Source organism: Pongo abelii, chromosome 15 (assembly GCF_028885655.2).
Source record: "Pongo abelii isolate AG06213 chromosome 15, NHGRI_mPonAbe1-v2.0_pri, whole genome shotgun sequence".
In the NCBI taxonomy this organism is placed as follows: domain Eukaryota; kingdom Metazoa; phylum Chordata; class Mammalia; order Primates; family Hominidae; genus Pongo; species Pongo abelii.
The window spans coordinates 90,331,365-90,475,543 of NC_072000.2; the positions used below are offsets into that span (position 1 = coordinate 90,331,365).

General features: G+C 35.0%; 2 long non-coding RNA genes across 6 annotated transcripts; one reads left to right on the forward strand and one right to left on the reverse strand.

Moving 5' to 3' along the window:
- Positions 1 to 14,236: 14,236 nt before the first annotated feature.
- LOC129049803 (uncharacterized) lies at positions 14,237 to 70,720 on the reverse strand. The gene is made up of 5 exons (XR_008513150.2): positions 70,287 to 70,720; positions 69,257 to 69,301; positions 63,071 to 63,214; positions 62,264 to 62,405; positions 14,237 to 14,522 (listed from the first exon to the last, which is right to left on the reverse strand). It is a non-coding gene; the product is annotated as an uncharacterized LOC129049803 (long non-coding RNA).
- On the forward strand, positions 21,277 to 118,288 carry LOC103892400 (uncharacterized). 5 transcript variants are annotated; one of them, XR_008513145.2, is made up of 12 exons: positions 21,277 to 21,540; positions 35,741 to 35,830; positions 38,497 to 38,591; positions 41,331 to 41,729; positions 41,821 to 41,910; positions 42,729 to 42,798; positions 43,269 to 43,334; positions 46,768 to 46,939; positions 78,472 to 78,580; positions 116,549 to 116,715; positions 117,190 to 117,298; positions 118,010 to 118,288. It is a non-coding gene; the product is annotated as an uncharacterized LOC103892400 (long non-coding RNA). The 5 variants fall into 5 exon arrangements; XR_010137006.1 differs by lacking the exon at positions 21,277 to 21,540 and adding an exon at positions 36,537 to 36,659 and having other exon boundaries at positions 35,398 to 35,830; XR_008513147.2 differs by lacking the exons at positions 78,472 to 78,580; positions 116,549 to 116,715; positions 117,190 to 117,298; positions 118,010 to 118,288 and adding an exon at positions 36,537 to 36,659 and having other exon boundaries at positions 21,291 to 21,540; positions 41,637 to 41,729; positions 46,768 to 46,972.
- The last annotated feature ends 25,891 nt before the right edge of the window (positions 118,289 to 144,179 follow it).

Genomic DNA, 144,179 nt, shown 5'->3' on the forward strand with positions numbered 1-144,179 from the left:
TAGATTTATGTATTTAAATAGCAAATTGATTAAAACTTTTTCTGGTAATCAAATCTAGTGAGAGAAAAATCATAAAGATTCCTGTCACACAACGGCAATAAAAATCAATGAGTACCTTCAAATGTTTGCAAGAAAACTTCAAAACAAAACTTGTTAAGCTCTGCATCAATAAGCATTGGTGCAAAAAATTATTGCTTATCCAATCACTAAGCCCTGTTGAAATTTTTCAAGTGCCTTAGGTCCTGAGAATCTAATGATACCTTAGCACGAATCTATAATATAAGGAAGAATGAGAAATGGACTATTAAATTTCTAGAAAAATGGAATTTTTTTTGTAACATGTGAGTGTGTATCTCGTGTCTTAAATAACATTCTCTTTTTTTGAATTTCAAATTTATTGACTGGTTTTAATGCAATCCCAATTTAATGGGTTGGTGAGTGTCTGAATAATAAAAATACACATATTTCCCATTGAACAATTCCTCCTGTGGTTTTGTTTCGTGATTAGACCCTGTGAAAAGCTCATTAGCAGATGTCCATTAGGCAATTTACAATATTTGCTTGAACTCACTTTGGTGAATGAATTATCTTAATCCCAAACTAATTTCCAAAATCTCCTGTAAAGTCAAAGAGCCACTTGTATATTTTCAAAAAGACAAAGGAAAAAAATATTTACTGGTTACTTATTACTAAGCAAACAAAAGTAGTTGAGAATATTGAAAATTAAACCCAAACCTTTAGAATGAGTTATGTGACCTGTTCATTGGACCACAACTAAAAGGAAAAAAATAGTAGGCATATCAGTTTGACTTTTTTTATTGGGTACATTAAACTATTTTAAGATCCTTTGTCACATTGATTTCTTCACTTACTCATTATTTGTTTTTGTTCATTAAATTATGATTATTTTTGGCCCAAGTGCAAAAAAGAAGATATTTTATTAAATTGGGTATGCAAATCTAATTGCAAACACTACATCTAGAGGCATTTGGACATTTTTTTCCCCACCTGGTTTTCAGATTTGTTACATAAGTATGAGCCCATAACCTCTTATCTATAATTCTCAAATCCAAAAGCCCCGAAAGCTAAATTAAAAAAATAATAATTTCTTAAAAGCAAAACCTGACCTTATGTGAATCAATGGGATGGTAAAACCTGAGGTCATTCCCACTAAATGTGAGCAGTCAGATGTTTCACAGAAGAAATGGTGCTATTTTGATTACTGGCCTGCTGAAAAGGTTTAAGGTAGATGTACTATATTACATTTACAAACTCTCTAAAATTATGAATACATAAATAAATCTGGCCCCAAGGGTTTCCAATGAGAAACTCCAGACCTGCATTTTCTCCCTTCTTCCCTAGAAGAACCTATATAACTTCCTAAATATCACAAAAGTATTAATCACTGTGTGTGTTTTGTACATTTATTTATTTGATATTTGCTATAGGAATGATGCTGACATCATAGTGACCCATTCTGTGGATAGAGAGACTGATACCTTTTGAAAGATTGAAATTATTTTTCATCACTAGAGGACTTAAAGCATTACAATTAACTTAGAATAGATTTCCCATACATTCATACGATAAGGCAGAAGGTAGGACCATTGATGTTGGTAATAATTTTAGTAAGACCTGTCTTCATTTTGACTATGGGTATTGTTATTATGTGGGCCAATGAAAGAATTCATTTCTGACATGCAAAATAACTCATTAAATATAAGTGTCTTTTGGCTTGAAAACCCAGTTCATTCTGCTAGAGTGATACATAGGTAAGAGAGTCTGGGATGCTACAGAGTCAGATGAAATTTTAGCTTTTAAGATTGAAAAGTTCTATGTTAGATGGAACAGGTCTCCTGGGAGACAGTTTCATTATATCCTCGATGTTAGCAACGTTTCTCTGATAGAATTTTCGTTTTCCTAGTTTCATTCCATTGGTCCTGGGCATGTCCTTTTGCACTACTCTAAATAATTCAATATTTTGTAATAGCTCCTAGTAAAGGGCTCTTTTCACTTCCATTTCCTGCCCTCACATTATCCAATAAAACCTTTAGTTTAAATTTGCTATTCTTTAATATCTTTTAATTTTATTCTCTGGACCTTAGTCTGTGATTCATCTGTCTTTTACTACCCCAGTTTCTCTACCAGATATGGTCAGAGCTATCTAATGAGAATAATAATATGCTTTTATACAAAAGTAGAACCAAATGCAGCAATGCGTATCTTTTTTGCTAATAGTTCTGGGACATTATAGGTTGCTTCTGCCAACAGCCAGTTGCCTCTCAATTCCCAGTAAGACAAATTAAACCTCATGAAAATGGTGAGTAGAATAATTAAAAGTCAAGAAATAGCTGGATTTTTTTCCCTTTAACAGATGCAAACACCAAACTTACTTTCTATCTTATAATTAGCTAACATTTGACATTTTGTTATTTTCTTTGTTTTCCTTGCCTGCATTTTCAAAACCACCGTTTTACATGTTCCAAAATATCTTACTTGGAATATTTCAAATGCACCTTCTTGCATTGTTGCTGTCCTCTTTCTTTTACCTTACTAATAGCATTAGGGAAAATGTATTGAGAACTTTTCTGCTCTTTTTGTTGTACCTTCGACTTAGTAAATCATTGTGCAAGACAGGAGAGTGAACATCACATGAGTTCTACTCCTACTGAAACTTTCAATATTGTAAAGAAACAGACATATACAAAAATTAGAAAAAGAATACCATGGCCCCTAGTTAAAAGTAAATATGAGTGACCGGAGACAGGGACCTGAGATACAAAGAAATGAGTGTAAACTACCATCAGACTTCCTAATAGAAATTATGAGGATGCCACCTTAAATTCACTTAACCTATAAATTGCTGAAGATTAGAGTCAATTTTGATATATGTAGCAGATTAAACATGACCACAGATTGTTTGCTGCTTCTCCCCTGGAGTTATGGAGACCATTTTTTCGTACCCTTGAATCTGGGCTGCTTTTGCAACTTGCTTTGATCAATAGAATCTGATGAAAGTGATGTGGTAGTTCTGAGCCTAAACCTCAAAACTCTTTACAACTTCAGTTCTTGTCATCTTGAAACACTGAAACTACCATGTGAAGATTGCAGACCTAGCCATGCTGAGGATAAGAGATCCTGTTGCAAGAGGGGTACCAGAGGGGTACCTGAAGAAAACCGACAACAACCATCAGGACTATGACAGGCCATCTTCGCCCACCCCAGCTCCTGATGGCACATGAGTGACCCCAGGCATGACCAGCAGAAGAATTTCACCTCTGAGCTCAGACAAAATTGCTGACCATAGAATCATGGGCTAATCAGTTTATTGTTACGTTGAACTACTACGTTTTGGGGTTGGTTTATTATGCAGCAAACAGTAACTAATATGTACAAAAGCAAACATATAGACAAGGCCAGAAAAATTTGGTTTAATAAAGGGAATAATTTAAAAGTGTTTTGTATGATAATACACTGTTTGCAGTTTCCCTGGAGGTGTGCATTGGTCCAACTCTAATGCTGATAATATCATCATCAAAATCAAGCCATTGTACTTCAATCAAGCTCTTGTCTGTGAAATATGCAAATGGTTGGGTCGAAGATATTTAACCCTTTGTTTTAAAAGGGTTATTAGAACTTTTGCAAAGAGTTGAGAAGAATCAAATCAACAAAATAATTAAACGTGCTACTAGAAAAATCAGGTACTTACATGTAAATTTTCAGGTGCTTTCTAATTTAAATTTTATTTTCATCATAATAGTAGATGTACACATACATTTTTCACTCCTACCATTTCTGTTCCACTTCTCAGAGCCAACCACACTTAAGTCTTTTAGCTCTTTCTCCTATTTACTTTTGTGCCTTCAGAGAGCATAGTTAAAAGTGATACATTTTGATTTTTCAGTTTTAGACAGTATCTCTTGATTTCTTATCATGGCTGAAGAGGATGTAGCAGCCACACATATATCACCACTCCAGCTATACATACTTCGCCTTTCCCCTTTTCCTGTATATAGTACTTTAAATTTAATTAATATTCAGCATTGATTTGTGATTACAACATAAATAAATGTTCTTCAAAGTAAAGCCATGCAATGCATACTTTCTTACTTACAATCTTTTGTATTTTCTCTAAAGTTAATAATTGCTTCCCTTATTTATTTTCTTAGTCTTCCATGTCTCCATTACTAATTAATTGCCAAATTATCTTCTGGACTTATAAAACTTGTCACGAAATGATAAAACACATCTGGGAATCAACCTATTCAACTTTTTCCTTGTAGACAAACTATAGTTTAAGACATCTAGTTTCCTGTCCAATATGGACTTTTCTCCAGGCATAATGGACAGCTGTTATCCTAGTCTGAAAACTTTCCTTAACTGCAATACTGGGAATTCCTTTCCTTTCTGCCAGGCTGGTGCTACTGTTTCCTAGATCCTGGTTTTTCTTTCTTCCTTGGATTAATGCTTTTTTTGTTGGATCTCATTCCCTAGTAACTTCTTCGCAAAGGATAAATGGCAACAGAACAACTCTGATTTAGAAACCCAGGAATTCCATACACCCTGCAGTCTAGAATTCGAACAGTCACACCTAAGGCAGGGCAGAGTACATTCTGCCCGGTTTTCTGGGCAGCTCTCACATGAAAGGACAGTTTTTGAGACATGGTCTGAAAATTTGTTAATGCATGCTCACATATGATTGTTGTTTTGTACGGAATATAGTATTATAAGATGGGTATCATTTTTTCTCAGAATTCTGAAAGCATTGCATCAAAGTGATGTATCTTTTGATGTTACCTTTTTAAGCCAAAACTTTTTTTTTTCTTCTGAAACATTTGGAAACTTTTACCCTGGTTTTCTACAATTTCTACATGGTGTAACCTGGCACACGTCTCCTTTTATTCATTTTGCTGAGCTTTATGCAATCCCGTTTTATTTCAATACTCATGCCCTTCCAGAACTAAAAAAACTGTATTTATTTGTTCATTTGATGTATACATTTTCCTCTTAGTGTTTCCAGTTCTGTCTTCCTAGAACTCTTTTTAATCATATTCTGAGTTTATATTATAATTTGACTGTTTTCTTCTCCAATTTTATATCTCTTTGCCTTTTGTTTTACTGTTTTCTTAACTTGGTTTTCCCAGTGTCTATTATATTTTAAAAAAATCTTTGTCATATTTTCAATTTTTATGAGTTTATTCTTGTTATCTTAATGCTTAAATATTCTGTTGTTCAATTGATGCAATATATTTTCTTATCTGATACTAATTATACTATGTTTATAGGCTTTTTCTGCCATAGGCGTTGCCTCTGTTTCCTTGAAGTTCCTTTATTTTGTAGAATTGGTTTGTTGTCTTTCATCTTAGAGGCTTTCCATAAACATACCATAATCCTTGGCCAGCCATTTCTGAGAGGTCTTTAAAAATTGGAACCTAGCTTGTCAACTGGTGGCTTTCACTGTAGAAAGATAAGAGTGCAAAAAATGTGTCATTTTTATTGGAGGTTCCCCATATGTCTATTTTTATAGGTTTTACAAATTGTAACTCATTTCAGAGTTTTGGATGTGAATTGTAATTTGGCCTCTACTTATGGAGGTGTGAGCTTCGGCTTTGAATGGCTTTCTAACCATCTATTCATCTGTTCTCCAATTTCCAACATTTTATTTATATCTCATAGTACCCAAATGATTCTCTCCCATTCATTCTCTTCATTTGTGTGGATTTATGATTTTAAAAATAATGACTCATTCTTAATGGAGATTCTAAGGGAGATTAGAGATTTACATACATGGTAATCTACTATGTTTTACCAAACATGTTTTAATAGTTTTATTCTTGGTCCGATAAATATTTAACTTAGAAGAAAATATTTTTAGCTGGCAGTACATTTAATTGGCATAGAATTTAAAAGGTTATGCTTCTCAATGAACTGTCTGGCCTCCGTTTTTAGAGGCACTTGTTTTCAGCTTCTTTTTTTTTTTTTTTTTGAGACAGAGTCTCGCTCTGTCGCCCAGGCTGGAGTGCAATGGTGCAATCCTGGCTCACTGCAACCTCCGCCTCCCAGGTTCAAGGGATTCTCCTGCCTCAGCCTCCCGAGTAGCTGGGATTACAGGCGGCTGCCACTATGCCCAGCTAAGTTTTTTGTATTTTTAATAGAGACGGGGTTTCACCAGGTTAACCAGGTTGGTCTCGAACTCCTGACCTCAGGTGATCCACCCGCCTTGGCCTCCCAAAGTGCTGGGATTACAGGCATGAGCCACTACACCTGGCCTTTGAGCTTCTTATATCATCTTCTGAGTGTATCACACCCATTCTGCCCTTTGATGTTTGGCACTGGACAATAAGAATTAAAGATCCTTCCAGATTAGTTCATGTAGAAGTATCTCAGTCTTTATGTTAATTTCATTATTCCAATAAATGATTGTTGCATTGAATGAATATACCATAATTTATATGCATTTATATAACAATCACCATATTGATGAGTATTTCAAATTTTTTTGTTATAACATCTAATGCTTCAATTACTATTGCTATAGAAACAACCTTTAATCAAGGAGCTTATATATCTGCAGGGCAACTTAACTAGTAGAACTGTATTTTTAAAATGTAAGTTTCCATGGAAATTATGAAAATTTAGATTCCAAAAAGGATTACGTGAAAGTATTGTTTTCCAAAACTGTTACGAACACTGGCTTCATAATATTTTCAATTTTTGCTAACATAAAAAAATTACATTGTAGCTTATGTGTTTTTTTCATCTTTTTATGAAGGAGGTTTGGTAGCTTTTCATATTTTTAGAAGCCTTTTTTTTTTTTGCTTTTCTATGAATTATCAGTTCACATTTTTTGCCCATTTTCTATTTGGTTTTAGACAATTCTTGATATCTAGAGGCTTTTTTTTTAATTAAAGCGTTGTGATATAAGCTGTAAATTATTCACCAAATTTGTTGTCTTTCAATATTGTTTATGTGATGTTTTTGCTATGCAGACTTTAAAAAAATTGTTACAATTAATTATATCGGTGTTTCCACTTATGGATTCTGGATAGTTTTTTTCTGATATATTAAGGTCTTCCCTTCTCAAAAGTATTAATATTTGTCATGTATTATTCTAATCCTATTATGTCGGCATTTTTTCCTTCCTGGAAATAATTTTGAAGTAAGGCAGGAAGTAGAAATTCAATTGTTATTACTAACGGCTACCCTTTTCCCCAAAATCATGTATTAAATAATTTTTCTTTTTTCCCAGTAACTCGAAATTTTATTATTACCATATCATGTACTAAATTCCTGTGTGAATTTGGCATATTTCTTGGACATTCTGTATTGTTCTATTGATCTGTTCGTCAATTTTTCAACTGGTGCCATATTATTTTAATTATTTCAGCTTTTACCCATGTTTTAATACAAATGAAAGCTAGTTCTTGTTAATATTTAAGTTTAGAATGTTCCTGTCCCTTCTTTCTTATTTAGTCATATACTTATATGATAGAATAAGCTTACCATTTTACAGAAAGAGAGTTAGTTGGTGTCTTCATTTGACTTTGTTTAATTAGAGTTTAATGTGGGAAACTCCATTATGTGAACTATCTTATACACACTATCGCTCATCTTAGCATTTAAATTTTGTGTCTTCTCATAGCAGTATATACATTTTTAATATTAATCTTGCGTATTTCTTCTTAAGTTTATTACCAAATATTTTATTATTTCCAATTCTACTTAATATTTCCCAGTGATTGTTGTTTACGTAACATGTTTATTTTTTCTACAAGTTAACTTTGTGTCAAGTCACCAATTAAACTATATTATCATATATATTATTTTCCCTGTAGGTTTTCATTGCTTTTTTAAGTTAACAAACACGTTCTTCAAATAATACCACTTTAATGTCTCCTTCCTTTTCAAGCTTTAAATTTAATTTAAATTTAAATTAACAAATCGTTGCTTGATTTGTTGTCTGGTACCTTCTAAAAATGTTAAAATCAGTTAGTCTGCATATATATGTATACATATATATAATATATAATATTATTTTCTTACCAAGCTTTAGAACATTCTTGATAGATTTAAAAATATGTCTTTTCCTCTTATATCTTTTTTCTTTTTCCTCTCTCTCTCTTTTTTTTTTTTTTTTGAGAAAGAGACTCACTCTTTGCCCAGACTGGAGTGCAGTGGCACAATCAGGGTTCACTGTAGCCTTGGCCCCCAGGGCTCCAGCAATTCTCTTGTCTCAGCCTCCTGAGCAGCTGGGACTACAGGTGCGCACCACCACGCCTGGCTAAGTTTTCTCTTTTTTGTAAAAACGAGGTTTCACCATGTTGCCCAAGCTGGTCTCGAACTCCTGGATACATGCTATCCATCTGACTCAGCCTCACGAAGTGGTGGGACTACAGGTATGAACCACTGAGCCCGTCTCCCCCTTTTCTCTTCCTGAGCCCTCATTCTGCCTCTACCATCTTAATGTTGCCATGTATGGTACAAAGAGCAAATGCCAGGTGTTTCTCAATAGAAATAAAGTGGGAAAGAGTACCCGAATTTTCCCGTTTTGTGGTTTGTAATTTATAAACTGTTTTAATCAAATTCACAGTCACCTTTTGACAGAGTGATCCAAGGGAGAGAATTGGTGAACCCACCAAGAATGGGGTTGTAGGACACCTGACCCATTCTCTTCTTTCAAACAAGGGATCAGATTAGTAATTGTGGCTATATGATAACTCATTTTAAAAACTTTTTATTGAGGTAGGGCACATATACAATGAAATAATAATAAAATATATAATGTTAAGTACATACACATTGTACAAATATATGTCTCTGACAACCACTACTGAGATAAAAGTATTGAAAATTTCCAGCATGGCACGTGTATCACTTTCATCTCAAGAACTCATCCTCCCTACAGCCTGTGTTAGTTTCACCTCTTCTTGAACCTCATATAATGGAATCACACAATATATACTTTTTTTTGCCCAGCTTCTTTTACTTAACATAGTGTCTATTCTGTGTACATCGGTAGTTTATATATATATATTTTTTTTTAGACGGAGTCTCGCTCTGTCTCCCAGGCTGGAGTGCAGTGGCGCAATCTTGGCTCACTGCAAGCTCTGCCTCCCAGGTTCACACCATTCTCCTGCCTCAGCCTCCCGAGTAGCTGAGACTACAGGAGTCCACCACCACGCCCAGCTAACTTTTTGTATTTTTTGTAGAGATGGGGTTTCACCGTATTAGCCAGGATGGTCTCGATCTCCTGACCTCGTGATCCGCCCGCCTCAGCCTCCCAAAGTGCTGGTATAACAGGAGTGAGCCACCATGCCCAGCCAGTAGTTTATAATTTTTATTATGGTTTCATATTATACTTTATGAACATACAATGAATTACATAGATGCTATTGTCAATGGATATTTGATAGTTTTCAGTTTTTGGATTTATTTAAAAAAAGGACTTTTTTTTTTTTTTTTTTTTTTGAGGCAGAGTCTCGCTCTGTTGCCCAGGCTGGAGTGCAGTGGTGCAAAAAAGGACGTTCTTATACAAAACTACTATTACCTGAAAAAAACTGTTTTGGATATTTTTATTTACTTATGGATATTAACACATTCTTTTCTTGGCTATGTACCTGAGAGCGGTATTGATGAATCATATGGTAGGCATACATTTAGTTAGCTTTAGTAGATAATTCCAAATATTTTTTCAGTCTGCCTGTATCAATTTGCATTTCAACCAACAATGTAATAGAACTCCGGTAGCTTCATGTCCTTGCTACTTGGTACCATTAGACCTGTTAGTACTAGCCATTTTGGTGATAGGAATGGTACAGGCTGAGGTTTTAATTTGTTCTCTTCTGATGAATAAACATGTTATGCTCAAAAGCCATTTGGATATCCTGTGTTTTGAAGTGCCATTCACATTTTTGCCTAATTTTAATTGAATTTGTTTTTACTTTTTTATGGTGGAATTTCTTTATTTATTCTGGATATAAGTCATTTATTTGATACATACATTGGAAGTGTATTTTTCTCAGTCTTTGAATTATCTTCTTGCTTTCTTAATGATCTTTTGATGAGAAGAAATTCTTACTTTTAATAAAATCCAATTATTATTATTTTTTTCCTTTTAGGGTTAGTTGCAAGCTGTTTACTCCAATGTCATGAAGATATTGTGCTGTCTTCTCTTAGAAATGTTATTATTTTGTTACATTTAAATCTATGATTAATCTTGAATATTTTTGTGTATGATGAGAGTTAGGGCCTCAAGATTCAGTTTTTCAAATTATCCTAGCATCATTTGTATAAAAGGCCATCTTTTCCACGACTGAATTGTAGTGATATCTTTGTTATTAATCAGGTGACAATATGTGTGGGCGTCTGTTTCTAGACTCTATTATCTTCTTTTGTTTATTTCTGTATCTTGAGCCAATACCATAATTTATTTACTATTATAGTGTTATACTACATCACTGTGTGGTGGTATAGATCTTTCAACTTTGCTCTTCTTCAAAATAATCTTGTTTAATCTAGGTCCTTTAAATTTCCTTACATCACCCTGTTAGTTTACACATCACACACACACACACATACACACACACACACATACACATAGTATGCTGGGTTTTTATTGGGATCAAATTGATTCATGAAACTTAACATTGGCTGAGCTTTTTTGCTAAGTACTTTTTATTCAATAATTTTTGCAACAATTGTGTGACGTTGTTCAAACAGTCGTGTGACATTCGTACTATGTTTATCATCATTTTACTAATGAGTAATCTATGCTTAGAGAGTGTAAAAAATACCCAGGTAAAGTCAGTATGCATCAAATAATGCAGACGTGATTGGCTCAAATACCTATTGCATAATTTGTTGAAAGGCAGTGTCTTTTTTAGAAATTCTGTGAGATCTTTCGTTTTGGAATATTGAACAAACAATTTAATAATGAATAAAATAAACAGTATGAATGTAATTCAAGACTATTTGCCCTTGGAGTTGGAGCATAACAAGGAGTTCTCAGTATCAGTTTAACACACTACTGGCTGTTTATGGTACATAATAATTACATGACAAAATAATTTTAGATTATTAGTGATAATAAGAAATGGGCCTGTTACAATAATAATTACCTTTCCCTTCAAGATAATATGACATAGCTGTGGCACTTAAGCTCATTTAGTTCTAAAGATCCTATGACTAGAGTTCTATTTCACCTTAATTTTGAAACAGGTCAGATAAGAATATAAGAAAATATTTGGTATTTCTTCTTTTTCCCTATTACTTGCTTGACTGAAGATACTGGGCAAAATTGGGAGAACATAATTATTTTTTCAATCTATATTTATTGATCTTGATAACTTCAACCTTAGCATCCTAATTATACTAAAATAACCAGTGGGTGATAATTTTTGCTGCAAATAGGATGCTAACAGATTTTCAAAACTAAAGCATTTTCTGTTTCCCTTTTCTTTATGGGCCATTGCTGTATTTTCCACCTCCTTTATGTAATCATTTTAGTATCCAGTGGTGTCACAATGCCCACTGAATGCCCAAGGTTCAGATGTGACTCAATCCATGACTACCTTCCCACGCAGTTTGCACAGTCAAAGACAGCATTCTTTGCTTTGAGGCTAACTAAAAAATCCTCATTGTCTGATTGTAAATTCTTTTGACAAGGTTGTTTGACCTAAATTTTTGACCAAACTAAATTAATATTAGGAAAATTAGAATAGTGAGAGGGCCTGATTTTAAGGACATTAAATTTCTCAATGGAGATAAATTTCTCAGTTACCATATAAATGAATACAGTATTAGACATAGACCCTCTTCTCTTTCTCATTTCATTTAACTTTATTCTTTTGAATGTGCTGATATGCTTGATTTTATTAAATCATTGGTTCTCAAGCACTTCCTTTAGGTTTCCTAAGGAAGGGGTTTATACCTCCTCAATTGTTCCCTTAGCCCCTTTACCTTTACTTCCCAGCAGTAAAATTGGCACTTCTGTGCAAAATTCCATTATCCATATGGTAGAAAATATACCTTTTCAGTTAAGTCTGGGATTAGGTGAACATTTTAATGTTTGTGATTCTACATAGTTTTTTTTTTTCTTGTTTTGCTTTATTGGTTCTTGGGTGGGTCTAAGCATGCACTTCTATGTGTCAACTCCATCTTTGGAGAAATATGAACAAGGATCTTCTGGAAAAGGCTATCATTAAAAATCTTCTGAAGGTAAATACATGTTGCACCAGAGAAGAAATAATGAAAAATGAATCTAAAATCTTCATTCAAAGCATACTTGAACTACAGTTGACAACTATAAAGAAGCTCCCTTTGAAAATCGCAATCATTCTTCATGAGGGACGTCAGAGAGGGAAAGCTTGTCTTGTCTTGTCACTGAGGCTTCCTCGGTCCTTAGAACAGTGGCTGGGACATACAGTAAAGGTCACTTGTTGACTGATTAAATTCATTTTCCATTTATTGGATTGTGATCGTGCAGTCCGACAGAGGTTGGAGAAACCTTTACAATTAAACGTATCATGGGGAAATGAGGGCCATGAATTTAGGTGGAAGCAAAATTGAGGAGAAAACTGAGTAAATTATTAAATAAAGTTGATCATTATTCTTCAAGTTCATCTGCTATTTAAGAAATAGCGTCTTCAGTAGGCAAGTACCTACTGAAGGCAGAGTTAGAAATGTAAAGCAAAGCAGTGATGAGAAAAAAAGTTGTCAGAAGCAGAAGATCATGTAGTTTCCAGCTAAAATGATCTTCTAATTACTGCCCCAAGAATCATACTGAGCTAGTCATATAGGGAGAAACATTCCTGTATAATTCCTTAAAGTCCCTAAAAATCATCATCATCATTATTATTATAAAAATGTTATTATAGTTTCTATTTTTGAATATGTGAAATATGGCAGGCATTGTGATCATCACTTTATGTAATCATCACAAAATGTCCTGTGAATTATTATTCCCATTTACAGAAGAAGAAACTGAGACAAAAATTAAATAACTTGTTTGAGGTCATACAGCTGGTAAATGTCAAAGCCATGACCAAGGTTTTCTCATGACAACACTAATGCTCTTAAGCACTAAGGAGCTTTGCATCATAAGAGTAAAATCTCTGACAATGTACGCTTTTCCCTCAAGATTTATCAGCTCACCTTAGTTTGACGTCACCTTAAATTTCATAAGTTGAATGTGTAGATTTTAATAATATAAATAAAAATATTCCCACTGGATGGAAATCAAGCTTTCTCCACCAGCCGCTCTACCCTTCTTTCAAAAGAACCCTAGGAACCCCTGGAGTCTGGGATCAAACTAATGCTAGGTTAGAGTATGTGGTTTAGAGTATTAGAAATAATGGAATTGATCAGCCATCCCCAGAAGTTTCAGCTCTGGGAACAGAGTCATCTTCAGTCATACGACCTAGGTCTCTATAAATAATGAAGTGGTGGGTGTATCGTGGTATGGGGGAAAAGCATCAGAACTGCACAGTGATTTCTGAGAAGTTATTTAATCTTGAAAGAAACCAGGAAGTTTTAAATGGTCTGTACTCTAGCCAGACTCCTTATATTATCTTCATTATTTATGAATTACTGGAATCTTAATACTTATTTTATACTTTTGTAAATCATCACCCTTCTACTCATTTCTTAATTATTTTACTATATATGTGCATATTCTTATTCCTCAAGTTTCTTTCTGTTTTGTTTTGAAGAAATGTAATAATATTTCAAATTACTGCCTTTGTCCCCAAGATATCTCCTTGGTACTAAGAATCCCAAGTTTGCATGAAGAAAGAGAAAATATCTGCTAAGTGGTATTATATAAGCAAGTGACTTCTTTAATGGATCCTGGGCTGTTCTTTGTCTTTAAGTAAAATAAACTACTACAGCCATTAAAGCTTTCTAACATTACTGATCCCTAGAAAGTGTTAATCTGCAAATAGTCAATTAAGTGATATTTTTGCTATGCTGAGCATTACTATTTGGTAGTTTGACAATCTGTCTGTTGAAAAGGGAAGACAGCCTTTTGAGAAAACTATTTGTAGTCACCGGGTAACATTGATTATCTATGTTTGCCAATGCCTGGAGAAAGGAAAATCATTATGAACGACTCAGTTTGCATATAAATATGTTGATAAATATGTTTGACAATGTTCAAATGTATTATTTCCCTTTACTTGAAAGAAAATTGTTTGCCAATCTAAGGAAGGGATAAATGACATACACAAGGCAGACTAGCTCCTTCTTTATCTTTCTTTATTTCCCTGCAGAGCTAACATCTCTACTCCTCTGCAAGATGACCTCCTCCTGCATGCACACAGCAGCCACTGGCTCATAGCAGCCTGAGAGCCCCCAAATCCCTCTGAAAATTGCTGTGAAACAGAGATTTGCCTCTTTCCCGAGAACCAGAATGAGTCAGAAGCCCAGTACACATGGGAACAGTTGAGCCTTTGGATCTTCTGTGCAGTTTCTCCTTTCTGATAAGTTATTCTTTTCCTGCAAATGATTCTCTCCCAGATAACAGTCTGAGCAGGGAGGAAAAGAAGAAATGGACAATTTGTCTATTGAGTCAAACTTCAAGCAGCATTTGATGTACCCTACCCTTGGAAAAGGGCTAAAACTGCATTTAGTTTGTGGCAAATGTGAATTATCATCTTTCAAGTTGTTCATGTCTTTTGATAACATAGCAGATGATACTTACTCAGAGTATTAATCATGGCACTTAACCTACTCTGAAAGAAAACTCAAATACCCTTAGGGAGAGCTTCCATTACCAGGATATCCAATATTCATTTGCCCTAAGTGCAATCTCCAAAGATGCAGTCCTATTTAAATAATCAATTCTTCTCAATCACCCCACCCAACAATGACTGGAAATTACTCCAAAGAAAAGAAGAATGGAATAATCAACTTTGAAAGAAAGTCATTTTTACATTAAACTTGGAACCATTTTTTCTCACTCTCGTCGTTTATATTTTTCCAATACATATTGTAAGCAAACATATACGTCAGTACATATCACTCGTTGAATTTGTCAATCAAATCTAAACATCTATAGGGGACTGGTATTTGTTTAGCCAAAAGAAGCAAAATAAAGAAAAATGAATTATAAAAAGCAAGTTATAAATGTAGCTTAATATTTGTGATAATTTTATTAATCAACGTAATTTACATCTTTGCAACAGGTGTCTTGAGTAGATTTTTGTTATTGAACGTGGGTCAAAGAGTGAAAACTAACTCATAGAGTTGGAATTTGCATCTACACATTAGTATCATTGGTCCCAAGGCAAAAGCCCTCTTCCTTTCGTTTAAAAATGAATATATAGTTTGGAAAATTAACTGGTTATTCTAACATTGCAAAATATCCAAGTGTGCATTCACAGTGAAATAAACAATGTTTGGGTCTTGGAAGAGCTCCATGTAATGATAATGTGAATTACTTTAGTTCGTTATTTTTATTGATCAAAAAACTTGACAGTAACAGAATCCTGCTTCATTATAGTGCTGTATAGAACAAACTATACCACAGCAACAGCCATCAGAGGAATAATTTATGATTATAATAATTCCAATCTTTTTATGACACTTTGCCCTGTATTCTTTCAATTGATCTTTACACAAACTTTATGGTTTTGGCAAGAGAAAATAAAGACCTAGATATGGTCCTTTAGTGCTTTACAGAAAGTCTTTTTCTTTAGTTACATTGATATATGTGACTTCAATGTTTAAGTAGCTTGACTTTAGAGAGTATTAGAGTAAATATTGATAAATCTGAATAGGTGTCTCCTGGCATTCTATGCCAATGTATCACAATGTCATGGCCTGTACTTTCCTGAAATGCTAAGTCAATGTATAGCTTCTGGATCTACACATTAGCATTATAGGCACTGAGGCAAAAACCCATTCCCTTCAAAATAACAGTGACCTTCCTAATAGAGGTAATGTCTCCTCTGTTCCCCCCCAGCAACTTTCCAGTCACCCACAGGGATCCTCTCAGCTAAATAGCCATCAGCTTCCTTTCTAATTTTATGGTGGGAGGATAGGAAAAAGACATACTCCCTGAGGCATTTGGAAAGTTTAATTGTATTTTTGAAGCTAGTTTCTCATATAGGATGCAAAATTTTTCAAAATATAATGAATTTAAATAAAATGTAAGATAAAATGAAGGTGGCTGTTCCTGATGATTAAAACTATCTTATTAAGTGATTTGCAGTATACGTTCTCTACACAATTGATGTGTGTGATTATTTATTGATTTACCTGGGTTTTGTTGTGGCATTGTTTGTAAAATGAAACCAAAATGCCACTTTTATTCTTTAACCTTAGTTAACTAAATAATTTCCTGGTTGATCTTGTTAATTCCATAGGCATGAGGTTGAGGGGAGGGTATTTACTTTTTCTGTTGCTATCTCGTTGTTAGTGATTACGTTTGAAGTTATTTGTACTTTTTAAAGAGACATAAACAAGTAGTCTGAAGGTATTGTATGATAGATTTTTCCAGGTAAAATATTTCAGACCCCCAGCTTATAAGTTGCAATGAATTTCTGTTTAGGGTGATCACTGTCCCTCGGGGTTATGTTGGCTATAGCTGGCAGACAGTAAGGGGGAAGTGGGGCACCCAGAGTGTTGAGTGCTTATTCATTCTTAATGTGACAAGACAAGGGGCATCATTGAAGGTCATGCAAAAAATGTGTTACTTATGTCAGTTGAATTCCCAGATATAGATAATATATGATTTAAGCATCATAATTGACTCTTTGTTCTCATTGTCAACACTTTAGGGTGACAATGGAGACAAGAGAACATAGGCCAATGTAGCATGTGCATTTTAAGCACAATTTTCTCTCTTTCTTGGATTGATAAACTTATTATGAGGGTGTATTCGTCTTAGTTCTCCAGAGAAACAACAAATTAGGAGCATATATGCATATATACAGCTTATATGCATATGGTGTTGGTTTGCATTGTTACAAAGGCTGAGAAGTCCCAAAATCCGCAATCTGCAATTGGCAATTTGAGACCCAGGAGAGCCAATGGTATATTTCTAGTCTGAGTTCAAAGGCCTGAGAACCAGAAGAGCTAATGATCTAAGTAAATTCTAGTCTGAGCTCCAGGGCAGAAGAACACTCATGTCCAAGTTCAAACACAGTCAGTCAGAGAGTGGATTCTCCCTTACTCCACCTTTTGCTCTAGTCAGGCCCTCAAGGGATTGGATGAGGTCCACCCACATTGGGAAGGGCAAACTGCTTTACTCAATCTGTATTCAAAGGTAAATCTCATCCAGAAACATCCTCATGGATACAACCAGAATAATGTTTAATGAAATATCTAGGCGCCTGTGCCCAGGCAAGATGACACATAAAATTAACCATCAAAAAGGGACTAGCTATGGCCAAGGTTAAGGCTTTTGAAAGAATGATTTGCTTAAATTATCTTTCTTCTGTATAATTTCTCTATTGAAGATCCATGCACATTGCTCTGGAATGTGATTTGTCTCAGATCAATTCAATTCACCACACATTCATTGAGCCCCTATGCTTACAAGATATAATGCCAAGCTATATGGGAAACTGAGTGGCACAAAAGCCTTAAGAGTGTATAATCTGGTATTGAGAGATGAATATCCCCAGTTGTAGTGAAAGGCAGAATATAATAAGCAAAATAAGACAGACATCAATTAACTTCCAAAGGAGGACAAAGAAGGGAAGAATTTATTTCTGCTGTATCAAGAGATACATAAGAAAAGGTTTAAATTTGCCTGGATTGTGAAAGATGAACACCAGGGCTTGAAAGTGGTCAATTTTATATTATAATAACTGTTCCAATTTGATACAAATATGTTTTTGAAGCTCAGAAAATTTCTTGAATGAGTGAATGTAAATTGTGGCAAAAAGCCGAAAGAGAACACTAATTTTACCACAGGATTTGCCCTTAGCCATTTTTGAAGTGGAACTATTTTGATGGAATCCCCAAGGAATTCCCTGAACATAAGACGTGCGGTTAAGGTATTTGTCATCCTTCTACCCAGCTTCTACCATAAAGGTATGGTCATTCAGAAGGTGGAGTGTTCATTGAGTGTCACCTACCAGGGAAAGAATATAGACCATGAGACATCTTAAAATATAAATTTCAACCATCTTTTTCTGCAGAAAGTACTTACTCTCTGCAAAGAACTAATGTTGTTTTATGAAGTATTGAACCTGGAGTAATGATATAATGTGCCTTTTGGTTACAACCTGTCTGTGACAGGTTGTAAAAAATTATCTTGGAAACATAATTTTAATAATTAGCTTTCATATTAAGTCAAAAATTATTGCACAGACATTATTTCTATTAGCTGTATGTGTAATAGAATAAGACTGTACTAATAAACACTTCTGTAGAAATTAATATTTGATTTATGTTAATTTGATCCTGACTCATAATTCTAATCCTTAATGATTAATGGGTACTGTATGTATGTGCAAGATGGCAGGAGAGGACAGAAAAGTTGAATTTTTAGCAGGGTAATAGAGAAGGGTAAGGAGTAAACAAGATATAGGTGTTCTTTACCACAAATAAAGTCTAAAAGAGAAAACCAAAGTTTTCTACTAGAATAGTTGACAATGGTGTGTGTTATTCATTTAGTAGCCATTATGTATAAGTTATGTGCTAGTCATCTCAATATTGAGAGATCCCATATTATTTACAACCTTATATAAGAAAGAATCTGAGATTGAGACAAAATTTAGTAGTTTTTTCTTGTTCTTTTTTTTAATTTACACAGAAAGCAAATAATAAAGCTCAGATTCAAATAAGAATTAATTTTACTTCAGTCATTCAAAAGCTCATACGCTTTTTAATATATCACATGGTTCTTATACAGTAAAGCCTACATCAGTTTATTTATTTCATCATTGAGATGTCTCTTGCATTCTTCGCCCCTTTATATACTTCCTCTGTCCTTGACTTGGCTTGAATGAACTCTTTCTTATAGCATTGCAATGTTTTTTGCATCTGATTTTTCTGCCTCTAGTTTTCCATTTATGCCAGTTGTCTATTGATTGTCTCTCCACTCCAAATGCACTCTTGTTTGTGCATTTATATCACCTAGGTTTGTGATATAGCTGAAACCTATAAACATTTCTCTTTTGCCCACAAACACAAGGTTTGCTCTGTTAGTCAAAAGTGCCACACAGACACTGCAAATCCATAGCAGAGGAAGAGGTTCGTCTTTCTGATCCTAAAGGGTTGTTTTGTTTGTTTATTTGCCAGAAAATTGGCAATGCTTGGTGCACAGTAAACACTAAGTAAGAAGGACGTTAGCTTTGCTTTAATATAAATAATAATTTTATTACAACAGAGATGTCTCGTCAAGAAATGAGATACTTGTGCATGTACATATTTCCTTACAGAAAAATGTGTTCAATATAGTTAGCTATTCCTGTTGCAAGTGATCCTCCCACCTCAGCCTCCTAAAGTGTTAAGATTACAGGCATGAGCCACCGCGCCTGGCCATTAGCTATTCTTGAACATAAGTCAGAGCAAGGAGAGTGACTGTTAAATGAGTGACTATTGCAAAGGAATTCAAATTCCAGATAAGACATCTGGGAAAGGTAATTGTTAAGATCCTTTGACCCTTGATAATTTATTCTTGATTTCATAGAAAAACAATCCAGTGAAACATTTACTGCTTATCTTCTTAAATACTCATTTGTGTCTGTGTACCTTGTCTTACCATTGTGCTATTTTTCCTTCTAACAGTGTTCTCAAGGATGTACCAGTTATACAGTAGAGTTAATTTATTTGTAGTGAATAGGGATGCAAGTTCCTACTTCTAATTTTCAGTTTTAATCACCAGAAAATGCATGGCTGCTTGATGGAAAATACTAGAGTTTAATATGAAAACCTTCATGTCAACATTTCAGTTTTCCCTCATTGCCTCATTTCCCTAACAAATACTCCACATTCTCCAGTGTTTAGCAGACAATAAATCAGTGCTGTGGCTCATTTAACACTTATATTGGAAGGGATTTATTCTCCCTAAAGCTTCAGAAGTTGGGCCAAATATTCAATTTTTATATATTCAACCCCTCAAATCCAAAAGATGTGATATGAACCAAACTAACAACACAAACAAACTCTCTGGGGGAAAAAAATAATACAGCGGATTTAAAATCACTAATAGATAAAATGAGGACACATTCCTCTGGGTGGTATAGAATTTCTGTCCTCTGCTCCAGAGAGTGCATTCCTTTTCAGCAGCATAAATCTATCTCCTTTGGTCAAAGAGATGATTTAGTCTCCAGAGCCAAGACAAAAATCCTGTTGGATATTAGAATTTGGAGAGTTCTAAATAAAGTCCTGTTTGGAGGACTCCAAACAGGAATTTATATGCCAGAACTGGTCAATGGTCCATCTAGTCGAGCCTCCTGCTTCCTCCTGCATCGAATGATGGATGTGTTAGAAGAAAGGAATAAACTCGCCATGATGCCCCTAATTGAGAAAAATAGCCACACCAAGGAAATTTCTTCTTAACTCTGGTACTGGGTTAGTTTATTCCATCATGCCTGAGGCCCGATAACTATTTACCTCTACACTACTGTTACAGAGAAATTCTTTTATTTTATTTTTATTTTTGGTAGGAACACACTATTAAATTTCTCATAAGCATTTAATTCTTAATTGAATCTTATTAACTTCTGCTGATTAACAACTCACTGTAGAGTGAACAAGCAATCACATTCCACCTCTTAATTTTGCTTAAAAACTTCCAGCTAAATGTACATAAAATAGTGATACCTCTAACTTTATTTCTTAATATTATATGCCTATAAAAAATGTGACCCACTGGAAGTCAACACATAAAAAATTCTCTGTAATTAGTTATAAAATGTATTATTTGGTTATTAAACTACAAGGAGTGAAAGTTCAATTCGTGACTTGTGAGTGTTTCAAGCCCACTCTGTATTATTTGCTTAAACCTTGTAAGAACCTCATATTTCTTTACTAGGAGAAAATTGCCACTGAGCTAGACTACATTAACGTGAAATATGTTTAACGATATCCTTGCTTGGAAACTACTAACAATGTGTTAACAGTTTTCCAGGACACTGTGGACAGTGTATTTTATTTTTTTTTGACAACAGGCTGCAAACCACTTTATTCAACTCTGTATTACGTTGTTAAGGCTCTGATGGAAGGACTTTAAGTAAACAATCTATGTCATCAAAGGACTCAACTCATTGTCATCACCTATAGAATGTTGAGCAATAAGGGCAAGGTCAAATCTTGCATTAGAACTCTGTGCTACTGTGAGTTCACTGCTACTCAGGCTTTCAGAGCAGGCATTTATGCTTGTTGGCAGACTAATTAAGGGAAATGATATGCCAAAAGAGTTCTCGCCTCATCATTTTTTAAAATGTGTTTACTCATAACTGTGCTTGGATTGGTGGTCAGAAGGGCTAGAAGAAGCATTAATCCTCCAACAATTCTCTAATTCTTTTTGCACGAACAGCTTACGTTATCACCTGTTTTGAGTGAAACGCCATAAATTGGTCCCAGGTAATTGTAAATCATATAGTCAAATATGAAAGCTCGTTCCTCTGAATGGTAATAGGTTAACAATGAAATATTTATTTATTTATATGATTAATGTGACTAAAATGAGGTTTATTTAAACAGCATAGAATGAACATCAAGAGAACAGTACTTCTGCCTGCATGACCCAGATTTGAATCCTTGGCCCAAACAGTCATTTCTATGTGCAATTAGGCAAACCATGTATTGTCTATTAACCTACTTCATAAGAGTGCGATGTGAAGATTATAACTTTTAACATACTTTTAGATCATTGTTTATATTATTACCACTATCATTATATTTTATGATTTATAAATTATGTGATTAATGTGAATAAATAAATTATGTGAACAGAGTATTCTACAACTAAACTACTTTTAAAAACCAGAGTAGATTATGAGTTGTTTGAAAGAGAGATAGAGAGAAAAAGAAATAAAACTTTGACAATAATATGTTGCTCTTATATAGCATATTACATTGTTTTCCTTATTTGAGTCTCACAAACATCATGTAGGGTATGTTAATTATTATTATAAAACTTTGAGAAGAGTGTATTTTTTCCCTCTAGGAACTAAGCTCCTTTAGAAAAATAATGTGAATGTACTTTTGTACTGTTACAAGGTAGTACTAGACTGATAAATATGTCCTCACAAATGGACATAGCACTTGAAAGGTTTTGGAGCTATATGGCTTGTACATGTCATTATTATATTGTTTTTAAGTGAATATCATTTTCTCCAAGCCCATGCATATGTGTATAAGCTTCTATTAGAGGTAAACAGGTAGATGACAAGTTGTTTCTTTGCTTAAATTTTAGTTGCAAGGCAAATTTCCTAACAGCCTCTGTTCTATGTACCTGAAGAGAAAAACAGAAGACAGGAAATGTAAAAACTGGCAAGAACTTAATAAAAATTTACGATGAACTCTGCATGCACTGACATAGGCAATGTGAAGACCCTAGAATGTATACTAACACCCAAGTATGCAAAATCTACAGGGCCAAGAATAGAATCTGATATATAATGAATGCTTCATGAATATTTCCGTATACACACACACACATCTATTACATTTTAGAGGATAATTTATTTTATTTACTGTGTAGTTTTAAAAAATGTTTAAGTGATACAAAATAATTGCACATATGCAATACAAAATAATTAGAGTCATATTTTGATACGTGTATATAATATCATGATCAAATCTGAATAATTAGCATATCCATTTCCTGAAACATTATTTCTTTGTGTAGAGAACATTCTAAATCCTTTCTTCTAGCTATCTGAAAATATACAATAAATTTTTATTAACTATAATTACCTTATAATGCTATAAAACCTTAGACTTCTCCTTCTAGCTATAATTATGTATCCATTAAACAACCTCTCCTTATCCTTCCCTCCCCACTACCCTTCTCAGCCTTGAAGAGCCACAATTCTACTCTTTATTTTTAGAAGCTAAACTTGTTATCTCTCACATATGAGTGAAAACATGTGATATTTGTATTTCTGTGTCCGACTCACTTCACTTAACATAATGTACTCCAGGTTCATCCATGTTGCCATAAATGACAGGATTTTATTCTCTCAAGGCTGAATAGTATTCCACTGTGTATATATGAACATTTTCTTTATCCATTCATCTGCTGATAAAGACTTAAGTTGACTCCATATCATGACTATTGTAAAGAGTGCTGCAATAAACATGGGAGCACAGATACCTCTTTGATATACTGATTTTCTTTCCTTTAGATAAATACCCAGTATTAGGATTACTGGATCGTATAGTATTTCTATTTGTAGTTTTTTGAAAACTCTGATACTATTTCGCATAACGTCTGTACTAACTGACATTCCCACCAACAGTGTATAAGAGTTCCCTTTTCTCCACATCCTTGCCAACATTTGTTATCTTTCATTTTTTTGATGAGTCATTCCAACAAAGTTAGCCATCTCATCGTGGTTTTGATTTGCATTTCCCTGATGATTAGTGATGTTAAGCATTTTTCCATATAATTGTTGGCCATTTGTATGTCTTCTTTTGAGAAATGTCTATTCAGATACTTTGCCCAATTCTAACGGAATTATTTGTGAGGTTTTTTTTTGCTGTTGACTTATTTGAGTTTTTTTTACATATTCTGGATATTAATCTATTGTCAGATGAATAATTTGCAAACATTTTCTCCCATTCTATAGGCGTCTCTTCACTCTCTTGTTTCCTTTGTTGTGCAGGAGCTTTATAGTTTGTTAAGACTGCATTTATCTATCTTTGCTTTTGTTGCCTATGCTTTTGAAGTCTTATCCATAAAATTTTTGCCCAGAACAAAATTCTGAAATATTTTTCCTATGTTGTCTTTTATTAGTTCTATAGTTTGAGGTATTATATGTAAGTCTTTCATTCATTTTGAGTTGATATTTGTACATGTAGAGAAATAGATGTCTAGTTTCATTCTTATGCATATGAATATTCAATTTTCACAGCATCGTTTATTGAAGAGGTTGTCCTTTCCACAGTATATGTTCTTGGCACCTGTGTTAAAATCAATTGTCTTAAATACATGGATTTATTTCTAGGGTTTGCCATTCTATTCCATTGGTCTATTTGTCTCTCTTTATACCAGCACCATGCTGTTTTGGTTGTTATAGCCTTGTAATATATTTTGGAGCCAAGTGGTATGATGCCTCCAGCATTGTTTTGTTTTTGCTCAGAAATACTTTGACTATTCAGAGGCATTTGTGGCTGCAGACAAATTGTTATCTAGGATTTTTTTTTGTTATTTCTGCAAAGAATACCATTGGTATTTTGTTAAGAATTGCATTGAATCTGTAGATCAGTTTAGGTAATATGGTCATTTTAAGAATATTAATTATTTAAATCCATAAACATGAGATGTCTTTTTATTTTTTGGTGTACTCTTCAATTTCTTTTATCAATGTTGAGTAGTTTTTATTGTAGAGATGTTTCACCTCCTTGATTAAATTTATTCCTAGGTATTATTTTTTGTAGCTATAGTAAATTGGATTGCTTTCTTTATTTCTTTTTCAGCTATATCATCATTATTGATGTATAGAAGCACTACTCTTGGTGGAGGCAGTTCTAATGGCTTTCATTTGGTCTTTCTCACCATAATAGTCCTCACCCTACAGATCAGGGAACCAAGGTGGAGATTCTGCCAGCTGCTGAATAGGTCTATTCAAATTATGCACCTGGACCTGGGGAAATAACCAGAAGATGGGTTTGGGAACCCATGTAAATTGAACCTGAGCTTGAACTCCATTAATCACCTGACCTTGTAACCCCCTATTTTAAATGGAGGGCCACAATGATGTTTCAGGTCCTGAAATCAATGTCAGTTCAGAGTCAGTGTCCAGCAGTCCCAAAAAGTTCTGATTATTTTCCTTTCCCCAGTATTTATTTACCTAAGTAAAAGGTCAGAGTTTCCTTTGGGGAAGGATGTAAAAGATTGACAGTTTAAATTGTTGGCAGTATACTGGGGTCCTTCCTCAAGGCGACTCAGCCTCCCCTTCATTCAAGGGGTTCTGGGTCTATAAACTGGCTCAAGTCTGGAAATTGATTGAGGGTCTATGATTCTCTATTTTTATGATTCAAGTTAGACTTGTGTTCACTTGATCTAGACGTTTGCTGCATATACAGATCAAGTAAGAATGTAGCAGGCTTTCCATTTATTTTGCTTCAAGGAGCACCATGATTAATTAGACAATGTTGTAGGTCTACCTGGGTCAGACGATTCTGATTGTTGTTTTGCCTCTGCTGTCTCTTGCTGTAACCATGTCCATCTTGCCTTTGGCAATTGAGTGCTGCCACTTGGCCCCTGCCACCTTGGGATCCAGTTACTCCCATTGCATTTAGGTTTTAAAATTAAGTGACTGTGGTTCTCACTGTATGGTCTGGAATACATAGAAGAGAAATCTCAGAGGTCTTCAAGGATGCTGGTTCTCTCCTCACAAATCTATTTCTCAGAGTATTAATGAAAGGTGTATCTTCTGGACCCTCACAGTGTGGGTGACTAGGTTTTATGTGAAAAATCTGCGTTAGCATTCTAACTCCCTAAGCCTTTGAATGTCTTCCTTTATATTAAACCAAGGAAGAGAAGGCATTTCTAGCTCTCATGGTGGGCCAGCTTTTGATCCATATTTCAGCCAACCAAACAAGTAATTAGAACTTTTATCAACTCCCCAAGCTGCAACATTAAATCCCTGCTTAGTGAGCCCATGTTAATAAATTCAACCTGATCCAGCTTTATTTCCTTCTCCCATTATCCTGCAACCTTAATATCCATTCCCATTCATGTTTCCCCAGTTTTCTGCTTGTATACAAAATAGAACAGTCAGCTAGTTCTTTGGAGTATAGCACACTTCCTCATTACACCTCACCTTTAGGGACCTCTGGGACTTGAGTCCAGTCATTGTTCTAGAAGAAAAGAGGCATGGTGGGAGTGGGTTCCCAGGAGAACCAGCATTGTCTTGTTTGTCAGCTGCCTCAGGGGATGCCATTATTGTTTCCTCAGGCAATGCATGGTTAATTCCTCCAGATAGAGGCAGAAAGATGAATACCACTGTGAGGGCTATTGCCACTGCCACTGGGAGTAGGGAGGCCACTTCCCCTGGCAAAAAAGGCTCATCAGAATTTAGGAGCTCATTGTCCCCAAGCTTCATTGGAGTCCTCCCATACGTTCTTATTCCAATGTACAGTATCCTATTCTTTTCCAATCAATGTCCTCATTTTAACAGTAGTCACACTACGAGGCTGAGAGTTCACCTTTTGTTGTAAGTCAGCTAATGACATGATGAGGGCTTGTGTTTGATTTTCAGCAATCAACCTTGTGGCTACAGAAGAGAAGATTCTCCTTCAGAGAATACTTAGAAGCTTTTAGGCTATTTATGTGCATCTGCAGCTGAGAGTCCAAATTCCTGAGCTTGTCCTTTAATTCCATCTATTTGTTTAGTGATGTCAGGAGCAATCAACCAACATTTCTTGGTTTTCCACAAATATTTGAAGTAGAGTCCTTAGCATTTGAAGGTCTAATGAGATTAGAAAGCCAATTGTAGAAACCTCAAAAGCGATTAAAATTCATCTTTAAAATTCCGTTCCTTTAGAACAACTTCTGATACCAAAATCTCTATTAGTCAGGGTTCTCCAAAGGGAAAGAAACAATAGATCTATATAAAAGAGAATTTTGGGGGGGAGTTGGCTCACACAATCAGAAAGGTGAATTACCGTGATATGCCATTTGCAGGCTGGAAAATGAAAGATGCTCGTAGCATGGCTCAGTCCAAGTCCAAAAGCCTCAACACCAGGGAATTGACAATGCAGCCCCTAGTCTGAGGCTAAAGGTTTGAGAGCTCCCAGAAGGCCACTGGTGCAAGTCCCAGAGTCCACAAGCTGAGTAATCTGGGGCCTGATATCTAAGGACAGGAGGAACAAAAGGCAATCCAGTCTAAAAGGGAGAAAGAGAAGGAATAAAGCAAGTTGAATATCCACCCTACTTCCCCAAGTCCTGTTCTAGCCAGACCCTCAGTTTATTGAATGGTACTTTTCTAATTAATGTCCTCACTTTAACAGTAAACACCCTACAATCCTGAGAGTTCACCTTTTGTTGTAAGTCAGCCAATGCCATGATGAGGGCTGTGTTTTATTTTCAACAATTTCAACCTTGTGGCTACAGGAGAGGAGCGTCTTCCCACTTACTGAGGGTGGGTCTTTCTCCTCCAGTCCACTGACTCACACGCCAATCTCCTCTGGAAATACCTTCATGGACAGGTCCAGAAACAATGCTTCACCAGCCCCATCTAGTCCTCCCTTAATCCAGTCAAGTTGACACCTAATATTAACCATCACACAAAGTGAAAGAAAAGTCTCAAGAATAATTCATAAATAATCTTTTCTGAAATATTTGGTTTACCAGAAGGAGGAAATGCATTGCCAATTGCAATTTAATTCACCGAATTAATTTTGACTTGATTACATCCCTTTATAGTTTTCTTCCTTTCTACATTCTTGCCCTTTCTCTTTGCATTTTGTACAGATGAAACACACTGTCTTTTCAACACTCAGTTACCTAGTATTTTTATAAAGGTGAAATATTGTTACAGAGAACATCAGGGGTTATCTTGAAATAATTACAATAATAAGGCTGAAGGTGATAGAAGCTAATATTTATTTCGGGCTTACCAGTTTGAGATTTCACTTTATATCCATTACAATTGGAATGTCAGCTCAAAAGGGGCAGAGATTTTAAGAGTCCTGTCCATTGATGCTTTCTTGATGTCTAGAGTAGTGCTTGTAGGCACTCAGTGAATATTTATTATATTGTCAAATGGTCTCAAATTCTACAAACAATGCAGCAATGAAGATATTATTCAATATTATATCCTACTGCTTGGAGACAGATGGGTTGCGTCATGCTACTGGCTTCTGTCATTTTCCAGCTTGCAGGTGAGTTATGTATCTTTCCAAACATATATAGGTGAGAAATCAGATAAGCATGAAATCTGGATCTGCTGAAAGACGATCTTGGAAAATTACTTTCATTTCATCTAGACTGCTCAATGCACAGAAATCTGTAGAAGTATGTTGCATGATTACTTATACCTACTGAGCAAGTGGGCACACAGATTCTCTAGATTAATTAGGATTGGGGGATAGTAGACTTATATAAAAGGATCCAGAAATCAAACCTAAGTCTGATTATAACCATGTGTTTAACTGTAATCTATATTCCCTGGCAAGGAGAAATTAATGGAAAGAGGGTAGAGTTAAGATATAAATTCTGAATGTTATCTAAAGTTTATAGTGTTACTGTATGCGTGTGCACATGTTTGTATGTGTGGGAGAGTGTGAGACAGAAAGTGTAATGGAGATGGCTTGGAAGGTATCTTAGATTCTTCTCTGATGAATTATTCATCTGTTAGAGCTTTAGTGATTGCATCTTTCATAATGTTTGTATAATTGCTTATCTAGGTAAACTTGATTTTTCACACATCTTTGCACAAACATAACTTTGCATATAACTCTGTTTCTGAAAGCAAAATATAATGCTGATTTAATTATTTGGCTAGAAATACTGCCCTTCACCCCAGATAGTGAATATCCTAATGAGAAAAGGAAGTGAGTCTTATTTCATACATGCCACAAGCATTGTGGGGCTTCAATTAATGTGTGCTGAATTAAATTGCTAGAGATGTAACAACTACTTTAGTTTCAGAATAATAAAAGCAAACACTTACCAAACACTGTATGCCAAGCACAATAGTCTAGGTGATATAGGTACAGCATCTAATATCCTCAATTATCCAACCAAATAAGGACTATTATCATCATTCACATTTTCCTGATTAAAAAAGGTAGGGTGAGGTAACATGTTCAAGGCTATGCAGGTAGTGAAAAGAAAAATGGAAATTTATACAAAGGCCCAATTGTTATTTGTTTTTCTTGGGAGAAATGAGGCTCATCTCTTTATCTTCAGGTAAGTTACTTCCTCTTAATGAATGGAGAAGCAGTGATCTGTGCCATGCTGTTTGTGAAGTACCTAAAAGTACAATCCGAGTCTTATGACAGCCAATCTAGTGATATTTCCACTACTTCATTAAACTCTGACCTACTTGTAGATGACAACACATCTGCCTTGTTGAAAGTCATATCCCAGAGCTTGGTATAATGACCCTCATATTGTCAGTAGCCAGTAAATATTTTCTGAATTAATGATGGAAACACAATAGAGCTCACTGGAAGTCATATCCCAGAAATTGGTATAGTGACCATCATATTGTATGTAGTCAATAAATATTTGTTTGCTCAATTAATGATTAAAACACAATAGAGCTCCCTCAGTTTCCATAAGAACTTGATCCTAAGTTAAAAGGTAACAATTTAAGACACGCAATTGCAGTGTTAAGGCCTCCATCTGTAAAGGAGCACATTCTTTATAGCCTTGCAGACCAATAATCATTAACAGACTGGATATCAAGTTTGAATAATAATATACTGAGCTAGGTTTTATAAGGGCATTAATTCACATGCACATCTACAACAACCCCTGAGGACTTTGTAGAATGTGAATATAGACATTATGTGATTCATGCCTTAGCTAGGCACCTCTGGGGCATGTCATGATGGCTTGCATTCAGCCACAAGTTGGTGAGAAATATTTGGAAATGTCAGAACTAGCAAAGAACATAAAATGTGCAATTGAAAACTCACCCAGAGATTTCAGTGAGGCTAACTCTTCTGAGATCTGCAAGAGGCAGTAAGCCAAACCTCAGCACTGTTTCAGTGATCAGATAAACACGCGTTTGCATGTGACAGTAGCCTTTAACAGATGATCTGTGGGAGCCTGCCAGGGAAGGTGACCTGATTAGCACTTGACTGGGTGCTCTTCCCTGCTTTCTGCCCTGGGCCAATTTCTGGTTTTGTTGCTCAGACAGGCTTGCTTCCTTTGTAACACTGGTATGCAGCCACAGTTTGGGTCCATTTATTTCACACTCGTCAATTTTTTTAGTGTGTAATGGAAGGCTTCACTTGGAGCACTAAGACATAGGATGGGTGTAGCAAACCTGTGCACCACACGCACAAGGTTAAATCACCCTCATTGCCAGGTAAAAATTGAAAATTGTCAGGACCCTAATGCCAACTTTTTTTCTCCCCTGCCTTTTTTTTTTCTTTTAAAATTTATCATTGAAATGGAAAAAAAATGTTTATTTCAATGTGCAGGTATCTTCATCCCTCACTCAGCTTATGACTATCAAGAAGGACAGTTTAAACCATTAAAAGAGAACTAAAGAAAAATTCTGTAAGCGTGGCTTCTATCTGTAGCTCTTCCATGAAGTAGCTAGGCGCTCTGCCTTGTGTGTGAGGTAACTTCTGCAACATCAGAGATAAATTATCTCTAGTGATCTGTTTTATCCTCCATAATTCAATAATTTTTTTGTTTGAATATTATCTTTTATTTTTTCTGAAAGAATCACTTATTATGCTCAACATAGTAGCCCTACAGAAGAGAAATCTATAGTTCCTAGAATCCATACCTCCCACCTTTTCTTGTGCTACTTGGAGTTCTGGGGTTTAAGTATGACATGGTTTGGCTGTGTCTTCACCCAATCCTCACCTTGAATTATAATAATCTCTATCTGCCAAGGACAGGGCCAGGTGGAGATAACTGAATCATGCAGGTGGCTTCCCTCACACTGTTCTTGTGGTAGTGAATAAGTCTCATGAGATCTGATGGTTTTATACATGGGAGTTCCCGGGCACAAGCTTTCTTGCCTGCCACCTTGTAAGAAGTGCCTTTGCTTCTCCTTTGCCTTCCATCATGATTGTGAGGCCTCCTCAGCCATGTAGAACTGTGAGTCAGTTAAACCTCCATCATTTATGAATTACCCATTCTCAGGTATGTCTTTATTTGCAACATGAAAAAGAACTAATACAAAGTGCTTTGGTGTGTTCGAAATATTTGCTATATACCAAATATTTTTCAAGTATTAGATCTCTTGTCTGTTTTATTTTCTTATTTTCTTTTTCCCATGTAAGTTTAGCACAGTGATGTTAAAAAAGTAAAAGTATTAAAAGCTACTAACATGAACTGCACAATTAGAAACAACTTGGAGACTTTTGCATCTGACCATGCTGTATGATTTTATTAAACCTGCAATCTCACATAAAAAAATTAGAATTCAGGATACAATGTGTTTAAATGTAGCTCCTTGAAGGCATCAGAACATATCCAAGGAGCCATGACTTGAGAGAACAAGATACCATAGATTAGATAAATTCATTGAAATGAGTGTGATATTCCCTAATGCTTTTCTTCTTAAAACCAAGAGAATAGCAGATAATGGGTTAAAAAATCTAACGAAAAATTTCTGACAGTCTCAGGAAAAAAGCATTAGAAATGTAGGGCCTATCAAGGAGCAGGGGCCCTGGCAAATATCTCTGGGTTTCAGTTTAGTTTTCTGAAAAGTTACTTGTCAGAATAAATGCAAACAAGACTAGGCCAGACCTCACTCAGATGTGAATTATTTCAATTACAGACTTAGTCAAGGTGCTCTTCTAAAAGAACATTATATATTTTTTTCTCTGGAGGGAGAAAAATACATAATATCTACAGCCTCTACAATGTTTCATACACTCAGCCTAGATTTTACAAAAAAAATTACAGCATGCCTAGCGAGAGGTTCAAAAGATTAAAAGTATGCCAAAATACAGACAACAGAAGTATATAGATTATTATCAGTCATTTAACTTTGTCACTTATTAACTTTAAAATAACTGTGAGGAAAATGCTCAAGAAAATAAAACACAATGTGAATAGATTTATCAAAGTACTGCAATCTAAAAAATTATGTAATTAAAATATTAGAAGTGATAGTTACAACTAAAATTTTTAATTAAAATGAGCTAAACAGCAAATTAGAAACAATGATAGATCTTGAATTAATTTTTGTATAAGGTGTAAGGAAGGGATCCAGTTTCAGCTTTCTGAATATGGCTAGCCAGTTTTCCCAGCACCATTTATTAAATAGGGAATCCTTTCCCCATTTCTTTTTTTTGTCAGGTTTGTCAAAGATCAGATGGTTCTAGATGTGTGGTATTATTTCTGAGGGCTCTATTCTGTTCCATTGGTCTATATCTCTGTTTTGGTACCAGTACCATGCTGTTTTGGTTACTGTAGCATTGTAGTATAGTTTGAAGTCAGGTAGCGTGATGCCTCCAGCTTTGTTCTTTTGGCTTCTTAAATGTTAGACCTAAAACCATAAAAACCCTAGAAGAAAATCTAGGCAATACCATTCAGGACATAGACATGGGCAAGGACTTCATGTCTAAAACACCAAAAGCAATGGCAACAAAAGCCAAAATTGACAAATGGGATCTAATTAAACTAAAGAGCTTCTGCACAGCAAAAGAAACTACCATCAGAGTGAACAGGCAACCTACAGAATGGGAGAAAATTTTTGCAATCTACTCACCTGACAAAGGGCTAATATCCAGAATCTACAAAAAACTCAAACAAATTTACAGGAAAAAAACAAACAACCCCATCAACAAGTGGGCAAAGGATACGAACAGACCATTCTCAAAAGAAGGCATTTATGCAGCCAACAGACACATGAAAACATGCTCATCATCACTGGCCATCAGAGAAATGCAAATCAAAACCATAGTGCGATGCCATCTCACACCAGTTAGAATGGTGATCATTAAAAAGTCAGGAAACAACACGTGTTGGAGAGGATGTGGAGAAATAGGAACACTTTTACACTGTTGGTGGGACTGTAAACTGGTTCAACCATTGTGGAAGACAGTGTGGCGATTCCTCAAGGATCTAGAATTAGAAATACCATTTGACCCAGCCATCCCATTACTGGGTATATACCCAAAGGACTATAAATCATGCTGCTATAAAGACACATGCATATGTATGTTTATTGTGGCACTATTCACAATAGCAAAGACTTGGAACCAACCCAAATATCCATCAATGATAGACTGGATTAAGAAAATGTGGCACATATACACCATGGAATACTATGCAGCCATAAAAAATGATGAGTTCATGTCCTTTGTAGGGACATGGATGAAGCTGGAAACCATCATTCTCAGCAAACTATTGCAAGGACAGAAAACCAAACACTGCATGTTCTAACTCATAGGTGGGAATTGAACAATGAGAGCACTTGGACACAAGAAGGGGAACATCACACACCAGGGCCTGTTGTGGGGTAGGGGGACGGGGAAGGGATAGCATTAGGAGATATACCTAATGTAAATGACGAGTTAATGGGTGCAGCACACCAACATGGCACTTGTATACATATGTAACAAACCTGCACATTGTGCACATGTACCCTAGAACTTAAAGTATAATAATAAAGAAAAGCATTTAGAACCTGGTGAAATTGATATTTCAAAATATTAGAGAAAATATAAATAATTCAATAAATGGTGTTGAGATAAAAAAAGAAACAAGATAGAAAGGATTAATTAACTGGAAGCTAACTAGGTAAAAATTGTCATAACTGACAGAGGGAAAAACTTATAAATACAGAAAAAAAGCTTAGAGATTCATATGAGACGAGTTAAAAACTTGAAGCATCCATGAGTTTAAAGTACCAAGAGAAAAGAAATAGAATGTGGTTAACAACAATATTTGAACATTATTTGGAGAGATAGTTCCAAAATTGATGAAAGGCATCAAACCACAGATTCTCAAATATTTAATTGCACATAGCAGAATATTTACAATAAAACCACACTGAGATACATCATACAAAATTACTGAAAGCCAAAGATGAATAAGAAAAAATTACAAAAGTAAGCTACAATATGTTCAAAGGAGCAATAATTAAATTACTGGTTTGTTTTTCAGTTGAAAAAAATAAAGCCAAGGTAAAGACGATAATCACCTGACCTGATTAAAAGAACAAATTCAACAGCTATTCCTACAACAACACATGTTTTAAAGTGAAAGGAGGACAAGATACGCTCGGCAACACAATTCAGGAAAACACTTATATGGCTGTGCTAATATTCAATGAGGTAGCTCCAAGGAAGTGTATATTATGAAAGTCTATTTCCTAAAATAAAAGAGTCAGCCTTATGAAATAATTTAGCACTTTAAAACTTGTAGTCATCTAAAAACATATCCTAAAAAAGAAAAAAAAAACTAACAGAAATAAAAGAAGAAATAGATATATTTGCAATTGGAAGGGGAGATTTTAAAATGCCGTCTTTTGATACTAATAGAACAACAAGCAGGCAAACAATTCTGCAAGGGTAAACTAAGTAGACTTAATTGATAGATCTAGAATCATAAACCTCAAACTTCACAACACACATTGTTTTTCAACCTTAAACTTCACAATACACTTTTTTTTTAAAGTGCACATGGGACATTTAACCAAAATTAACAATATGCAGATCGGTAAAACAAGTATCAAGAAGTTTCAAAGTATTGTTCATTCAAGTTGACTAGGTGTAGTCATCTTGAATTTAAATGTAAATCAACATTACAAGGCATAGGAGGCTTCATCCATACCAAATTTACTTAGCTTTAAGAAAAGATAAAAATATGCAATACAGCATGAATACCAGGAGCATAGCAGTAATATCAGGCACACCATCTCATATCTCCAATATGCTCTTGGGATGTGCATGCTAATGACCAGTTAAGTTTAGAGAAGCTAGCCTCTCTGGGGCTCCTTCAGCTTTTATGACATGTTGATTACATAATACCCTCCTGAATGTGTGCTTTGCTTCCGTTGTCCAGAGTAGTTCAGTATCATCCATAACAGGTTACTCAATAAGCAATCTCAACAATAAAGTACAGGTACTCATCAAAACATAGCACTCATTGTGAACCTAGTATATTCCTACACATTTCTTGACTTATTATAAAATAATTCTACATGTATCATTCATGCACAGGTCTTTCTGAGGTTACAGAGAAGAATTCAGATCAGCTACTAACTCACCTTCCAGAACAGAAAATAATTAATATGAAGATAATTATAACACATTAAACTTTTTGGAAATTAAACAATGCATTTCTAAATAAATCATGGTCCAAGAAAGAAGGAGAACAAAAAAATTTGTGGGATATAGGGAAAGTTCTGTTTAGAAAGAAGTTAGGATAAGTCTAGGAAATTAAGCACCGTGAAGTATAGAAGGAAGGGAAAATAATATTTAAAACAAATCTATAGTAGAAATAATAAAGCCAAAGTTATTTGAAAATAAAACTGCTAAAATGAGCAATCAACATAATAATACACAGATCACCAATATTCAAAATAAAAAGTGGACCTTAAATCAAATTTTATATATTAAAAAAAAGCACAATAATATTATGAATGTCTGTGTTAACCAGAAATGATGAGATCTATACATTTGGAAAGAAATGGTTTATTTCTTAGAAAGGGTTGCAACCTGCAGCCTTGCCATCCTACAGGCTGGGAAGAGCAGCCTTTGGCAGAAACTGAAAGCAGACACTTGATGGGAGGGAAGGGTAGAACAGGAAGTTCCACCCTAAGTGTGCGTATTTAACAGGTTATAGGAGGAGCTATAAATATTAGTGAAGGGGGCACACATGCATAGTAAGCAAATATGCATGTTACATGTACCCATGTTCACTTTGGAGTAGAGCTTTAACACTTAAATATATTACATTTAGGCCCTACACATCAAAAGGTGAAGCTGAGTCATGAAGGTCATGAAGGCCCTCAGTGTGCAGCCTCTGTAAACCTGCTAAAACTATTCTATGGTAAGTGTTGTTTTATCAGCAGAGAGTTACTGAAATTCATCTCTTGTCCAATCAAAGCTGTAATTATGGTTTCTGAAATGGGGTGGAGCATCAGTTAGTGAGCATCTGGTAGTCAGTGGGCTGCAATTGTTTCAATATTGTTTATCTAAAGGCTGCTAGAAGAAAAAGAAAAAAATCTTGTGGCAGTTTGAACATAGGTTATTTTTTAAGTGTAGAAGTGCATGACTTAACCCTTAGTTGGTATGGCCTTTGGTTTTGTTTAGAATTCGATATCTCATTGCCACAAAAGTTCGTTCCATTTGTCTGATCTCTATTTTAACTTCTGTATACTATATATTTGGAAATCTACATAAAATGAACAAATATTTTGAAATACCGTATCTACTAAAAATTGGATACTTAATTAACATACTTCTCTGTGATATTGTGAAATATATATTTAGTTTTCATCTCTGTATCCTGGCCAGAACTCCACAAACCCTGGGAAGGTCTGGAGTGATGTGTGTCTTTTGTGTGCTAATGAGATGACTGGTGGCTGGGGTCCCTAGATAGTTTCAGTATGGGGGTTAATCCCCCAGAAAGACCTAGGAAATATTAGAAAGTTGGGACTTTCAGACCCACTTCAGTCTCTGGGGGAGAGGGGCTGAAAGTTGAGTTGATAACTAATGACCAATTATTTAATTAATCATTTTTTTTTTTTTTTGAGAAAGAGTTTCACTCTTGTTGCCCAGGCTGGAGTGCTATGGCGCAATCTCGGCTCACGGCAACCTCCACCTTCCAGGTTCAAGCAATTCTCCTGCCTCAGCCTCCCCAGTGGCTGGGATTACAGGTGCCCGCACCTATGCTCTGCTAATTTTTTATATTTTTAGTAGAGTTGGGATTTCACCATGTTGGCCAGGCTGGACTCGAACTCCATACCTCAGATGATCTGCCTGCCTAGGCCTCCCAAAGTGCTGGGATTACAGGCACGAGCCACCACGCCCAGCCTAATTGTGCCTTTTGTAATGAAGCCATCATAAAAACCCAAAAGGGCTAAGACAGAAGAACTTTTGGAAGGCTGAACCTATGAAGATTCCTAGAGAGTGGTATGCCCAGAGAGAGCATAGAAGCTTTGCCCATCTTCCCCCATGTCTCTCCCTACACATCTTTTCTATCTGGCTGTTTATCTGTACTCTTTGTAGTATTATTCATAATAAATCCATAAAGATAAGTAGAGTGTTTTCCTGAGCTCTGTGAGCCACTCCAGCAAATTAATAAAACCCAAAGAGGAGGTTGTGAAAACCCCAACTTATAGCTGGTCAGTCAGAAGCACAGATCACAATCTGTACTTACAAATGGCACCTGAAGTAGGGGGCAGTCTTCTGGTACTGCATCATCAACCTGTGAGCTCTGATGTTACCTTCAGGTAGATAGAGCAAGAATTAAATTGAATTAGAGGCCACTCAGCTGGTGTCTGCTGCAGAATTAATTGGTTGCTGGTGGGTAGAAATCCCCACAGATTTTGGTGGCCAAAGATGCTGTGTTAAGTGGAGCCAGATACATGAGAGTGAGAAAAAAAAAGAACAAAGGAACATTTCGGGTTTGTGTTTTTCCTTGAATCTCAACATTTCCACAATAAAATCCAGGCCCAGGAGTTCATCAGTGAATTTTTTCAAACATTTCAGAAAGAAACAACATAAATATTACACAAAATATTTCAGGAATAGTGTGAAAACAATTCACAAATTATTTTCTAAGGTCAGGAAAATGTTGATATCAAAATAGCTAGTAAAAAGAAAGGAATGTCACAGGCCAATCTTTCTCACAAGCACAGTTGCCAAGTTCCTTAAAAAAATGAGAAAATTAAACTCAGTCGTTTCTACAAATATAATTCTTCAGGGTTATGTTTGTTTATTCCAGAAGTGCAAAGTTTCTCTAACATTTCAAACTCAACCATGGAAATTAACTTTATCTACCCACTTACATACCAAAATAGCAAAATAAACCAAAACAAAGTACTTGCAAGTAACAAATGTTGGTGAGGACATGGTACAATTGGAACTCTCATACACTGTTAGTGGGAATTCCACTGGGTACAACCATTTTGATAAATTGTTTTGTAACATCTTCTAAAGTTTAATATATGTATATCTTATGACCCAGTAAGTATACTCCTATGTGTATGTTCAACATAATTGCAGAATTATATTTAACAATGGCTATACATGAGAATATACAGAGCAGCATTATTCATGATAGCCCAGAGTGGAAATAATATAAATGTCCACCAAGCATAAATGGAAAATATAATTTGTGGTATATTCATCCCATATATTGATAATACTATAAAATTAAAATTTAAGTTCATGCAATGATATGAAAAAATCTCAGAGACACAAATTTGAGTACAAAAGCTAGATATGAGGGTGCATATGCTTTGCAATTTCTGTCATATAAAAGCAAAAATGAAAAAAGCTAATCAATGGTTATAGAAGTCAGAATAATGTTTATTTTAGGGGGGATAACATCTGGGATGGGCCTGAGGCAGTCTTTTGGAAAGCTGGTAACTTGCTATTACTCACTCTGGATGGTAGTTACACAGATGTGTTTACTTTTCAATAATTATCAAGATGAACTATTATGATTTATGCATTTTTCTTTCTATATATTATATTTTAAAATAAAAGAAAATGAACAGGACTATTCTTCCTCAAACAAAGAGATCATGTGATGAAGACTCACCAGGGCTGTTCTCTATAAGCTTGAAGAGCAATGGTATCAGGTAAGTCCAATTCCAAGTGACCAATTGGAAAATGGAAAATTATCTAGTTATGTTTCATAGGGAATTTGTGGATATCCAGAGGATTGAAATTGAGCCAGCCAATGTTTTCAAAAACATTGTAACAGTTTGGCTACAGAGATTTACCCCTAGGGAGATTAAATGGCTTTACCAAAATTTTAAATAAGATATTCAGCCATTTTATCATTGGCTGTATAATCAGTTGAGGGAAACTGAGGATGCTCAGATGAACAAAGAGGTGAAAGTGAACAGTGGGTAAAGAAAATCACATTGCCAGTAGGCTCATGTCCTGTGCTCAAATTGAAGCCATATCCATCTTACTTTTTTGGTGTGATAATAGAACAATAGGTAATAACTCATGACTATTTATAAATTAAAAGTAGAAACTCTGCAACATAGTTGATGGGGCTACATATAACTTAAAGTTAAACCTACTCAGGAAAATAGGAAACACAACCTTATTCTTACATAAATATTTTCAGCTCATGTTATATGATGGCCATATTTCACTTATCCATCCATCAATTGTGTGACACATTTGGAAATTGAAGTACTATTGAGAACCAGAGAATGAGTAACAGAGATCTTAACAAGCAAAGTTTGTTAATTTGCTCACAGGAAACTATCTCCGAATCTAACCCACATCCTTTGATTCTTAACTTAGGCACAAGTTTGACACTTTTGGTTTATGTGCTCTCCATAAAATTGCAACACCAAGATTAGGCATTCTGATATTCTAGAACGCCAATATTTTCCTTAAGCACTTTATTTCAGGGATTGATTCATAGCTTCAGTCATTCTCAGCAGGATGGTGTTTTTTGGTTTGTTTGTTTGTTTTTTGCCCCATGTTCCTCCTTCACTGTCCTTGAAAACAGAAGCCCTCTTTATGCTTTCACTCAGCTCTAGCAGCGACTTCCTCATGATCGTCTGTCCCATCTTCCATGCTACCAAGGAAAAAGAAAAGTTTTGCTTGGATCTTGTGGGAGGGCCCTGTGAAGCAGGTGGATGCCTCTATAGAAAACAGATTAAATCAGGGTAATCTCTCCCATGTTGGTAGGTGAGGGAACATTAAAAGATCTGGGCAGAGGAGCTGCCCAGAAGCAGTGGTTCTAAGTGATCCAAACAGAGGTAATGAAGAATTCAGGAATATAGTTAGACCAGGCCACAGAGGTGGCAATGATGAGTAGGCACCACTGGTGGAAACACAAGTAGAAGAAAGTAGGAGAGTCAGTAAGGCTAATACTTTCTATCAAAATGACTATGCTTGTTACTTTAATCCGTTCTTGCGTCTCTGAAAAGGAATACTTGAGACTGAGTAATTTATGAAGAAAACAAGTTTAATTATCTCACGGTTCTGCAGACTGTACAGGAAGCATGGCACTAATATCTGCCCTTAGGGATGGCCTCAGGGAGCTTGCAATCGTGGCAGAAAGTGAAAAGGGAGCAGGCATACCACATGGTCCAGAAAGAGGGAGCAAACAGGAGAAGGGGGAGGTGCGACATACTTTTAACCAACCAGATCTCACATGAACTCAAAGCAAGAACCCACTCATCACCAAGGGGATGGCACTAAGCCATTCATGAGGAATCTGCCCCCATGATCCAAACAATTTCCACCAGGCCCCACCTCCAACACTGGGGATTACATTTCAACATGACATTTGAAGGGGACAAACATCCAAATTGTGTCACTTGTTGAACATTAATACTACAATAAATGTGTGTTTTCACCACGTTTTGGAAATGCTTATACATTTTTATATTAGAAATGCATTAATTTTTGACTCATTTAATTTAATTCATGAATAGCTTATTGTATGAATTGTAAATATAAAAACATTTTATATTTATATTTTATAACTATAACAATATTGTAAATAGATGTAAAAATAAAACATCAATATTTAGGTGTCACACAAGAGAGATATATACATGTATACATGAATATATGTGTGTGTCTACATATACTTCTGTACACACATCTATAATTAATACATAAATTAGATAGATAAATGCAGATCACTACATGGTATAGCAGAGTTTAGGCACCTAATAATAGTGGAAGGTAGGAAGAAGCAGGTTCACGGGTGTTAGTGAATAATGACTGAAGAGAGATATATACATGTATACATGAATATATGTGTGTGTCTACATATACTTCTGTACACACATCTATAATTAATACATAAATTAGATAGATAAATGCAGATCACTACATGGTATAGCAGAGTTTAGGTACCTAATAATAGCAGAAGGTAGGAAGAAGCAGGTTCACGGGTGTTAGTGAATAATGACTGTGAATCTAACAGATACAAAGGTGAAAACAAATACGTCAAAAGTAAATAGAAGAAATAAAGCCACCCAGTAAAGGGCAAATCCAGTCTCTGGAAGAGATCTGCACCATGGCCTGGATCAGTGTTAGTGTTCACAGTGATGACATGGAGGAATGTGAAAAACAGTTATTACACTTTTAAAAATTTAAGTACCAAATAGTATAATTCTTTACAAGTATAGCTAGTTTCCAGATGTGTAAAGAAAACTTCCATCATTAAAAAATAATTCAAAAAGCAATTTTCTGAATATTTAAAGAATGTGCTTATCTATGTCTTCCTTTTAAAACTATCCCCTGGCAGAAGTTCATTGAGTTTTTCTATTTAAATAGAAAAGGCTGCCTTTTGTTAATGCACTTTTGTTAATTGCACGCTTAATGAATCTCCACAGGAGTCTCACCGTGAGAGGCACGATCCTATTTCTCAAATAAATATTTCTCAAGCTTCTACGGCCCCAGATGAACTTTTCTATTTCTACCAGGGCTATCATAATGTGAAATCTTGGAGAAAGTCAACAGAAATTTAGGTCTCTCTGTTGAGAGATATTAAATGTGAACTCTGTGAAGCTGCTCTTTTGGTGGCAAGTTGAGTATCAAGAGAGATTTTTATGAAGTGTGAAATATATCATGGATTTTCTGAGTTTTAATTTAAAATATTATAAACAGTTGTATATTCTTTGTTATCACATTTTCTTAAGGGAGGGCCCCATGATGACATCTCTGGGCTGGAGAGGCAAAACATATGAATATACTGGACCAATCAAATGATAGGCTTCATACAACTTGGACAAGTAAGTCTATAATCAGGTGGATTCTCAATATTATCTGAAAAGATGAATAGAAATTTATGAGCTTATGTGAAATTTATCTGTGTTTTGTTAGCATAGATATTTCAGAGCTCAGCTCACACATCACTGCACCCATATTGAGGAAGGCATATAGAAGGAATGTCTAACACATTTTATTAATTGGGTAAGTAGACCAGCGTGATTTAGCAACATATACAAATACAGTAACACATATTAGAAGCCTTTTCATTACATTATAACAGGAGTAGCAGTAACTCAAAAATGGCATTATAAAAGTAAAGATCTTTGGGAGTTACTTTAATGAAAAAATGTAACTTGTAATTATCACATCTTTAATTATGATATTTAATTACGAGCTTAACATTGACCTTTTTCCTCAAGCATTTAAACATACCAACTGAGAATATCCTCAAATTACTAATTTTCTTGCTAATGTTTTTTCTCATATTTAAAAAAAATAGTAAATTCTAGCCAAGTCAATGTCCACAGGTATCAGATTTAAATTAGTGGAGCCCTGAGGAATGATTTTTTGTTTTTCTTTAAGAGAAAACATGTAAAAAGAGTGAAAACTTGGCTTTATAAATATTGAACTTATCCCAAAATTCCATACAATGGTAATGACTGGGGAGCTAGTACAGATTATCAAGGTGTTTTATCAGCCTTTGAGACACTACTTGTCTGTAGAATTACTGAAAATGCACCTCCCTCTTGAAACGTCATTTTAAAAAAGATGATGCATTTCTGAAAGACCCATGTGTTTTTTAAAACTCCATAATGACTATTTTCTACATACTCACTGATCCCCTACTTGTTTGATGGGAGCAACGGTTCGAAACAAAACTAAAATCAACCAGATACTGGCTCTGTCTAATCATAGATTGATTTCAGATTGGTTGCCTCTTTAGATGTCATATAAGGTAGCTCTGCTAAGTTCATGGTCTCATCCCTGTTTGGGAATCTCGTTGTGTGTGAATTAGGCAGATGGAAAGAGCTTAGAGGCCGAGGATATCCAGGATGCACATGTTGCCAGCAGCTACTATCAAAGTTTAAGGTAATCTAAGGAATACTGATCCCCCTAGGTGAAGATCTTCATAGCTCATAGTTTCATAATAGCATAAATTATGTTATCACTACTTCATTAGAGTACTGCTATGGGGCCTCCCATATTGGCAAGATATTTTATTATTTAAAGTTTATTGCAATTACTAGACACTTCCAAACCAGAAACCTATGATATCCCATTTTCCTCATTTGGATCTTCTAATTTTATTTGCATGTATAACATCTGTTTAGCTCAGAGCAGTGAACAAGCTATTAAGACTTAGCTGATAATAGAAGCTTTGGGATTTTTATTTACATATGTCTCAAAGATTAACATAAATACACAGAGAACACACATACACGTAAGTACAAATGCACACATGTATGTGTTTAACTTTTAAACTATGTATATCCTTAATAATAATTATTAACATCTTTTACTCCCAGTGATTTGCCTTTTCATTTGTCTTGTTTCTCAAGTGGGACATAAGTGTCATGGGGAGGATCTGAAAATGGACTCCTTAGAAAGAGACTCTGAGATGAAAGGTAATTTGCGATTTATTTGGCAGTGTTTTTGAGCCCTATATTACTAAGATAGTTAGAAAAGCAGGATTGAGCACATGGAGAAGCTGACCTGGAATGAAATTGCAACTGAAATTTTATTGCTCCTATAAGAAGCTCTGGAGCTGAGATGCCCTTTCACAGTGGTTGCTTCTAGTGAGGGTGCAGTAGGGGGTTGGAGAAAGGGGCAACCTAACCTTGAACCAAGCAGTTGCAATGGTCAAGGCCAATCTCAGGGATCAATGCAGCTATAAGCCACTAGGGTGTGCTCTTCCTAACAGCTGGGGCATGGCTGTGTCATACTTGACCCAGCACCAGTTTTCAGTATAGGGGGTTTTGGCTTTATTTATTTTATTTTATTTTATTTGTATGTCCCAAAACTTAGAATGGCACCTAGAAGATAGTATGTGCTCAGTAAATAATTTCTTAAAGAAAGTTGTTTATCAAAATCGTATAACTTACAGCTTATTAGATTGATGAAACCCTAACAAAATAGCTATGAATCACAGTGCAGAGTGAAGAAAGAAAAATTTTATCACTGTTCTCCCAATTATAATTACATTATGCTTGATATAAAACTGATTAATTGTTAGAGAGGTCGGCAGGAATACTTTCTCAACATTCTTCCAGTAGATTATAAGGAAGCACTTTGGAAAATACTAATATCATAGTCTAAGAAATCTCATTATTAAATAGAAAAAAAGAGTGTATAGGTGACACCAATGGAAAATTTTGAAATTTTAATCAATGTCTGTGAATATGATAACTGTGGAAATAGGTATGTCGAGTTATACTAGCCTGCTTCAAATAAAAGTGTTTCAGGGGACTTCGCTTAACACATGAATTATATATTACATTTTAAGCTAGTTTCTCAATTCATTGGTTAGAAAATTGTTATGTCTTTGATTTAAAAAGTCTTATTTCATGTACCTGAATTGAAATTTTCAAAATATTTATGGAAAAATTTAACCAATTTAATCATTCTAATAACAATTAAGTCTATTCAAATATGACGTGAATGCTGATCTCTTCAGATACATATTAAAATTGGAATAATATGAAAGAGAATTTTATGGCCCCAGGACAAGCATAGAATACAAATATGTGAGGCATTACATGTGTATCATGTGTAGAGGGAACAAAATATCTGGCTGATTAATTTCTCCCAGCAAAATTTAATGCCATGGAAAATACAGCAACACCAATCAGAAATTCATGGGAAAATTTTATCGAACATGAAGCACATAGTACTACATGTTCAACGAAGTCAAGCTTTCCAACAATATCAAGCCTATGGAAAGTCATGTACCTATTAGAAATCAAGGAATTTTAACCCCAGGTTCTCTTCTTGAGAACAGTGCTTGAAGATAAACTACAGCCAATCAAGCGGTGTCTGATGAAATTAAGTACAGAAGGACTGCTGTTGTTTGCACATTTGCCCCTCCCAAATTCATGCTGAAATTTAATCTCCAATGAGATACTATTGAGAGTTGAAGACTTTAAGAGGTGATTGGGTCATGGGGGCTCTGCCTTCATAAATAGATTAACCCATTAACTGGTTAATGGATTATCATGGGAATTAGATTAGTGGCCTTATAAGAAGAGGAAAAGAGATCTGAGCTAGCACCCTTGGCTTCCTCACCATGTGATACCCCCTGCCACCTTGAGACTCTATAGAGAATTACTATATATTCAAATCTGGTGAGAGCCTCACCAGATTTGAACTCTCAACCTGGTACCTCCTGGCTTCATAAGTGTAAGAAATAAATTTTGTTTTTTTATAAATTAGTCAGTTCCAGATACTCTATTATAAGCAACAGAAATATGGACTAAGACAGGAAGTTAGTACCAGAAATGAGATTGTTTCAGTTAACAAACACTTTAAAATGTGCAAGCAGCTTCGTAGCTGGGTAATGGGCAGAGGCTAAAAGAATTTGAAGGATCAGGCCCAGATTCTGGTGAGGGCTTAGAAGACAAGAAGACTAAGGAAAGTTTAGAACTCCTTCGAGATTGGTTAAGTTGTGACTAGAATGCTGATAGAAATATGGCCAGTAAAGGTCATTCAGATGAGATTTCAGATATAACTGAGGAAGAAGATATTGGAAACTGGAGGAAAGGCCGCCTTTGTTATAATTTAACAAAGAACTTGGCCACACTGTGTCCATGCCCCAGGGCTTTGTGGAAGGCCAAACTTGAGAGTGATGAACTGAGGTATCTGGCCACAAAAAGCTTTGAAAAAGTTCAGGAGAGGAAACCAAGGTTGGAGCCCAGTGATCATTTGCTAAAGAGATTAGCATGGATAGAAGAGAGCTAGGTGCGATTGCTCAAGACAATGGAAGAAAGATCCCCAATGACTTTCAGAGATCTTTGAGGCTGCCCCTTCAATCACAGACCCAGAGTTTTAAAAGGGCAGAATGGTTTCAGCGGACAGGCCCAGAACTCTTCACAGACTTGCTGCCCAGCCTTCTCAGGACCCTGTTCCCGACACCCTACTCCAGTGCTCCACAGCCACAGTTCCAGAATGTACTAGTCATAAACCTTAGGAGTATCAACATGTTAATTTTGAAGACTTGCAAAAAGCAAGAGCTGTAGAGACTTGGAAGCCTCCACCCAGATTTCAAAAGATGTTTTCAAAGCCTGAGGCCCCAGGCAGAGACTTATCACAGGGGCAGAGCTACTGCATAGAGCCTTGCTAGGTTGTGGGGTTGAAGTTGCCTCAGAGGGTCTCCACCAGGGCAATGCCTAGTGGAGCTGTGGGAGCAAGACTACCACCAGGACGCCAGACTGAGAAATCACTAGCAGCATGCAACACCCACCTGGAAAAGCTTTAGGCACTGAACTCCAACCTGTACAAGCAGCCACGTGGGCTGCACCCAGAAAAAGGGTTGGGCTCCCTGACGCTTTGGGGGCCCAACTCTGCCCCACTCCAGCAGGCAGCACTTGAAGTCAGAAAAAACTATTCTCCAGGTTTAAGATTTAATGTTTGCACAGCTAGATTTTGGACTTGATTCGGGGCCTGCTATTCCTTTCTTTTCAACTATTTCTCCCTGTTGGAATGGAAATGTCTATCTTATGCCTATATTGAATGTTGGAAGCACATAACTTGTTTTTATTTCACATGCTCACGGATAAGACTTGGAATTTTGGATTTTGAGTTGGTGCTGGAACAAGTTAAGACTTTGGGGATATGGAGGTGGAATGAATGTATTTGTATGTGAGAAGAACATGAGCTTTGAGAGGCCAGGGGTGGAATGCTATAGTTGAATATTTGTCCTCTCCAAAACTCAGGCTGAAATTTAATTCTCAGTGTGGTTGTATTGAGAGGTCAAGCCTTTAAGAAGTGATTGGGTCCTGAGGACTCTGCACTTACGAATGAGTTCATCCATGCATGGATTAATGGATTATTGGATTATTACAGGAATAGAATTGGTGACTTTATATGAAGAGGAAAAGAGACCTGAGTTAGCACACTCAGTATCTTCACCCCTTGATACCCTGGGCTGCTTTGGGACTACTGCAGAGAGTTCTCACCAGCAAGAAGGCCTCACCAGATGTGGCCTTTCAACCTTGGATTTCTCAGCCCCAAGACTGTAAGAAATAAACTGTTTCTTTATAAATTTCCCAGTTGCAGGCATTCTGTTATAAGAAACAGAAAATGAACCAGGACAGACAGCCATTAGATGCTTGAAAGATATTTAAGTGTAAAACTGATAGTTAAAAGAAAAAAAGTAGCATCGGATTGCAAAACAAAATATAAATGTAGATTTTTTGACATGTAAAAATGACACAAAAAACTTAGGAGAAAAAAGGTGTAAAGAAATTAGGAGATAAGAGTATGTTAGTGTTGTCTCTTTTCTAACAGCTGAGAAGGCAAGTGATAGATTCATAAACATATTTTAATGTACTCAGGAGAATGAATTGTTGAGAAATGGGTTACAGGAGTAGCAAAAACATTAAGAAAGAAGAAGGTTAATTTATTAGTGCTTATATTAAGTAAATAATAGGTTAAAGAAATAGAGAACTACATTTGTATTAGGTAACCTCTTTGTGATTTATTGTATAAAAGATAATGTTAAAAGTACACAATAAATACAACTATTCCTATATATTAGAGGGTCCACACCCACAAACACACACACACACACCCCAACACACACAGCAATGCAATTTAAATACATGCCAAGACTTGTAAGTTAAAACCATAAAATAGAAATTATAACCTAAAATAGTCTGACGGAACTAATATGAAATATATCAGTTATACCATAAATATAAACTGAGTAAAGGCACATGTTTAAAGGCAAGATTTATAAAATAGCATACAAAATAAACCCAAATCTAGGCTATAAATCTAGAATAAAGACACACAGATAAGACAATGACTTAGAAAGTTTAAAAATAAAAGGAGAAACAAAGTTATATTAGGCCAATGCAAACAAAAGAAATGCAATTCACATTTTTATCCCAGAGTTTTTATGACAGTGTTCCAGATAACATAACATAAACATTCATAAAGCAAATATTAAAGAATAGACCTTAAAAATACAGATAAACTCACTATTAATAGAAGACTTTAATTCTCTCTCAGTCCATGAAACATTATATAACTAAGAATGTAAAATATAAGCAAAATTAGAACTGACTGATACATAACTAATTCTGAAAATGATAAAAATGGAAAATATAGCCTTATTTCAGGTGTCCATGGGACATTCGTAAACATTAACCATACACTACTTGGCAACAAATTCTAAGTTTTTAAATGCCAAAGAGTAAACAGCAGAACATCTGTGATCACAATACCAAATTAAATTTGCAAATGAAGAACAAAATCAGAAACAAAATGATCCTTTTATAGATAACATTCTAATAATCTTTATAAACTACTCTTAATTGAGAAAATACAAACATAAATAGTAGAACTTAAGAAAAACAAAATAATAGATAAAAATACTATTACTTAGAACCAATTAGATCTAGTAAAATATATGCCACAAGGAAAATTTTTAGTCTTCAATTATTATATTAATTTAAAACATAAAGGAAATAGTGAAAACTTTCAAAACAAAAAAGTTAGAATAAAAATAACTAAAGACTTACAGGGAATATGAAGAAACAATAAATATAAAAGAGAAATTAGTAAGAAAAAAGAATAGAATTATAAACAGACACAAATGCTTTTTTGAATAAAAATAACAAAGTAAAAAATTGAACCTATTTAACTTATTTAAGAACAATGTAAAATCAAAATGTAAAAAAATTGAGAAAAATATTCAAGTTAAATGAAACAGTGAAAATTTTAAATTGCATAACGCTAGCAAATAAACTTAAAGAAATAGGTAAGAATAGGTAAGTTTTTAGGAAAATAGATTTTACCAAAATTGACTGCTGAAGAGATAAAAGTCTACAAAGATCACGTTCCACAAGGGAAATACAGGGTGCTATGTAAGAACTACTCTCAAAAGAGATAACACCACAGCCAACTATTTTACAAGGAAATTTTACCAAACATTTAAAAAGTGAATATTTCCATTGCTATTTAAACTATTTCAGAACATGGGGGAAAAATAAGGAAGGAAAATGACCAAACTCATGTATGAAGCAACTATAATATTGAGCCCAACATTTAATATAAAAAAGGAAATTTAACTTATCACTATTAATAAAAATAATAAAAGAAACACAAATGCAAAATCCTGTGAAACATAAAAATAAAAACATGTGAGTAAGTGGAAATTATTCCAGGAATACTAGTGTACACTAATGTTTGGAAATCTATTAATAAAGCAGTGAAATGGCAAGGGATAAAATGCGATGATACATTCCTTAATTAAAAATGAATGGATATTTGTTAATATGACAAAATATATGTATTTCAAACACAAAACTGAGAACCTGCTTAATGAAGAAACACTTGATGAAGTCTTTCAAAAGTCAGGAACAAGAAATAGACACAATGAACACTAGTAACAAACATCAGACAGCAGATATATAAGATAAAACCACAAAGATGTATAAAATTTGAAAAGGAAGAATTAGCATCTTAACAACAAATTCATATATAAAATATCCATATATAAAATTCATATATAAAATATTAGATTATATATACACACACATATGTATATATATACACATATACATATATATACATATATACACATGTACATATATACACATATATACACACATATAAACACACATGTATATATATACACGTATACGTATACGTGTATATATATATATGTATACGTGTGTATATATACGTGTGTGTGTGTATATATATGTGTGTATGTGTGTGTGTGTGTGTGTGTATATATATATATAGAAGGTTGGGGAATTTTATTGCTTGAACAAAGAATCTAACAAAAGAATCTGAGTATATAATGCATGTATGGGGCAACTTCACTGAAAAAGGTGGAGGAATAAGATGCTGACCTAAGGAGCTTTGGAAATGAGTGAAATCTATAAGTCTAAAGACAAAAAGAATTGTACACAAGCACTGTGCTGTAGTTGATAAATTTATTTCCCACGGGGAACATAACTCTCCATTCTTTAAACTCAGAGTGTTCATAGTGCCTTTCTTCCAAAAATTACAATATAAAAAGGAAATAAAAGGTTAGCTTGATAGGAGATAAAGCTAAAAGGAGAAAAACTAGCTCAAAATCATTGACCAAGGTTAAGAATAAGTGATTAATTACATTTCTTTTATTTTATTATACTTTAAGATCTGGGGTACATGTGCAGAACGTGCAGGTTTGTTACATAGGTATACACGTGCCATGGTGGTTTGCCGTACCCATCAACCCATCATCTACATTAGGTATTTTTCCTAATGCTATCCCTCCCCTAGCCTCCAACCCCTGACACACCCCAGTGTGTGATGTTCCCCTCCCTGTGTCCATGTGTTCTCATTGTATAACTCCCACTTATGAGTGAGAACATGCTGTGTTTGGTTTTTAGTTCCTGTGTTAGTTTGCTGAGAATGATGGTTTCCAGCTTCATTCATGTCCCGGCAAAAGACATAAACTTACCCTTTTTTATGGCTGTGTAGTATTACATGCTGTATATGTGCTGTATTTTCTTTATCCAGTCTATCACTGATGGGCATTTGGGTTGGTTCCAAGTCTTTGCTATTGTGAATAGTGCCACAATAAACATACGTGTGCATGTGTCTTTATAGTAGAATGATTTATAATCCTTTAGGTATATACCCAGTAATGGGATTGCTGGGTCAATTGGTATTTCAGGTTCTAGATCCTTGAGGAATTGCCATACTCTCTTCCACAATGGTTGAACTAATTTACACTCCCACCAACAGTGTAAAAGTGTTCCTTTTTCTCCACATCCTCTCCAGCATCTGTTGTTTCCTGACTTTTTAATGATCGCCATTCTAATTGTTGTGAGATAGTATCTCACTGTGGTTTTGATTTGCATTTCTCTAATGACCAGTGATGATGAGCTTTTTTTCATGTTTTTGGCCACATAAATGTCTTCTTTTAAGAAGTGTCTGTTCATATCCTTCACCCACTTTTTGATGAGGTTGTTTTTATCCTTGTAAATTTGTTTAAGTTCCTTGTAGATTCTGGATATTAGCCCATTGTCAGATGGATAGATTGCAAAAATTTTCTCCAATTCTGTAGGTTGGCTGTTCAGTCTGATGATAGTTTCTTTTGCTGTGCAGAAGCTCTTTAGTTTAACTAGATCCTGCTTGTTAATTTTGGCTTCTGTTGCCATTGTTTTGGTGTTTTAGTCATGAAGGCTTTGCCCATGCCTATGTCCTGAATGGTATTGCCTATGTTTTCTTCCAGGGTTTTTATGGTTTTAGGACTTACATTTAAGTCTTTAATCCATCTTCAGTAAATTTTTCTATAAGGTGTAAGAAAGGGGTCCAGTTTCAGTTTTCTGCGTATGGCTAGCCAGTTTTCCCAACATCATTTATTAAATAGGGAATCCTTTCCCCATTGCTTGTTTTTGTCAGGTTTGTCAAAGATCAGATGGTTGTAGATTAGTGGCATTATTCCTGAGGCCACCGTCTGTTTCATTGGTTCATATATCTGTTTTGGTAACAGTACCATGCTGTATTGGTTGTTGTAGCCTTGTAGCATAGTTTGAAGTCAGGTAGTGTGATGCCTTCATCTTTGTTCTTTTTGCTTAGGATTGTCTTGGATATACAGGCTTATATTTGGCTCCATATGAAATTTAAAGTAGTTTTTTTCTAATTATGTGAAGAAAGTCAATGGTAGCTTGATGGGGATAGCATTGAAACTATAAATTACTTTGGGCGGTATGGCCATTTTCACGATATTGATTCTTCCTATATATGAGTATGGGATGATGTTCCCATTTGTTTGTGTCCTCTCATATTTCCCTGAGCAGTGATTTGCAGTTCTCCTTGAAGAGGTCCATCACATCCCTTGTAAGCTGTATTCCTAGGTATTTTATTCTCTTACTAGCAGTTATGAACATTAGTTCACTCGTAATTTGTCTCTCTGTTTGTCTATTATTGGTGTATAGGAATGCTTGTGATTTTTGCACATCAATTTTGTATCCTGAGGCTTTGCTGAAGTTGCTTATCATCTTAAGGAGATTTTGGTCTAGATAATGAGGTTTTGTAAATATACAATCATGTCATATGCAAACAGAGACAATTTGACTTCCTATCTTCCTATTTGAATACCTTTATTTCTTTCTCTTGCCTGATTGCCCTGGACAGAACTTCCAATACTATGTTGAATACGAATGGTGAGAGAGGGCATCCTTGTCTTGTGCCGGTTTTCAAAGGGAATGCTTCCAGATTTTGCCCATTCAGTATGATATTGGCTGTGGGTTTGTCATAAATATGTGTTATTATTTTGAGTACATTCCATCAACACCTAGTTTATTGAGAGTTTTTAGCATGAAGCGGTGTAGCATTTTATTGAAGGCCTTTTCTGCATCTATTGAGATAATCATATGGTTTTTGTCATTGGTCTGTTTATGTGATGGATTACATTTATTGATTTGCGCATTTTGAACCAGCCTTACATCCCAGAAATGAAGCTGACTTGATCGTGGTGGATAAGCTTTTTGATGTGCTGCTGGATTCGGTTTGCCAGTATTTTATTGAAGATTTTTGCGTTGATGTTCATTAGGGATATTGGTCTGAAATTTTCTTTTTTCTTATGTCTCTGCCAGGTTTTAGTATTGTGATGATGCTGGTCTCATAAAATGAGTTAAAGAGGAGTCCCTCTTTGTCTATTGTTTGGAATAGTTTCAGAAGGAATGGTACCAGCTCCTCTTTGTACCTCTGGTAGAATTCGGATGTGAATCCCTCTGGTCTTGTGCTTTTTTTTGTTTGGTAGACTATTAATTACTTCCTCAATTTCAGAACTTTTTATTGGTCTATCCAGGGATTCGATTTCTTCCTGGTTTAATCTTAGGAGGGCGTATGTGTCCAGGAATTTATCCATTTCTTCTAGATTTTCTAGTTTATTTGTGCAGAAGTGTTTATACTATTCTCTGATGGTAGTTTGTATTTCTTTGGGATCAGTGGTGACGTCGCCTTTATCATTTTTTATTGTGTCTATTAGATTCTTCTCTCTCTTCTTCTTTATTAGTCTGGCTAGCCATCTATCTATTTTGTTAATCTTTTCAAAAAACCAGCTCCTGGATTCATTGATTTTTTGAAGGGTTTTTCATGTGTCTATCTCCTTCAGTTCTGCTCTGATCTTAGTTATTTCTTGTCTTCTGCTAGCTTTTGAATTTGTTTGCTCTTGCTTCTCTAGTTCTTTTAATTGTGATGTTAGGGTGTCTATTTCAGATCTTTCCTGTTTTCTCCTGTGGGCATTTAGTGCTATAAATTTTCCTCTAAACAGTGCTTTAGCTGTGTCCCAGAGATTCTGGTATGTTGTGTCTTTGTTTTCATTGGTTTCAAAGAACTTCTTTATTTCTGCCTCAATTTTGTTATTTACCCAGTAGTCATTCAGGAGCACTTTGTTCAGTTTCCATGTAGTTGTGGGGTTTTGAGTGAGTTTCTTAATCCTGACTTCTAGTTTGATTGCACTGTTGTCTGAGAGACTGTTTGTTATGATTTCCATTCTTTCCCATTTGCTGAGGAATGTTTTACCTCCAATTATGTGGTCACTTTTAGAATAAATGTGATATGGTGCTGTGATGAATGTACATTCTGTTGATTTGGGGTGGAGAGTTCTGTAGATGCCTATTCGATCTGCTTGGTCCAGAGCTGAGTTCAAGTTCTGAATATCCTTGTTAATTTTCTGTCTTGTTGATCTGTCTAATACTGACAGTGGTGTGTTAAAGTCTCCCACTATTATTGTATGGGAGTCTAAGTCTCATTGTAGGTCTGTAAGAACTTGCTTTATGAATCTGGGTGCTCCTGTATTGGGTGCATATCTATTTAGGATAGTTAGCTCTTCTTGTTGCGTTGATCCCTTTACCATTATGTAATGACCTTCTTTGTCTTTTTTGATCTTTGTTGGCTTAAAGTCTGTTTTATCAGAGACTAGGATTGCAACTCCTGCTTTTTTTGTTGTTTGTGCTTTCCATTTGCTTGATAAATATTCCTTCATCCCTTTATTTTGAATCTATGTGTGTCTTTGCACGTGAGATGGGTCTCCTGAACAGAGCACACTGATGGGTCTTGACTCTTTATCCAATTTGCCAGTCTGTGTCTTTTAAATGGGCATTTAGCCCATTTACATTTAAGGTTAATATTGTTATGTGTGAATTTGATCCTGTCATTATGATGCTCGCTGGTTATTTTGCCCGTTAGTTGATGCAATTTCTTCATAGTGTCAAAGTTCTTTTCAATCTGGTATGTTTTTACAATGGCTGGTACTGGTTGTTCTTTTCCATGTTTAGTGCTTCCTTCAGGAGCTCTTGTAATGCAGGCCTGGTGATGACAAAAATCTGTCAGCATTTGCTTGTCTGTAAAGGATTTTATTTATCCTTCACTTACAAAGCTTATACTGGATATGAAATTCTGGGTTAAAAATTCTTTTTTTTAAGGATGTTGAATATTGACCCCCCATGTTCTTCTGCCTTGTAGGGTTTCTGCAGAGAAGGCCGCTATTAGTCTGACAGGCTTCTGTTTGTGGGTAACCCGACCTTTCTCTCTGGCTGCCCTTAACATTTTTTCCTTCATTTCAACCCTGGTAAATCTGACAATTATGTGTCTTGGGGTTGCTCTTCTCGAGGCATATCTTTGTGGTACTCTCTTTCCTGAATTTGAATGTTGGCCTGTCTTGCTAGGTTGAAGATGTTCTCCTGGATAATATCCTGAAGTGTGTTTTCCATCTTGGTTCCATTCTCCTCATCACTTTCAGGTACACCAATCAAACGTAGGTTTGGTCTTTTCACATAGTCCTATATTTCTTGGAGGCTTTGTTCATTCCTTTTCATTCTTTTTTCTCTAATCTTGTCTTTATGTTTTATTTCATTAAGTTGATCTTCAATTTCTGATATCCTTTCTTCTACTTGATTGATTCAGCTATTGATACTTGTGTATGCTTCACAAAGTTCTCATGCTGTGTTGAGCTACATTAGGTCATTTATGTTCTTCTCTAAATTGGTTATTCTAGTTAGCAATTTGTCTAACCTTCAAGGTTCTTAGCTTCCTTGCATTGGGTTAGAACATGCTCCTTTAGCTTGGAGGAGTTTGTTATTAACCACCTTCTGAAGCTTACTTCTGTCAGTTCGTCAAACTCATTCTCTGTCCAGTTTTGTTCCCTTGCTGGCGAGCAGTTGTGATCCTTTGGAGGAGGAGAAGCATTCTGGTTTTTGGAATTTTCAGCCCTTTTGCACTGGTTTTTCCTTATCTTCATGGATTTATCTACCCCATGGTCTTTGATTTTGGTGAACTTATGATGAGGTTTCTGTGTGGATGTCATTTTTGTTGTTGATGCTATTCCTTCCTGTTTGTTAGTTTTCCTATGAACAGTCAGGCCCTTCTGCTGCAGGTCTGCTGGAATTTGCTGGAAGTCCACTCTAGACCCTGTTTGCCTGGGTATCACCAGCAGAAGCTGCAGAACAGCAAAGATTGCTGCCTGCTTCTTCCTCTGGAAGCTTTTTCACAGAGGGGCACCGCTAGATTTCAGCTGAAGCGCTCTCCTGTATGAGGTGTCTGTTTGACCCCTGCTAGGTGTTGTCTCCCAGTCAGGAGGCATGGGGGTCAGCGACCTACTTGAGGAGGCAGTCTGTCCCTTAGCAGAGCTCGAGTGCTGTGCTTGGAGATCTGCTGCTGTCTTCAGAGCTGGCAGGCAGTAATGTTTAAGTCTGCTGAAGCTGCCCTGACAGCTGCCCTGTCCCCCAGGGAGATGCGAGTTTTATCTATAAGACCCTGACTGGGGCTGCTGCCTTTTTTTGAGACGCCCTGCCGAGAGAGGAGGATTCTAGAGAGGTAGTCAGGCTACCCCAACTTTGCAGAGCTGTGCTGGGCTCTGCCTCGTTTGAAATTCCTGGTGGCTTTGTTTATACTGTGAGGGGAAACCGCCTACTCAAGCCTCAGTAATGGTGGATGCCCCTCCCCCCACCAAGCTCTAGTGTCCCTGGTCGACTTCAGACTGATGTGCTGGCAGCGGGAATTTCAAACCAGTGGATCTTATCTTGCTGGGCTCTGTGGGGTGGGATCCGCTGAGGTAGCCCACTTGGCTCTCACTTCAGCCCTCTTTCCATGGTAGTGAATGGTTCTGTCTCACTGGTGTTCCAGGCACCACTGGGGTATAAAAAAAAAACTCTTGCAGCTAGCTCAGTGTCTGCCCAAAGGGCTGTCCAGTTTTGTGCTTGAAATCCAGTGCCCTGGTGGTGTAGGCATCCAAGGAAATCTCCTGGTCTGAGGGTTGTGAAGACCATGGGAATTCACAGCACAGTCCCTCAAGGCTTCCCTTGGCTAGGAGAGGGAATTCCCCAAACCCTTTGCGCTTCCTGGGTGAGGTGATGCCCCACCCCACTTTGGCTCACCCTCCGTGGGCTACACCCACTCTCTAACCAGTCCCAGTGAGATGAGCTGGGTACCTCAGTTGGAAATGCAGAAATCACCCACCTTCTGTGTTGATCTTGCTGGGAGCGGCAGACCAGAGCTGTTCCTATCCTGCCATCTTGCCAGCTGGAAGTGATTAATTACATTTCTAATAGGTATTCTTGCTATGATGTGATGTGAATTTTTCTTTACCTCTGTGATGTTGTTCCTCCAGAAACATATAACAGTATGACAAATCAAATATATTTTGAAAAACCAATGCTTCATATATGCAGAATTTTCCAGTGAGACTCACCTTATAAACCATTGTTAAGGTCAAATATTTCATGAGGGAAAATGTATTATTGCAAGATAGTCTTACTAATCTTTTATGAAGTAAATAGCTATCTTACAAATTAATTTTGGTAAAACTGTTATTGGTTTAAGATGAGTTTTCACCCATCTTCCCACCCATAGAATCACTTGCTAGTGCTAAACAAATAATATTTTATGGATTTTCACATTTCATAAAGGATAGTGATTGCAAAATAATGAGTTTAGTCTTTTGGTCAAAAAAATACTAGTTTTAAAATATGAATTTTTAAATGTAAGTTTTTACTTAAAACTTGTCAGACGACCTAATTGTATGAATTAAGCAAGTCACTTTTATTTCAACCTTTTTCAGTGGGTTGAGGCAAAGATCAGATGATATTATGTGTGTAAGAGCACTTTGTAAATTTTAAGGCAGCAGAAAATTATAAGTTATTATTATGAAGCAGTCATTTGCTGAATTGTATGCTGGGATTCTCAAAACAAAAAATAGACTTTCTTAAAAAAAGTCACCTTTTCTGTGTTAGAAGAGGAATTGGTAAAACCTTTAACCTTGTTTTTGTTTTCATCAGATGCTGTCATGCCTGAGAATTAGTCACGTTAAGAGGATGACAACATACTTTGGGGGACTAATGATTGTTCAGGGCAAGACTATGGACAAAAGAAATAAAAATTTAAAAGGCAGAGAGAATGAAAGAGGGTATATGGGTGAGAAGAATATATACTTTACCTCCAGAGCCACAGAAATAGCTTATTTGTATAGATTTTTAATTAAGAATATTTTTAAAATCATTTAAATAATTGCTTATTGTAGTTGTAATCATATTAACTTTCCAAAATTTGGAAGAATAATGTGAAAATTAATAAATTTTAAGCTTGTTCTAAGATACTTACGTGAAATGCCATGAATAATGACAACATATAGTAATAGTTTATGCTTGTATTCTAACAAGTTGAATTAGCTATTTTTTTCTGGTAACACAGTCTTCCAAGATTGTGACATGATAGTTCAAGCCAGCATGGTATCTGAGCTTCTTATTCTATGGTTTCTTTTCCACTTAATGTATTGACCCAACTCTATGATTGCTGATATATCATTCACTCACTCTCGTTTTTATATGTTAAGATCGATGTTTGTTTCTACATTCAGGATTCAGCTTCTTTGAATTTGTTTCTGATTCTGACTTGCTGACTGTCTTCTTAGGAGTTACTTATTACAAAACATGAATAAATAGAGTCTAACTCTATGAGTTTTTCTCAGGAAAGGAAAGACTTTTACAGGTTTTGAAATTACAATGATAAATTTTTGTGTACAAACATGATGTTATCACACCACAGGCAAAACAGAACAAGAGTTGACAAATCAGTAGTTCCTTCAGTTGATTCACAGCTTTTCCACCGAGGTTTGGATTTAAACCAAATTGATTGTTGCATACTTTTCATCAACTCAACTAGACAAGTTCATAGTAAATAGAGAGAAGCAAAGAAATACTGAAGATCAAAGGATTTTTGCGTGTCTGCCTTAACCTTGGGCTATGTCACTCTTAATAACAACAGATGGTGTTATTCCCTCTGAAGTCCTGTTTGCTGATGCTATAAGTGACTAAAAACTGAGGTTTTAGTGAAAGTGCTCACAAAGACTCTACTAGATCATTTCACAAGATGGCATTAACTTTCATTACTGGTAACTGTAAAGGCAGTGTATTTTGGCTGTGTTATATTTACATTGCATTGCCTATAATTCAATATCCAAAAACATTTTAACCATTCATGGGAAAAAAGAGAATGTTAACATTGAACAAATTACCAAAGATTATCATACCAGCAAAATGTATAGTCACTGATAACATTTTTTTCTTGTCTACAATAAAATTTGAAATCTTTAAATTTCAAAATAAAAAAAAAATCAGGAAGAGTCTTAAACTGAGGTTCAGAAAAACTCAACTGACCTGGCAAAACTTTTCAGCAGCCATTTGCTTAGTCTTGGTAGGTTCTGGTTTGAAAGTTAATTAGCATCAAATAAGACGGCTGGTACTGATTCAGCAGAGACTGCATACTCTCTCCTCCTACATATTCCTGCCTCCTCTTCCCTCTCCCTCCATTGAGAGACTTTCCTAAACACAGCAATTTCCCCCATCCATTGATGGCTTTCAGATGGCACTATTATTACTGAACATCCAATGACTTACTCATAATTATAGTATGTTAGAATTAATAAAGATTTAATGCATGTAATGATATAAACATAGCTACAGATGTAGAATATAATAATAAAGAAACTGATTACCAAAAATGAAAAGAATTCTCTATATAATGCTGTACCCCAATATTAGAGAATAAGTTAAAAATGAAGTACTCTTAGCTAAAACTTAGATTTTCTTAATTCTGGTTAAGCATTTTTTCAACTGTACCTTACTTCTATTGCAAGGGTAGTTGTAGTCCTAAGTGTGGTGATTGTTAGTATTGTAATGGAAAAAACAGCATTTGGATTTGGCAAACTCTTAATACATATTATCTCATTAATATATCTCTGTGGATTTAATAATAAGCTGCTCTCATTGAAATCCCAATGATGCTGATTAAGAACCTGAAGAAATAAAGAAACTAATAAATACACATTATGTGAGAGATATTATGCACAAAATTGTATAGAAATTTATTTCATTTTCATAAGCGTTCTCAATTTAAGTTTTTGTATTAGTATTTTTATGCAAACAGGAAATAAGGTTCAGAGAAGAAAAATAACTTCTCCAAGATGTATAACAAGTAGTGATGAAATTGAATTTGAATCCACCTTATTGTTAGCTTTCCATCTGAGCAAGCAAATAATGTGTCCAAGGTTAAGCAGTAGCATTTGAATGCAGTTTCAAATGCAAGATATCAGATTCACTATCACTTGCATTTTCCATAACATTGCACTTTAGACTTTTTAACAGAGGTTTCTCGGCTTTTTTTTATGAGAAGAAACTATTTTTCAATTTTAAAACCTTGAAATTCTAAGTAAGGTATACTTCTTGTCAGTATGAATATTTGCTGTATCTGAGAAAGGGAAATTTGTCAACATCAATAAGTTTGAACGCCTATCCAATGTAACACTCAGGTCCCCTTTGAAGATTTATATTATTTGATTAGTAAATTTATTATATGTATTCTCATGTACATTAGATGATGTACATGTATAGTTTACCTGTCTAATCTATCGATCAGTCTTCTATCGAATAACTGTATTTGCTTATCTATTATCAATTTAACTCGATGGGGTTGACATGAGTTAAAAATGCAAATCTAGGCACATTTCTTCTATCTTCACTAAATTAAATGCTGTGAAAACAGGTTCATTTATTATCTTTTGTAGCATATGATTTGTTCCAAAGAATTAATGATCCAATTGGCCACGTATAAAATTTTGTAATTTTTCCATAGAAGGAGGGTGTGCATTGAATTTTCTAAGCATGCAACTCAACCTATATTCTCCTTGGTGGAAAAAATACTAAGTTTTAAGAAAGAAATTGGAGGATATCCTAGGGTCTCAGCCACAAGAGATAAGGGGCTGTTGTGTTTTGGTGAAGAAAAGTAAAAATAATAATATTATACTAACAATGCAATGAAGAAAATGTTATCAAGAAATGGAATTTAAGCATGACCATAGAAAATTCTATGAAGGTATTGCTCCAAGCTGCATCTACAGAGAGGTATCAGATAAAGGCAGCCCAAGTTATAAAAAATATATATGGTTTTGGAATTCAAGAGGGATAAAATAAAAAATCCTGCACTGTGATTTGAAAAATCACTTTGACCTAACAGACATTAAAATAAGTTCACGTGAAAATGTTGAGAACACACTAATGAATAATGACCTCAAGGAGTTAAAAACTTACTGGAAGAGATGGCCCTAAACATAACACATAATAAATTAGTGAACATGTGAAAAGTGTTTTGAGGCAGGAACATACAGAAATCAAGAGTATCACTTGTGTATTAGTCAGTTTTCACAGTGAGAGCTACATGAGATTGGGTAATTTATGAAGAAAAGAGGTTTAATTGAATCACAGTTCCACATGCCTGGGGAGGCCTCAAGAAACTTACAATCATGGCCCAAGGCAAAGAAGAAGCAAGACACATCTTAGTGTGGCAGAGCAGGAGAGAGAGGGGAGTAGGGAACCACCACACACTTTTAAACCATCAGACCTCGTGAGAACTCACTCACTATCATGGAAAGAGCATGGAGGAAACCAACCCCATGGTTCAATCACCTCCCACCAGGTTCCTCCCTAACATGTGGGGATTACAATTTAAGATGAGAATTGGGTGGGGACACAGAGCCAAATTATGTCAACTTGAAAGATTATTTTAAGGTCATTGCTGATAATAATCCAGTTAACCTTTCTGAGAGATTACAATATGCCAGCTGCTATGCTATGGTAATTTGAAACATTATCTTACATCATTTGAATAATCCAATGAAAAAGATTATTAAATTCCCAGATTGTAGTTCAAGATTCTTAGAGAGTTGAATTACTTTGTTCAGAGGTATAAGAGATAGAGATAAGACCAGACTCCAGGGTTGTGTAATGTGAGAAATGCTATTTTCCTGACAGAAACTCAACTGCTCTCTTTGCCACACAATTACTGCAAGGTGCCTGTTAATCCATGCTGCCCACACATTGAGCTGTTGATATTTATTAATGTTCAATGCACTATAAAGAGTGAATTAGCCGTGGCTGATAAAGTGCACATCACTTTAAAATATACCTGAATTTATATTAGATTTATTAATATTATGAATCAAGGATATTAAAAGTAGAGCCATATTAAGAAAGTTCTCCACTAGTCATATTTTGCTTTTTGTTCTCTAATATACATTTCCCCACTGGACCTTGTTTTTCTTTCTGGCAGTAGCCTCTCAATGACTCTGAGTGTATATGGTTTGGTGAAGCTGACACATTCATGCCTTCTGCCTTGTATGATCCAGACCTAACAAATTAGTATATTTCATCTCTTAGGTCATAGCAATTGTTTGAGGACTATTACTCAGTTTGTTCCAATAAGACCCAATTGGAGACTTTAAGAAAAAAGACACTCACTTTTTTCTTTAGTGACTCATCTGCGGGGCATAAATTTAGAGATTTTGGTAAGGGTGCACAGCTGAAGAATGTCCACCTGAGAACAATTTGATATTTGTGTTGATTTACGGGAGGGAAAAAAAATGACAACAGCAAGATTAAGCATAGCGTGTCCCATGGAATGTATGTGATGCACTTATATTAAACATTCTTTATTGTCTCTCTGAAATTTTAATTTAAGGAGACATTATTTTATCTGACAACCCTAAATGCAAGGAAAGCAGAGATGAGATTTGAGGAAAGAGAGTCCAATGACATCACCTGAATTTATAATCTAATGTCACCAAAAGTCAGCTGACCCTTTAACCTTTGAGTTATACAATACAAAAGATCATTTATGTCACTGGTAACAGAAGAAGCACTACCTAAGAGGATGTTCTAAAAAATAGGAAGAAAAATAATTCGTATGCTTGAAACCGTTTGAACCACTAATATAAATAGAAGACATCAAATCACGTTTTAGTATGTTTGTGAGAATAATGCAAAAGAGAAAATGGACTTACACAACACTTTGGAGTTTGCAAAAGGGCCATTTGAGATCGAATTCTAAAATTATTTCATATTTGATACATCCAGAATGCAAAGGTCAAGGTTATTTTTCATGAGAAGGGATTAAACAGCCAAAGGAGAAGAGAATGTATTCCTCTATAAAGCCAAAAAGAATCCAAACATAAAATGCATTGAGTATTTTATATCAATATCTGAAAAAAGCACAAAGTAGTAATGCCAATAACAAACATTCAGATAGAAAAATAATGTAAGAAAATACATTGGATAGGTAATGATGAAGCCTTTTCCAATTATCCTACCCTCAGTAATTTCTCCCTCCTATATATTTTTATATTACTTATCATCTATACCATTATTTATCTCCCATTACTGCTTTTCATGCAATGATGTCTCTCATATTATAAAACACATTTATTCTTTATTTTGAGATTATAATTTCTGTAAGAACAGTGTCAAGAGGAAACATCTTGGGTGATGAAAATGCTTATTATCTTGATAGCAGTGATGGTTTCAAGGTTGTATGCATATGCTAAAATTGATTAAATTGTACAGTTTCAATATGTGCAGTTTATTGTACTTTAATTATACCTGAAACTATTTTTTTAAAGCATGTGGACTTGGTTGAAAGTTACCTGAAGACTCTAATATCAGGCTAAAAATTAGAGAATAGAGGAAAAAGTGAGGACCCAAAGGAGTTAGAGAAAGAGCTCAGCTTTAAAGGAGGCTTTCTTACAAAAGATGATCAATAGTTACAAACATAAGGTGCAATATATTCTGTGCTCCAAAATTAATGGACCCACATCAGGAACTTAGTGTCAGAAACCTTCAGGCAGTAGTCAGTCTTGTATGTTTCTAGAGATCTGTTTTGGAGTTGATTCATGGATTGGTATATGGTAAAGATAAAGCACTTGGTTCCAATCCCTGGAGATTCCGGAGATTTAGAGCTAGAGGAAAATGACAAAAACAAGGGACATTGGGAAGTAGCTCCTGAGCTAAGAGAAAAGATCATAGAGTTTTGAAATCCATAAGAAAAAAAAGGTATGTATTTTGTGGAATAGAAAGGGCACTATCAAGTGCTATTGACAGATCAACTAAAACAAGGACAGAGTTGGTACTATATCCTGATATAAGACAGTGAGTTTCATGATAAGCCTCATCTGCTGGTGAGGATAAGATTGTGTAATGTACTGCCAGGTTTGATTGAGGAAGACTCAGTGGTTGGAAGAAGCTTGCACCTAAAACCTCAAGTTGAAAAGAGGTGGGACAGGAAAAGGCTAAGACACAGAGCAATTTATTATGTTTCTATGCCTCTAAACTCCTGGCATAGTGTTACTGGCAAATCAGGCACTTAATAGATGTATGTCAATAGATTGCCACATGAATAGACTCAAGGAATTTGCATATGATAACAAGGTTAAATATTTCATATGACTCATCTGGAAATATGAAAGATAAAAGATATGATTAAAGTCTACGAGATTTGAGGGATCTGAATTGAGTGAATGCAAATGTCCTCATTAAATGCTTGATTATTAATATGATGAGGCTCGCTTTAAACTTGAAAGAGACAATTGTGAATAAATAAAGGTAATAACACTAATTTTTTTTAAAAAGGTTAATAAACGTTTGGACCTATAATGGAAGAATGAGCTTGAGTGAAAAATTTAATGTAATTCAATTACATAAACATTTGGGGACAATCCCAAGCTCATTTGGGGTTGACATTATGCAACAAAATTATGTGCTGCTAAAAAATTCTTCGACTTTTTCCCTTAAGAACTCCATGATGAAATTCAGCTCATTTTTATCGTTTTTTTATTAAAAAATACTTAACTTGTGGTACATAGTGTTTTACTGAGTTACTTTGAGCATTTTCCTCAGATAGAAATGATTTAATTACATATAAAATAACTTATTGACAATCAATGACATTAAGTGGTATTTCATATTTTTACTTATTATTTTATTTGATTAAAAGTAATACCTACATATTTTCCCCTTTGATTACCGACAATAGTGAATTCAGGTTCCAAAATAGCTACAATAGTGATTTATGTATAAATTATATATAGATAATTTAGCACATATGCATGTTTGTTTTTGTGCTATTTAATATAAAACTTTCTAATAGTTGAATAGTTATGTTTCCATAAACAATAGCTCTTCATTTTTTATTTTTTATTTTACTTTAAGTTCTGGGATATATGTACAGAACGTGCAGGTTTGTTACATAGGTATACATGTGCCATGGTGGTTTGCTGCACCTATCAACTCATCACATCTAGGTTTTGAGCCCCACAAGCATTAGGCATCTGTCCTAATGCTCTCCCTCCCCTTTCCTCCCACCCCCCGATGGGCCCTGGTGTTTGATGTTCCCCTCCCTGTCTCCATGTGTTCTCATTTAAACAATAACTCTTGATCAAAAGTATTGGACATCTAAATGGTTTTATCCAAATCCGCTTTACAGGAATCCAAGTACTTTTATTAAAAATATTATTAAAATGCAAAAAAATTCAGTTGGCTTAAAACTCCAATTTTTTTGTGGGACTGTCATTCTGTGCCAATATGTGTGAATGACTTCTATTCTCTAAAAACTATCTACAAAAATAAATTACTGCAAAGGGGGGTTCACTGTCAGTATTTTAGTTGACCTGACAGGACAGCCAACGTCTTCCACTTTCTAGTGTCAATGCGCCAGCATCCCCTAGTGGGCATTGTTAAAAATAAAACTTAATTCTACTGATAAGAAAGGTGAAGGATGTTTATTAACATATTAGGTTTATTTTGTTGGAATTCATTTGCATAATTAAAATAACTTTGTATTTATGAGTGCATATTGTCAATAAAACATTATGTAACTGCAAATACTCTGGTTGGGATGGTACCAGCTGTCATCTATTGCCCTGAAATATTTGTGTATTTAAAAAGTTTACATATGCAGTATTTTTGGATTTATATGTGTGTGTACAAAGTAATTTAAGCTATTCATCATTTATATTTGTTTGAATATTCATAATTTATATTTGCGTGTTTGACAAACATTTTTAATTGAGGTTTGTGCTATGTATAGTTACAATTACAGACAGAAGTTTGACTCAACTGGAATTATTGTGGCATTAAAAATAAGCATTGATTTCTATATGAGACTGATTTTATTCAAATCCTAATTTCCCTGGTGATTAGCCTTGTGACCTAGAGAAATTTTTTTACCCCTTTGAAATCTTATTTTCTTCATTAATAAAACAAGGGTAAAAATATACATACTGACTCAAAATTTTTAGGGAAGGTTTTCCAGAGTCTGGTAACAACTGTGATTAACAACACATATGTTTAAAATGCATAAACATGTACACAATTTTAATATTAAACATTAAGAACAATGTAAAAAAGCTAAGGAATTCTTTTTTTCTTTTTTTTCTTTTCTTTCTTTCTTTCTTTCTTTTTTTTTTTTTTGAGAAAAAGTTTCACTCTTGTTGCCCAGGCTGGACTACAATGGCATGATCTTGGCTCACTGCAACCTCCACCTCCTGGGTTCAAGCAATTATCCTGCCCCAGTTTCCCAAGTAGCTGGGATTACAGGCACCCACCACCACACTCAGCTAAGGTTTTCCTATTTTTAGTAGAGAGGGGGTTGGCCAGGTTGGTCTTGAACTCCTGACTTCAGGTGATCCACCCTCCTCGGCCTCCTAAGTGTTGAGATTATAGGCAAGAGCCACCGCGCCGGGCCAAATCTAAGAAATTCTAAGCATAAAAATGCATTATAGATGGTGCTTTGGGCTGAAATAAACACAAAGTAAATAAGTGGATATTTATTTTTATAAGAATAAATTAAATACTTTTTCTGTGTTATTGAAGAATATCTGATATAGGTTAGCTGTTGAGAAGTTTACCGTAAGTGCTTATTAATTAATTTATAGGATATACAGAAGCTCTAAAAAAAGCCAAATCAAGTGCTAGAGCTTATTCATGAAATGGTTTTGAAATTGGGCTTATAAAAATGCTTCTTTGTGAAACTGTTTGTAGATATGAAAGAAAACCCTGCTAGAATTATTTCTTAAGACATTAGATTATCTCTATATGTAGAACTAGTTCTGCATATTTTGTCTGAATTAAGAAGTTTTCTAGAAGGTTAAAATAAAATGTTATTATGGAAAGTGAGCAGAAATTTGAGATTATCAGGTAAATTTCTTAATAGTAAGGTTTTGAGAGAGATTTATTGAATGCCTGAAAAAGTGGGAACAGAAGAAGAGTGAGGCACAAAACACTCAACGGGTGCAGCTGACAGAAAAAAAGGCTGAAAAGCAAACTTCATCTTTTGCAGTTAGGCCCTATGATATCTGGAAGCTATCTGGAAACATTGTTTTGGTGAGTGCACTTCAGAATTTCTTGGTTTCATGCTTTATAAACAATCTGTTTTATGGTTCACTGAATAAAGCAGATCTTCTTTGACCACAGTGGTCTGTGGTAAAGTAAAGCCTTTAGCCAAATGGATTCCAATATTCACTCCCATTGGCTATGGTCTTTAGTTACCATATGTTACATGGTATATTTACATATCTATTAATGCTTCTGTGTTCTCCTCCCTGCAAGATGAGAACTTCCTTTGAGCATCAGCAATCTTTCCTTTATATGCAACATAGTAGAGATAACCAGGTCAGATTTTTCCAATAAGTTTGCAATAGTTATAAGGAAAATTTCCTAAATATTTGTGTCCATAAAAACCACCTACAGTTATGTGAAAAATACAGATTTTTTTCTGTATTTTCTGAGCACAGAATCATAAATTTCTTTTAGATGTGTTTGGAAATCTATAGTTATAAGATGCAACCAAATTTATTCTTATGGTTTTAAAAACTTCATACATAAATTCATAATCATAAATTGATTATATTTAAAACAAATGTATAATGAGAATGTGAGCTCAGAGAGTAGAATTTAAACATTAAAAACTACTAGAAGTCATTAAACAAACAGTGAAATTGTAGTGGTGATCTCTTTCCAATAACTTTAAGTATAATTGTTCATCCTTTAGATTAGGATGATGAAACTGACTTTCTTTTTCCCCCAGACTGCTCTTGGTTTTAAATAGAAAATGACCAAAAGATAACTTCGTAATTCACCTTTCTTTTATCTTCTTATTTTATTTTTAGCCTGATACAATATTTCCTGTGGCAAGGAAAAAAACCACTAAGCTATCAATAGCTCTAAATTTCTTAAATTTAGGTATATAGATATCCAGATTTCATGAAAACAAATGAAAGATTTGAAGTTATTTATTAGCAACTTTTTCTTTTGCTATGTAGCAAATTACCATAAATTTAGCAACTTAAAATGACAAAATTTTATTATCTCACAGTTTCCTGGGTCAGAATTCCAGCAAATTTTAACTTGTCTCTCTACTTAGGATCTTATAAAGCTGAAAATAAGGTGTTGTCCAGATGTATACTTATCTGGAGTCTTGACTAGGGGAAGATATGCTTCCAAGCTCACTCAGGCTGTTGGCAGAATTCATTTCCTTGCAGCAGTAGACTAAGGTATCCACTGCATTCCTGGCTGTCAACCAGGGACCACTCTCAGCTTCTGGAGGCCACTCTTAGATCCCTGCCATGTGCCCCACTCCATCTCAGCAATGGAGAATCTTCTTCACATTAGTTCCTTCTTGCACTTTAAATTTCCAATTCCCATTCTGCTACTAGCCCGAGAAAATTCTGCTTTTAAAGGGCTCATGTGATTAGATCCGTCTCACCCAAATGCTCTCCATATTGTAAAAAGTCAACCAATTTGGGGCTTTAACTACATCTTCAAAATCCCCTCACAACAATACCTGGAGTCATATTATTGAATAACCTGGGGATTGGAACATTGGAATGCCATCTTAGAATTCTACCACAGTAGCTCACTCACTGAAGCAGTTTTTCCAACTTGTAAATGTCTTGTAATATATTACAAATTCTGTCTCTCTACTCCTACTGGACTTCTACAATTTGTACAAGTCAAAATGAAGAACATTACTTCTAAAGAACAGTCAAGAACCACTGTGCAACGCTGGATGAAAACATGTTACTTCTATACAGAGGTTCAGAATCTTTTCTGGTCAAGAATCTCTTTGAGAATCTGACAAAAAGTTGTAACTTATTTTCCACTTCGTGAAACACACACATTTCAGTCATTTTTTTGAATGTTAAGAGATTCTGATCTAAGTGAAAGAGAACAACAATGAGATTATCCAGTGTCTATATATGCCTCTGATAAACCTATTAGAAAATAATGTTGGTCAACTAATGTTAACATAAGATTTGGTTCACTTATCCAGTGCTAGTATGATGTATATTTTAATCTAGCTCTCTTAGAAACTATTCTTTCGTCAATCAGTAAAATAATTTCTATTTTTTTAAATTCTAAAATATTTACTTGAAAAATAAAGATTGAATGTATTTAGGATGTACAATGTGATGTTTTTATATGCATATAGATTGTATATTCATTACTGCAGTCAAATTAACACAGCTATCATCAATACCCATGTTGTTCATTAGATTTCCAGAACTGGTTCATGTCAGAATTGAAAGTTTTTACCTTTTAACCATTATCTCCCCATTTCACACACGCTGTCCAAACCCTGGACGCCATTGTTCTATTCTCTGCTTCTATGAGTTCAACATTTTTTAGATACCACAATATGAATGAGAAAATACAGTATTTGTCTTTTTGTGCCTGGCTTATTTCATTTAGCATAATGTCCTCTAGTTCATCCATATAATTGAAAATGACAGGCTTTCCTCATTTTGGCTGAATAATATCCCATTGTATCAATATACCACAATTTCTTTATCCATATATCTGTCAGTGGACATTTAGGTCATTTCTATACCTTGGCTGTTGTAAATAATGCCGCAATGAACACGGGAATGCAGATATCTCTTCAACATACTGATTCAATTTCCTCTTTGACAAACTGATTGCATTTTCTTTGAATATATACTTACAAGTGGGATTGCTGAATCATATGGTAGTTCTATTTTAGAATTTTCCTAAAATAAAGCAAAACAAAACACAATGAAACAAATACTGAACTATGTTAGCACGTGGGATAGACTTCTGATGCTACACCCAGCTAAATTTATACTCAAAATTTTTTAAAGGAAGGAAACAAAAGACTGAATTTAGCCTGACCAGTTGTTGAAAGAAATGAATTAAATCCTCTGTTGTTTGCAAACCAGATTATGTGTCCATTCTGAGAAACTCATCCTGCTCTGTTTCTACTTTGCCACATAATATGTAGTTAAATATGTCACACCCTCGTGACCAAAGGAATTATGATGCCTTGGAAAATATCTGAACTAGTCCTAAAAGACAGCTTAATCATCTGACAAAATAACAGTATCTGCTTCACTGTTTGTAAAACTCGGGCTCTAAGTACTGTATTTTTCTTATTATTACTGAATAAAATAGCACATGAATGAAAAAACAGGGAAATGTACTGGAGAAATGTATTAGGTATCCTCAGTGGATACCCAGTGCCTGCTGCCTCAAAGGTCTGTGAAGGAAGATTTGATTTCTTTCTCCTGAGACACAAAATTGCAGGTCCAGGATGTGTGTTACTGTGTAACAGTGATTATCTTACTTCAAGGCTCTGTGGCAAATGCATGCCTGGTTTGTGGAAAGATGAAAATTAAATACAGACATCAGAAATTGAGAGTGAAAGGGATTTGTTAGGTGTTTTCACTAAAATGCTAAAGAACTCCCATTAAGCTACATGTTTTAATAATTAAAACATTGCTTTAAATTGGCTTCAAAACTTAAGAATATCCAGAGAAACTAGAAAGGGTATTAGGAAATAATTACATTAAAGTATTAAAGATCAATTTCTCATGGTTTGGTAGCTTCATGTTATTATTTCTTTAAAAACGATCAAGGCAAATGTTATAGAAACATAACAAAAGATGCTTTTCTAGGGCTCTACATTAATAGTCAGTACTAAGCAATTTTTTAATAGAATTTATTGAGTTAGCTCACCTTGGTTTTAGGAAAACACATGGCACCTTTTAGGAAGTTTGAGGAAGGAAACTTCTTGTTTCTCTTCCTGACCAGAGGAAAAAAAAAGCCAAAATGACATTTACTTATTAAAAATGATCAGTTTGGAAGTGTGAAGGACTGGATTTCAAAACAGCACTTTCCAATCTGGATGAAAGATAATATTCATATCTGATCAATACAATCTATTCAAATCCAATCAGCATGATTTTTATATTTTCACTTTTTCTTCTTCCAGAAAAATAACATTAATATTTTGATTAGATCAACCACGTAGAAACCCCAAGCTTCAAAATGAAGTGAATTTCCACCAATTTCTCTGTGCAGTTAGGAAATTTTGGAGGTTCCTCTTGTTTTCCCACACTAGAGGGAGAGGGCATGAGTGAGACTAGGCTGATCTCCACGCAGAGTGACATATTATTCATATCGTGACATCATTTCATGTGCTTTTCAGTGTAATTGGATTTCTTCTATCTTGTAGAATCTACAGTTTAGATCTTGACTCTTATTTCAGGGATTGATTCTAGTTTGTCACATATAAGATCAAGGTTGAATAATATTTTCTTTAGCGAACTGTACCTGTGGCAACCATGCAAATGTTCCTTTCAAGCTTCCAACTGAAGGGACTGTAATGGAGCAACGGCTCTAGCTGCTTCCTGCTGCATGGAACAAAAATCCATCGCCACACTGACCAAAACCTATATTTCCCATAGGCTTCTGCATGCAATGGACTGAGGAGGATGGAGATACCAAGACAGGTTTGTTTCTGGAAGCCATAAGACTCCCGAGCTGGTTGACTTTGGTTCAAGAACCCTTTGATGACTTTGCCAAACTGCCTTACTTTGCAAGCTGTTCAGAATATTTACAACATCTCCCCTTTTCTATCTTCTTCAGTTGGGTGTAAGACCCATACTGGGGATCAACAGCTCACCTATTATTCCATGACTTTTTTTTTTTTTTTTTTTTTTTTTTTTTTTTAATGACTCTTTTTCTATCTTCTTCCTCAGGGGTTTTCCCTAACAAAATCACTGCATGTTTAATCTAGCCTTGGAGTCTGCTTCTCAAAGAACCTGAACTATCACAGTTTTTTATGTGAAGTCATATAATTATACTATTTATAAGGCAGAGAGAAAGAAAAGGAATATTTTTAAATTTTTATAGAATTATGGAGTATTTCAGAATTACATATCTGTACAAACAAAAATAAGTCTAATAATAAAATAAGATTGAGAAAATTTGGGTTCATCTTAACATTCCAGGACCCTATTATGGTGGTAACAGATTTAAAACTATAAGAATGTTTCTTTTCCTACTTACTGGATTTTATTAAGTCAGATCTTTTCAGCTATGTAAACAAATTGTGTTATCTTTACAAAACAATTGAATTTATGGTTTATATCTGAATTCACAGGCATGGCATGGATGAGTCAAGCTCTAGCATATCCTCAGTTTATTCCAACTGTGTTATTTGATGTGAGTTTTCTTTTTGCTTATCTCCAGCTCAGCAACCAACCTTAACCAAACTAAAGGTAAAACAACCTGCTAACATCAAACATGACAGCATCCCCACCTAATAGGCTCTATTGACATTACCTTCCTCTGCATATAGAAAACAAGCTCAATATTGCATTCTCAGAGTTATGTGGAAAATATATTCTTCCCTGCTCAATATTATGGACAATGGTGAGCAAGAAAAGAAGTTTTTGAACATTTTAAAAGTAGAAATCCATTTACATATACAGTTTTATGATTATAACTCTCAACAGTTATTTCAACATCTTGACTTAAAGTTTTAGGAAACTCTTAAACTGAATGTAAAGATAATTTATCTTCTATATATTTTTAATGAACAGTTTGGTACTTTAAGTTAAATATTTGAATATGCATACACAGACACAAACATATATTTTTGTACATAATACTTTGTGTATGATTTTTAATTATGATTTGTTTAAATTACACAAATTTTAGATACACATAATTAAACTTGAAACAAATTTTAGTGGAAGCACAAAGTGTGTAAGTTGGTACTAGTATATTATAGTTTTAAAAAAATCACTGAGTTGTTTATGTATATACACACACACGTATACGTATAAAATATTTGTTATCCTTGATCACTTATTTTGTCTTAAAGAAATGTGCTGTACACAGACATGGAATCAACCTAAATGTCCACCAATGATAAACTGGATAAAGAAAATGTGGTACATACATACCATGGAATACTATGCAGCCATGAAAAAGAATGAGATCATGTCCTTTTCAGGAACGTGGATGGATCAGGAGGCCATTTTCCTTGGAAAACTAACACAGGAACAGAAAACCAAATACACACTCTCAATTATAAGTGGGAGCTAAATGATGAGAACACATGGACACATAGAGGGGACCAACACACACTGGGGCCTCTCAGAGGGTGAAGAGTGGGAGGAGGGAGAGGATAAGGAAAAACAACTAATGGGAAATAGGCTTAAAAGCTCGATGATGAAACAATCTGTGCAACAAACCCCCATGACACAAGTTTACTTATGCAACATACCTGCACTTACAGCCCTGAACTTAAAAGTTAAAAAAAAAAGTGCTGTAAATTAAGACTGTACTTCCAGGGAGGACAAAATTTGCTGAAAAATCAGTTAAAATGGGAAATGGGATGAGGTACAGTAATTCAAACAGAGGTTTTGTCTATATTTTGCCAAATACATTTTTTCTTTAGCTTAAATTGACATAGAATATTTATTATATGCATGTACCAAGCCAAAGTTTGATAGACCTGTAGCTCACTAAATTAATGTGTTTTCATGGTGTTGTGGAAACAGTTTGACTCTATTTTAGTGCTTTGCCAAACGATATTATCTCTTTTAGGCTAGCTCTCTTCAGTGTCAGTTAGCAGTTAGAAGTACAGACCTTAGAGTGTATCCTTGATTTCCCCATGTGAATATTTATTTAATTAGGCCAATTTTCTTACATATTTAATCTTTATTTAAATATACAGTATTACAGAGTGTTACATCTACCATTTGTCACATGTGTGTGTACATGTGTATGATCTTTATTTGCAAAAGTAATGCCACTGACAGTGGTTTTGATTAACTTGTGGATGTGGTTGAGAAAATGTATGCATCATTAACAGTGCTTTCCATACTGAACATATTACATTTGTGGTTGCAGGAGCTGTTTGCAAAACCTGTTGTGATTTGCTCTTGTTTTTTCTGTTTGGTGTGAAATCTTTATCCAGAAAAATCTAATCTAGATTGCGGCAAAGCCTACCTCTAATAGGGGATTCTGCTCTGTTAGAACGTAGGACATGTCACTGCAGCGATGCAGAAAGAAGGCTGGTAGTTTTTTTTTCCCATCATTAGTGATCTTTTTAATTTTTAATTTTTGTGGCTACATGGTAGGTGTATTATTCATGGGGTATGTGAGATATTTTGATACAGGCATATAATGCATAATAATCACATCATGGCAAATGGGGTATCCATCACCTCATGCATTTATCCTTTGTGTTACAAACAATCCAATTATATGATTGTACTTATTTTAACATGTACAATTAAATTATTATTGACTATAGTCACTCTGTTGTGCTGTCAAATACTAAATCTAATTCATTCTTTCTAACTACTGTTTTTGTACCCATCATTGTTATTGATAATAATCTATCATTACTGCAGTTTAGCAGTAGAATTTATCGAATGAATTGTTAAATTGTACAAAATAGTTTTACCAAACATAGCATGGTCTCTCTGATCATACAATGCCAAAGTACAGCATAGTCAGATAGAAATTAACATAGAATGGAAAGGGAAAAATATCAAAATGCTGTCACTTTTTGTAGAAATAACATATGAATACAACTCATAATTTTTAAGTTATCAAACTATGTATTCAGGGTGTACACAAGAAAAGTAAAATGCAATGTTAATGTTGTGTTACATGAATTATATTTTTGGGTTTTCCAAACTTCTTAGTTTATAGTGAAAGCATTATTCAGACATTGAAGCCACTGCTATTTATTGGTGCTGTCTGTTAATAACTCTATGACACTTCCACCTTCTAAGTCCTCACAAAGGCACTGTGAAGATTTACATTCATAACAAGTATGGAACCCGGAGTGGAGGAGTTGTAGCTATGAAATTTACCTCTTAAACCCGTAGCGTATATTTGGCAATGAAAATAAGTTACATTAAAATTTCCCCCAAGCCCTCCTCACCTTTGAGAATAACAATGTTCTTAATTCTACTAAAACATTTGAAAAGCTAGGACGAGTCCAAGAATCTGCCAAGAAGGGAAAACTACCAGGTGTTTAAATGGCGAGCATCCATGGGATACAGTTGCATGAATAAAGATGAATAGGGATGAAACATTTAGTTTGAAATAAATTTAAGTGAAAATTAATACAGCCTATGACTGAAATATAATTTAATCTGTTGATTTTACTCTAGTTAACCCCTACATATAAAAATATGCACTGAGAAAACAGGAACTTGGTATAATATATATTGCAAAAAACATATGGTCAGTATCCAACAAGAGTGTCAACCCCAAAACCAAGAAAACATACTGCTCCCACTAGACAAATATTAAATTTGGGAAGCCTGTTAAGTGCACAGCCAGAAAAAAATATGACATATATTATAGGAAATGGGAAAGATAAACCAAACAGGAAAAGATAAAACATAAAGTTGCCAACTTTGTAAGAAATTTCACCAAGATGGGTCCTTATCTTTCACAGATAGATAATCATACCTGTGATGGAAACTGTAAGCAAAGGATTGACCCAGAACAAAATACTTTTCAGTTTCTATTTATTTGTTATTTTTCTTTTATACAAAACAAAATATCAAGAGATGCATAATTGGAGGTTTTTTGGGATTAAGCCCTCAGCCGATCATGTCTGCAGAGAACATATTTTCCTTGTTTCTAGTGGCAAATTATTTAGGAGTTATCTTGTATTTTCTGAAAGTTATAATTTCAAATATTTTCTTTATTTTAGACCACGTATCAAGGATTGAGTTTTGGTACATAAATAGTTTAGCATTTGCTTTTCTCCGAAAGATGGTGTATTAGGGTTCTCTAGAGAACAACAAAACCAGTAGGGTGTGTGTGTGTGTGTGTGTGTGAGTGTGTGTGTGTACATATGTTTGTGTGTATGTATAGAGAGAAGGAAAAAAAGAAGTTAATTTATTTTAAAAAACTTAAAGGAATTCCAGTAAGTAATGCATATAACATACAAAATATGTGTTAATTGACTGTTTATGTTATCAGTAAGGCTGCCAGTCAACAGTGGGTTATTAGTAGTTAAGTTTTGGGGGAGTCAAGATTTATACACAGGTTTTTAACTGCTTACGGAGTTAGTGCCCCTCACTCCAATGTTGCTGAAGGTTAATGGTACTAAATTTAAAAAACAGTTATTCTTAAGTAGATCACATACACACACATAAAATTACAACACTCACGTGTTCTGTGTTCAAACATGTAAAGACATAACGCCGCATATTGTGCTTGATTTTAAATAATTAAAATTCTGCAGAAGTATAGTTTGATAATCGTAATAGATATTCCTAGGAAAGAACAAAGCCCAATTATTTTATATTTAGGTTGTTTCCAATATTGTTTTAGTTGTAAATGTATGTGAACTAAATATGTCTAGCATTGGCATAATCATATTACCAGTTCACCGCTTTAATATCCAAGATGTTATGTTTGCTCATGCTCATCAGCTTCTTAACATCATAGGTAGGGATGCTAAACACATTTCTACTGATTTCATATGTATTTCAGATATGAGAATGACATAGAACATGAATTTTGGAGTCTAGGTTGAAATGCTATGGACTGAATTGTGTCTCTCCAAAATGCGTATGTTGAGATCTATCTTAGACAGCTCAGGCTGCTATAGCAAAAAACACAGATTAGCTGGCTTATAAACAACAGAAAATTATTTACGATAGTTCTGGAGGCTGGGAAATACAAGATCAAGGTGCCAGCAGATTCAATGTCTGGTGAGGGCCCATTTTGTTTTCCATAAATGATTGTCTTTCCCCTGTGTCCTCACATGGCAGAAGGAGTGAGGGACTTTTCGGGAATCCCTTTCATAAGAGTACTAATCCCATTCATGAATGTTCTGTCCTCCAGATCTCATCATCTCTCAAAGAACCCACCTCCAAATACCGTCACTTTGGTAATTAGGTTTCTACATATGACTTTTGAGAGGACATAAACCTGCAGTCTGTAACCACCCCTAACCCCAAATGTCATGGTATTTGAAGATGGGGTCTTTGGGAGACTATTAGATTTAAATGAGGTCATGAGAGTAGAGATTAATGTCCTCAGTCTCCAACGGTGGGATTGGTGGCCTTCATAAAAAAAGGTGACAGAATGCTTGCTGTCTCTTTCTCTCTTTGCCATGTGAGAACATAGCAAGAAGGCATTTCTGGCAAGAAACCAACAACGCTGGCACCTGATTTCTAGCTTCTAACCTGCCACCCAGTCCATGGAGTCCTGAGCAGACTAAGAAAGATACAATAACAGAGAAGTAAGATTAAAATAAATATTCAGAAAGGCCAATGTTGAAGAAAAAAAAAATGAAATCCTTCAGTTAAATATCAAACCTGGTTATTGAAACTAAATGCTATGCAAAGTCACTGAGCTACTTGTGAAATAACAATATTGCATATAAAGTCAGTATCAGCTGATTGAAGTGTTATATTTGCCCCAGTTTTGTCACTTGGATTCCATGTTCACAGTGTACATAGCATATATGGCCAGAAATTTTCAAAGTGCCTGAATATGTGTTGCCAGTTGTAAATACAACTATGTATTTGTCATCAGTTGATGAATCTTGTCTTATATCTTACTCATATAGGGTAAATTTAAGATATCTTTAAATTTATTATAATATCATTAAAATTAAAGAGCACCTTATAATTTTATGCTTTACACATTTCATAATTTACTTAACAAAATAATTTAGGTAAATAAACCACTAGATTAAAAAAAAAAAGTAATTCTAGTGGTCACACATTAGTCCCCAACCTTTAAATTTTCAGGTAAATTCTGTTATCATTCATGGTGGATGCAGTTCTGTCTTAGGCACTGGATAGTTTCTTAGCTTTATCTTCAACAGCTGTGAAAGAAACCTTCTAGCCCTCTCTGATTTTAATTTAGATGTGGAATAGTCTATCCTGAAGCTTCTTCATCTATAGAGCCCTCTCCACTTAAAAAGGAGCATGACTTGGGATTAGGAAAAAATGTTCTACAGTTTCCTTAATTGTTCTACTGAATCTCACAAGAAGCAGATAGAAGATTTCAGCTGCATTTAAAAGATTGATAGGCAGATATCAAAATGGCTTCAGGGCAGATCTTCAAACCATAAATAATACTCTCACTGAGAAATCATGCTTCTAAATATTTTAACTATCTGGAGAGAGTGCTCCTATCTCAGAAAAGTATATGATGATCTCTCCTTTAAAATAAACTAAATTTGTGTATACGTTAATAGTAAATAATTGGTATTCTCAATTTCATACATAATTGGTTTATTTTTCTGTCTTTGACTATTGACTAAGAAAGCACAGACATCCATCTTAAAATGCCACAGGTAAGACGTCCTCAGAGGCCACCTCTCTAGACCGTGTCATGGAGGTATTTTCTGTGTGCACCCTCATGGAGGTGGTGGAAGAATGTGTATATAATTTTCCCAGAAAAGGATATTGCAACGAATTATATTTTGCTAGATAAGTAGATGACTAGAGATAAATAGAGATAACTAAGATAGAGGAAGAGATAGTCAGTGAATAGACTCAGATAAAGAATGCCTTAATTGTGTACTGGCTCTGCTTCTCCTAACTGAACTTGAGTGCATCGGTTACTCTCTTTTTATGAAAATAGGATTGTAAAACCTATGAGATGATGGATGACAAAGTAATCTAATATTAGTGACTCAAATGGCACATCCTTGTTTAAATAATCCTAATGCAGTCTGACACATCCTTTAAAACACATGGGGGAAAAGGAGATAATGAAACTCCCGGTTGGAATAATGTGTGTTTGTCTATTCATCTAATTCTTCTTCCTTAAGAAAGAACTGTATTTGACCCAGCCTTTTGAAAAGTTGTACCAACATTTGTATACATCTTTCATATTTTTTTTTCTCTAATAGGTGCTTTTTTTTTTTCCTGAAGCTTTGGTAGTGTAACTGAAAGAGTCCTGGAATTGGAAAAGAAAATCCAGAAGTTGAGTTCCATGACTTTTTTGCTGTTTGCCTTTGGGTAAGTCTATGATATCCAATTTCTGCATCTCTAAATTTTGTTTTAAAGACTAAATAAGGTAGTATACATGTACACATGTACAGCTAGACTGTAAATCACTATTCAAGTATGTGTTGCTTTCATCATGTTTCTACAGAAAAGAGGAAACTTTTCCATTATGTAATAGGTTTTTAATTTACAAACTCTAAACTTGATCACAATTTGTACTAGCCTTTGGCCATTCTGTGTTTTTCCTAATCAACGAGTAACTGTCATGCAAAAGGTTGGGGGGAAAAGAAAACCTGCATTCTTCACATGGCCCTTGCATTTAAGAGGTTAAAAAATTGTTTTAGGTCACAGAAACCTCTGGTTTTCACAGTTTACCATGGTTTCATTTGAGCTTGCTGCCATGAAAGGTGTGATTGGTCTTAATATGGAGTTTTACTTCTAATTATTATTATTATTATTTTTATTTATTTTGAGACAGTCTCGCTCTGTTGCCCAGGCTGGAGTGCAGTGGCGCCATCTCTGCTCACTGCAAGCTCCGCCTCCCGGGTTCACACCATTCTCCTGCCTCAGCCTCCCGAGTAGCTGGGACTACAGGCGCCCTCCACCACGCCCGGCTAATTTGTAATATTTTTAGTAGAGACGGGGTTTCACCGTGTTAACCAGGATGGTCTTGATCTCCTGACCTCATGATCTGCCCGCCTCGGCCTCGCAAAGTGCTGGCATTACAGGCGTGAGCCACCAAGCACTGGCCAGTTTTACTTCTTAAAGAAAACAACCAAGACATAAAGATCTGCTTTGTAGAAAAAGAAAGAAAGAAAGAGAGAGAGAGAAAGAGAGAAAGAAAAGAAAGAGGGAGTGGGAGAGAGAGAGAGAGAGGAGGAGGAGGAAAAGGTAAAAAATATATATTATATATTGTTGACACTGGCACCAATATTGAGAAAAGTGTCTAAAATAAGAGGTAAACAATACTACATTTTACTGTGCTTAAACATTGTTTTAATGTCCACCAAATGTAGGCACAGAACAAAACCAACATACACACATTTTACAGACTCTGACTAAAGGGGAAAACAATTCTAAAGCAGATGTTTCTTTTCTCCCTTTTGAACAAATATTTTATTGAAATTCTTCACACCAGACAGACTTTATTAATTAATCTGAAAAAGAGAGTGATGGGTGATGCTGATTCTAATCACAGGAAACAGATAACAAACTGTGGTCCATTTTTCCTGTCTCTGTCTGACATTAGCATCTGGTTCCTTGGCAGGCTCTGTCAACTTTTGCGTTGACATCCTAGGAGCTGCCTCGGCTCTGTCAGTTTCCTGGATGTCGCCGCTGGGCTAAGGCTCACCACAATCATTTTATTTTGTTGTTACTCACACTGGGTCTTGATGAAATTCTTCCTTCTGCTTCTGCAATCATAGAAACATATGCAAAGTCAACTTAGTGATGTTTTTCTTTAATCCTGAGATGTTCATGTAAGTGCTTAATTTTTTAAGGTTGAATTTTATCTTAGATATACTTTGAATGAGCCTAGAAGGATGGCTAAATGCAGGAGAGTCAAATAATTCCAAAGCAAAGCAAGAAGTTATTTACAGGGCCATGGAGTGCACAATGGGCCCACTGATGTGAAACCAAGCCAAGGAAGGCTAGAATGAAAGGAAGCGCTCCTAAATTTAGTCTCATTACTGGATTGCTTTGCTGAGGAAGGGGAGGACAAACCCAAGGTGGTGTCTAACACAATTGATCAAGAATTTAAAAACCTAGTACAGAGGGGAAATAGGAACAATCAAGGGATTACTCTTCTCACTTTCAAAAATTTAAAGTTGCAATTAAATTTAATATAGTCATGGAATCTTGGAATGGTTTCAAGTGAAATGCTATGTGTTACAAATTAGACTGTAAGACATTAGTAGCAATCATGTTAAAAATGTTGTCTTTGTTATGTATTTTGTATCATATATTTAATTTACATAATTTACTTAATGATCACAGCCATGCTACTGCTTCCTGGCAAGGAAAAATGGTATGAACCAAAGGGTATTTAACTTATTAAAAATTTCAGTATTTTCACTTCAAAGCAGAGTTTTGGTCCTGGCTTCAAAATGTGGAAATGTTTTTTAAAATAGATCGATTTTTGTCTTTTTATAGTAAAATACATATTTTGCATTATAAAATACTCAAACTATATTGAAAGTCATTAATATGGAATCTTCTCCATTTTCTTTTCCTTATGCAATCTCCTCCCAAGAGATATCTGCTGATCAACATTCTTTCTATGCATTTACATGTGTACAATTTACACAAAAAATTTATTTTTTAGACTTAAATAGGATCATAATATGTGTGTTAGGACACTTGGTTTGATATACAACAAAAATGTTCTGGAGATGTTTTAATGTCAATTCATACTTTTTTTTAAATACCTGCATCATATTCCATATTGTGACTATTCTATGGATACACAACATACAGTTCCCCTTTTGAAAGACACTTGGGTCATTTCCAATATTTCAGAATGATGAGACAATATCACAATAAACCTTCTTATATATTCATATGATTGTGCACATGTGTAAATAGTTATTAAGAATAGAATTGTTGAAATGGAGCTTCTGGATTTAAAGATAGAACCATTTAAATTATTGGTGTATATTACCAAATAGGCTCAGTGAAATGTTTACTAATGTATTCTCCATCAATATTAGAGGTTCTGTTTCCCCACATCATTTTCCAACTCTTCCGTGTTTATCTCTGTAATGAGATACCTCATTGTGTTTTTAGTATATATTTCCCTGATTATGAATAAAGGTGAACTACTTTAATTTTTTTTCACTTGTATTTATTCTACTGTGAATTGACTAATTAAATCTTAGACTCATTTTCCATTTAGTACACTTCATTTTCCAAGTTATATATGAGAATACTATGTATTCTGGATAATAAATATTTGTTTATTAAATATGGTACCAATTTTGGCTTCAAACCATGATTTATATTTTAATTTTTTGATAGTTGACTTTATCATAATGAAGTTTTAAATTTTGACATAGTCAAATCTGTTGATATATAGCTTTTGGTTTTGGCACTTTTTAGGTAGGGTTTTCATAATTCAAAGCTACTCAGAATTTTATTTGATATTTGTCTTTAACAGTGGTTTGTTTAGTTGTCTGTTCTTTAAACCATTAGTGTGTATCGCAGTGTGTAACACGGAGTAGTGTTCTAACTCAATTTTTTATTCGTCACTTATAGCAGTAATTTTCCACCAATTGTTGACTAAGAAATACTTTCTTAAATTATTTAAAATGCCCCCTTTATCTTAAATTTAAATCTCTTTAAACAAGTTGTTTTATTTCATTCTATTTCCTTTGTTGATTTGTTTTACTGCAACCCAAAATGATAAATACTGCAGTTTTATAAAGATACCCTCATTTGTAAGTAATTTGTTTTTCTCATAAGTAATAATAGTGATATTATTTTTCATTAAATTAAAATAAGAAGAAATCAACTAGTTCATAAACCATTCTTTATTCCTATATCTTCAAACAAATCTATTTTGAAAGTGCAAAACAACAAAATTAGAGATGGTGTGGTAGACATGGGCAAGTTAAAAGTCAGTCTAACTTTCTTTTGTCATTAAGCTGAATCATTCCTAGTAAGCCAAGAAAAGCTTGGTTCTATCCTGTGCTGGCCTGTGTAATTCGAAAGTCAGGCTCTTTCTTGGTTTTCTGTCAGTTTATGTTCAAATGGACGTGGTTTCCTCAATTGCCATATTAAAAGCTAAATACACTGAACAGTTTATGGGTCTTTTGTGAATGATTTACAAATTAACTGTGGAGCCAGACAACTATTGTCATTTCACCAGTGATGAAATTTCTCTCAGGGCAACTTTTGGCTGAGAAGAAACTTCAGTGGATGTTATTCATGTGTGTAAGTGTGCCAGAGAGAGATCCAAGGTACATTCCCACTTATCACACCCCATTAATAGTAAAAGAAAAACACAGACTACTGAGATGAATTGTCTTATTTTTTTAGAGTACTCTGCTTGGAATAATATGCATTTATTGGAATGATTTTACACCAATCAAAATGAAAAGAGCTAGTCATGCCAGGGATATTTCTATTCATTTTTTCATTAATTTATGCATTTATTTGAAACACATTAGTTGAATATCTGATATAAGTGGTATGTTGTAATTGGGTGGTTATCATGCCTAATGGGGAACTGAGGACATTTGCATGGAAAAGAGAATGTTCATAAGAACGTCATTACTGAATGGTATAGTGTGCTTCTTGGGGTCTAGGAGGGGTTTGGGACACTGAAAATCTCAGCATAAACTTGTGCTCCAAAAGTCCAAGGGCAATCCTGTGAAAAAGTTCATCAGTACTAAAGGCATTAGAAGGAAACATAAGCTAGGGGAGGGGCACACTAATTGGTAAAGAAATATGAAGAGCTCTTCTCACATCCCTCAGAGGACAGATACTACACCCAAAAATATGACTGTATATTTTAACAGTGCAGAGAAACATGAATGCAGTTCACTTCTTTATTAGTTTATTGTTGCTGCTAGAACAAATTATCTCAAGTATAGTGGCTTAAACAACATGCGTTTATGATCTTACAGTTCTGGAGTTCAGAAGTCCAAAATGGGCTTCTTCTGGAAGCTTTAGGGGAGAATCTCTTTCCGTTCTTTTTCCAGCTTCTAGAGGTTTCCTGGTCCCCTCCTCTATCATCAGAGTCTGAAATTACATTGTTCTGATCTGAACTTTCATCCTCACTTGCTTCTTACTTCCTCTCCTTCCTATTGCATCTCCTGCACTGACTCAGACTCCTCTGCCTTCTTTCACTTACAAGGACCCTGGTGATTACATTGGGTCCACCTAGGTCATCCAGAAAAATCTCCCATTCTCAAGGCCCTTCATTTAATCACACCTGAAATGCCCTTTAGCTATGTAAAGTAACATATTCCCAGGTTCCAGTAATTCAGATTTGGACATCTCTGAGAGGCCATTATTCTCCTTACCATATGTATTAGGCCATTCTTGCATTGCTATAAAGAAATACCTGAGACTGGCTAATTTTTAAAGAAAAGAGGTTTAATTGGCTCACAGTTATGCAGCCTGTACAGGAAGCATGATACTGGCATCTGCTTAGTTTCTGGGGAGGCCTCAGGTAACTTACGGTTATGGCAGAAGGCAAAGAGGGAGCAGGCAGGTTATGTGGCCAGAGCAGGAGCAAGACATGAGGACAGCAGCAACTGGATGGTGCTAAACCATTAATCCAATCACCTCTCACCAGTCCCCACACCCAACATTGGGGATTACAATTCAACATGAGATTTGGGCGGGGAAACACATCCAAAATGTGTCACCACACTCTGCAACAAGTTTACTTTCTGATTACATCAGCCAAAATCAACTTCAGTTGTTTTCAGTGAAGAACAATGATTGAAACACCAGAGTTTCAGGTGTGCTTAGTGTAACCAAAGACCACCCTAGACCTACTGAGTAAGATTGTCTGGAAGTAGACAAGTGAATCTGCATTTATTTTTGGCCAGGTGATTCTGATGCATAGTAAACATATGGATCTATTATTTTAAAGTCACATTTATATAAAAATAGTTTTTAGAGTCTCTTTCAAGAATGCACTTATAATTTGCATTTTCAGCTTACTGTAGGACAGTTTGGAAAGCAATGAGATTTAGTGCAAAGATCCTAGACTTTGGAACCAGACTTCAACTTGAATATCTGCTGTCATCCGGTTTTAGCTTTAATCCTTGTATTAAGTCTGTTTTCATGCTCCTATAAAGATACTACCTGAGACTGGGTAATTTATAAAAAAATAAAAAAAGAAGTTTAATTGACCTACAGTTCTGCATGGATGGAGAGGCCTCAGGAAACTTACAATCACAGCAGAAGGTGAAGGAAGCAAGGCATGTCTTACTTGGTGGCAGGAGAAAGAGAATGTGAAAGAGGAAGCACTAGACACTTATTAAACAACCAGATCTCATGAAAACTTCCTCGCTATCACAAGAACAGCGTGGGAGAAACCACCCCATGATCCAATTACCTCCCACCAAGGTCCTCTCTCAATACCTGGGGATTATAATTCGAGAGGAGATTTGGGTGGGGACACAGAGTCAGACCATATCAATCCTTCCCAACTCTTTCCATTCACAATTAAGATTGATCAAGTCCATTTCCCTCTAACAGTATGCTTTGTCATTCATAAAGTGGGCCAATATAACCTACCCTCAGTATACTAATATAAAGGTGAAATAAGGTATTTATTCAACAAATAACAGTGCCTAAAGCATAACAGGTATGCCAAAAATAATTCTTTACCAAAATGCTGTACAATACATATATCCATGTAAAACAGTATCAACTAGAGTATATAATTAACTTTATATACTCTAGTTGATATTTTTCTTAACTTTCTCATACTTTTGCATTATCTAACCTTCATTTAGTGAGAACAGAGATCCAGAAATTATTTCAACCCCTCTTCTGTCCAGATGTCTTTTTTCTCTGCGTTCTTACTTCTACAACTTCCGGATGCAGGCTCTGTTGCCTGTTGATTTTTGCCCAGAGTCTTTGATGAAGAGGCTGTGGCATGTTAATCTCTGTAATACATTTTTCTGTGGGCTTTTTCAGCCAGTCTCTCTTTCATCTGGACCTCCTTTAGCCTTCAAAGGCACAATTCAGGGCCAAACCTGAGGTAGGTTTAAGGCCTGGAGTAAATCACATTGGGGGGGCCCCTTCCTTTCTGATTTAAAGGAGAAAGGGAGAGGTGATAAGACATAAAGAGAAGGGGTCCTTAAGCTTAAGAAGCATGAAGGCAAAAGCATCAGTATTCCAGGTGCCTGGATTCTGTGTTCTCTAACATTTGTGGGATAATTGAACACATTTGCTGTTACAGTCTCTGAAATTCAGAACTGGGTAATTGTTAAATATTTTTTAAAATAAAGAATTGAGATCAGAGGCTTTCCAATGGTATTTCTAGAAAACTATCAGTAAATTTCTTACTTTTCCTTCAAACATTATTTCATAGTCTCAAACATATGTTATTTTCAATTCCCCAAAACTGACATATGCATTTATAGTTGGTATCTGATAAGGTTATTTTTAGAAAGAGAAACTGAACTATAGTACTGCTGAAAAAAAGAGCCAACCACAATCATAATATATCCAGGAAAATAAGTGAAACATCTGGTCAACCAGCTGTATTTTGATGTACATATATCATAAGACTAAATTTACTAATTTTTGTGAATGATTTTCACCCTCTGCCTAAATATATTGATTATGACTCCATTTTCTTTGGAATGTGTATGTATGTAATTGGAAATGAGTACAAAGACACCCTAGCAGGTGGGTCACTACAGTGCTCTGTTGAGAGTTTAGGTCAGATTTCTATGACAGAATGTCAGGTATACTACAAAAAATTTAGTAACATTTTTAATGAAATGCCTAATAATTCATTTGAATTAAACTTTGATTAGGCAAAGCCAATTTCTTTGTTCCTAAACAAAGACTTCTAAATAAATTTGTAAACAAGATGTCTAAACAAATGTGTAAAAAATCAACCTATATTCATCTCCCTTAACTATTGCCCAGTTAGAATTAACAGATGCTTTTGAGGGCAGTGTCTATAGAACTATTTATTTTATCTCACCTAATTAACGTATTTCAGCTTTAAAGTGGCTAAAATACTCACAAAGTAGTTCCTGTGATTTTAAACTCGGTTTCTCAGTGTCTTGCCCTGCAGGAAAATGAAGTAGAGAAGTATATTTCTACTTCTTAAAAGGATAAGAAGTACTCCTTTTTCATTTCTTCCTAAATCTTTTTTTAATTCAAAATAAAGGTATTAAATTAATGTATGCATATATTAGAAACATAAAGATTCTTCATTGATAAGTATAAACTGGACAGTGTTTCATGTTTTGACTACTCTCTATTTACAAATAGAGAATATTTACAAAGAGAGAATGTTTTCTTTATTTTTCAGGGATATAAGAAAATCAAGATACTTACAGATTCAAAACTAAAATTCTTCCTTCCACCTGATGTTCTGCTTTCTTTTAAAGGTATTAAGCATTAGGCACCTGCCATATGCCCAATATAGTATTATACACAATGAGAGACACAAAAAAATCTCGGACAAGTTATTTGTTCATTGAAAAAACAGAAGAAAACAAAATTTCTTGTTTCTTAGGAGCTGACTCCTCTAGAAGTCATTCAAGTCATAAGGTACTATCATAAGGTAGTAAGGAACTTGTTCCAGATGGCATAGAGAGAAGTCACCATTCCTCTTTTCTTTAATGTGGCTCCCCCAAGGTGCGTAACATCCTGCAATTTGCCATTCCCCAAGACATGAATATGAATCCCGAGCTTCCAGGCACGAGCAGGAAGGATTCACTTTCCTAGTGAATATGAGCAGAGGGTACAATGTGAGAGGTGACTGTTGGCAAAGAAAAGAAAAGAGAGGGGCCTGGCAAGTCAGAATGTCCCCACTTTACATCTCACTATACTGAAAGGGGCAGACAAGGTGTGGGGAGATGTTTGGAATATCCTTTCTCACTGAAGCTGGGAGAAAGGCAATATGTTTAGGGCCACTCTCATGTCAGAGGGCAGGAGTTGGAAATCATGGGTAAAGATGTGGCTGGTGTGGGGTTAATGTAGGAGATATTGGTAGCTGTACCAGACTGGTGAGAGAGGATGGGGAGTAAGGCCCTGGGTACCAGTTCCATGAGAGGGGCTCTAGAAAGAGGAGGGACTGACAAGGATGCCAGGGAGGAGACATCTGCATTGCATACGTTCCTTTTTTTTGTATCAACAAGGGAATATTTATTTTTATATTTTTTAAAAAGCAAGTTCAAAAATTATATATATATTATAATTTTAAAAGCTAAGTGTATTTGTATGCATAGAACATACTTTATTATTTTAGTTTATTTTTATTTTTTATTATAGTTTAAGTTCTAGGGTACAAGTGCACAACATGCAGCTTTGATACATAGTATACATATGCTATGTTGGTTTGCTGCACCCATCAACTCGTCATTTACATTAGGTATTTCTCCTAATGCTATCCCTCCCCCAGCCCCCCACTCCCTGACAGGCCCCGGTGTGTGATGTTCCCCGCCCTGTGTCCAAGTGTTCTCATTGTTCAATTTCCGCCTATGAGTGAGAACATGTGTTGTTTGGTTTTCTGCCTTTGTGATAGTTTGCTGAAAATGATTGTTTCCAGCTTCATCCATGTCCCTACAAAGGACATGAACTCATCCTTTTATGGCTGCATAGTATTCCATGGTGTATATGTGTCCATACATTTCTATTTCTTCTGTACTGCTGCCTTTGAGGGGGATGAGGCCATTTGAAGTTGTATTTTAGCGTATAATTTCACCTTAAAATTCAAGACACTGTTGGTGTCCATGAATTAAAGAGTCTACTCCATTAAGAGTCTACTCTATTAGATTCCATGTCTATCTTTCAAGCAATCTTTGAGAGAGAAGAACACTTGCCCTTCACATTAATTTCTCAATTTTATTAAAATGCAGTCTATCATTTTGACTATTTTATAAAATTTACACAGATATGCATTTACACTTTTTTTTTTCTGTCACAACCTCGACTTGACAGGAGAAAAAATTTGTCAACGTTTTTCAAATGAAAAATAAATACAAAATGCCTTGCTCTCAGAAAAGCAATGAGAAGAAAATGTGAAGGAAAGGATGAACTATGAAAATATACTATGACCGTAGTTGGCGCAGAAAAAATTAAAATGTTGAAAAATGTAGCATTATACTTAAGATTTGAGATCTATGTGATGAATTCTGTATTTCCAACTAGAGGAAACTGCCTTCATGCTAGCAGCAAAAAACTGGACTTTCTGTTATTTGGTGAACAAATTACTAGGAGTTGCAAAATAAGAGGCATGCAAAATCATCTTACAGCTGACTTGTTCTGCAAAGTTCAGTGAATGTAAGGGGTGAACGCTTTGTCTGGCAAGGAATAAGAGAGATCCAGGAGGTTAAAAAAAGTGGCTGCCACCCACTGCTGCCTATTAAATAAGTATTATAATATTGGCAGCAGCACCTGGATTTTACTTAAAGTGGGGGAGAGAAAACTGAACCCCTGGCAGATTAAAGCAACAGTCATGCTGAAAATGTGAATACACACACACACATACAGAGTATATAATTTTTTTCATTTGTTTCTCTTCAGGCAAATTAAAGTATGGACTTCCCAGCTAATTACTCTTATCCTGAGTCCCAGGGAGTCGACCACCTTCACAATAATTTACAGGTTTTCTCCCTGCCAGTTCTGTTCTGTGTTTCATCCAAAAAGGCAGATACCCCATTTGTATCAAATTATGCATGACAGTTTGGGAAGTAGGTTGGGTACTTCTATGAAAGCCACAAAAAAACAAGCTATTGTGTTTCATTACCAACACCACTTTCAGTTACGAAGGCAAGAGCTTTTGCTGTTTTCAAAGATATTTTATCTCAATTTCGTGTGCCTAGTTGTGAAGAATTCAAAGTTTCCCTCAGAAGGTTTAAAGGGTTTGTAAAAAGTACACCTCCCAGGATGCCTTCTGTTCCTTGAATTTAGAAGAACAGAGAAAAGCAAAAGACGAAACCAAACAGAGACAATGAAAAAGATTAAAAAACAACAACAGAAACAAATCATGGTATATGAAATCAACTTTAGTTATTCTGCAAATGAGGAGTTTTTCTCACTTCAGTTAACAGTTCATTTGGAATGCAATTAACTTGCATTATTGGGATCTTTTATGAGTTTTATATATGTATGTATGTATGTATAACTTTATTAACTTTTATTTGTTTCTGGGCAAAGAATATGGGCAATATCACCTACCTCAGTAGGCTAATATAAAAGTAAAATAAAGTATTTATACAACTTATTTACAACATAAATAAGGTATTTATGCTGAACTTCAACTAGTTCGGTGGGGGAGCATTCCATTCTTGGCTGACTGCTAAGGCTATGTGGTCTTATATGCAGCCTTTACCAGAGCCAGAACTTTGTCTCAAAAATAAAATAAACTCATGCCCAATAAAGCATAGCTTTGCCTCATAATCTTATAAACTTCATACAGCCTTTTTTTCAGCATTTTCATCTGTCATACAATTAGCTGGGTCAAAAAGAAGGGCAGTTTGCACTTTAATCAAAACCAGCTGAAGATATTTTTCTGGCCCTTGGTCACACCCATAGTTGACAGCCTCCTTGGTTACTGGTTAATGTAACCAAGCTTCTCATCCAAATGTGTTGCATGTTAACTCTAAATTCAGGAGACCATTACATAACAATAAGCGGTACAGGAGCAGCGATGAGTCCTTTACTTTATAGATGGTATCCTGACACAACACAGATTCCTTGATCCCCAGAAACTTTAGAGCTAGCAAACACCTCTATTTTTTCATGATGTTTAATCGCCCTGCCTCTTGAATGTGTCTAAGACATCGATTTCTTCACAGTCTCGAAATACAATTAAGATAATATGGTAAATGATGAAGACTTGTACAAGGTTCTATGGATTGGATTGTGAAATGTTCAGGGTTCCCGCCATCTAAATTGTGTCTCAGAGTAAGAAAGCTGAGATGATCCTGAGACAAAATAATGAAAATATATATTCCTTCGAAATGACAGCAAAGTAGATATAGAAAAAAGAACATACTTCTTTCATGCCAGGTATCAAGATTTTTCTCATTTGCAGCATCAGCTGCAATTAAAATCTTTATCTGACTATGTTTATTGATAGTCCTTGCTGGTCTCTGAAACCTATCTACTTCTGTACCAGCTGAGCTGGAGAGCTAGAAGGAATGTGATTGGAGTCCTGCCTTGCAAATTTTACATCTTTGATATTGGTGGTAATGTTTGTGATTCCACTAGAAATATAATCACAATTGACCCTTGCTCAATACAGGCATTAGGGGGACTGACCTCTTGACATTCAAAAATTTGTGTATAGATTTTGACTCCCTAAGACTTTTACTAACAGCCTACTGTTGACCAGAGTCTTTCTGATAACATAAACAGTTGATTAAAGCATAGTTTTTATACGTATTATATGCTGTGTTACTACAATCAAGTAAGCTAGAAAAAAGTATTATTAACAAAATCTAAAAGAAGAGTAAACATATTTGGTATTCATTAAGTGAAAGTGGATTATCATAAAAGTCTTCATCTTTGTTGTTTTCATATTGAGTAGGCTGATGGGAAAAGGAATTGGTCTTGCTATGTCACATGTTGCAGAAGTGGAAGAAAATCAGTGTATAATTGGATTCATACAGTTGAAACTTATGTTATCCAAGAGTCAACTCTATTATAGTATTATTTACTTTGACTTTTAAAAAACATTCCAGAGACTTCTTTATAACCTTTCACATCAGAACAGCTTGTGGTCCAGGGGGCTAATATGGGAACCTGCCAGTTTCTAAGGACATACTTCAAGCATGCATTCATGAATTGGGGAAGTGTGCATGTGATATTTTTTGACTCCTAGTAAGCCTATAATATTATAGACAAATATTATAATGCAGTTTGTTGCTACCCCTTATAAGTTGCATCACTAGGTCACATTGACTTTCTGTAATCTCAAGAGTTAATGGAAGCCAGGAGATCCAGCATCCCCCACTGCAAAAAAAAAAAAAAAAAAAAAATCACCATTTTCTCTGTATTTTCCCATCTCCTTCCTTAAGGAAGTAGATTTATAGAACCTTTATAGAAGCTTATCATTACCATTTGTAAAGATAACAGTTACTTTCTCAAAGTTACCAGGCCTTTTCTGGGTTTGTAGGTACATGGAATAATTTTAAAATAGAAATTGGGTGAGAAGTCAAAAGCATCTACCATGATTGGTTATAAAAATCAAGTAGGACCTCGATGGGATGCCCATCTTGATGATATGTGCTCTCCAACCCCTATAATTAGTTAAGTGCTGTCAATTACCTCTGCAAGCCTCAACATTTAGGTTCCCATGGTGGTCTTCTGTCTTTCATGGCCCCCACACTCAACTTACCTCTGAAAGTCATGTTGGTCTTCGACCTCCTCAACTCTGGAATCTTTTTATTCTCATTATGTCAGGGAGACCATTTTGAAGGCCCCATCAGCTACCAGCTACTAAAATAATTTTTAGAAACTTTTGTTCTTTTCCTACCAATGCGTTTTAAAAGGCTTTGGTGTAGAAGGTACATTCTGGGTTCTCACTAACCATAGTTAATGGTTGAATGACTGAGCAAGAAAATTTCACTCAGTTTTTATAATCTTTCTTAGCTTCTTGATTTCTTATTCTATGATCTACCAAATGGTATTTATCATCTCAGTGATGTCATGAGCTATGATGGAATCCAGATTGTAACTACTAAAATCAACACATGGAATCAAGTCTTTGTTAAGTGCACTCATGGTGATGAAGTCAACTTAACTCAACTTAACCAAAACATTATATTCTCCTATCCTTCATCAAATACTCTCAGGATCTATTTTGATGTTTTCACCAGAATTTTGCAAATCAAATGAACAAACTCCACTAACATTTTATTTATTTATTTATTTGAGATGAAGTTTCTCTCCTGTCACCCAGGTAGGAGTGCAATGGCACGATCTTGGCTCACTGCAACCTGCGCCACCCAGGTTCAAGTGATTCACCTGCCTCAGCTTCCTGAGTAGCTGGGATTACAGGCCCCTGCCACCACATCCAGCTAATTTTTATATTTTTAGTAGAGACGGGGTTTCACCATGTAGGCCAGGATTGTCTCGAACTCCTGACCTTAGGTGATCCACACTCCTCGGCCTCCCAAAGTGCTGGGATTACAGGCGTGAGCCACCATGCTTGGCCTAACACTTTAAACATGTAAACATTTGTTTCCAAAATAAACTGGGAGCTTATTCTAGCTATAGAAATGGAGACAAAAGGATTGGGAGACTGGCTGAGAGCTCATGAAGAAGATTTGGTTCTAGATTCAGGGTAATTCCTTCATGTGAGGAAGTCATAAACATTTTCAAGCAAAGCAGAAGTTCTTTGGGTGACAAAGGCGGTTTGGTGGAGATTAGGCATTGGAGCATCCCAAATGCACTACATCGTGTCTTGTAGCTCTGTCTCAATATCAGGATCCCACCTCTTATCAATATCTGAAATTTTGCAGACGATATTAGGAAAGATTATGAATTTGACTCCTTTTATAATTCAGCAACATGAAGACTTGAACTTTGCATTTAGATTTTTATCACTTTTATTCTGTAGCTGCTAAGAATGAGAGATTCTTTATCATAGTCCTGGAGGATTCTTAGGGTTTAGTTATTTTACCAGGTAGTTAGAGGTTGTAGCATGGTGGGGTATTTAGCTGTTTAGACTTGTTCAAAGCAATGGTCCACAATCAGAGTTCTCAAAATTTCATGTTCTTTCTATGGCAACTATCATTTTGTTTTCTTAAGGCCAACCCTCAATAAGCACTTAATTTCAGTCTATAACCAGTGAGAACTTAGCTTTCTGTTTCATCTCCTATCTTTTCTCTAAATAGTAATTATATTTTCACTTGGCAGGTAACCAATACCAGATTACCTGATTTCCCTGAGGGTTTCTTGCCTGCAACCCACTTTCTGTACCCAATTTCTATACCAGTGAGGGTTTTTTAATGGAGAAATCAACAAGAGATGCTGCTAATTTTAACAAGAAAGGACTTTTTAAGGAAGTAACATAGACAGGCCACAGAATCCGTTGGGAGGCTGAAGAATCAACTTCAGATAATGAGAAAGAAACTTGAGGAGCTGGATGCAAGGTAATGACTCATCCTGGTTTTCCCAGGGATCTCCCTATTTTAGCACTGAAAGTTGATACCTTGAAAAATCCCTCAGTCCTTTGCAAACTAGAACCACTGGTCACCCTCACTGGGTGGCTACAAAAATAGCTAAGGTCACAGCACAGGAACACTCTGGCTAAATTGCCACTGTCACTACCACAGATGTCAGAAACTGTCTCTGATTCCACTGTGACCACTGATTCTGGAAATAACGTACCATTACCCACTTCCAAATTCTAAATGGTCACACAGAGTCTATGTTGGGCACTGGCTACAGAGTCAAAAAATTTATATCCAGATCATCTCTTTTGACCTCTGGCTTCTTCCTACTAAATGCCAAAGGTCAACTTTTTTGGCTTTTTTAGCTTCTCTTGTCAGAGGCTTAGCTCTTGGCTTTCACTAGAACTCTCATGAGGATACACAGACCAAAAAAAAAAAAAAAAAAAAAAAAGACATTCTATTATAGGGGTAAGTAAACAAGATGAGTGAAGAAAGGTAATATGATTTGGCTGTGTCCCCACCCAAATCTCATCTTGAATTGTAGCTCCCATAATTCCCACATGTTCTTGGAGGGACCTGGTGGGAGGTAATTGAGTCATGGTAAGTAAACAACAAGATGAGTGAAGGAAGGTGATATGGTTTGGCTGTGGTCCTCACCCAAATCTCATCTTGAATTGTAGCTCCCGTAATTCCCACATGTTGTGGGAGGGACCTGGAGGGAAGTAATTGAATCATGGGGGCAGTTACCCCCATGCTGTTCTCATGATAGTGAATAAGTCTCATGAGATCTGATGGCTTCATAAAGGGGAGTTCCCCTGCACAAGTTCTCTCTTGCCTGCTGCCATGTAAGATATGACTTTGCTCCTCCTTCGCCTTCCGCCATGATTGTGAGGCCTCCCCAGCCATGTGGAACTGTGAGTCCATTAAACCTTTTTTTCTTTATAAATTACCCAGTCCCAGGGATGCCTTTATTAGCAGTGTGAGAACTAACACAGAATGAAACCAAAAGAACACTTGAGTTATCAAAAATCATATAAGATCATAGTACATGAAAACCATCAGAATATGAGAAAGCCTATTTAGCAGTTTGGTATAAAGCTATGGGGGTAGATAATACATAGATTATAGTATACTTAAGGAGTGAGCATAAGGATAGACTAATTCAGCATTTGCCATCTACAAATTTCCAAATGGGTCAGAGTGTGAGCATCTCAACTGAAGTCATTGATGTGTTGGGTTCATTTATTTTATTATTTGATCATGCTGTTTTCAATGGATGTTGTTTAATGTTTTAAGGAAAAACAGAATACAAAATTAAAATTAAATTGAAAATAAAGTATCTCGTGTAATTTTTCTGAAACATTGAATTTGAACTTCTGACTAGTAAGCCTTAGAGATAATTATATAAAACTGATGATCAGCTTGAAAACACCTCATTCTCAGTTCCATGGAGAATAGTCTGCACCATCTAGTCTTGTGTACACATGTTTTCGCTACATTGACGTTCACTTGTTACATCGTGGTAGAGGATGGGAATTAAAAAAAAACAATTCAAGCAATCAAAAACCTTTCTAGTTTCCCTTAACTTCTAATTAGCTTCTGTGGAGTTGTTAAGGTACTGGTCAGGCTGGATAAATGATGAGTTCTAAGAAATAACCTCCCTCATTGTTTATCTTTTACCTGATAAACTGAAAATTAATAGTGACTTTGAAATCATCTTCAAAAACTCAGACAACAACCTTTATGGTTTAATCTCCACATACTGCATTTCTAAGACTTTTAAAATGCCATCAACTTCAAGAGAAATTATTGTGAATATAACTCAGCAAAAAAGGGGCATGCATAGTTGTAATAAAAAATATATATCTATATGTCAGTCTTTGGAATACAAAATTGAGCATTTTGTAAAAATTACATTGAGACACAGTGTAACATTTGCTCAATTTTAACAAAATAAGCTTCAAGCATGAAATCAGAAGCAATATTATTAGAACAAAGATGACCTGATGACTTTTAATCTTAGGCCTTTTTACTTGGTGAGTTTTGTAATGAGAGACTGATAACCCCAGCTCAACGTTTTCAACCATAGAGTCCAAATGAGTAAAAGATAGGTCTACAATCTTTTCAAACATGTATGTCGATGTTTAATAGATCTTTTGGTTGCCACAGTCACTGTGTTCTCTGTTGCTGACCTCCAGCTTGCATCTGAGAGATGTAGGTGAGATTTTGTTATAAACTGGCTCCAACCTTTGCCTGGGAGGAACAAAGGTGTTTATAAATAGCTGTTCTTTTGATGCCTCCTGCACTGAGCTCCAGAAGGATGTCATTTATTATGACACTCATTTTGTGCATTATTAAATGAAATGGTAGAGAGAAGTGTATGACATCACTTCCATGGCAAAGCCATTAATAGGCCAACGGCAGAGGCCACATTTCCTCTTCATCAAATTCTGACAGCTTTAGTGTCTATAATGTCACTGTCTATTTTGGAAGAGTTGCACCTATTCAGGCTGAATTAAAAGTCACCAATAGCAAAGTGTAGCCTATCAATGGGGAAATATTCATCATTAATCAACCAATTAATGTGTCGTACTTCTGTGGACATGTCAGCTGTCACTTGAATATTTTTCTTTGTTTTAACCAAGAACTCAACTCCTTGATGTGGTAAAACTACTAAAGAAGGCAACAAAATTGTATGCTGAATGGTTTTTTTCTTTATTAATCCTAAGAGCAGTTATTGAATTAGTTTTAAACATTTGATATGAGATTGACTGAATGTTTACTAGACTTGATCTTTTAGGCCAATCTTGCTGGCTTATCTGGTTTTTTGGGAGAATACAAATCCATTGTATTTTACAAAAATGTGAAAAATCTCTTTTACAGCAATTACGTTGTCAACAGTTACCAAAAATGTAAAATATAGGCATGAAGAATGATAATGTTTATGGTCCATTTTATTTTAGGAGGCTTAGCCCAAGAATCAAGTAAAGTATACAGAAGATAAGAATTTGATCATGAGGAGAGTTTATTTCTTGAAATCAGAGTGAAGTACATAGATTAATTTTCTTTCCATGAATTTATATTTTGATGTTTTACTTTCAATGACATTTTCTTCTTGGGACATCTTGGAAATACTTCTATCAAAACATTAAAATTACTCTTCCTCAAACATTAAAATTGTTATGAACATTCTTTTTCTTTTTTTTTTTTTTTTTGAGATGGAGTCTCACTCTGTCGCCCAGGCTGGACTGCAGTGATGTGATCTTGGTTCACTGCAACCTTTGCCTCCCTGGTTTAAGCAATTCCCCTGCCTCAGCCTCCTGAGTAGCTGGGACCACAGGCGTCCACCACCACGCCTAATTTTGTATTTTTAGTAGAGATGGGGTTTTACTGTGTTGGTCAGGCTGATTTTGAACTCCTGACCTTGTAATCCGCCCACCTCAGCCTCCCAAAGTGCTGGGATTACAGGCGTGAGCCACCATGCCCTGCCAACATTCTTATTTTACATAAAGGATCCAAGGAATTATGTGTTTCCTAAATATTAATGTAATATTTAGTCACTTATTTTAAAGGAGTTTGCTGTATTCTAGTCTCCTGATATATATATATATATACCAGGGTGTATATAATGTTTAACATTGATGTAAATGTTTAACATGTTTGGCAAACAAAGAACCAGCTCTTTCATTTTATTAAGATAGATATCTGTACACATCTTAAATGTGTGTTTTGAGGCATATGGAAGAAGAAAAGAGGTTACGAGTTGCAAATCAAGATAGCATTGAAAATGGTGTGTCCACAGTGCTAGATATCAAGCATCTATCTATCTATCTATGTATATATAATTACATATATCTATTTATATATATAGATATAGACATATATATAAATTTGATGCAAAAATAATTGTTTTTGCCATTAAAAGTAATCTTAATTTTTAACCTGTCACCTGTTTTATTCTTCCATATGCCCCAAAACATACATTTAAGATATGTACAGAAATCCATCTTAATAAAATGAAAGGGCTGGTTCTTTGCTAAATATGCTAATATACTTTGTATATGTGGATGGGAGTGCAGGAAGACTCTAGGAGCTGGAGAATGGTTTCAGATTGAGAGTCAACAAGAAAATGAGAACCCTAATCTTACATCCACAAGGAAGTGAATTCTGGCAATAATACTGAGACTGGAAGGGGACTCAGATAACATTGCAGTTTTGGCCAACAATTCAATTTCAACCTGGTAAGACTGCACAGAGGACCCAACTAACTGGTTTCTGGACTTTTGACCCCCAGAAAAAGTAACATCTGAAATTTGTGTTGTTTTATGCTGCTAAGTCTAGCTAATTTGCTATGTAGCAACTAAAAGCAAATACAAAATATATAATCCTTCCTATATCTTGTAAGCATTTTATTAGTCATGAGAACACGGTTGGCCTATCCACTGAACAGCAAGAAAAATGCAGTAATAATTAGTCATTGCTGATGTTTGACTGATTGTGTTATGTAAACACCATAGTTGTACATGTATTTGCTGTTATGTTGTTATGGATATACAGTGAAATCTATTTTATTTAACAGCTTGTTACTTTGACTTGTAAGCTTTAAATATTTTGACATATGGTATATAGGCTTCCACTTGTACTCTAGCTCAGGGTGTAGGAAATGTTGGTGATGGGCATGGCCAACTTCCTGTTCTAATATTCAAATTATTTCCACTGTTTCCAGTATCGAGTTAGCATCTCCGTTCTCTGTGCTTCCTCCAAACACCATCTGCATACCCCAGAATCATATAAATCACGTCAAATTATCATTTATTTATTAGTGAGTTTCTCCTTCTACTAGATGAGCTTATTTCAGTATCTTTAGTCAATAGTAACAAGCACAGTGCTTGACATCTAGCACTGTGGACATACCATTTTCAATACTATCTTGATTTGCAACTCGTCACCTCTTTTCTTCTTCCATATGCCTCAAAACACACATTTAAGATATGTACAGATATCTATCTTAATAAAATGAAAGAGCTGGTTCTTTGTTTGCCAAACATGTTAAACATTTGCATCAACCAGTCCAAACCATAGGTTGTTGTTGCATTGAAATCTGATCCTTCGGGAAATATTAATGAAAGTGATTATTTCTATTCCTTTCAAGGCAATTGATTATTAAGTATTTGGCAAGGTTAATCTAATTTCCATAAAACTAAAATTGAGGCCCTATAGTCCCAAGTAATGTAGACCGAGAATCAACATTTAAAAAGCAGAAAAGATAAATATCATTTGGAAGAGTGATAGAAAAGATTTTTTTTTGTCTCAGAGAAATTTGTATGTGACATTTGCACATGAAGAATCTCAAATGAACTTGACAAATGTTTTAATATTTTTAGTGTCCACATAAATTCTTCCAGTAATTATTTGTCTTGAGCTAAAAATTTTTCGTAACTATTACTTCACATTTTATTCTTGTTAATAATAATAGTAATTTATTATAGTAAAATGTTGACAATAAAACCAAAGGCATACTGAAGAAAATAAAGATCATTCATGCAAACAGGACTTCACAGTGGCTTTGAACAAGGGTAAAAGAGTTTGTCTGCCTGCATCTAACATCATGACCTCAAACTATCAACTTAAACTCTCTTTCTCTTTGTTTCATCAACATTTGACAACAATATTCACATAATTGTATTATTGTAAAGATTTAAAAATTAATGAATTTAGAACGGAGCCTGGCATATAATAATTACTTAGTAGGTTTTAAACATGTTGTTGGTGGTGATGATGATGATGATGATGTTGGCAATTGAAATATGATTACTTTTCTTGAATTTAAATCAATAAATGCTACCACTATTATTACTTGTATTGTTATCAACAATTTCACTGGATTAATCCTAGAGCAATTAAAGACATAATTTCAATAAAAATTATATCACAAACTGTATAAATTATATGTTCTGATCTTTTTCTGTTATATTATGAAATATTATTTAAAATGCACATTATCTTATAAATAGAAAACATTTTAATTTTCTTTTAATCTAGTTTAATTTTTTGGATGTTTAGTCATTACTATCTAGGCATGAATAATACATAGGAATCAGTTTCTACATCAGAACTGAAAGTATCATCAAATAGTAATTATTTGATAACAATTCCATATTGAGAGTTGGTTCTGATTCAAAACTCAACCCGGTTGTTTATATCTTCCCCACCCCATCATTTGCAGAATTTTTACTGAACACTACAATGACCGTATAAAAAGAAAAATTGATAGCAGAGTTGGAAACTAGCAAAAGATGACATCTCTAAGCCTGAAAGCCAGAAGGAATGTTGGGAATATATTGTTTAGGGGATAACTTTGCAGAAAGGTCAGCAAACATGCAAGCTACAACATGAGAAGAAATCTGTTCCAGAGCTCAGAGTGGGTGGGAAGGACAAAGTGGGAGCTGCCGGGGCAGAAGGGAAGGCTGGTGAATAGTCTATAATGGAGATTCTGGCTGCAATTAAATCACTTGAAGACATTTTTATTAACATACTCATTTTGAGAGCTCACCCCAGAGGAATTAAATCAGAATCTTGGTTGGGAAGAGGGGTGAGGTTGGGAGTAGCCCACACATTGCCTTTTTGTAAAAACTTTCCAGATGATCGTATGTGTGTAAAAATGGTTGTGAATCATTGGTTTAGGAAGCAAATATAAAATATGCTTGTGTTTCCTGGAAAGTACAAGGCTGCCACAACAGAAAGAATGGCTGTTACCCTTGTTCTCAGTGTCTACACGTGTGGGTGGTAGGCTAAGTAAACTGAAGGTACTTCTACAATGAGATTGACAACTAGTATCAGCATGCCTGTGAGGGAAGAAGAGGCAGGGTTGGGCAGTGACCCAGCAAGTATTTGTTATAAAACATGAAGCTTTCATAGGAAATTCTTGAGGAGAAAAAAAATAAGATGACAAATAGTCAAATATACCAGGCAGAATAATAAATATAATGGATTTAAAGTTTTAATAGTACCATTCATATAAGGACACATAAAAACAGTTATGCTCTTTGTAGAAGTAAAACAAAATCATAGACAAAAAATGTTAAAAGTGAAAAAATATATATTCAGCAAATGCAAATACAATATAGTAGTGGTTGCCATACAATATCAACATCATATAAAATTAAATTCAAAGAAAAACCACTCAAAGGGACAATGATGAGTCATTTTATATTGATAAAGGGTGCAACCTACAAAGACATTTTCAAAATATTTTAATGTATGGAATAAAGTTGCTTCAAAATATTTCAGAAATGTTATTTAATACCTATGAAACATTTTTATAGCATATGTTGTAGAATATCAATATTTCAATATCATGGAAATACAATAATGCAGAAAATCCATAAGAAAAACAAGGTAAACTTCAAATTTGAATGGAATATAAAATACTGAAGACAAATATTTCTGTCATTCTTAATATTATTAACATATTTTTTAAAGGAAAGGCAAGTTTCATATATCTGCAATTAATTTACTGTTGTATTTGTCAATCTACCAGGACAGAGTTTTGAGATTACAAAGAACACAACATTCATCAGAATAAAAATATACACTTGGTTGTTAAAATGTATGTTTCATGTGTAATAATTCATTGAGTTTTATATTCTTAACACACTAAAGGTAAATACGTTTCCAGTAAAAACAAATAAAATTTGCTCTCCTAAACTTGTGTCTTTCAGATAACCAATTATCTTATAATTTACATTTTAAACACAAAGAAAGCAAAATTTTAAATCAAATACACTGATTAATGAACTACTTGTAAAATTGTAAGAAGTCCATCCACTGTGAAACGAGGAATTATAGGCTGCCTATGTAGTGCAATGACTGGAATGGTAAAATATGTTACCAATGGAAAAATGTAAAAGTATTTGGAAGTATTTCAAAACTCTGGTTTTAGCCTTTACAACCACCATCCATGATAAAGGAATCATAGTTGCAGGTGGATGGGCACCTAAGAAAGGGTCTAGCTAGCCAGCCCCCTTCCAAGGAAAAGATGGGGTGAGGATTGTTAATGTTTTCCATCTGTGGTATTAAGAAGACTGCAGACTTAGTGGAAATCTTGATATTCACCAAGATCCCAGAGCAACATGGTATCTTGGTGATAAATTCACATCTAGTGTGTCTAAGTGAATAGTCTCAAAGAATGTATACATACTCTAACTTTGTATAGGCAAATGTAGCCAATAATTTCTAAGCTCCTGAAAAAATGGGACAGTTGGAAGAACTGGGAGGGAGTGTATCTCAGAAGAGGGTGAGACTAAGAGGACACGGAAGACATGGAGCTCACAGTCACTACTGAGGGCCAAAACAGGGACCACTGACACCAGTAACTGACACCAGTGCAGAGTGCTCAAACACTATCAAAACACTATCACTTCAACTGATGCCGGCACAGGATACTCCACTGAAATAAAATATAAGACAGCAGATGTCAGAAAGAACATAGGATGGCATGAAAACTGATTTCAGAACAGTATCAATTTCCTGCTCTCTCCCTTCTCTCTTCTGATAGCCTCTCCCACAAATTTCAGTAAAATTGATCACCTTTGGGGGACAGGTAAAGAAAAGGGGCAAGAAATATGTTAAATTTGATTAATACTTTTACAAAAAAGTGACTGTATATTGAATTTGGAATTATTGAATTCCCTTGAAATGCCGTTAATCTGAGTCATTAGTAAAATACAGAGTTACTTGTAGTTACTTACCAGAAAATTAGGAGAAATATATTTCTAGACATCTGAGTAGTAACTGAAAGTTTCAAAGCTACCAGGCATTTATCCCTCTTGATTATCTGACCAATAATCGTTAACATGGCTCTCACTGGTGATGCTTCGTGGATGTTGTAAAAAATCTGCCAATGCATTGCAAACATAGTATAAGTGAATTGATAAGTAAAATGTGATATTATAAATGTTGTAAAATACACAAAATTTTAAGAAGCTAATAAAATTTATGTTGGAGGATATGTAAAAGCACAGACACAAGTAACTGAAATACATATATTTTTGATATTGTAACTTTCCAGCCTCAGATTTATTGAGGCATAATTGAAGTACAGTAAGAGTCACATTTTAAGGCATACAGTTCAATGCATTTTCACAGGTGTTCACAGTCACATCACCAGTACCATAAGCAAGTTATAAAATATTTTCATCCCCAACAAAGTTCCCTTGTGTCTCCTTATAGTGTTTACCTATAGTCTTAATTAACAGAACTAGAACTAGACAACTTAAAAATTGAAGAATAAAAGGAACACACAAAATTGATGAAAACAGAAAACATCAGATATCAGTGAATGAATTCAGTGCTAGTGGATGAAGATCAACCTGCTGATACTAATACAATTTTTAAAAATTTTATTTCACAAATATTATTTACATTTTTATTATGTTTTGAAGTTGAATTCCTTGACTAAGTTTTTTATGCCAAAATGCTAAAGTGCTGTGGTCCTTAATAAGGGGACAGAAGTTCTTGTGTTACATCCATGTCTTATATATTACCTCAAAATATCAACATCCTCCTCCTCCTCCTCACCATCATCAGTCACTGAATCCCACTGTACTCCTAGAGTGGCATGGTGAAAACTGAAGATCTGAGGTTAACAATTGATTCCATACCAGTTCCCACTATAGTGGCACTGTCATCATGCTAAGCTGCTTCCTTAACCCGTAAGTGTCCTTAAGGAGCTGATTCAAACTTACAAGGTGATTGCCTCATATCTGAGGTATGAGACCTTCAAACCCTGAGATGATTTGTTTTATTCAGTGTCAAGATAAGCAAAAATTTAGGTGACTCGAAGTCACAAAAATATTATATTTCTAGAAGTAAGAATGCTTGACGCATTAACCTCATTTTTAACTTTTATTTTGGGTTCGGGGTACACATGCAGATCTGTTATACAGATAGATTGCATGTCATGGGGGTTTGGTGTACAGATTATTTTGTCACCCAGGTAACAAGCATAGTATCAAATAGGTAGTTTTATGATCCTCAACATCCTCCACCCTTAACCTTTAAGTAGGCTTCAGTGTCTGTTCCCTTCTTTGTTTCCATGTGGACTCAGTGGTTAACTCTCACCTATGAGTGAGAACACGCAGTATTTGTTTTTCTGTTCCTGTGTTAGTTTGCTTAAGATTGCATCCTCCAGCTCCATCCATGTTGCTGCAAAAGACATAGTTTTATTCTTTTTATGGCTGCATAGTATTCCATGGTGTATATGTACTATTTTTTTTAATCCAGTTTACAGTTGATGGACATTTGGGTTGATTCTATGTCTTTGCTATTGTGAACAGTGGGATGATGAACATATGCATGTATGCATCTTTATGGTAGAACAATTTATATTCCATTGGGTGTATATATATATATGGTGTGTGTGTGTGTATCTATCATCTATCAATCAATCTATATACCTACTGATATCTATCTACTGATAGATGATAGATCAGTAGATAGATAAATATAGATATATAGATATAGATATAGATGTAGATATAGATATAGATACAGATACAGGATTGCTGGGTTGAACGGTAATTCTGTTTTAAGTTCTTTGAGAAATCACCTGATTTGGTTTGGCTCTGTGTCCTCAATCAAACCTCATGTTAAATTGTAATCCCCATGTGTCAGGAGAGGGGTCTGGTGGAAGGTAATTGGATTGTGGGGGCAGATTTCTCCATGCTGTTATTGTGAAAGCAAGTTTTCACGAGATCTGGTGGTTTAAAAGTGTGTGGCACTTCCCATGTCACTCTCAGTCTCTCCTGCCACCATGTGAAGAAGGTGCTTGCTTCCTCTTTGCCTTCTGCCATTATTGTAAGTGTCCTGAGGCCCTCCAGTGATACTTCCTGTTAAGCCTATGGTGCTGTGACTTAGTTGAACCTCTATTTTTTCATAAATTGCCCATTCTCAGGTAGCTCTTTATATCAGTGTGAAAACAGACTAACACAGAAAATTGGTACCAGAAGAGTGGGGCATTCCTATAAAGATACCTGAAAATGTGGAAGCAACTTTGAAACTGGGTAATTGGCAGAGGTTGGAAAAGTTTGTAGGGCTCAGAAGAAGACAAAAAGATGTGGGAAAGTCTGGAACTTTTAGAGATTTGTTTAATGGTTTTGACCAAAATACTGATAGTAATATGGACAAAAAAGTCAAGGCTGAGGTGGTCTCAGATGGAGATGAGGAACTTGCTGGGAACTGGAATAAAGGTGACTCTTGCTATACTTTAGCAAACAGACTGGTGGCATTTTGCCCCTGCCCTAGAAGGGAGAAATGGTTTTGTGGGCCAGGCCTGTGCAACCTCAGGACATGGTGCCCTGAGTCCCAGCTGCTCCAACTCCAGCTGTGGCTAATAGGGGCCAAGGTACAGGTTGGACCGTGGCTTTACAGGGTGCAAGCCACAAGCCTTGGTGGCTTCCACATGGTGTTGGGCCTCTGGGTGTGCAGAAGGAAAAAGTTTGACAACCTCCACCTAGATTTCAGAGGGTGTATGAAAACACCTGGATGTTCAGGCAGAAATATGCTGCAGAGGCAGAGCCTTCATGGAGAACCTATACTAGGGCAGAGTGGAGGGGAAATGTGGAGTTGGAGCCCCAACACGAAGTTCCCACTGGGGCACTTCCTAGCAGAGTTGTGAGGAAAGGGCCACCCTACTCCAAATCCCAGGATGGTAGATCCACCAATACCTTGACCCCAGAACAGTAGATCCACCAACAGCTTGCAGTGCATGCCTAGAAATGCTGCAGACACTAACACCAGCAAGTGAAAGCAGCTGCAGGGGCTGTACCCTGCAGAAACGCAGGGGCAGAGCTGCCTAAGGCCTTGGGAGCCCAGCTATTGCAACAGCATTTTCTGAATGTGAGACATGGAGTTAAAGGAGATTATTTTGGAGCTTTAAGATGTAATAACTGCCCTGCTGGGTTTCACACTTGCATGGGGCTTGTGGTTCCTTTGTTTTGGCCAGTTTCTCCCATTTCGAATGGGAGCATTTACCCAGTACCTGTACCCACATTGTATCTTGGAAGTAACTAACTTGCTTTTGCTTTTACAGGCTCATAGGGTTGAAGGGACTTACTTTGTCTCAGATGAGACTTTGGTCTGTAGACTTTTTATTTATGCTGACATGAGTTAAGGCTGGGGGACTGTTGAGAATGAATAAATGTATTTAAAAATGTGAGAAGGACATGAAATTTGCAAGGGGCCAAAGGTGGAATGATATGGTTGAGATTTTTGTCCCTGCCCAAAGCTCAAGTCAAATTAGAGAAGGGCCCCGGTGGGAGGTGATTGGATCAAGGATGGATTTCCCCCTTGCTGTTTTCATGATAGTGAGTGAGTTATCGGGAGATCTGATGTTTTAAAAGTGTGTGGCACATCCCCCTTTCTTCTGTCTCTCTCTCCTGTCTCCATGTGAAAAAGGTCCTTGCTTCCCCTTCCCTTTTTGCCGTGATTGCAAGTATCCTGGGTCCTTCCAGTCATACTTCCTGTTAAGTCTGCAGAACTGTGAGTCAATTAAACCTCTTTTCTTTATAAATTACCCAGTTTCAGGTAGTTCTTTATAGAAGTGTGAAAACAGACTAATGCATCACCAAACCACTTGCCGCAATGGCTGAAGTAATTTCCATTCCCACCAGCAGTGTATAAGCATTCTCTTTTCTCTGCAACCCCACTAGCACCTTTATTATGTTTTTTTGAATTTTTAATAACAGCTATTCTGACTGGTGTGATTTGTGATGTTGAGCATTTTTTCATATGTTTGTTGGCTGCTTGTATGTCTTCTTGTATCTGTTCACACCCTTTGCCTACTTTTTAATGGGGTCATTTTTTGCTTGTTAATTTAAGTTTCTTATAGATTCTGGATGTTAGACCTTTGTTGGATGCATAGTTTGCAAATATTTTATCCCACTCTGTAAGTTGCCTGTTGACTCTGTTGATAGTTTCTTTTGCTGTGCAAAAGCTCTTTAGTTTAATTAAGTCCCATTTGTTTATTTTTGGCTTTGTTGAAATTGCTTCTGGCATCTTCATCCTGAAATCTTTGCCAGATCTTATGTACAGAATGGTACTTCCTAGGTTATTGTCCAGGGTTTTTATAGTTTTACATTTGACATTTAAGTCTTTAGTCCATCTTGAGTTGACTTTTGCATATGGTGAAAGGAAGGGGTCCAGTTTCAATTTTCTGCCTATGACTAGCCAGTTATCTCAGCACCATTTATTGAATAGGGAGACCTTTCTCCACTGCTTGTTGTCAACTTTGTTGAAGATCAAACGGTTATAGGTGTGTGGCATTTTTACTGGGCTCCCTATTCTGTTCCATCAGTCCATGTGTCTGTTATCATACCAGTTCTGTGCTGTTTTGGTTACTGTAGCCTTGTAGCATAGTTAGAAGTTTGGTAATGTGATGTCTCCAGCTTTCTTCTTTTTGCTTAGCATTGCTTCGGCTATTCAGGCTCTTTAACGTTCCCTGTGCATTTTAAAATAGTTTTTTCTAGTTCCGTGAAGAATGTCATTGATAGTTTTATAGGAATAGCATTGAATCTATAAATTGCTTTGGGCAATATGGCCTTTTTAACTATATTGATTCTTCCTACCCATCAGCATGGAATGTTTTCACAATTTTTTTGTGCCATCTCTGATTTCTTTGGGCAGTGTTTTGTAACTACTATTATTGTAGAGATCTTTCACCTCTCTGGTTAGCTGTATTCCTAGGCATTTTTTTCTTTTTGTGGCTATTGTAAATAGGATTGCATTCTTGATTTGGCTCTCAGCTTGGATTTTATTGGTGTATAGAAATGCTACTGATTTTTGTACATTAATTTTGTATCCTGAAACTTTGCTGAAGTTGTTTATCAGATCAAGGAGCTTTTTGGCAGAGAGTATGAAGTTTTCTAGGTATAGAATCATAGCATCTGAAAACAGAGATAATTTGACTTATTCTTTTTCTATTTGGATGCTTTTCATTTCTTTCTCTTGCCTGATTACTCTGGCTAGGACTTTTAGTACTTTGTTGAATAGGAATGGTGTGAGAGGGCATTCCTGTTTTGTTCCAGTTTTCAAGGGGAATGTATCTAGCTTTTGGCCATGAAGTATTATGTTGTCTATGGGTTTGCCATAGATGACAAAGTTATTATTTAGAGATACATTCCTTCAATGACTAGCTTGTTGAGGTTTTTTAACATGAAAGGATTTTGAATTTTATCAAAAGTCTTTTCTGCATCTATTGAGATAATCGTGTGGTTTTTGTTTTTAGTTCTGTTTATGTGATAAATCACATTTATTGAATTGCATATGTTGAACCAACCTTGCATCTCAGGGATAAATCCTACCTGATCATGGTGGATTAAGGTTTTGATGTGCTGCTAGATTTAGTTTGCTAGTATTTTGTTGAGGATTTTTGCATAGATATTCATCAAGGATCTTGGCCTGAAGTTTTTATTTTTTGTTGTGTCTCAGCTAGGTTTTGGTATCAAGATTATGCTAGTCTCATAGAATGAGTTATTGAGGAGTTCCTCCTCCTCAATTCTTTGGAATGGTTTCAGTAGGAATAGTAACAGCTCTTCTTTTTACATTTGGTAGAATTTGGCTATTAATCCATCTGGTCCATGGCTTTTTCTGATCAGTAAGCTTTTTATTATTGATTCAATTTTAGAACATATTATTGATCTGTTCAGGGATTCAATTTCTTCAGGGTTCACTCTTCAGAGGTATGTTTTCAGGAATGTAGCCATCTCTTATGGTTTTCTAGCTTGTGTGCAGAGGGGTGTTCATAGTAGTCTGTGAGGGTTTTTGTATTTCTGTGAGGTCGGTGATAATGTCCCCTTTGTAACTTCAGATTGTGTTTATTTGAATCTTCTCTCTTTTTATCTTTATTAGTCTAATTAATAGTCTGTTTACCTTATTTATTCTTCCAAAGAACCAACTCATGGACTTGTTGAATCATTTGTATGATTTTTCACATCAAAATTTCCTTCAGTTGAATCAACCTCTTGATAACTGAGTGGTAAAGAATAAGCCTGTCCATTTTATCCATTTTATCCACATAGTTTCTATCAGTGTTTTGTTTTGCTTTTTGTTTTCTGCAGTTTATATTTCCCCTCTTTTTTTTTAATTAATTCACTTCTGCTAAACTGTAAATTGTTTCTTTACTTTTTTTTTTTTTTTTTTTTTTTTTTTTTTTTGAGATGGAGTCTCGCTCTGTCACCCAGGCTGGAGTGCAGTGGCATGATCTAGGCTCACTGCAAGCTCCGCCTCCCAGGTTCACGCCATTCTCCTGCCTCAGCCTCCCGAGTAGCTGGGACTACAGGAGCCTGCCACCACGCCCGGCTAATTTTTTATATTTTTAGTAGAGACGGTGTTTCACTGTGTTAGCCAGGATGGTCTCGATCTCCTGACCTCGTGATCCACCCACCTCGGCCTCCCAAAGTGCTGGGATTACAGGCGTGAGCCACCACTCCTGGCCACTGTAAATTGTTTCTAAAGACAAAGAGAATCCTTTTAAATTTTAAGATAAATATAATTTGACAGGGAAATCAAGGTCACCCTAGATACAACTATATATGCTTAATCCAGAAAGGAACCTTCTTTCTGCCATCTTTAATTTTAAAAGGAAAGTCCTAACTCATTTTGGGGAAGAGAATTTGTTGTCACTTTTTCATAGCTTTCCCCATAATTAATTGCTGTCAAACCAAAGTATAGCGAAACTTGAAAAATAAAGTACTTTGGTTTAGTGAAAGTGATTTTTTCTTATAAATCTATTTTCAAAGTCCGAGTGTGTTATAATTAGGATGTATTAAATTATTCACTAAAAACAACTGCTGCATCTCATCAGATTAGTACTAGTGACACATACAGCTATAAATGTATCTCTTCAATGAGGTAGGCAACTATAAGAATATTTCATTTTCAATGTTAAATGAATGAATTATATGTTAATTAATTTGTACTTATTATTTATATATTAAATTTCTACTTCAGGGACAATAATGTTGGTGTAGAAACAAATATAACATAATTTTTGTTATTGTTATACTCACAGAAGACTTTGGGAAGCAAAATAAAGTTTTACCTGGTCAAATAGCAATGCATGAGGTAAACTGAAATTCAAAGCAACCCAAGGACTGTCAGAAGGAAGATCATAATAGTTGAATAAACATTACACAGTGTTATAAGAATCAGATATGGAGACATTTACGAGAATTGAAATAGACTGAAAACATTTAACTCGGAGAATAAAGGATCTGAGCTGAGTCTTGAAGAAGACACAGCTTTGATGAGCATCAGATACAGCATTTGCAGGTAAAATGTAGTAGATAATGGGTTCTAATAATTATTTTTCCTAAAATAGTATATAGTCATTCAATGTCAGGCTCTATCCTCACTTTGTCTGGATAGAGGATGTTAGGGCACATCAAAGACAATCACATTGCCCAAGCTTCTGCTGCTAGTTTATGCCAGAATCAGTTATGGCATCTAGGGTAAAACCTCTTCTCATGTCATCATGGCCACCCTGGTATCTTGGGGATAACCTAGTGAAGGCAGAGATGAGTTTGAATGATAGAATATTGGATTTTATTCACCTAAATATTTACACTAATATTTTGGAATAAGCAATGTGTCTCAAGTACAGCTCAAATAATGTGTTTCCCAAGACTGTCTTCAGATGAAGCCCATTTACACACTGGAGTGCCTTTCACAATCAACACTTCCGTCCTCTGCTTGCTATGCCTATAACCATATTAGTATACCTTATGGTATAAGGGACAATAGGCTCTGGAGTCATTGTTTGGATTTTGATTTTGACTCCTTTCTTCGTTATTTTCTGTGTAGTACTGAGGATCTTAATCTCTCTGTGTCTTTGTTTCTACCATGATATCTACATGAATGAGATCTACTTTATAATATAGAATACATTAAACCATAAATGTACAATATTTATTATATCTCCTAGTACATACTGAATGCTCGCTATCAGCCATTTATATTTTGGTTGTTAATAAATGCATTAATATAAAAGACAATGCTAAAGGTCACCAAACATCTAAGGTGCCTGATTTATATTATTCCTACAAAAAAGAGCAACGGTTATCTTAGTTAATAAAAATTTTACTTAACATATTATACTCTACAGAAAATATTATTTATATTATTAATAATAATGGCTATCTTTTAGTGAATGGTTTTCACATGCCAAGCACAATACTAAGCATTTCAATTAAGATAACATACAAAAGAAATGGTTATCTCTGTTTGGTGATATTATGAATATTTTTTCTTGTATCACATCTGTATTTTAGAATAAATATGTGTTACTCGGTTTAAAAAAAAGGATATAGAAAGATATTCTAACTATCAGGAATACAAGACACTTCAGAGCTGCAACTCATATGGCCTTCTTTGTGATGCGATACTGAATATTTGTTGTACTTCCAACCACAGATGGTATCATTCAGTGGTATTTAAAAGGACTTCTCTTCATAAATTCTGTAAAGTACATAAAGATTCCTTTCATAGGGAATGTAGTTGTGTGTTACTCTCTATGATGAGTGTTAATGTACACATTTGTTTTGCTAGAAAACCGAACATTTTTCAAAGATGTGTGAATTTATAATTTATTATGTGGATGAAAGATGTTCGTACATTATAACTCTTTTTCCTTCTAAAATTTACTGAAGGAGAAAAAAATTCCAACTCTTAAATCATTTCTGAATACTAAAATGTAGAATTACGGCAATTCAAATGGTGTTTATTATATACAAAAAAAAAAGAAAATGGAAATAATAAATTCACAGAAAGCTTAAACTAAGTAAGATAGTGATAAAATAATTTCTAACCTGGAAGTTTCCTGGTCTTGGTGTCAGTTAGAGGGATTGGAGGGGGAAAGGTACAGAAAGAAGATACAAGCTGAGAAAATGAAGACATTCTCATGATTAACAGGCCATTAGAAGTGAATTATAAAACATATCCTGGAGCCAGAATATCATTTTACTTACTGTTAAAAATGGAGAATCTATATTTCAATTGAAAGAATCTTCACTATAAGCAAGACTTTCCTCTGTGTCCTTAAATATGTGTCTGTGCAGTGAGAAACATTTTAAGTTTATAATACTATAAATTAGAAGGCAAGAAGTTTAAGTCAGTAACTTATTTGACAACATAACTAGAGATAAAAATGAAGGATTAAAAATAACATATACCTATAAATTGTCAGTTGTTCCTAAAATCATCAGTCTGTAAAAGTGTAAATTCATTATAAAGGTCATCAATTTATAGAAGTTGAAAAGTGAGTTAACTTAACTCTTAGGAAATACACATAGTGTAAAATATTATTGAGACATTATTTATTTAGAAATTTATTTAAACAGTTGCATGTATATGATATAAAATATATATAGACATTCATACTATGTACTTTTAGAGAAAGAAAAATCAATATATGCATATGTACATATATGTGTGTCTGCACATATGTATATACACACGTATGTATGAAATTAATATATACATTAAATACCATATGAGCATGTTCTAATTTTAAAAAGAGTTAAAATGTCTTGAATTCAGTTCTCAGGCATGCCCTGTAATTTTTTAATCAACTCACTTCACTTGATTTTTTTTAAGTGCTTATCATTATCTGAAAGGCTTCTTTCCTTACAAGTAGGTTTACTGGCTTATTCTCTGTCTACCCTCAACTAAAATGTGAGCTTCCTGTGAATTTTTTTGAGTAACAAATAATCAGCTCCCAGGATAGGGCTAGAATCATAATAGAGACCTCTGAAAGTATTATTTGAATGAATAAATAAATCTACCATTGAACATCAATGCATAAACTATAATTTGTGAGCCTACATCTTATTGTATCTTTTTCTTTTAAATCCCTAAGGCATATTGAAGGAATCTTTAATAACCCAATATTATATTAGTGAAGGAAATATTACTTGATTGTGGTAATTATTTCACAATGTACACATATATCAAATCATCACGCTGTGCACCTTGCATATATTCAATTTTTACTTGTCAATGATACATAAATAGAGCTGAAAGAAAAATTATTAATGAGAGTATTGTACCACTTGAATGATTCCTCTCACCACCATGAGGGATGAGTAGGGACTGTGCCCCTCTCATTTAAGCATAGTGAAAGACAAATTTCAAAGAGATCCAGCCAAAAAAATTAATATGTGTCCTGGGGAACATGTGAAAAGTTGACCAAAAAATCTAAGGGTGAGAGGCTGACTGTGGTGGCGGGAAGAAGCCTGTGATTTGAGGGATAACTGAACTCTTCCTGTTAAGTGTCCAAGTTTTGGCATACTTGATGTCATGTGTTCAAGGAAGGACATTCGGGGTGGGGACATTTACAGAGACTGAAGAGACAGAGGTTGGGGTTGTAGAAGCTGAGTGAGAAAGGTGATAGCATCTAGATTACATATAGACTTCCAAAGATTTTAGCTTTTATACTCAGAAAGTGGGGAGCAGTTAGAAGATTCTGAGCTGATAAGTGGCATGATTTATGCTCGAAATGGGTCACCCTAGCTTCTGTGTTGAGCATAGAAAATAGGAGAGAGAGGTGGAGGGGAAGACTAGTGTAATAATTCCGGAGATATTTATGATATCTTGCCCAGGTGGTAACCATTGTCATGTTTCACCTGGAACATTATAAATAGCCCCTGCTCCCTTTAACTGTCCTTCTTACTCTCTTCTCCTAAATCAATGATGTTGGATAGAAACTAAAAGTGAAAGAAAGAATGTGGAAGTCAGCTGTAGAGTCTCAGTTCAGGCAGCCAGCTCAAAGCAAGACCACACTGAGAGCAGGAAAGAGCTTCAGTTTAAGAGAAGTTTGGATTATTTTGATCACTACGTTGGATTAAATTAATTAATAAATAAACTGAGACCGTTCTTGTGACTATAAGTGACCATAGATATATTTTTTAATTTCTTGGCCGGGCACAGTGGTTCATGTCTGTAATCCCAGCATTTTGGGAGGCCAAGGCAGGGTTGAGGGGCAAGGGAGATCAGTTAAGGCCAGGAGTTCGAGACCAGCCTGGGCAACATGGTGAAATCTTGTCCCTAATAAAAATACAAAAATTAGCCAGACATGGGGCAAGTGCCTGTAATCCCAGCTACTCGGGAGGCTGAGGCAGGAGACTTGCTTGCACCCAGGAGGCACAGTTGCAGTGAGCTGAGATAGCGCCATTGCACTCCAGCCTGGGTGACAGAGCAAGACTCTGTCTCTCTCTCTCTCTCCATATATATATATATATATAATTTCTCAAGAGAGGACATAAGCTATGAGACTCAACCGATATTTTATCTGAGGGCAAGAGAAAACCAGTTTCAAGACAGCTTGAATGGTAGCCAGAATTAAGAAAAAAAAAGTTTTTTGCTTTTTGTTTTTTTCATTACATCCAACAAGTTCTGATCTTTTAACAGATTGGCTAAATGGGAGTTTTATTTATGTCTGTGGTGCTGTTTTTCCTTGGAAATGTTACAGACTCTTGATACTGGGATATTAAAGGTACTAGGAAGTCCTGCAGTAATAAAACCTTATTTCATATTTCCTAAAATCTGAACATGAGTCCCTTTGAAAGTATTACGTAAATGAAGTGAAAAAAGTTTACTCTTTTGAAACTCATGATGTACATGAGATTGCTTTCTAGCTTTGTCAGTTCCTAGCAGATCATTTCATATTTAGACCTTCTCTTATCTGTAAATAGCAAGTAATATTTTTATTACAGGTATTTTTGAGAAGAAGAATACAAATTATAATGTAGAAAAACTGCCTGGTTCAGTAACTATAAATGAAGTGGGTAATTAATAAAACCTTATTCATCTAATGTCTAGCACCAATGAAAAAATTACCTTTTCTTTCTATTTTAGTTAGACTTTGAGTGTAATTGCTTGAAGTAATTACATCTCTCATTTCATGGAAAATTATCAACATTGATCTATACAAGACCCATCTCTTGTTGACTGAATGTTTTATTCATTTTTAACTTCATTCCCTACTCTCAGTCAATATTTACTTTTCAGAAGTATTTTCTATGCATCATTTTGTTGATATATGCTTTTATAACATGTCTATTGTTGTTTGTGGTGCATATTATTTTAATTTATAAATATGGTATTATATTGTAGATTTTATCTCTTTCTCATTATTATTGTTATTATTATTTTTCATCTCCCCATTGTTTCCCTCTTTAGCTCTGTCTACATCTATATGATGACTATCTAGTCTTGCTGCATTATCCTCAATGATGTGCACCCACCGCATTTTACAAATACATTTCCCCAGTCATAGGCAACCACACTACTTACAACATCTCATTCTCCAAAATAAAACTATGATTAATATCTACACTCATGTCTCCCGAGGGGCCTATATGAGAATTTCTTTGGGATGTAAACCCAGGTGTAAGCAAATGTTTCAATTTACTCAAAATTGTGCCATAAATTGTCCAAAATGTTGCACCAGACTTGAATCCCACCAGTAATACAGTGTTCCTGTATTTCAACATCTGCTTATATTCCAACACCAACTTGACTTATCCAGCTGTTTAAAATGTGCCAGCTTAAGGAGTATAAAGCAATATCTTCTTGTTTTAATTTATAGTTTTCCGTTTCTAATGTGTTTTAAAGTCTGTTGTTGTTTTGATGCTTTCGGCTTTGTCAAATGCTTTAATATAACCTTTATTCATTTTTCATTTGTTTTCATCTTTCTTCTGGTTATTGTTGATAATGATGATTTGCAGGAGCTCTTTGCATATTCTTAGTCAGTCCTTGATGTTTTTTGATATTGCAAATATTTCTCTCAATTGGGCAGAGGGAAAATGTACGGCATAGTGGTAAAGAATATGGATTCTTCATTTACTTTCCAAGTAATCTTAGACAAGTTACTTAACTAGATTTTTGTTGGTTTTCTTTTTCAGTCATCAGCAAAATGAGCATAAGGACTCCCTGGCACACAGTAAACACTATATAGGTATTAGCTCTTATCATCTCTTGTTTGATTTTATTCATGGTGTTTTTGTTTAAGATAAATTCTTCATGTTGAGTTGTAATTGAATTTTTTATAGTTCAGTGTTTGTGGATTTTGTTTAGAAAGTCTTACTTCACTCCTATATCACAAAGTGTTACACTGTCTTTTCTTCTATTAAATTTGTTGTCTGACTCTTCACTTGTGGACCTTTAATCTATTGAATATATTGTAATTTTAACACTGAATGTGGTATTAGATAAAGATCCAGTTTACTTTTTTCTCCAGGTTGAGCCATTTGTGACAATCTCAACTGCAAAGCCCCATTCATTCGTGTGGCCACCTAACCATTTATATTTTTAAAATGTGACACAAGCAAACTGTAAACTAAGAGTGTAACAATAGCTTTGATATTAGTGTTGAAATGGAGAATACGACTTGGAATAGGTGGGAAGGAGCACCTGAGTTTATGGTCTAATCTGCCCCCAGAGAAATCAAAGATTTTGTGAGCTACAATTTCTGATTCTATGATATAAGTAATCATTTGACTCTAATAAAATAATTTTGTCACCTTTCAAAAGGAATCTTGATTACATGCTAAATGACTGCATCCATATGGTTTTGGAATTGCTATTTAAAAGACAAAGCTTTCCTTTTTAAGCTCTCTCTGTGTTCCTTTCCCTCCTCACCCCAATATAATCTGATTTAGTTAAGAGTGGACGTGAATGGATTCTATTTCTTCAAGGAAATAAAAAAAAAATCTCATTCACAATTACTGTAATTATTAGGTATGGAACAGAGAAAGAAGAGAAAAGGAATGTAAGATGGTGATAGGTTAAAAGGATCATGGGCGTCGAAGGTAGATGTCTTTGGGATGTAAATCTTGGCTAAATAATTTTTAATACACATGTCTACTCCAATACTCAGTTTTCTCATCCTTACTGCATACATTTGTGGTGTTATTTTAATAAAAGAACAGACCTCTTAAGTTTCTAGCCAAATGTTTGGTAATATAATAGTCAATACATGTTAATCTTCCTTCTTTTGCTTTCTTAAATATAAAATTAGAAAGTCAATTTACAATTATAAATGCAATTTTCTTTATAAAGATAATGTTTTAACTGGCTTACATTTTATGTTTTTCAGACTTGCATCATTTATATTTTTAATTCATCGAGGATGAGAAAATTGATTAACACAAAATCTTTTCATGTCTTTTCTGATGAGAGACTAGCTGAGTCCAAGAAGAGAAGCCCTTGAAGAGTGTATTGAATTTTAGACAAGCATTCACACATTGGCTTCTTTGGTGCCAGGTAATTAGAATTTGTAATTTGGTATTAATTAAATTGCAGACTACACAAAGGCCTTGATCAGTGGCCTTTTGACTGCCTCCACCCTTTTTGGAGGAAACAAACAAAACACAAATTAGCCTTTAAAAATATGCCCATTGATTTCTCCTCATCTCCCCAAACATATACAACCCCACCAGATATATATTTATGTTGGGTATAATGTCAACATATATCAAATGTGCCAATTAAACACAGAGCTCCTCTAAACTACTGAGCATGTTATTATTATTATTTTAATTTTTAAAACATTTCTAACTTAACAGAAACATTGGCTGGGCAGCACTAATTGTATCATTCCTATGTACTACCAACTTCTCACCAGTATTGAGCTTGATCTTCAAAACTCTCCCCAGATAGGGCTATTTTTCCTTTGGCTCTATTCTTATTCCTTCCTGTTTTCCCTCCTCTGTTTTTGATGCTTTTTATTTTGGTTAGCATGTTTCTGATCAGCATGAAAACTGCCCAGAAGCTTTCCTGTCTTGCAGAACTAGTTAATGAGATTGTTGCTGCCTTCAGATTCTATAAAGGACTTCTCAAATATTGGGTGAGATTAAAGTCAAAATCAAGAGAATTTATATTTCAGTTGAATCTATGTAAGTCTGTTAAAAAAGTAATGGGCTCAGGGTCAAACATCAGTAATTGACCCTCACTCTACAGATTATTAATTGTATGACTGTATTTCTCAGTCTTCTCATCTATAAAACCAGGTTAGCAAAAACTGCCTGCCTACTTCAAAAGGCACATATAAAAACTAAACTAAAAGCCATACAAAACAAAGTGGATAGCTCATTTGCTTTACTTGGAATGACAATTCAACATAGTATTTTAAATTCCTGTCTTTTAAAACAGTGATTTCACACATATTGGCTCATTAAATTCTTCTTATTATCAAGAGTTGCTTAATACATTTGAGAACACAAAACAATGGCCTTTTCTGTCCCTTTTTTAGATGGTAATTATTCTTTAGTAAAGTCGGGTTGTTTTAATTGAAAATGAATTTAGGTTTTTAATCAGGATTAGCACAAGTCGATGTGTTCTCAGTTGTTGAAAGTTAAACTAGTATTGCTATATTTCAATGATTGCTAGAATAAAGAAATAAAAAATAAAGAAATTTTGAGTAAAGCTTTATGAGTTATATAAATGCATAATTATATTTGCATAGATAAACAATAAACTTTTTTTCTATTTTTGGTAAGTAATAAGTTAATATGTAAGAATGAAAATGATTCAAATATTTGGCTGTTTCTAATCTTAGATTAAAGAATGAAGAAAGGATCAAATCGAGACATCCGGGGGAAAGAGTTCCCTGGCAAAACTCCAATCTGCCTGAGCACTGAGGTGGAGCCACAGAAGTCCTGGTCATTTGCAACCGGGAGGAGCCTGGCCCCTCCTCTTCCTGTGTGGAATCTGGGATTTAATCTGTGAGGAGGGAAAGCCACGGGCAGGAAGCACAGGCTCTCACTTCACTAAGCGTCTCTGTTTCCCCTTTTTATTTCTTTATGCCTAATAAATCCCATTTTTCTCACTCTTCAAATAGTCTTCAACCCAAAATTTTCATGACCATGGAACAAGGACCCCATCTTTAGCTGAACTAAGGAAAAGTCCTGCAACAAAATTCTTTGCTAAAAATACATGAGGTTGCCTTTTCCTTCTTAATCTTAAAAGAAATATATTTCAAGGGTTAATGTTTTAGTAATTCAAAAATTATCAAGCATTTGTTCACAACCATAAGATGTGCATTGTTTTATATTCCTACTTAATAATAGACTATAATTGTCTAATTAGACTGCCGATGTTGATCTTTGTGGCTCATTGCATTGATTATAAGCAGTGTTTTGGGTTTGTGTGTGTGTGTCAAATTTAGGGTTTTTTGGCATGGCTGCTGGTAGCCTGTATCCAGTATCCTGTATTAATTCTAATATTTGCATTTTGAACATATTTACAAGTTGCTAAAATAGCAAAACTTCAAGACGAGCCTGGCTGATATGGCAAAACCCCGTCTCTACTAAAAATACAAAAATTAGCCTGGTGTGGTGGTGCACGCCTGTAATCCCAGCTACTTGGAAGTCTGAGGCAGGAGAATCTCTTGAACCCAGAAGGCGGAGGTTGCAGTGGGCCGAGATCGCACCACTGCACTCCAGCCTCGGCGATAGAGTGAGACTACATCTCAAAATAAAATAAAATAAAATAAAAATAGCAAAGCTATGTATGGTTTCTCTGAGTTTTGTAATTTATCATTGTTAACTGCAGAAATTTATTATATGAGACATATAAGTGAATTTGGATTGGGTTTAATTTTATATTTTTGAATATAGTTCTTCAAGATAAATTTTATCTTAGACCTCAAGAAATAAAAATAAATTAGATATACAAACAAACACAAATGTATGCAGTCCTTGCCTAATTTAAGACATTAACTTGGGATAAGTCAAAGGTATATGTTGCAATTCCTGGAGTAACCACTAAAAATAATACAATACTATTATATCTAGAAATCTAATAGAGTAATTAAAAAATTTTATTAATCCCCAAAAAGGCAGAAAAGTTAGGAAATACACACATACATACACACACACACAGATACAAAAACAATAGCAGTTAGAGACCTAAATAAAATAATCATCATAATTATACCAGGAAAAGATTGCTAAACAGAATTTTAAAAGGATCGATTTTATCCTGTCTACAAGAGACGCATGTTAGAAACAAAAATACAAAAAGATTGAAGCAAAAAGATGAAAAAAGATATACTAAGCAAACAACAGTAAGTCAAAGAAAGTTGGATGACAATACCAATATTGGAAAAAAATCAGCTTCAAGATGAAGAGGAATATGAAAGAAGGACATTGTATAATGATAAAAGAATGAATATATTTTCAAAGTATAATAGGTATAAATATATGTGCCCAATAAAAGATTATCAAATGTAATGAAGCAAAAACTGTCAGAATTAAAGACAGATGTATAGAAATTCACAATTATACTTGTTGACTTTAACTTCTCTCATTCAATAATGAATACATTACTAGACAAAGAACCAGTAAAGATATGAAAGATGAAAATGACACTACCAACTCCTTTATCCTAGTTTTTATTTATAGAACATAGCACCCAACAACTACAGAATGAATATTTTTTCCAATCTCATGTAGAAAGTTCATCAAGATAGACTATATTATGGGCTATAAACAAATCTCTATAAATTTCAAAAACAAAATAAAAATAAAATAAGTAAGTTTTCTGACCACAATAAAGTTATAATAGGAAACACAACCTTAAAAATGTTTTGAAAAGAACCAAACATTTAGACATTAATTAACTCATTTCTAAAGAACTTATGAGCAATTAGCAAGTATTTTTTAACCAAATAATAATGAAAGCACAACACATCAAAATTAGTGGAATACAGTTAAAGCAGTGCTTTATTTCAGAACATGTGACTTTAAATTCTTATATTGGAAAGAATAATAACCTAAAGTCAAAGATACAAACTTTCATCTTTGGGAAGTACAAAAAAATATCAAATTAAACTCAAGAAAAAAATAAGTAATGAACAAAAAAATAGAAATAACTCATGCTATAGAAAAATCAATAAAAAGGTAATTCTTTGAAAAATTTAAAAAGTATATATAAAAGTCTAGCTAGATAGTTCAAGATAAAAATAAAAAAAGGAGAATACAAGTTACCAACATTGGGAATGAAGACAGGGACACCATTTCATACTCTGTAGAGATTAAAAATTAAATAAATACTATAAATAAATCTATGCCAATTATTTTTTCAACTTAAATGAAATGAACAATTACTGAGAAAACACAATTACCAAGATCCATACAATAATGAATAGAAAATTTAAATAATTCTTGTATTAGTTTCCTGTTGCTGGTATAACAAATTACCACAAACCTAGTGATTTGAAACTACACAAAAATTTGTCTTATGTTCTGTAGGTCAATATCTAAAATGAGTCTCACCGGACTAAAATCAAGGTGCCATCCAGACTGCATTTTTTCTAGAGACACTAGGGAAAAAACTTTCCTGCCTTTTCCATTTTCTAGAGAGCATCTGAATTAGTCTGCTAATGGTCCCTTTGTCTATCTTCAAAGCCGGCAATGGCCAACTAAGCCTTTCTTGAATTGCATCACTCTGATACTGGCTTTTCTATCTTCTTATTCTACATTTAAGGACACATGCGATTATATTGAGCCTTTCCAGATAATCCAAGATAAACTCCTTATCTTAAATTCAGCTGGTTAATATTAAAATTGCTCTCATAATTCTACTTTGTTATAAAAAGTAGCAATTCACAAGTTGTGGAAATGAGGATGTAGACATTTGTGTGAGGCCACTCTTCTGTTTACCATAGCTCACTGTATATATTAAATCAATTAAATTAAAAGCTCAGACCTTTGGCTTAGACAACTCTAAGCCCAAATGCTTTCATACTCAAAATCTATTCAACATTTATAGGAGAAATAATATAAATTTTACAACAAATTATTCAGAATAAAAAAATATTTATCAACCCCTGTTTGTAAAGTTCATGTTCTTGTACAGTAACACTAGATCAAGACATTACAAGTAAAGAGTAGTATACACCAATAATGTCATAAGCATAGATATATAAATCCTAAACAAAATATGAGCAAATCAAATGCAATACTATATGAAAGGAATTACACATCATAACCAAATGGAATTTATATCAGGAATGCAAGTTAGTTTAGTATTTGAAAATTAATCAATGCATGTCACAAAATTAATGAAGAAAACCGAAGAAAAAACATATGAGCCTAACTATAAATGTATAAAAAGTATTTGACCATACTCATTCATAATAAAAGCCTACTAAAATAGAAGAGAACTTTCTCAACTTTATAAGAGATATCTGTAAATCTACAGGAAATGTACTTAAAAGTAAAAGAAGATTTTCCTCTTAAGATTTGGACAAGGCAAGGATACCCCCTCTTTTCTCTTTTATTCAACATTGTTTGGAGGTCCCAGTAATTGTTATAAGAAAAAAAACAGAATGAATGAAGTAAACCTCTTTATTCATAGATGACAGGAATGATCATATTAAATAGCCTAAGAAACATTCAAAAAACAAGTAAAGAAAAAACTACCAATGAGTAATTTTAGCAAGATTCTAGGACATACAGTAAATAATTGAAGATCAATAATATTTCTATGTACTAATAACAAATCATTAGAAATTTTAAAAACTATTTAATATAAGATGGTATCAAAACATGAAAATACTTAGGGATACGTTCAAAAACATTTGTGCAACAAATGTACCCTGAAAACTCTGTCAATATAACTCTGTTGATAGATATTAAAGAAGACTTAAATAAATATAGAAATATACTGCATTCATGAATAGGAAAGCTCAGTATTGTTAAGATGTTAATTTTCCCCAAATTGAACCATAGATTCAATGTAATCCCAGTTACTTTTTTTCTTTTTGGTAAACAATGACAAACTGATTTTAAAATTGAATTAAGACGTGTACACAAAAATTTACACAGAAATGTTCATAGCAGCATTATTCATAATAGCTAAAATGTGGAAACAATCTGAATGTCTATGAACCGATAAATGGATGAGCAAAATGTGGTATATTCATAAACTGGAATATCATTTGTTCATAAAAAAAGTACTAGTACATGCTACCGCATGGATGTACCTTGAAAACATTATACTGAAATGTTTGCAGTGAAAGAAACAAGTCACAAAAGATCACATATTAAATGATTCCATTTATGTGACATGTTCAGAATAAGCCAGTCTACAGAGACAGAAAGTACCTTGGTGCTTGCCTAAAGCTGAGAGAATAGGAAAGTTGGGGATGATAGCTAATAAATATGGGGTTTCTTTTTGAGGTCATGAAAACGTTCTCCAGTTGACTGTGGTGATAGTTGTACACTTCAAATGGGTGAATTATATAGTATGTTAATTATATCTTAAGAGATCTGTTACCCCCAAAAAAGAAATCACAATAAAAAATTTATACAGCAATGTAAATGGTATAGGATACCCAATGCAATTTTTTTAAAAGGGGAGTGAAGTGAAGGATATATACTACCTTATATCAAGATTTAATATAAAACTATAAGACCACAATAGTCATGGTGCATTCTTGGGATAAGAATAGACATGTAGATTAATGGAACAGAATAGTGAATCCAGAAATACACTCACAACATATGGTCACTTTATTTTAACAACGTTCAAAGGCAGTTCAATGAAAAAAAAATGTCTTTCTAACAAAAGATAATGGAACAACTGTGTGTTTGTATGGGCAAAAATGAACTTCCACTATTACTTTATAATAATTAACCAATTTATAAACCTAAATATAAGAGCTAAAAGAGTTTCAGAAGAAAATTTGGGAGAAAATCTCTGTGTTCTTAAGAGTGTTCAAGAATTCTTAGGTAAGACACAAAGAATCATCATCCATAAATAAAAAGGATTGATAAATTGGTTTTAATCAAAATTTAAAATGTTTATACTTGAACGATAATGCTTAAGGGATTCCTACATATGGAACGACAATACTACCATCTTGAAAACCCATGAAAGTACAAAACTCTCTAGAACAGAAACGTTACATAATGTACATAAATGAAAAAGAGAAAGGAGTCAAACATTATCACAACAAAAACCTACCACATTGTAAAGGTAAAAAAAAAAAAGAAGAGAAGGAAAAGAACAAAGAATACCTATAACAATCAAAAACAATAAACAAAATGAACAAAGTAAGTCCTTACCTATCAATAACAACTTTGAATATGAATGATTAAAATTACTCATTAAAAAATATAGAAGGGCTGATGCGCTGAATGGTAAAAAAGAAAAAAAAAAAAAAACCCAAGTCCCAACTATTATGCTTTTTACACAAAGTCACTTCAGTTGTAAAGACACAAATAGACTGAAAGTAAAAGGACGGATAACATCATTCCACACAAACAGAAATCAAAAGTTCTAGGAGTAAGTAAACATATTGGTAGACTATAATCAAATAAAATAACAAGAGACAATGAAGGTCATTATATAATGACAAAGAGATCAATTCAGCAAGAGGATATAAAAAGTGTAAATATAAATGTCCAATACTGGAACACCCAGATATATAAATAAAGTATTATCAGAACTAAAGAGAGATAGAGACCTCACTACAATAATAGTTGGGGACCTTGACACCCTGCTTTCACTCTGGACAGATCATCTAGACAGCAAATCAACAAAGAAATGTTGGACTTAGTCTGCGCTATAGACCAAATGGACCTAACAGTCGTTTAGAGAACATTCAGTTAAACAGCTGCAGAATACACACTCTTTTCATCAGCACATAGAACAATATCCAGAACAGACCATATGTTAGGCCACAAAACAAGTCTTAACAAATTTTAAAAAATAGAAATCATACCAAGTATCATTCCAGACCACAATGAAGTAAAACTAGAAATCAATGACAAATAGAACTTTGGAAACTGAACAAATACATGGAAATTAAACACATGCTCCTGAATGATCATTTGCTCAATGAAGAAATTAAGAAGAAAATTAAAACATTTCCTGAAAGCAATGAAAATAGAAACTCAACATATCAGAACCATGGGATATGGCAAAAGCAGTGTTAAGAGAGAAGTTTGGCAATAAACCCCTACATGGAAAAAGTAGAAAGATTTAAATAAACAACCTAATGATGCACCTCAAGGAACTAGAAAAATCAATACACCAATGTGAAATTAGTAGAACGAAAGAAAGCATAAATATCAGAGCAGAACTAAACAAAATAGGCTTAAAAACATACAATGAAGAAACAAAACGAAAGGTTGGTTTTGCAAAAAGATAAAATTAATAAACTATTAATTATACTAACCAAGAAATAAGTAAAAAGACCTAAACAAATAAAATCAGACATAAGGAAGGAGACATTACAACTGATACCAAAGAAATTCAAAGACTCACTACAAACTTTTGTGAACAATTATGCATTAACAAATTGTAAAACCTAGAGAGAATGAATAAATTCCTGGACATAGACAAGCTACCAAGATCGAACCAGGAATAAATAAAAAATCTGGACAGACCAATAATGAGTAACAAGATTGAATCTGTAACAAAAAGTTTTACAACAAAGAAAAGCCCAGTACCGATACATTTATTACTGAATTCCAAAAAACTTATAAAGAAATACTAATACCAATTCTTCTCAAACTATTCCCAAAAAGAGATGAGGAAGAATTTCTTCCTAAATCATTCCAAGAGGTCAAAATTACCCTTATACCAAAACCAGACAAGGACAAAACAAAACAAAAAAAGGAAAACAAAGGCTAATATTTGTGATGAACATAGATTCAAAAATTGTCAACAAAATACTAACAAACCAGATCCAACAACACATTAAAAAGACTACATCATGATTAAGTGGGATTTATACCAGGGATGAAAGAATAATTCAGAATATGCAAATCAATATGTGACACATCACATTAACGGAATAAACTACAACACCACACTATAATTTCAATAGACACAGAGAAAAAATTTGACAAAATTCAACTTTCCTTCAAAATTAGGGCTCTCAACAATTTAAGCATAGAAGAAGCACATCTCAATCTAATAAAGCCTATATATGACAAACCCACAGCTAATATCCTACTAAATGGGAACTAGAACTGGAACAAGAATGCCCACTTTTACCACTTTTAATCAACATTCTACTAGAAGTCTTAAAAAGAACAATCAAGGAAGAGGAAATAAAAGCATTCAAACTAAAAAAGAGAAAGTGAAATTGTCCTTCTTTGCAAAAGAAATTTTCTTATATATAAAATATCTTAAAGACTACCAAAAGAGTCTTCAAACTGATATATTCAGTAAAGTTTCAGTATATAAAACCAATAAGAAAAAATCAGTAGCTTTTCTATGTACCAGTAATAAACTAGCTGAAAAAGAAATCAAGAAAGCAATCCCACTTACAATGGCTATAAAAAATACCTAGGAATAAATTTGAATAAGGAGGTAAAAGACCTCTACAACAAAAACTATAACACATTAATGAAAGAAATTGAAGACGGAAGAAACAAATGGAAAGACCTCCTATGCTTATAGATTAAAAAAATATATTGTTAAAGTGATAATACTACCCAAAGCAATCTACAGATTTAATGCAGTTACTATCAAAATACCAGTGACATTCTTCACAGAAATAAAAAAAAGTCCTAAAATTTGTATAGAATCACAAAAGACCCTGAATAACCAAAGCAATACTAAGCAAAAAGTACAAAGCCAGAGGCATCACAATATCTAACTTGAAAACATATTAAAAGCTGTAGTAATCAAAACAACATGATACTGGTTTAAAAACAGGCACATAAACCAATGAAGCAGAATAGAGAACCCAGAAGTAAATCTACATTATTTACAGCCAAAAGAGTTTCGACAGAGAAGATACATTGGGAGAAACAATATACTCTTAAATAAATGTTGCTGGGAAAACTGTATCTTCAAATGCAGAAGAATGAAATTAGACTCTTACCTCTTAGCATATACAAAAATCAACTCAAAATATATTCGAGATTTAAATACAAGACCTCAAACTATAAACCTACTAGGAGAAAAAAAACATAGAGAAAATACTTCAGGACATTGGTCTAGACAAAGATTTTATGGCTAACATATCAAAAGCATAGGAAACAAAACAGAAAAAATAGACAAATGAGAATATATTAAGCTAAAAATCTTCTGTAAAGCAAAGGAAACAATCAATAGAGCAAAGAGCCTATAGAATGGGAGAAAATATTTGCAGTCTATTCATCTGACAATGACTAATATTCAGAATACACAAATGACTCAAGTGACACAATAGCAAAAAGAAAACCCAAATTTTACCATTAAAAAGTAGGCAAGGATGGGCAAATCATGCGGTCAAGAGTTCGAGACCAGCCTGACCAATATGGTGAAACCCTGTCTCTACTAAAAATACAAAAATTAGCCAGGCATGGTGGTGCGTGCCTGTAATCCCAGAAACTCGGGAGGCTGAGGCAGGAGAATCACTGGAACCCAGGAGGCGGAGGTTGCAGTAAGCCGAGATCATGCCATTGCGCTCCAGGCTGAAAGACAGAGTGAGACTCCATTTCAAAAAAAAAAAAAAAATGTAGGCAAACAGTCTGAAAATACATTTCTCAAGAGAAGACATAGAAATGGCAAACAGGTATATGAAAAAAATGTCCAACATCACTACTTATCATGGTTATGCAAATTAAAATCACAATGAGACATTTTGCCCAGTTAGAATAATTATCAGCAAAAAGGCAAAAATATCAAATGCTGGCAAGGATGCAAAGAAAAGTGAACTCTTAGACACTGTTGGTAGGAATGTAATTTAGTACAGCCATTATGGAAAACAGTAGGGAGGTTTCTCGAAATTACAAATAGGACTACCATAGGATCCAGCAATTCCACTACTCCTTATTTATCCAAAAGAAGAAAAACAGTATATGCAAAAAAAAGTATGCGTATGTGCACCCCACTCATGTTTATTACAGCACTCTTTACAATAGCCAAGATATGGAATCAACATGGGTGTCCATCAACAGATGAATGGATAAGAATTGTGGTGTATCTCCACAATGGAATACTATTCAGCCTTAAAAATAATCCTGTCATTTGCAGTCACATAATGGAACTAGGGTTTGTGATGTTAAATGAAATAAGCCAGGCACAGAAAGCACCCACTGTCACTCATAAAATAGTTGATCTAATGGAGGTAGAGTGTAGAGTAGTGATGACCAGAGGCTGTTAGGGAAGACTGGCAATGAAGAGAGGTTGGTTGATGTATACAAGCATACAGTTAGAAGAAGAAACTAATTCTAGTGTTCAACAGCAAAGTAGGGTGACGACAGTTAACAATGATTTGTTGTATATTCTAAAATAACTAGAAGAAAAGATCTGAAATGTTTCAAACACAAAGAAATGATAAATATGTTAGGTGATGGCTATCCTAATTACTCTGATTTGATCATTATACATTGTATTCGTGGATCAAAATACCACATGGAGCCCATAAATATGTAAAATTATTGTGTATTCATAAAAATAAATAAATAGGGATTGGGGATAGGAGGACAGAAGTAAGTAGAGAAGTGATGGGACTGAGGAAATTAAATAAAAAATACAATTTCTATACCTGGGTCAAGTTACTTGAACAAGGCAGTTATGTGGGATGATGAGGGCATGTATAAATAGGATGGGATTATTTTGATGCCTGCAGAGTGCAAAGTCAAAGGCAACTAGGAAAATATAAACTGCTCACATAGTATCCCCAGGTAAAGCAGATGGAATATGCAACTCCCATCTCAACAGATGTGAAAAAAGCCACATATGCTTGAAGCTGAAAGCACAGCATACCTTTGATGACACATTGAATAGACAGAGTGTTGAAACCTTGATTTGTAATCCCTATTGTGGCAGACATATTTGTGTATTTGAGCAAGTCACTTTCCTCTCTGAGTTTCTGATTTCTCTGAAAAATGAGAAATTTAAATCAGTTTCCAAGCTCTTTCTATACTTTACTGCTTCTTTCATGTCATCTTTACATCAATGCCACTAAATTTATCTTCATTTTATTTGAATTTACTTTTATTTTTATATATTTTGCTCTTACTTTTGAAAAGGGCAATATGTTGAGAGTTTTAAGATCTTTGTTGCCTTCCTTTAATTAGGTTAGTTTTGAATTCAATATAAATATTCATTAATAGCCTTTGACATTTTGAGTACACGTTGAGGCTACATTTGTGACCAGGTTCCTGTCCTCATGAACCACTTTCCAGTGGAGGAGACAAATACAGCTCAAATTTTAAGTTGCATAAAGTTTGTAATTCTTTTACAAAATACAATTGACTAGCTGTTTTTTAGAAATTTGAAATATTAAAGAATATTACATAGAGATATTAAGTACATCTCACAGATTATTAAAAAAATTATTGTTAATTTTTGAATATTTGAACACAAAATGGTCACCAACCCTATACTGCCAACATATCCTCTTAATGGATACAATAAAATGGCAGCGGTTAGGTAAGGAAGATAAAATCTCCCAGCATGATACAAGAATAGGCAATGTCCTTCGCCCATCCGTGGCCATGTCTTTGAATCCTGCTGATAATCTCTCCCACTGGAGGCAGTTTAACTAAAAGAGCAAATAGGCTCAGCATATGGTTAGCCTAATTATCACTGGAAACAGTAAAACTCATTAACATTTTAATGATATATGTTTTTTAATGAAACCTGCAAAGGTAAGAGGAATATGCACATGCGGTCATATAAATGAAAAATACAAAAACCAGTAGAGTTATTATACTTTCTTATGGCAGGGGCTGCCTTGCAGCCAGGGTAGCTGAGATAATGTCCATCTTCAGAACGAAAGGTCCTTTTCTTTCTTATTTCATTCATGGAAATAGTCACCGTTATCATTCATGTATTCTTCCGCGACCCTGTTCTTTTGGTGTGTCTAAATCTATCTCATATTTAAACCAGCTAAAATTCTCCATCATCTGTGAAGACTGCCCATATGGGCTTCTTTTGAATTAGTATCTTGTCTCTCTAATTCTTTCAGTGGTAACTGTCCTCTTATGATAACATAGCCTACTGTCTTAATATATATGGTATGCTCTCTTGCTTACTCCTTGTTTCATGAGGGTATGTTTTATTCCCCTAAACAGATTTTAAAGTTATGACATGCTAATTAGGCTGATGAAAATTATTTGTTGGCTGGGATGCTGTTTAAATATTTAGCTTTATTTAAATTATTATTCGTTAAATTCAGTATTATACAAAGTGGGATTGCGGAGTTAGAAGATGTCATTTTACTGTGCATTTTATATCACTGCTCAGGTGAATAATGTGAATGACAAGTTAGGATCTTCTAATATTTGCATTTAAAAATATTTCTAATTCTTCAATGTCTTTTCTGAAATATGATAATTAAGAGAATATGATAATTAAGAGACCAATTAGTGGAATTAGGGCTGCTGGTGTTCAAAGTTTTTTTCTTCTACTATCCGTGTAACCAAAAGCAAATTTCTTAACTTCTCTGTACTTCAGTCCTAGTCTTTGATTGTAAAATGGGGAGAATAATACCACTTACCTCATGAAGTTATTATGAGGATTAAATATATTGATACAAATAAAGCACTTAGAATAGTTCCCAGAAAAAGGTTAATTGCCAATCAATGTTAGCTATAATTACAATTTTGGGATTTGGAACAAAAAGTTGTTTTCATGATTTTCTAGAGCATGAACATACCGAATACAAAAACTCCAACTTCAGTTTATGAATAGTTGAAATGAATCCTATGGCAACTTGCAAATGTGTTCTATGGTTTTGTACATTGGAGTCCCTCCTCTGACAGCAAGTTGGTGAGTGCTCTGGATGGAGCCAATTCTGCGGCTGGCTGCCCCCAACCCTTTGCCTTCAGTTACTGGCTCTCTTCTCACACAAGTTGTATGGGGTGTTCACACACTCAGTTGTTAGCATGGTGTCTCCTTATGAGAACATTCACTGCCCAGCCTGCCAATGTTTCTAAAAGCCCTTTTCATGATCTTTGTTTCCTGTATGATTTTATTAGACACATTTCATTCCATTCTCTGGAAAAGCTTATTTATTTTTCTTTTACAATGGTGTTTTCCCGTCCTGCTGAGTGCTCTCACTCCATCCCCTATGGCATAATTTCCTGAGTCTGACTTTAAATAGTTCCTCTGACACATGTGCCCTGTGTACTTTCTGTGGAAGCTCATCATGAAATTTGCTCTATGTCACTGGTTAAATCATTTTATCATTCCGCAAATACATGCTGAGTAACACCATATGCTAGGTCCTGTTCTTGGAGATTTTGATAGCAAGGTGAGCAAGAACCGGTCCTCATTTTTTTGGGTTTTGAGCTGAGAAGAATGGGACAAATATTAAATACATAATACATACATATATACATAATTCAAAATTACGGTAACTTATTTAAAGGAAAATCACAGGACCATAGGCACTGTAATTGAGAAACCTGATTCAAATACAGTTTAGTTGGACCAAGGGAGAATGTTATGCGAAATGCTTTGGTTTAAGGTGTCTCTGAGTCAAGAAAGTTGTGATAGCAAGGAGGCAGTTTTTTGAAGCTTAAGAAAAGTACACACGGGTTTTTTTTGTACATACATATATATATATATAAAATATATATATGATACTTGCTACCATATAAATGAAAGAGATGATGATAAGATAGAGTGTAGAGGGAAGAGACGGCCCAGAACCTACCCCTGGGGTAATTCTAACTTTAAAAGTTTGGAAAGATAAAGAGCCGTTATAGGAGAAAGATAAAAAATAAACGTGTGCATATCTGAGGAATATTGAGTTTGACAAGTCACAAGAGATGTTCTCTCAAGAAGGAGCTAATCGTCAATTATCTGCTACTGAGAAAACTAGTTGGCAGGAAGAGAATGGAGAGGTATGGTAATGAAGAGATTACTAGTGACCTTCTCAGTAACAGCTTCAATGACGGAGTGGGGATGAATGTCCGAGAGAGAATGAAAGAGGAGAGGTGGAGGGAAAAGTAAAAATGTATCTTCAGAAAAGTGATGTAAAGTTGATAGTTACTGCCTTCATATTTTCTCTTATTTCTTTGAAACTCAACTCACCAAACCGGGCAAACCCCATGGTTACATGGAATACAGATTTCCTTCTCCATCTTTTTCAGTTGAGTACGGCTTTGTAATCAACAATTGGCCATTGAGTTATAAGAAGAAATGTTGGGTGAGGGCATCCAAAAAGTCTTCCTGAAAGAACACTGCCAAACACTGATTGTTGTCCTTGTCCTTTGTCCTGTCTTCCATCCTGTCGTCTGAAATGAAATGCAATGGCAGAATATGGAGCTGTTGTTCTTGGCCAAGATGATGAGAATCACATCCTGTCATTGTGACTGCAGTGAATTGGAAGGGCACAGTTTCCTAACAATTTTACAGAGCTGCAATACCAGCCCTGGATTGTCAGCATTCCAATTTCACTTTAAGAGAGAGAAGTACATTTCTATCTGCTAAATCTCTCATATTTTTGTATTTTCTATTCTATAAATCCGAATATTATCCTAACCGAGAAAAAAGCCTGGCTGTAAGAAGGAGCAAATAATTTTTGCAATAAAATTTTAAAATGTGTTCAAATGCAGAGAATGCACAAGGAAAGAGTTAAAAGGTGAAAGGGGTTAAGAAGTGTATTTGATTAAAAAAAAAAAAAAAAAATGTAGATTTTGGCCAGCTACGGTAAATTACAGCTCACACCTGTAATCCCCACATTTTGGGAAGCCAAGGTGGGAAGATTGCTTGAGCTCAGGCAATCAAAACCAGCCTGGGTAGCACAGTGAAACCTTGTCTCTAACTAGAATAAAAAAAAAAAAAAAAATTCTGGCAAGGTGCGGTGGCTCACGCCTGTAATCCCAGCACTTTGGGAGGCTGAGACGGGCGGATCATGACGTCAGGAACTGGAGACCATCCTGGCTAACACGGTGAAACCCCGTCTCTACTAAAAATACAAAAAAATTAGCCAGGCGTGGTGGTGGGTGCCTGTAGTCCCAGCTACTCGGGAGGCTGAGGCAGGAGAATGGCGTGAACCCGGGAGGCAGAAGTTGCAGTGAGCCGAGATAGTGCCACTGCACTCCAGCCTGGGCGACAGAGCGAGACTCTGTCCAAAAAAAAAAAAAAAAAAATTCCCTGGGTGTGGTGATATGCACCTATAGTCCCAGCTACTTGGGAAACTGAGGCTGGGGGATTGCTTGAACCCAGAAGATGGAGGCTGCAGTGAGCTGTGTTCATGCCACTGCAGTCTACCCTGGTGACAGAGTGAGACCCTCTCTGGGAAAAAAAAATCTAGATAAATAGATAGATAGAACCTCAAATCCAAAGAGTAGATGAAGTTGTTATCTTCAGAAAGGAAAGAGACAATTCATTCAGAGTAATAGAAGAAGGGAATATTATGGGAGCAGAAGCAAGCCGTTTGTGAAGTTGATGTTTGGAAAAAGAGGGAATTCTAATTTGATGGATTCTATCCTTTTAATGAAGGCTTTTAGCTGATTGTAGGTATGGTACTGTTATTGCAATTCCACTCTTAACTATATATGCCAGAGAACACTTACAATGAACAGATGAGTAAGAATACTTATGACAATCACTTCTAACTTGCTGGTTTATAAATTTCCAGTTGGATTATCTTCTTAACTGATTCTCCACAGCTTGTAAAGAAATGATTATTTTTTTGTCAGCAAATTAATGAATTCTGAGAAAAGACTGAATTTCTGGCAGATCATTGCCCTTAGAAACAAGAGAGTCCCTCCCATGAAATTCCTGGTACTTTTATTTTTCAAACAATATCAATGGGCCAGTCACTTTCTGGAACAGTGAGTATCAAAATATGACTTTTTTTCTTCACTGACTTTAGGTATAGATTACATTGACCAAAAGAACCCCTACGATATATTTTCAATGAGCACTAAAGTATGAGAAGAATGATATTTCTTCAGTTGAATTCAATCACATTGTTCAATGTATAAAACTATGAAGAAAATAGAAAATAACCTCATATTTAGGGATTAGGAAAGTATCATATAGCCTCTTTATGTGATCTTTGATAATGAAAAAATTGTAATGAATATCTTGGCTGACTTTCCATTGATTGATAATGCCACATAATGGTAAATGGCTCACTGGCTGAGACAGTGGTTTCTATTTCTCTTGAATTTAATCATTCCTTAAGCTTCAAACTTGTGATCTGTATATACTATTTCTAAATTGTCCTTAGTAATGTCAGCAACCCATGTAATCTAAAGAGTTTGACTCATAAGAAGGGTCAGGGAAAATGAAATAGGTTGATCACAGTGCTCTCTTTTAAGCCCATAATAAATATAAATTGTGAACAGGTACCTCAATTTTTAGAGTTACGTTCAATTTCTTTTCAGTAGGAATTGTGTTACCTTAGTAATTCTGACTATTGAAGATAAAAGAATACTAAGTAGAATAAGAAAACATATTCTGATAATGACACATCTAGAGAAGACTTTTTGGTACCTAAGCTTTTTGAAATGCCGAAAATTTAGAAGGAAAACTAAGATAATACAAAGCAATGGATTTTACCCTGGAGGTTTCTGTTGTATTTAAGATTAACAAGACAGACTCTGGTTGGGACTCAGTTTTTCTTTGTAGCACTAGGGTGGTACTTACTTCAGCAAGTCCTGAAATGTAACTGCATCAGTCCAATAAAGAGTGATTGGTTCTGGGTAAGTAAGTTAGCTGAGTCATCTCAGTAAGATACTCTTTAATAAAGCACTGAATAGTATTTTATAAAACATACCAAGTATATGGATAAGTGGTAGACTGATACGGTTTGGCTGTGTCTCCACCCAAATCACCTTGAATTGTAGTTTCCATAATCCCCACATGTTGTGGGAGGGACCTGGTGGGAGGTAATTGAATCAAGGGGGTGTTTACCCGCATGTTGTTCTCATGATAGTGAGTGAGTTCTCAGAAGATCTAATGGTTTTATAAGGGTCTGTCCCCACTTCTCTCTCCTAACGCTATGTGAAAAAGAATGTGTTTGCTTCCCCTTCCACCATGATTGTAAGTTTCCTGAGACATCCACAGTCATGAGGAACTGTGAGTCAATTAAACCTCTTTTCTTTATAAATTATCCTGTCTCGGGTATTTCTTCATAGCAGCGTGAGAACAGACTAATACATAGACAGATGTTAGATAGATGGATAGATAGATAGATAGATAGACAGATAGATAGATAGATAGATACTGACCAACATGATGTGTCTTGTTTGGCTAAAATCCTATTTTTTTTTTTTTCCTGAAGGACTGCATTTTTTTTTCCATAAGTGAGAAGCTATGTCATTCATTTCTGGCAAATCATTGAGCCAATGTCTATTTATGGTAATATCTCTATATCATTGCTTTCGCTATCATTTTGACCTATTAGACTTCATATCTGTACTATCCCTTCAATCTATTCAAATACATTAAAGTGTTTTCGTTATGCAAACCACTGCCGTAGGTCCTGGGGGCTGTGTAAAATTGGACAGCAACACTAAATAATATGACAGCCATGCCAGTTGATGATAATTTCTCCAAAATTTTAAGAAAAGAGTAGATTTCTTTGAATCAAAATAATTGGGCAAGTATTTTCTTTAACTCATTAATCAACTAATGTTGATGATTCATTATAACCCAAGCACCGCACTAAATTTTGAGGTAGCAAAGCAAGATAATAAATATACAGCAATAGGGGAGATTTTTCAGTTGTCTTTTATTGTAGTCATCTTGCAAATTAATAGATATCATGCACCCATTAATGTAGGTGTGATAGTCAATGAAGTTGAAACTAATTCCAGAACCAAAGTTTTAATTTAAGCCTAAGATATAACACAATACGTGGATCTTTGAAAAAAATAATATAGCGCCTCTGTAAAGTAATAAGCCAGTGCCTGGTATTTAATAAAAACTCATATTTGTGTCTTTTTTCCATAGTAAATAGAAGGAGTTTGTACAGTATCTAACACTATAAAAATAGTGTTTTCCAAAACTTCATTCTGAAAGATTATAAGCCATTACATGTTCTGCTAATATTTAGTTACTGTGATATTTTATTTACATTTATTATGCGATAAAAATTAAATGCACTTTAGAGCTTTCCCTGAAATACAGAAATACTTCTTTGTCCCTCTATCAGGAAAATCACCCTCAACATTGTGAGGAACCTAAAGTGGTCAGGCAACAGACTATTCTTTCAGTTGACTAGAACCATTATTTATTTGTGGAAATATTCCACCATTGTGCAGTAAGATGTCTAAAATAACAGGATCCTAAGCCAAAATTGCAGAGACAGGTAGGAAAACTTTCTAGTTTCTGAGCCATATTCTGGTAATGGTTCACTCAGACAATCAAGGGTATTCTCCCTATTCCAAGATCCTTAATTTAATCATATCTACAAATTCTCTTTTGCCATATAAAGTAATATTTACAAGTTCTGAGAGTAAGGAAGAAGGCATATTTGGGGGCCACTATTCAGCCTACCACAAGTTAGTACTAAGTGATGACAATAGAAAGATCAACAATGATGAGAAGAAATATATGTCATGTAGCCTAGGGGTCATCTCTGTTTTTCCTAGTGTAACTTTCTTGAGCCCATTGTACAAGCATGGAATGGGAGGATGGCAGCACAGAAAGAAGTTTACACATTCAGAATGAGTTTTTCCAACCACCAGCTCTACACTGGATATCTTTTGTAATGGCTTTTGTGAGAAATTGAAATAGAACACAAAGATCCTCACACCCAGTGCCCATTGTAGAGAGCCCATTCATACCGATCTTCCCACAGAGCTTATTGTTATTAGTATTCCATCTTGTTCTTGTCTTTTCCTTGACGATTCCAACAAACACTCATCATTGCTATGAATCAAAGTGGAAACTTAACTCTCATTATTTCTTCTTTGAAAGAGAGGAGATAACTAATTGTGCTGTTCAATGTTCTCCCACTGGGTTCTCTTCTCCAGTGTAGAGTTGTAAAGTTGAAGTAGACTGCTTTTGGATGATGTGAGAAGTTTATCTGCATTTTTATTCGTTTTTAAGCTTTATTAGTGAATCTATTGAAAGAAAATTCCCAAGGTCACATTAGGTATGGATATAAGAAAAGATGACGATTTTGGTGGTTTAGGAACCATAGAAATCTAAGGCATGCAACTTACTTCTGTCTATAGTATCTAGTGAAACCCAACACCATATATATGATTTCTACTTTGGCAATGAAATTCTGTTGCCATGGCCAAGTCTATAGTTTTGTAGATTAGATCAGATAACACTCCATTCATGATGGACAGCTCATTTTCCATAAGCTTGGTATCTCTGAGACAAAGATTAATCTTAACCAGGACCTGGCAGTATGCCAGATGCTATGTAACAAAAGTTTTGCAGTAAAATCATATTCAGAAGAGGGAGTGTGCCCTGTGATCCCACAATTGTGGCTTGACAGAAGGATCCATATCTGCTTGGGTCACATTGAACACCAGTGAATCTCCTGGTTATAAGACCTGTTTAAGACTGCTTTGGGCTGATGTAACAGAATATTTGAGACTGGAACAGACATTTATTTGGCTTACAATTCTGGAGGCTGAGAAGTGCAAAGTTGAGTGGCCCATCTCTGGTGAGGCCTTGCTTGCTGTGTCATCTCATGGCAGAAGGCAGAAGGGCAAGAGAATAGGAACATGGGCACACACGTGAGAAAAGGAACATGTGAGGGAAAGATAGAACTAGATGCCTTAAGCCCTTTTGTAATCAGCATTAATCCATCAAAGGTGGCTGAGCCCACATGACCTCAACACCTCTCAATAGGCCCCACTTTTCAGCACTACTGCATTGGGGATTATGTTTTCAACACATGCTTTAGGGAGGACACATTCAAACCACAGCAAGGCCTAAATGAAAAATCAATGTTCACTGAGTCTGAGCCTAGTTCAGAATCTTCTCTTGCTTCTCATAGTATAAGTGATTATTCACCACACCAAAATGCATGTTCCCTACATACACTGCAAGAATATCAAGCATTGTGCCTTTTGCTCAGCAATGAGATTGGAAATTTCAGAATCTATCCCTCATTTTGAAGAAGATATCTTCTTCAAAATGTGTGACATGCCGCACATCACCACATACCTAGAAACTTCACCAAAATGGCAGGATTCTTGATTTGTTTTAGCTTCTCACTCAGCTCTGGCATGCATGTCATGTTCTTTTACCAACCACGTATGTTATTTAATTTTCTTCAGTTGCAGAGGAAAATACAAAAGGGAGAGAATATGATGCTAAGCTGTCAACAATCTGTGGTTCAAATATAAAGTATTTAGAGGCAGGAATGTTCTTCTACATCTGTGTTTTTGATGTTTAACCCAGATGAATGAATGAATAAATAAATGAGTTACTGTCTAGCTCATTTTGTGCACAGTGAGACTAAACTTTTATAGTATTCTTGGACAGAAAGCGTGACTTGATTTTCCAGATTGCCTTCTTTGGAATAGATCTACTGCTTTGGAGTCGATGATTTTATCTCAGGGCTTAACAGTGTAACAATTAAATGACTCAAATCTATCACAGCTCAGGACCTATGTGAAAGCCAAGATGATTTTACTGCCACTTTGATATTTTGTCAATGTCTGTGAATCTGAGCCACTAGGTCAGCTGTTGATTTGCAGATTCATTCTCTACATCAAAGGGATTTCACTTTCAATGAAGTTGAAGAGCCACTGAATCTGGACTTGATGCCTGTTACCTTACCATGTTTTAAATGACTGAAGTAAACTTTTAGCAAACATTTTAAGGTGCCTGTGAGAGCATTTCTAACTTTCATTATGGTGTTAAATTTCCAGACATTTCTGGAATTTGGGAATCTGTTTTGTTTATCAGTTAACCCATTTGTTTATTCAAATTATGATTTAATTAATTATTTTGCCTCCTATATTGCTTCTTTAATACATACCTAAAGAAGTCACTTGGATTAAAGCAGCATATGTCCTCTGAGATGGTTGTTACATTCATTCTATTTATTGATCCATTAATTCAATAAATATTTCTTGAGAATCTCCTATGTGTCTGGCATTGTTATAAGAAGTTATGAAGACAAAAAACTTTCTTCTGTAGGAGAACTTACATTTCAAGAAGAAGAGATAATACATAGATAAATGAATAATTAAAATGTTAAATATAACATACAAGTATATACTTAAATATCCTATGCATAGATTTAAATTAGGTAATGGATAGAGAGTAGCTTTATATTGACTGTTCAACCAAATCTCTATAGGGCAATATATTTTGCCAGGAATTCGAATAAAATGAAGAAAAAAGAAAAAAAAACTATGCAGAGGTGAGGGAACTGCACTACAGTTAGAGGGGCCAGCCATCACAGAGGCTGTCAAACTATTTCTATAAAGAGCAAGATAGGAAATATTTTGTGACATGACAGTATCTGTCACAACCACTCAATTCTGCTGTTGTAGCACAAAATTAGCCATCAAACATACAAAAATAAGTGGGTGCTGCTGTGTTCCAACAAAATATTATTTACAAAATCAGGCAGTGGGCTTGATTTGGCTCTCAAGCTGTAGTTTACCAATCCCTGAGCTAGCATAAGGGCCCTAACATGCAAACAAACTTGACGTGTTAAAAGAAACCCAAAGAAGACTACAATGATTGTACTCTTATAGCTTAGATAAAGAGAGGTATGAAATAAAGTGGAAATCACAGTTCAGGTAGGCTTATATGGAGAAAATCAAAATAAAAAGATTGGATCATATTTTAAGGTCATGACAAATTATAAATTAGGTCTCAAATTCTTGGCATACAGGTATCCGTAATTCCTTTTGTATGCTCGGTGTGCCCCTCCTGTCTGTTTTGGGCTTGGACTCACACATGTGTTGGCCAATGGCATGGTAGCAATTGTGACACACGAGGAAGCTTGACCAGCTCCAAAAATTCAAGTTCACTCTGGCTGCTCAAGGAATAATTGATTACAAAGTGTAAAGAGTGAAAACAGGGTGACTTGTTAAGTCTATTCCAATAGTAGAGAAAGATTATGATGACCCAGATTTGGGTCATGTTGGAGTGATTCTATAGATTTGGGGGTATAATCAACAACATTTTACAGTGGGTTGGATGTAAGAAGTAAGAAAATAAGAGAAATCTGGGATTGCATAAGAATATCACAATCAATGTAATAGAATGGTAATGTTGGGTTGTGAGATGAAGAAAATCTGAGGGTCAACTATTTTTGAAATCAATTACAATTAAGAGATATGTTCTGGTCCATTTGATTTTGATGATCAATGTGATACTTAGAACCAAAACGAATTTCTAGTTTCATGGATAATTTAGTCTTTCTTGTGAGTCAGTAGAGCCTATACCCTTTAGGTCTTTATGGAAAGGTGCCAAATTTAGTCTAATACTTAACATTTCCAAGAAAATAATATTAAGATGTAACAAATGGAACAGTGAAGAGAGAATGGATGCTGAGGTAGAAGAAGCTGAACTCCTTCAGAATTACACCTAAAAGTTTTTGTCATAAATCTAGCTTTACTCCGGTTTTTGGCCATATTTATCCACTTCAAAATGTATCCTTTATACATAATAAGTGCAGTTTTGGGGAATGAGAATGTAATCTCCTTTTAAAAGAAGAGACTATGGAAAATACTGAGAATCCTGGCTCCACTATTAACTGACTCTGATCTTAGACAAGTTGTGTAACATCTCCCTCTCAATTGCCTTCTATACATAATAAAATTTATTATTCCAAGTTCTTTTGAGATGTTATTGTTTTAGATTTATTGTTTTATTTCTTTTCTTTTCTTTTCTTTTTCTTTTTCTTTTTTTTTCTGGAGACATTGTCTCTCCTTGTCTTTCACAGACTGGAGTGCAGTGGCGCAATCACAGCTCAAAACTAAAGAACCAACTCCTGGACTCAAGGGATTCTTCCACCTCAGCCTCCCTAATAGCTGAGACTACAGCCTCCCTAATAGCTGAGACTATATATATATATATATACACACACATATATACACACATATATGTATTCATATATATACATATATATATTCAGGCATGGTGATACATATATATGTATATTTAAGAGGGAGTTACTCTGTCGGCCAGGCTGGAGTGCAATGGCGTGATCTTGGCACACTGCAACCTCCACCTCCTAGGTTCAAGCGATTCTCCTGCCTCAGCGTCCCGAGTAGCTGGGATTACAGGTGGCCACCACCATGCCGGGCTAATTTTTGTATTTTAGTAGAGACGGGGTTTCACTATGTAGGTCAAGCTGGTCTCAAACTCCTGACTCTCAAATGATCCACCCGCCTCGACCTCCCAAATTGCTGGGATTACAGGCTTGAGCCACCATGCCGGGCCTGAATACATGTATTTTTTATTTTTGTAGATACTGGGTCTTGCCTTAGCCTCTCCTAGTGCTGGGATTATATTTTACTTTTATTAGATACCATTTATAATATACAAAATTTCCCCCTTTTTAATTAGTATAAAATTCAACTTTTTGAACATGACCTGAGGAGTGCTTCATGATTGGGCTTGTGTCCACATTAATAACTCCAATTCTGTTCATTTTCCTTATTTTTTATTGCCCTTCAACGACGGAGGCTTTTATCTTTGCCTCTGGAACATACCCCTGTGTTCCTTATCTCTGAGACTTTGTGCTCTGCTCAGTGTCACGTGGTATAATTGTCCTTGATCCCTAAGATACTAATTTAAATATCACATACTTACGGAGGTTTTATCCACTCACTCAGATGCTCTATTCCAGGACTTTTATATTTAGAACTAACTCATTAGCTGATACTATTTAATCCATTTAATAGTGCCATCTTTCTTTCTCATTGGACTATAAGTTCTATGAGACCAAGGAAGCTGGTCTTGTTTATCAAAAAGTGAGGGTAGAACAAAGCCTGAATCATGATAGACAATATGTATTGGGTGGTAAATGAATTGATGAAATACCCTATCATCTTCAATACAGTTATTTACATCATACATATAGTTAATATTATTCCTGCTATGGTTATCATTTTGAGATAGAATTCCTATACTCTTCATTGGTTTTCACTTTAAATAGAACGCTCAGGAAAAATCTCTCAAACTTACTTTCCTTATTTATTTCTACTTCTTAAAAAGTGGCTCCAGTGGAACTTATTTTCTCTGTAACAGAACCAATTAGTCTAGCAAGCTTGGGTTTGACAGAACAGAGTTCCAGTCATCAGCCATTTCTACAATTTAGCAAGCTGTCTTAGATATTTGGGCCCTGATTTCTACTTTACTGGTACAAAAATCTTTCTCATAGTCCCTTGCCACTATAGGCCACATTTCCACTCATTCACATCATTTCTCCCTTCTTCTCTCCCTCCTCCCCTGCCTGCCTTTCTTATTTCCTGCACTTCTGCCTTCCTGCCACTAGAGATAGAACAGCAAACAAGACAGAAAACCTTTCAGCTCTAGGGGAGCTTGCATTCAAGAAGGAAAGACAGGCAAACAAATACATGAGGGAACCATAAATCTATATTAGTAGAAAGCATTCCAGGCAAAGGGGGCGGGAAGTATAAGTATCCTGAGGTGCCAGTGTGCTTGGCATATTCAAGACAAACAAGGATGGCAGCTTAGTAAGTAGGGAAGGTGTTGGAAATGCTGTTGGAGATGTAACCAGTAGTTAGACCATGTAGGACCTCTTTATTTTACTATAAATATACAGAAAAAGATTAAAATGTTTTGACAAGAAAATGGCGTAATCCAATATACATTCTGACAGGATTGCTCTGGTTACTGTGTAAGCCACAGACGTCAGGGGGCAAAGGTAGAGGCAAGAAACCAGACAGGAGGCTCCTGTAGTAGTCCAGGCAAGAGATGATAATGGTTATGATCTTCAATCATAAAGATGTTGAGTATTGGAATGCATTTTTAAGTTACCACCAGCAGAATTTGCTTATGAATTAGTTATGGGCTATGAGAGAAAGATAAATCAAGAACGATTCTACCATTCTTATCATTTCTCAACAACATGGTAAATGGCAATGTTATTTATTTAAAAGGGGAATAGTTGATTTGGCTAGAAAATCAAGAGTTCAGTGTTGACATGTTAAGTTTGAGACGTTTCGTAGATTTGTAGTTCTGTGTAAATCTAGAGTTCAAGAAAAAGATGGGTATGTAGCTGTCAATTTGAGAGACATCTGTGTAGAGATTGTGTTAAAAATCCATGGGATTGAATAAAGTCACAAGAAGTCTAAGTGTAGCTGAGAAAGAGGTTAGAGGATTAATTCTGGGCTTCTCCTTCATAGAGGAAGAAAATGATATTGACTGAGGCAATAAGACAAATGATGAGACTGAGACAATAAGCCATTGAGATGGAAGGAAAACCAAGAATGGTTTTCAGTCTTGGTAAGGAAGTACATGTGAAGGTTGAAGGCATGAGAAGAGGCTGCCTGACTGTTTTCTCTCTTACTAGGTACCATCCAACCATTCTACCGGCATCTCTCTTTCTCACCATGTAATTACTATGGCTAATTGACCTTCTGGTAGATTCTATGTTCACTATCAGAATGAGTTGTTGGCAGAGAGCCAATCCTCTGACAACTTCATCTGAGATAGTTTTTTATTATCTCTAACATATGAAAGAATATAAGATGCAATTTTGAACAACTGAATATGTTACCTGAATTGCCTCTTCTACGGTTGGGGATCATTGTGCTTTTCCAACTAAATCCATGCTAGTCCAATGAGATGATACATTTCAAAGCTCTTGGAATATTATAAGTCCTCTATTAATGCCAGGATTCATTGCTATATTTGTAAAAGAAGCTAATGGTAGTGAAGAAAGACAAGGAAAAGGAAATTATAAAGTTTATTTATTTTTTTATTTAGAATGAATCACTGACTGTGCTTAGTTTCTATTCCTTTTCTTTAACATGAGTTTTCAACTTTGCTACTCATAAGTTTAAGTCTTATAAAGTGTTTCCTGCTGAAATGCCACGCTGACTGGAATTCGTCAGCAAATAAATATTGCTGTCCTCACTAATTTGAAACAGTATGAGTTTTAAACCTCTAGCTGCGGGAGATTTATTAAGATTACAATTTTCATCACCATCCCTTCAGTCCATCAAGATAGGTCAAAGCTGTATAAACTTAAAAAAAAACCTACCAGCAATTTCCATTCTTTTAGACTATGTTTCCTGAACCGGCAATATTGTTAGAAGCACAAACTTGAAGTAAATGAAACACATATTCACATAGCTTTGTAAATAAGTGAATCTGTTTTTGGATGGAATAAAAAATGTTGAATATTTAATTTAATTATAATTCTATGAACATAGTTCCTCTTGGTAAAAAAGGCATGTTGGTGACACAACAAATTATGATTATGATTATTTTCTAAATATTCACTTTAAAATAACTAAGTAAAAATAAATATATATAATCCTGTTATTTATTCTGAAATGGTGAATATTAGAAAGGTATTCTTTTCAACTATTGTGACTTTCTAAGTACCGTTTTACTAAGTTATCCAATTATTTTACATATTAAGTTAGAGTAATTGGCCTCTGGTAAATAATCAAATGGCTAATAACTCACATAATCTACCACTTGAGTTCATTAATACTCAAGTAAAATGTATTTCAAAATACTTTAATATTTATAATGGGCAAGGCATAGAAATATCTTGAGTGAAAAATACTAGAACGGTTTGAGAAATACAACTTTTGGAACAAGAGCCAGCACTTGACCCCTCTCTTCTTGGATAGGTTTAATTAAAACACAAGTAAGTGTTAATGCTATACCTAATA